This window comes from Vombatus ursinus, unplaced genomic scaffold (genome assembly GCF_900497805.2).
Source record: "Vombatus ursinus unplaced genomic scaffold, bare-nosed wombat genome assembly UNPS02004457.1, whole genome shotgun sequence".
NCBI classification, from domain to species: domain Eukaryota; kingdom Metazoa; phylum Chordata; class Mammalia; order Diprotodontia; family Vombatidae; genus Vombatus; species Vombatus ursinus.
In genome coordinates, this window is record NW_020944235.1 from 2,163,066 (window position 1) to 2,284,985 (window position 121,920).

Here is a 121,920-nt window from a genome sequence, read left to right on the forward strand (position 1 = left end):
ATGTCCACCATACCTCTTAGATGATCTTCACTTTTCCTTCTTCAGAAACTATAGCTCTCTCTAACTCCCACAATAAAGCATGACTGGAAAAATATCAGAGATATGGACATTAAAACAACCATCCTCTGTGTGAACTGGTTCAGTTAGACTGTGTTTCTTTGGTACAAAGAGGAGGGGAGTAGTGACTGTTGTGACAAAAAAAATGAAAAGAAATAAATTCAAAACAATGCATAGGACAGAAGAACTAAAGGTTCAGAGAGAGGCACAACCAAGTCAGCTCTGAAACTGCGGAATGTGGAGCACCCACTAACAAAGGAAACACACAGGACCTAATGTTTGCATTCCTTTTCTTTTTTTTTATTTGGCTAGGCAATGGGGTTAAGTGACTTGCCCAGGGTCACACAGCTAATTAAGCATTATGTGTCTGAGGCTGGTTTTGAATTCAGGTACTCCTAAATCCAGAGCCGGTGCTCTATCCACTGCACCACCTAGCTGCCCCTTTGCATTCCTTTTCTGTTCTTTGTTTATAGCAACATTCCTGTTCGATAGAGTTTGTCAAGTTCGTAATAAAAAAAAAATTTTTAAAAACATAAAATAACTGAAAAGATGGGTCTTTCTTTCAGGGACGTGTTTGATACTTTGCTCCTCCATGACTTTGATGGAACAGGTGGCCATAGGAGAGAAGATTTCTGGGAAATCTTACTAAATATGCTTTAACAAAAGTTCTTTCAAATATAAATATCTCACATGATTCAAAAAAATGGATTTGGTATGAAATCATTCAGGGGAATAAACATTTGGCGGGTGTTGAAAATAAGTCACACCTCACATCGAAAAGAAGCAAAGAATAGTCAGTGTGCATGGTGACAGGGCTGAATCACAGAAAGTGAATCATAGCATCTTGTAAGGCTATATTTGACATTTTCACAAGCCACGATACCCAATGCAAATAGTTGGCAAGTTGTGCTGTTTGGAAAGGTGAGCTTGCCTCTCCCAGATGAGGGGGTGGAGAGTGGGATGCCAAAGCTATGGAGGGATGACCTCAGTTCCTTCCATATACATTTGCATCACCAGTGGGCAGCTTTAGGCATCCGGCCCTGATCAAAGGGCATGTCATGCAGGGTTCCTCTGGGAGAGAGAGGGACCAATTCAACTAGGGAAGCTCATCAAAGATCAAGTTTTCTATCAAGCCTAGCTTCCCAAGCAAATATGAGAGAATGCAGCTATCACGACTAGCTGCAAAAGGGGAAACCAGAACCTCTCCTACAGAGGCTCTGTTGGCAGGGAAGGGAAACTCTTTATGGAAAATACTTCTGAGGGCTATGGCAGAGCCCTTTTTTAGGAACAGTGCTATGCCTGCTGGCTTTTCCTCATTCACAACATCTCCTTCCTTCATACTTGGAATGTACTCTTTTCTCAACTTCACTTTATAAAGTTCCTGATTTCACTCAAGGCTCAGTTCAGATGCCACCTATTACATGTGACTTTTCTTGATTTTCCCAAATTATTAACACTTCCTCCCTCATGAAAATATTTGGTAGTATTTTGTGCTCCATCCGGATTTCTGTCTTGTCAGTGGAAGGGATTGTGTAACTCAATGAAACTATTAGCTATGTTGTGCAAAGTTACCCAAGACAGACAGGTCATAGTAGAGAGTTCTGACAACAGGTGATCCAATGGAGAAGAAAGTGCAAACCATTCCAATATCTTTGCCAGGAAAACCTCACGGACAGTATTAAAATGATAAAAACATGTGACATGAGAAGATAAGTCCCTCAGGTCAGAAGGTGTCCAACACTATACTGGGGAAGAGTACAGGACACTACAAGTAGCTCCAGTACTAGTGAAACAGATGAGCCAAAGCTGGAAAGGAAGCTCAGCTGTGGATGTGTCTGGCAATGAAAGACAAAAGTCCAATGCTGTAAAGAACAACATTGCACAGGAAGCCAGGATGGAAGGTCTATGACCAAGGTAAGCTGGATGTGAGTAAACAGGAGACAGAAAGATTAAACAGCAATATCTTGGATGTCAGTGAACTTAAATGGGCAGAAATGGGTGAATTTTAATTCAGGGGATTACTACACATACTTCTGAGGGCAACAATCCCTTAGAAGAAATGGAGTAGCCTTCATACTCAATAAAAGGGTGAGAAAAGCAGTACTGGGGTCTAATCTCAAAAGCGACAGAATATCTGTTCATAGCCAAAGCAAACCATTCAACATCAGGGTAATAAAGTCTATGCTCCAAATGACGCCAAAAACGCCAAAGTTGATCAGTTCTATGAATGCTTATGTCTTCTAGAAATAACACCGAAAAAGATGTCACATTAATCAAAGGGGATTGGAACACTAAAGTAGGAAATCAAAAAAGAATTGGAATAATAGGCAAGTCTGGCGTTGGAGTACACAATGAAGCAGGGCAGAGGCTTATAGAGTTTTGTCAAGATAACTCGCTGGTCATAGCAAACACCCTTTTTCAACAACCCAAAAGGTGAGTCTATGCCTGGACATCACCAGATGGTCAACATAGAAATCAGATTCATTATATACTTTGCAGTCAAAGTTGGAGAAGCTCTACACAATCAGCAAAAACAAGAACTGCAGCTGACCTGTGGCTCAGATCATGAGCTTCTTATTGCTAAATTCAGACTTAAACTGAAAAAAAGTAGGGAAAACCATCTGATCATAGAGATATGATCTAAATAACACCCTTTATGAAAATGAAGTGGAAGTGATCAGTAGATTTAAGGGATTAGATCTGGTATAGAGTGCCTGCAGAATGATGAACAGAGGTTCACAATACTGGACAGGAGACAGCAACAAAAAAATCTCCAAGAAAAAGAAAAGCAAGAAAGCAAAATGGCTACCTGATGAGGCTTTATAAATAGCTAAGGAAGAAGGGAAAGGAAAAAGGAGAGATAAAGTTTTCTTAAATAAGCAATGAAAAGAAATAGAAGAAAACAGAAAAGACGAGATCTCTTCAAGAAAATTAGGGATATCAAGGGAATGTTTCATGCAAAAACAGACATGATCAAAAACAAAAATGGTAGAGACTTAAAAGAAGCAGAAAAGATTGAGAGAAGGGGTGGCAAGAAGATATAGAGCTATACAGAAAAGATCTTAACATCACTGATAATAATAATAATGAATAATAAATAAAATAATAATAAAGTTAGAGAATTGCCTAGGACCCTGAAAGGTTAAGTGATTTGCACAGGATGAATCAATTAACAGGTATTTATCTAGCACTTACTAAGTGCCAGGCACTGTGACAGACATTGCAGATACAAAATTCAACTTGATACAGTCCCTGCCCTAAGTGAACTTTCAATGCAATGCTAGAGAAACCATATCTACATCAGAATATACACCATGAATTCAGAGTTGGAGGAAAGGTAACCTTAGAGGGAATGGCGCTAGCAGCTGGGGAGATTGGGAAAGGGTCTCTCATCCAACCCCCTCATTTTACAGAGAAAGCAACTGGGGCCAAGAGACTGGATATGGCTGCCTGGCTTGCTCAATATCAAAAACACAGTAAAGAGTAGAGGCAGGATCCAAAGCCAAGGCCTCTACCCACAAACACTCTGTCTGCAGCAGCAGGTGCTTAGCAAGAGGAACCCTTCCCCATGGAAGCTCCTCTTTCAGAGAGCTGAAAACTCTCAGAGCCCTACATGGACCCAAGCCAGAAAACAGCTCTTCTGATCTTTAAAGAAAAATTCTTTATCATCCCCCTCCACAGGCATGGGGGAGAGCATGTTGTCAAGAGCCACAAGACAAAGACTTTGAGAACCATGCCAAGGCCAACAATGCCCACATTAAAGACAGCCAAGAGACTATACCTGAACATGACAACGGAGGAACAAGGAAGGAGGTAACAGCCCAATTCTGGGGAAAAGAGGATTTCGGCTGGTTGGAGGATCACTACCTGCTCGACATTACTGGCCAAGTCATTTAACTTCTTTGGGGCCTAGTTTCTTCCTCTGTAAAAAGAAATGGTTGGACTAGATAACCTTTGAGGTCCCTCGAAGATCCCATGATCCACCCCTCAGCCTTTCTTGGCTTAGTTGACCTTCATATCACTGTTAAATAACTAATCCTGGGGCAGCTAGGTGACACAGTGGATAGACCACCGGCCCTGGAGTCAGGAGGACCTGAGTTCAAATCTGGCCTCAGACACATAACACTCACTAGCTGTGTGACTCTGGGCAAGTCACTTAACCCCAACTGCCTCACTAAAAAAAAAAGATAACTAATTCTTAATACCATTTAGAGCTATATCTTGCCCCCAGAGAGAGCACTGCGTAGGAAGCAATTCTCCCAAGCCCTGTCACCTGTGATGAGGCTCCATGATTTCAATTTTGTAGGATTATAAATCTGAAGCTAAAAGGGACCTCAGAGGGCATGTAATCAACTTCCACTTTTTACAGAGGAAGAAACTGAGGCCCAGGGAGGTGAAGTCAAGCTTCCTTTAGTTAAAGTCAGTCACGTTGTCTGATCCAGGGGGTGTGGGCCCAAGCACTGGTTTCTCCACCTAATACACTGACTGCATTTGGAGTCTTAGGCCCAGGATTCAAATTCCAGCTGGGCTACTCACTCCCTGTGGGACCTTGGACAAGTCACTTAAAATCTCCAATCCTCAGCTTCCTCATTTAAAAAATAAGGGGGTGGAGCAAATTGTTTGAGGCACCTTGTAGTTCCCATCCCAAGGATCAAAGGATTCCCCAAATATCTTTAAACTGTAGAAGTAGGGCTGATTAAATATATTTGGAGTACTATAAAAGTAAGGAAATAGTCTTTCAGAATGTCTGGGAAAGGAGAGGAAGCATGGAGAAGAAGGCCAGCCTCTGAACTAGGAAGACTCAGTATGGCTACCTCATACACATTGGCCGTGTAACCATGGACAAATCAGTCATCCTCACAGAGGAAGTGAGGAACTGAAAGGATGGAGAGAATTTCCACAAAGGGATATACCTTCACCAATGAAATCTCAAGTCAATTCCCTCCTACTTTCAAATAAAAGAATAATTTTGAGAAGCATAAAAATCTTAAATATGGTCTGTGATCTCCTATAGGCGGTTACTAACTTAATTTCATGAATATCTCTGGTTAAGAAAATCTGAGAAATATAACAAGAAGAGATAATTAATATTTTCAAGTTGTTATTGACCCTTGTAAATATTTTCATCATATTCTAAGGAGCATCATTTTGTAGCTAATATGGTTGAAAATACATATCATTTTCAGAGCCACAACTAGCTGGTGATAGAAGCTAGTTACCGGCTCCTCCGGGTGCCAATATGGGGAGTGGAGTAGGTTGTGTTTTGTCCAAGGGTTTGCTCCATCACTACAGTGACAGCATCAACGTGTCTCATCTCGGGGTCCCAGCAATGTCTGGTATAATCACTCTTGGCTGTGGTGCCTGTCTTATCTTGCTACCCTCTCCCCTTCAATCCTCGGGGGATGAGGCCAGGATCTACTAGGGTTGAGTCAGCTCCTTTCCTGATGTAACTTTCCCCATTATTGACCATCCGCTATACTGCTATTGCTTTCCACTGTGTCCCTTTCCCCAAACCCTCTGAATTTTCCCAGGTACCATTATGGCTAATTACAGCACTTATGGTTTTTGGCATCCGCTGCCTGCTTTTCTCATCATTCCAGAACTGTCATGCAAAAGTGTAAACAGAGGCCACACACAACTGAAGATTACTTTTCATTGTTCATGGTTCATGTGTTTCCATGGTGAACCTCTCCATTCTTAGGCTGGTTAGCCTTCATCAGGACTATAAAGCTTTTCCAGCTTGGTTAGATGATATCAGAGTTCTCCCCACTGGCATAGCCTTCAAGAAACCAGGGACACCTCCCCGCTATAGCGAGGCAGATCAGAATAGGGCTTTGGAGGGGGAGGTCTATGGCAGATGAAGGAAATACCCTGGGTAGAATCTATGGAAGAAGATAGAAAATCATCATACAGGAAAAGATGAAGGACACAGGCAGTGAGGGAGGAAATGTCCCCATTGATGAGATAACAGAATCATTTTATCAATGGACATTCAATGCAGACAAGATCAAAACTGGAAGACCAGAACTAATCCCCATTCTTTCCTAATAATGGTGAAAATGGGGATCAATATCTGTTAGTTTGGGGATAAATGCAAATAATATCAGAGTCAATAACTATATCTTCCATCACTGCCCTGAAACCTATGGAAAAGTTTCAATACCACCTTTTCACATAAGGATTTTTTAAATGTATCTTTTGTTTTAATTTTTTCACTTAACAAGCATTTATTCTCTCTCTCTCTCTCTCTCTCACTCTGTCTCTCTCCACTGAACACTGGAAAACACAAATAAAAACCTTGTACCAAATATGCATAATAAAGCAAAAGAAACCCCCATATTAGCTATGTCCAAAAAATCTACATCTCATTTTGTACCTTGAGTTCATCACCTCTCTATCAGGAAATATGTAGTAGTCTTCATCACTGGTTCTCTGGAATCACAGTTGGTCACCACATTGCTAAGAGTCCTAAAGTATTTCAAAGTTGTTTGTCTTTACAATGCTGTTATAATACAAATGGTTCTCTTGGTTCTGCTCACTTCATTCTGCATTAGATCATTCAAATCTTCCCAAGTTCTTTGAATCCATCCCATTCTTCCTTTTACAGCACAGAAGCATTGCATTGCATTGCATTGCATTTACATACATAATTCATTCAGCCATTCCCCAACTTTGGGACATTTGCTTACTCTCCAGTTCTTTGCCACAACAAAAAGAGCTGAAAGGATTTCTTTTTTTGTTTGTTTGTTTTTTAGGCCATTGGGGTTAAGTGACTTGCCCAGGGCCACACAGCTAGTGTCAAGTGTTTGGTCTGAGGCCAGATTTGAACTCAGGTCCTCCTGACTTCAGGGCTGGTGCCCTACCTACTGTGCCACCTAGCTGCCCCATAACCAAAGGATTTCTGCAGAAGCCCTAACTGTAGCAAAACTTTGAAAAGGGATGAAAGAGCAGGGCTTTTGTTCTCACTCCAACTTGCTACAGAACTTCAGGAAAATCACTTTACTTCTTTAATTCTTCATGACTCATTTGGAAAATAAGGGATTTGCACTCAATGAGTATCCTTGCAACTCTCCTGGTGTCTGCATTTCTTTTCAAATGTATTAGTCTCCTTTCCAGCTCTAGAAAGTAGAGTAGGGTGAATGTAATTGAAGCTGTCTTTGAGACTCTTGCAGGGGCATCATTCTTTTTTTTTTAAACTTTTTTTTTTAATTTAATATTTTATTTTCCCCAATTATATGTAAAAACAATTTTAACATTCTTTTTTTTTAAATATTGAGTTCCAAATTCTCTCCCGCCCTCTGTACCCTCCTCATTACCATTGGGAAGGCAAGCAACTTGACATAGATTATACATGTGTAGTCATGCAAAATACATTTCCATGTAAGTCATGCTGTGAAAGAAAACACAGACAGAAAAACAGCAACAAAAATAAAGAAAAAGTATGCTTCAATCTGCATTCAGTCTCCATCACTTCTTTCTCTGGAGATGGACAGCACTTTTCATCATAAATCCTTCAGAATTTTTTTAGGTCACTATATTGCTGAGAATAGCTTAATTATTCACAGCTGATCTTCATACAATATTGCTGTTACTGTGTACAATGTTCTACTATTTCTGCTCATTTCACTTTGCATCAGTTCATGTAAGTCTTTCCAGATTTTTCTGAGAGCATCCTGCTCATCATTTCTTATAGCACAATAGTATCCCATCACAATCATATACAATAACTTGTTCAGCCATTCCCCAACTGATGGACATCCCCTCAATTTCCAATTCTTTGCCATGACTAAAAGAGCTGATGTATGTATTTTTGTACTTATAGGTACTTTTCCTTTTTGCTTTTTATCTCTTTGGGATATAGAACTAGTAGTGGTATTGCTTGGTCAAAGTGTATACATGGGTTTATAGCCCTATGGGCATAGCTCCAAATTTCTCTCCAGAATGGTTGAATCAGTATATAATTTTTACCAAGAGTGCATTAGTGTCTTAATTGTCCTACATCTCCTCCAACATTTGTCGTTTTCCGTTTCTGTCATATTAGTCAGTCTGATAGGTGTGGGGGGTAGCTCAGAGTTGTTTTAATTTGCATTTCTCTAATCAATAGTGATTTAGAGCATTTTTCTTCATATGACTATAGACAGCTTTGATTACTTTATCTGAAAACTGCCTGTCTATATCCTTTGACCATTTATTGATAGTTTTCTATATATTTGAGAAGTGAAATTTTTACCAGAGAAACTTGCTGTAATTTTTTTCACAGTAATAATTACTATGTATTTCCCTCAATCCTAATTTCCTCATTTGTCCTACTCTCTTCTCTCCTTTCACCCTGTCCATTCTCTAAAGTGTTTTGCTTTTGACTTTTACCTCCCCTAATCTGCCCTCCTTTCTATCAGTACCCCCCTTCTCTCATCCCCTTCCCTTCCTGCTTTCATGTACGGTAAGAAAGATTTCTCCACCCAATCGAGTGTGTATGTTATTACCTCTTTGAGCCAATTCTGATGAAAGTAAGGTTCACACATTCCCTTTCTTCCCCTCCCATCTTTCCCTCCACTGTAAAAATCTCTTTTGTGCCTCTTTTATGTTGGATAATTTACCCCATTCTACCTCTCTCCCTTTCCAGAGCATCCTTCTTAACAATAGTTAACATATAATTATAAACTCTTAGAAACAGAAAGAATCTCAGAAGTCATTCAGTCATCATCTATATAGTTTGAGGAAGGCACTTCCCCACTTTGATGATTTGATTCTTTGTAATCAAACTGTAAATATCCTATAAATATTATTACAGGATTCAAGGCGCCTATTGGTCACAACAAGTACCTCCTCTCGAGAAAAATGAATATTTGGCATCTTCCCTAGGTTTATCTCTCTGTCCAGGCTAAGACGAAGATGAAACTTGGGCTATGGTTTAGGATGACCTCCTGCATGCCAGATTGGAGTTAGGAAGTCCTGTGTTCAGATCCTGGCTCAGACGCTTATCAGTTATATAGCCTTGGGCAAATCCCTTCACTTCTCTTTTGCTTCAGTGTTTTCGTCTATAAAATGGAGATCATGATACCTGCCTCACTTGATTATGGAAAAGATCAAAAGAAATAATATATCTAAAAATATTTATCAACTTTCAAGTGCCACCTAAATCAGAAACTCATAGATCTACTGCTGAGAAGTACTTAAAGGTCATCTAGTCAGTCCCTACATTTTACAGATTTAGAAATGGGAGGCCCACAGAGGATAAGCGGCTTGGCCAAGGTCAAACACATTAGCGATATGATTTGAACCTCAATCCTCTAACTCAAGATCCAGCATTCTTTCTACTATTTGATGTTCCCTCTCTGGTTTTGCTACTACTCCCCCTCCTTCTTCATCATCACTAATACATGGTAGATTCAGAATGTTTACCGATCTTCTCTTTAAGGATTTTTAAGGTTTTATCATATCTGTGTCTCACTGCTTTTCCTCACACTAGAGTCTCCATCACTACTGTCATGGTAATGGTGTCCTCTTGAGAAAGAAGGAAAGTGACTTTAAGGATTCCCACCAGATCAGGGGCCATTTGGAAAGGGTCCCATAACTGCTGTCATTTGGCAATAAGGATTTCTGGAAAAGAAATCAGTAGAAGTTCTTTCACAACTGAGCTACGGTTACTTGACCACAGTGGGGATGTCCTAGGGCAAAGGGGGAAATTCAGCCAGAGAGACACCAACCTAATTCAGGCCATCGTCATTTTTTGCCTGGACTATTTACAACAGTCTCCTAATTGCTCTTCCTGCTTCACCATTCCGATCCATCCTTCATACAGCTGCCAAAGTTATTGTCCTGAAGCATAGGTCTGATCACGTCACACACATTCCCACTCAATAAACACCAGTGGTGGAGGTAAAAACAAGATGGCAGAATATAGGCAGCAACTCAATTGAATTCTCCCAAAATTCCCCTCCAAACAACTTTAAAATAACTCCTCAAGGGGCAGCTAGGTGGCTCAGCAGATACATACCACTCACTAGCTGTTTGACTCTGGGCAAGTCACTTAACTCCAATTGCCTCACTTAAAAAAATAATAACTCCTCAAATCAAATTTTAGAGCATCAGAGCCAACAAAAGTTCAAATGAAGATATTTTTCCAGCCTAAGATAACTTAGGAAGTCAGTAGGATATGTCTATGACACCAGGGTGGGAGTCAGCCCAGAGCACAGCAGGAGTACCAGCGGTGGGCTTTGGAGGCTAATGCATCAGCAGAAGAACAGCAGCCTCAGAACTTCTTAGACCAGAGATGATAAGGAAGTTGGAAAATTTGTTAGAAAGAGATTACAGATGGGGCAGCTAGGTGGTTCAGTGGATAGAGCCCCAGCCCTGAAGTCAGGAGGACCTGAGTTCAAATCTGGCCTCAGACACACTTGACACTTACTAGCTGTGTGACCATGGGCAAGTCGCTTAACCCCGATTGCCTAAAAAGAAAAAAAAAAAAACAGAAAGAGATTACAGGGGCCTCTTAACCAGCACTGGGTGCAACTCTCACTGACTGCCCATGTGCGGCTCAGGGTGGCAGTTCTAGAGCAGAAAGGAGCACTTGTGATTGGTCACAAGGCAGCAGGAGCCCTGGTGACGGTTCCCACGGCAGAGAGGAACACTAGTGCTTTTGTGCTACAGGAAAGCATAGAAGTTGCTCACAATTCCAGGACCAAGAGGAGTGCTAACAATTGTCGCCGCAGAAGAACAGGGCCCTTCCTGGGTAAAGACAAGAGTGACCACACCTTTCCCAAGATCCCACCACCTTGGAGGCCCCTAAAACGTGAAGACCCCCAGAACTAGCTTTCAAAATAGCATCATGAAAAAGCCTAAAGTTTGGGACAGTGTCTCCCCCCCCCCCAAGTAGGAATCCAAGTTTAACATAAAGTTCAAAGTCAAGAAATAGGCAGAAAATGAACAAACAACAACAAAAAAGAACTTGATAATAAAAAACTACTATGGTGGCAGGGAAGACCAAAACATAAACTCAGAAAAAGACAAAAAAATTTGAAAACAGCTACAAACAAAGCCTCAAGGAAAAACGCTAATTAGACTCAAGCCCAAGAAGAATTCCTGAAAGAGTTAAAGAAAGAGATAAGAGTGGTAGAAAAAAATTGGGAAAAGAAATGAGTGCTGCAAGAATATTATGAAAAAAAGAATTAACTGATCTCTTTAAAAAAAAGACACAAAAATACTGAAGAAAATAATACCTTAAAAATAGAATTGGCCTAATGGTAAAAGAAGCACAAAATTTACTGCAGAAAAGAACTCCCTATATGTTTAATATGAATGTATATATAGAGCCTATATCAGATTGCATGCCATCTTAACATGGGGGGAGAGAAGAGTGGGAGAGGAAATTTGGAACTCAAAATCTCATAAAAGTGAATGTTGAAAATAAAAAATAAATTAATTAAAAAACAAAAAACAAAAAGAAAGAAAGAAATAAAATAACTCCCTAAAAAGTAGAACTGAGGGGCAGCTAGGTGGCACAGTGAATAGAGCACTGGCCCTGGATTCAGGAGGACCTGAGTTCAAATCCAGCCTCAGACACATAACACTTACTACCTGTGTGACCCTGGGCAAATCACTTAACCCCATTGCCTAACCAAAAAAAAAAAAAAATAGAACTGGTCAAATGGAAAAAAGAGGTACAAAAGCTCACTGAACAAAATAATTTTTAAAAAATTAAAATTGGGCAAGTGGAAGCTAATGACTCCACAAGACATCAAGAAACAATAAAACAAACTCAAAAGAATTTTTTTTAAATAGAGGGAAAAAAAGGAAATATCTCATCCGAAAAACAACTGACCTAGAAAATAGATTGAGGAGAGATAACTTAAAAATTATTGAACTACTTGAAAGCCATGATTAAAAAAAGAGCCTAGACACCATATTTCAAGAAATTATCAAGCAAAATTGCTCTGACATCCTAGAACCTGAGGGTCAAATAGAAACTGAAAGACACCACTGATCACCCCTTGAAAGAGATGCCAAAATGAAAAGTCCCAGGGATATTAGGGCTAAACTCCAGAGCTCCCAGGTCAAGGATAAAATGTTGCAAGTAGTCATAAAGAAACAATGCAAATACCATGGAGCCAGTCAGGATCACAAAAGATCTAGTAGTTTCCACATTAAAGAAGCAGAGGGCTTAGAAAATATTCCAGAGAGGAAAGGAACTGAGATTACAACCAAGAATATCCTATCTAGCAAAACTGCATATAATCCTTCAGGGGGGAAAATGGATATTTAATGATATAGAAGACTTTTGAGCATTCCTGATAAAAAGTTCTGAGATGAATAGAAAATGTGACATTTAAACAGAAGACTCAAGAGAAGCAGAAAGAGTTAAACATGAAAGACTAATCATAAGAGACTCAATGGAATTAAACTGTTTACATTCTTATATGGGAAGATGATACATGTAACTCCTAAGAACTTTATCATTATTAGGGCAACTAGGAGGAGTCCACAGAAATAGAGGGCATGAATGTGAGCAAATTATGTGGGGATGATCTCAAAAAAATGAAGGTGTGAGAAAAAAGGGTGCACTGGGAAAAGAGAGAAGGAAGAGACAGAATGGGGAAAATTTTCTCACATAAAAGAGGCATGCAAGGAAAAACTTTTATAATAGAAAGGAAAATGGCAAGGGGGTAGGGGACAGGCAAAGCTTGAACCTCACTCTCATTGGAATTGGTTCAAATAGAAAGAATAATACACACACATACACGCTAAGTTGGGTATAGAAACCTATCTTAACCAATAGGGACATAAGAGGAGAAGGTGATAAGAAATATGAGGGGGAAGGGGGAATGATAAAATGGTGGACAGATGGAGGCAGTGGTCAGAAACAAAACACACTTTTGAGGAGGGACACGACAAAAAGAGAGAGAGAAGGATGAAGAAGAAAATAAAATAGAGGGAAACACAGTAATCATAACTAGGAATGTGAATAGGATGAGCTCACCCATAACAGAATGGATTAGAAACCAAAATTCAGCAATATGTCCTTTGAAAGGAACACGGTTGAAAAAGAAAGACACACAGAGTTAAAATAAAGGGCTGGAGCAGAATCTATTATTCTTCAACTAAAGAAAAATGAAGGGGTAGGAATCCTTATCTCTGACAAAACAAAAACAAAAATAGACCTAATTATAAGAAAAAATCAGGGAAACTATGTTTTGCTAAAAGTACCTTAGAAATGGAGCAATATCGAAAAAAATTTATAGCAAGTTTCTCTGATAAAGGCCTCCTTTCTCAAACGTATAGGGAATCAAGTCAAATTTATATGAAAAAGAGTCATTCCCCAGCTGATAAGCAGTCAAAGGATATGAACAGGAAGTTTTCAGAAGAAGAAATCAAAGCTATTTATAGTTACATGAAAAAATGCTCTAAATCAGTACTGATTAGATAAATGCAAATGAAAACAACTCTGAGGCACCACCTCACACCTACCAGAAATGACAAATGCTAGAGAGGATGAGGAAAAATAGGTACGCTAATAAACTGTTGGTGGAGTTATGAACTGGTCCAACCATTCTTGAGAATAATGTGGAACTATGTCTAAAGGGCTATCAAACTGTGCACACTACCTGATCCAGCAACACTACTACTAGGTCTGTTCTCCTAAAGAGATCAAAGACAAAAGAAAGGAACCTATATATATATAAAAATGAGAGCAGCTCTTTTTGTGATGGCAAAGAATTGGAAAGAACTTGAAGGGGATGGGTCAGCTAGGTGCCGCAGTAGATAGAGGATGGGTCCTGGGGTCAGGAGGACATGAGTTCAAATCCAGTCTCAGACACTTGACACTTACTATCTGTGTGACCCTGGGCAAGTCACTTAACCCCAGTGCCTAACCAAAAAAAAAACAACTGGAGGGGATGCTCATCATTTGGGGAATAACTGAAGAAGTTGTGTCATATAATTGTGATGGAGTGCTACCGTGCTATGGGAAATGATGGAGTGGTTTCAGAAAAAAAATGGGAAGACCGATACAAACCGAATCAAAATCAAGTGAGAACTGGGAGATCATTGTGCACAGTAACAGCAATGTTATAATGATGATCAATTGTAAAAGACTTGGCTACTCTGATCCCAGGGATTCCAGACAATTCCAAATGACCCATGATGAAAAATGCTATCCACCTCCGAGAGAGAAATGATGACCTCTGAGTGCAAATTGAAGTATAAAATTTTCTCACTTTATTGTTTTTGCTTTATGGCTAATTTGGAAATATGTTTTGCATGATTTCACATGTATAATTAATTGATATATTACTTGCCTTTTCAATAGGTGGGGGAGAGGTGGGAGGGAAGGAGAGAATTTAGAACTCAAAATTTAAAAAGAAAATGTTTAAAATAAATAAATAATAAAAATTTTAACAATTAAAAAAATACCAGAGGCTCATTATTGACTCTAGGATAAAATACAAACTCCTCTGGAATTTGAAGCTCTTTACAACTTGACCCCTTCCTATCTTTCCAGTCTTATAACACTTTCCTCCTTTCCATACACCACACATTCCATTCATTTTAACCTACTTCTTGTTCTTCACACACTACATTCCATCTCCTACCTCTGTATCTTTGCATTGGCTCTTCTCCATGCATGGCATGCTCTCCTCCATGCATGGAATGCTCTGCCTCTTACCTCTACCCTCAGAAACCCTGGCTACCTTCAAGAGTCAGATCAAATACTACTTCCTCAAGGAATCCTTTCTGAGTTCCTCCAAGTCATACTACTAAAACCTCCTCCTCTAAGATTACCCTCCGTACCAAGCAGGGCTTTCCTTCCCTGTCTCCTTACTCCTTTAAAACAACTTTCTCCACTTACTTTCCAGGATTAGATGACTTACCAAATGGTTACGGGATCCAAAATGAAGCTAAGCGCAAGCTACATGTTGCACATCATGGTTAGAACTCTGCCCCCAACCCCTCCAACCTGACAACCTCCCACAAATACATCCCCATAACAAATACATCCTCCTTCTTTACAAAGGAGAAATGTCCCTGGAATCACGTTTTCTCTACGATAGAGTAATTTGTAAATAAGATTACTTGTAGGCTCCAGGAGCAAAGCTAAAGACAGAGGAGTCAAAGTTTAGTGCTGGCAGCCTGGCAGCTTCACTTTTCCAACCAGCTAATGCATGTAGATGATCCCATTACTTCCTGTCCCCGAGATTGTGCTCAGTGACTATAATGCATGTACACATGATATTAAGAGCATTAGCACACTGATTTTCTCAACTTGCTGGCTTCACACACTATTTAGGAAGTTTCCACCCCCTCCCCCATTGGGTTCTCTTTTCTCATGTTGGATTGAACGGCAAGGCTCTTAAAAGACTGAGATAAGTAGAGAGTGCTTGAAGGGTAGAAGACAGAGCCATGGCTCTCTGGGATCTCTGCACCTTATCCTATTATAGTTAACATAATCTAGTAAAATGAGTTTCTGTTACTTCTTGGGCAATCAACAAGAATTTTTATAGACAAAATGTGTTTCAGTGTTAATTAGAGTTTCAACTCAAAGGAGTTCACGGTGATTCATTTGCAAATGGCATGTATAAGAATGTATGTTTTCATCTGATTTATTCTTTCGGCTGGCTAGGAGCCCAATTAATATAGGCACAATGTTTTACGTGTGGCGAGATAATATCACAGTATCTTAGAAGCTTAAGTCATTACTTAATCAACTATTACATGATTGGGTTTCAGGTTAAGCTGAATAACAGTGGTTCCTGCTGATTTCTTTTCAAACTGGGTACTAATTGGAAAGTTTTAAAATCACATTTTAGATAAAACATCTATTCGGTGCTTACAGTATGCCACATACATATTATTGATTTCCAGATGCATGATATGCCTGCACTTTTTGTGTGAGATTCTCTCCTTTTCCTCACTGAAAAGCCAGACTTCGACCACATACAGCAATTATTCATAGTGGTACTTAAGCAGTTCATTGCAAATGTCAGTTTTCTATAAGGTGAATATCAGTAGCTGATTGACAGCTCATGTGTTCCACTGGTATTCTCATGATGTTAAAAAAAAAAAAAAGCAAAGAAGGGCTCCCAGCACACTGGGAAGACTCCATCTGGTGACCTTATGGGAGGGCATGGATAAGCCTCAACAAGGATGGGCAATCAGCTTCTGGAATAAGAACTCACTATTGGACAATAATGGCTGGGAAACTGGAAAAGAGTATGGCAGAAACTAGTAACAGGCCAAAATCTCACACCATATACCAAAATAAAGTCAAAATGGGTTCATGATTTAGATATAAAGGCTGATACTATAAGTAAACTGGAAAAACAAAGAATAGTTTACCTATCAGATTTATGGAGAACAGAAGAATTCATGACCAAACAGGAGACAGAGAATATCACAAAATGCAAAATGGATAATTTTGATTACATTAAATTGAAAAGTTTTTGCACAAAGCCAATGCAGCCAAGATTAGAAGGAAAGTAGAAAACTGGGAAAGAATTTTTACAACCAATGTCTCTGATAAGGGCCTCATTTCTAAAATATATAGAGAATTAAGTCAAATTTTTAAGAATACAAGTCATTCCCCAATTGATAAATGGTCAAAGGATATGAACAGGCAGTTTTCAGATGAAGAAATTAAAGCCATCTATAGTCATATGAAAAAATGCTCTAAATCACTATTGATTAGAGAAACGCAAATCAAAACAACTCTGAGGTACCACATCACACCTATCAGATTAGCCAACATGACAAAACAGGAAAATGATAAATGTTGGAGAAGATGTGAGAAAATTGGAACACTAATGTACTGTTGGAGTTGTGAACTGATCCAACCATTTTGGAGAGCAATTTGGAACTACGCCCAGAGGGCTATAAAAATGTACATACCCTTTAGCCCAGCAATGCCACTTCTAAGGCTGTATCCCAAAGAGATCATAACAATAGGGAAAGGACCCACATGTACAAAAAAATATTTATAGCAGCTCTTTTTGTGGTGGCAAAGAACTGGAAATTGAAGGGATGCCCATCAATTGGGGAATGGCTGAACAAGTTGTGGTATATGAATGTAATGGAAAACTATTGTGCTATTAGAAATGATGAGCAGGCAGACTTCAGAAAAATCTGGAAAGACCTGTATGGACTGATGGTGAGTGAAGTGAGCAGAACCAGGAGAACGCTGCACACAGTAATAGCCACATTGTGCGATCACTAATATTGATAAACTTAGCCCTTCTCGACAATGCAAGGATCTAAGACGTCTCCAAAGGTCTCATGATGGAAAATGCTATCCACATCCAAAGAAAGAACTATGGAGCATAAATGCAGATCGAAGCATACTATTTGCTATTTTTTTTCTTCTGTTGGGTTTTGTTTTCTCTTTCTGGTGGTTCCTCCTATTGGTTCTAATTCTTCCTTACAACATCACCAATGTGAAAATATGTTTAATAGGAATATATGTGTATAGCCTATATCAGATTGTGTGCTGTCTTTGGGAGGGAGGTGGGGAGGGAGGGGGAGAAAAATTTAAAACTCAAAAGTTCATGGATGTGATTGTTGATAAATCAAAATAATTTAATAAAAAAAAAACAAAGATGGGCAAGCTTCGATAGGCTATGATCTGCACTGTCAGAATGACTATCCAGAGATGCAATCATGGATCTATTGGAATATTAGAATGAATATTAAAGAGCGGAGTTTTTGTCAGTTGCATTTCTTAATTTATACCTTATATATAAATTTGCAGAGGCTCTGCAATTTTATCAGTATTCCAGATTCCCTGGGTGGGAAATCCTTCCACAACTGCAAATTGCAATCTTTTTGTCCAAGAATCAACAGATAATAGGGAATTGCTTGAAGCATTTAAGAGGTAAGTTATTTACTTGGGGTAACACAGTTAACATTTGAGAAGGGATTTGAACTCGGGTCTTCTATGCTCCAATCCAAGTACTCTCCCACATAATACACTATATCTACTCATCTGCCTTAAAACCGACAGTTTCAATAACAATCTACAAAGATAGTAAAGTCATTCATCTAGCATCTAAACATTTTCATAGCATTTACTGTAACAATGACTCACGTCACCAGCATCATATTCCTTTTTAAAAATCTCTATAACTTTCTTTATCCCTAGTCGAACACTATAAATGGCATCTTCTTTGCAGTACTAAGGTACTATATAAGTTCTTCTGTACTAAGGTACAAAACTGTAGTGGGGAAAGAGGTTAATGGATTTCATCAATTTAATGCAACTCTGGAAACCAGAAGTCTGAGATCTGATTGTCAAAAATACACAGAAATCCAAAGACCGTAGAGACAGAGCTGGAAGGGATCTCAGAGGTTCTCAGTCCAACCTGCTCATTTTACCGATGAGGAAACTGAAGTGCAGGAAGAGAAAGTGACTTATATAAGATCACTCAAGGAGGAAGAGCCAGAGCTAGGAAATTAACCCAGGTCCTGTGACTCTAAGTTCAGCATTCCTTCTACCACTCATGCTCCCCTTTCCCCTACTTGTATCCCCACCTTCAGAAGCCCAAAAATGATACCCACCCCTGACAATTCTCAGAGGACCAGAGTGCTAATTGCTAATAGTTCCCTAAAACACGGGTGGTCAATCCTTGGAAGGATGGACAGAGCCATGGTCAAGGCCAACATCACAGAGGGCACCTTCTCCTCCCTGGGGAGCCCACTCCACAACTTCTTGTTTTTAGGGGCACCACGGTACTGGGCCTCCCCGCTCCTGCATACACATGGCCAAAGAGTATGGTTCACCATTCCAACCTTAGCCTGACTATAAGCAAAGAAACGACTTGGATAAAACAATTTCAAACCATGTTTAACTCGAAATGATAATAATCTAAGCAGTCTCCTGGTGGAAGGGATGGTCAAGGTGGGAAGACTCACTACCACCATGGGGACCCCTTCTTTATTTTCCCCTCTTTCCCCCTCCTGACCAGAACCCATCTAGTCTACTCCATGTCTTTCATGAAACTCTATTTCTTTGAGGGAGGTAGAGACCTACCAGGTCTTAACACCTATCCTACCACTGTCTTCTAAGGTTTTCAGGTGTTACTATCTGCCCTGCTTCTAGTCCTCTGGCACTGTCATCAGATCATACATATACTGTGTTTGTGTCCCCCAATTTGATTATGAGCTCTTTGAGAATAGGGGATTTCTCATTTTTTCCCATGTGTATCCCTAGTGTATAGTAAAGTGCTTGGCACATAATAGGCATTTAATAAATGCTGTTTGATTCATTCCTCCATTTGCTGGAAGGTGAGGCCAATCAGGCCACCTAGAGCCTTCATAAAACAAATTCACAAGCAGCTGCCAAAAGCATTCTGCTGATTTTTTTTAAAGGAAGCACAATGATCAATCTCGGGTTGTTATATCATGCCTTCCCAAAGATGAGAATGACCATGGCTTTATCACATAATGTTATTAGCCCTAATGTGGCAGAGTAACCATTTGCTATAACTTTTATGATTTAATTCAGCAACTATTTATTAAGCACCTAAACACTGCTCAAGGACAGCGCTGGGAATATAAAGACAAAAAGCTTTCATTCCACTGAGAGGAAAACTTGTTTTCATCATGAAAACAAGTAAAGCGATCCAAGGCACAGACAACAGAATGCAAAGCTATTTCAAAAGGAAGAGAGTGATAACAACTGGGAAGGTCAACAGAGGCCTCCTGCAGAAGGTGGCACTGGAGGTGAGCTATATAAGAAGGTAGGGACTCTATGGCACAAAGAGGAGGAGGACACACATTCCATACATGAAGACCATTTGTGCAAATGCCACGTTCAGATAACAGCAGGCCAGCTTAACTGAACCGGAGTATGTCTGAAGAGGAATTATATGAACTAAGAGTAGGCAGTAAGAATTAGGTAGGTAGGAGGCAAATTGAGGAGGGCTTTAAATAGAGGAATAGTAAATTTGTCTTTTCTCATTGAGGTAATAGGGAGCCAGTGACTACTTTCTTTCAGGGCAGGAAAGTGAGACTAGCATGCTTAGATCTGTGTTTTTAGGAGTATCAGTTTGGCAGTCATGTGACAGACAGGTTGGACAGAGGAGAGGACAGAGGCAGAGAAACCAACAGGGAATCTGGGATCTGAGTACCTACCAGAGCAATGGATTGGTCAGCTCATTCACTCATCATTATGATGAACACAAATACCAGACCAACTTATGCTCCCCATGGACATTATAGTCATATGGATGCAGCACATGTGTAACAAACCAGAGTGCAATGGAAAGGTGAGGCCATTATCCTGATGATTCAGGGCCCCGCAATGTTGTTTTTGAGGGAAAAAATGGGCTTGAGTATCTGAATGATCCCGATTAGCTGTCGACAGTGATTGAATTCACTGGATAATTGGTGGCTTGTCTACTTTACCCTGCCTGGGCAAATACAGCGCAAGCATACAGATCCAACCATGACAGGTACTGTAGAATTAAATAGAACCACGGAGAGATTGCTGGCTAGATCAAATGTGTTGCCTTTCCTTGCAGTACATTCATTATATCCTTGCTTGGAGCAATTTTCTCAGCACCCCATCACCCACAGGGTAGTGCTGGATGCCATTTTCGAAATGACCAATCACAAGGGGTCTGCTTCCCAAGTCGACATTTGAGCTCCCTGTTCCAAAGGAGATTATGAACTGGTGGTGGAAGAAATTCATGGAAAACAATGATACTAAAGGGAAGGGAGCCACACCCTTTTTGTGTTTTTCCCCAATCGATATCAATTGCCAATTCTCATGGAAATTAGGTGACCTATATGTTGGCCAATTATGAAATAGACTCGGTGGGGAGGTGAGGGTGGGAATATTTGTTCAAAGGAATAGCTGATATTCAAGCCAGTTTTCAATTTTACTGTAGCCATCAAAATGAGAAAACTCTTTGACTGTGTCTCTTTTGGGGATTGCATCAGCTTTCTATAGGTCAGTCGAACAATGAACTTCAGGGCTTTTGGTTGATTCCATCTATAGCTTGCCACTGCTTGTTGGTGACAGAAAAAAATGGACTAGATCAATAGCTCCAGGCAGAGATTCCCATGACTGTATCAAAGGTGTATTGGATAGAAATGAGACAGGGTTCCATGCCCCCACCCCGCCACAAATGCCCCACTACCTCCACTTTATTTACAGCAATATTTTTCAGAAGACTGGGTATTTCTTTCTTTCTTTCTTTCTTTGGTAAATCAGTGGAAACCTCAGGATACGTTGATAATGTCAGTGGCAAAAATGCATGAACACAGGCTGTTTTACCTTTCTTGGGTGTTTTGAGGTATGGTTTTGCCTATCTGCATCCCAGTGTCCCTTTCAGCCCTGTGATTCTATAGCCCAACAAAGTCATGACAGGAGGAGCTCTGGTCTGCTGTTTTGGTGAACAGTATGGTTTTCTGTGGCCAATAATTTACATAACAATCAGTCCCTAAGCATTCAGATAAGATTGTTTGTACCTGCTGGAATTATCTGGATGATAATACCATGCAGAAAATTTAAACAAAAATAATTCCCACCTTACTTTTGTTTTAATTATTGGATGTTACAGATGAACAGTGTTAGAGACTACTATCATGACTCTTCCCTCCCTAAGAACGAGAAGACAGAAACTTTGTATGAATAGACACTGTGAAAAACTCAATCCATCCTCTTACACATATATACATACAAACACACAATCATGCACAAACACACAGGTAATAACTTGTAGAAGGGAGTAGCTTATACCTTGGGGCAATCCAGTTCACAAAGTTGGTTTTATACTCATAACCTAATTAAAATGTTATTGGTTTGAGTCAGACTATATTATTGCCAAATTAGCTTCCAAAGATTATCAGAATTCCCAGGGAAATGCCCTTAGCTTCTTTAAGAATGGTCACATTTCTGTAAGAAACTTTCTCCAAAGTTTAACAAAATCTTACATGGTCACAGAATGGACTGGTTTTCCAATTAATTAATGTCTTATTACCATGGATTGAATGAGCTCATCCAGACCTTTAATTGAGACAGGAATTGGTAATTAAGGTGGCCTCAAAGATCAGAATGGTTAACTTTCCACTGGAAGGTAGAATTGGCTTTTGTTACATAGTGATCGATGAAGGTAAATTTTTAGTGTAGAAAAGAAAAATAGAAACTCTTCACTTATTGGATACTTTAGAATTCTACTGAGGAATATAGAACAAATTGGAAAGAGAATTAGAGCTAAAATTTACACTTGTTCCTGAAATTAACAAAATTTTATTTTCCAACGTTTAAATATGTTGTATCTTAGATAGATATCTTACCAGTAGGTGAAGTATAATAGGTTTTCCCCCTTTAATGAGATTACTAAGCATTAGAAAAAAATCTGTGAGGCTTTATGGGATGACACATGATGGGGATACATTACCCTAGAATGTATATTACCAACCAAGTGTGGCATCAAATACCCTATCCACAGATTTCCTCAAGTTGAAATATACCAGCTGAAATGAATTATTCTAAGATGTTGCCACTTACTGTAGAAATATTAGATTTTATCAAGCTTGATACTGTCAACCTACATGGATAATAGTGTGGATAAAGTGGATTTTCCACTGTCAATAATATTTCAAAGATCATGAAGAATAGGAGAAGTATCCACAGGACTAGAAAAAGCTAAATGTTACCCCAATCTTTAAAAAAGTGAAGAGAATGCAATATGCTAATAACAGCCTACCAGACTTGTATTCAACTCCTAGAAAAATGCTAGAATATATTACTAAAGAGATTTTTAGTGAACATCTGAAAAATTAAGTGATGATCACAAAGAACCAATATGGCTTCATTAATGAGTGGCCATACTAGGTTTACCTTATTTTCATTTTTTGACAAGGTTACTAAACTGGTAGGTCACGACGATACTAGAGTGGCAGATTACCTACATTTGAACAAAGAATTTGATCAAAAAAATCTGATATTATTCCTTGGGAAAAGGTGGAGAAATGTGACGAAAATGATGTATGGATTTGTAATGGGTTGAATGGTCTCACTCAAAGGGCAGTCATTAATGATTCCATGTCAATTTAGAAGAAAGGGATCTCCTGACAAACCCAAGGGACCTCTGTTTCTTTTGAGGCTATTTGGCATTTTTATTAATGACTTAGATAAAGGTACAGACAGCACACTTACCAAACTGGCAGAGGCCACCAAGCTGGCATAGGTAGTTTAACAACGGATGACAGAGTCAGAATCCAAAAATATCTTGATAATCTAAAATACTGGGCTAAGTCTACTAGGCTGAAGTTCTCTTTTGGGCTAGACACGCATGATTTTATTTGTGTAGGGCACTGCTAGGGAGAAACTCATTCTACTCAAGCAGATCTACAACCTGAGGCTCCAAGAGATGAACCAACTTCCTCTACCATTCTGGATCTCTAGAGTGAAACTGAATATGGATAAATGCAAAACCTTACAGATGGGCTCAAAAAATCAATTTCCTGAACAAATATGGAAGAAGAGTGGTTAGAGAGCACTGAGCTTTAGAAAACTTTGCAATGAGATTGCAGATCCGTTGTGATTTAGGAGCTTTAAACTCAATAGTTATTATGTGTGTGCTGAGACATCCAAAACAGTTAACACAATTAGAAAGGAAGAATCTCCAGGAATAAGGTGATAGTCCTCCTGAACACTGCCTTGGTCAGAACACATCTGGAGTACGATAGTTAGTTCTGGGCACCACATTTTAGGGAGAACATAAATAATTGAGAAAGTGCCCTGAGGAGGACAATCAGGATGGTCTCGAGTGTATGTCATATAGGACCGACTGAAGGAACTAAAAAGGTTCAGTCTGGAAAAGAGATGATGAAATAGGGACAAGACAGTTGTATTCAAGTGTTTGAAAGACTGTCATGCGGAAGAGGGATTAGACTTGTTCTATTTATTCCTAAGGGGAAAAATCAGGAACAATGAGTAAAGTTGCAAGGAGGCAGAAGACTTGTCAATCAGCTTTGGTGGAGAGGAATTCCATCACTAGGAAACCCTACAGAAATGAAAATACAGTTCTGGATCATTCTAACAGTTTGCTTCTCCACAAAAATCCCTTCTACCATATCTGCACTCGTTCATTGTGAGCCGGATGGTTTAGTGTATTTTCCCTAGTGATGGCTTTGCCACTGAGTACATAGCACCCAATATCATGTAATGCATCACCTATTTGAGGCTACATAAATGATGTAGTTTCTCTCCCCCAGCCCCAGTGAAACTTTCAGCATTATTGGAAACAGAGAACCTGCCCACATGGAAATGACATACTACATATCAGGGAATTTCTGGATCTACTGAGTTGCCTCCAGAGACAACTGACTCAGGCCATAACTTGGTAAGGTTCATGCCACAACAAAACCTCTGACAACAGAGCAGATCAGGACTTCTTCACCTTCATGATCCCTTTGGGCAGTATGCATTCTCTCCCAGAATAGTGTTTTTAAATGCATAACATACAAAAGATTATAAAGGAAATCAATTATATTGAAAAACAGATACTTTTTTTTTTAAAGTTCACAGACTCCAGGTTAATATTCCCTTGGAGTGGAGTTTACTCTTTTTTTACTAGGCTGTTGGGAGATATGCCTTTGGCCTATCAAAACTTGGAGGATCTGTGGTTTCCCTGGCAGAGATTTTCCCTCTGTTGAGCTTCCAAAACTTAATACATGATCTTCAGGAGTTGCTGGGGCCAAAAAAATTCACTACTTTGCAGTTACCCTGGAGATGAGTCCTTCTAAATTTCACCAGGCTGGTCCTCAGACAGGAGACAAGCAATCCTTAAGCCTGGAATATATAATCTTCCAAGATTGGGAGGATCTGCTACCCAATCCTGTGCTCGGCATGGCCTACAGGAAGCCAGGGTCACCTCTGTGCCATGATGGGGTTCATCAGAGAAGCACTTAAATGGAAACCTATAGGTCTTCTAATATAAAAATGGCTGGAAATGCTTCTTATACCAGTGCCTTTCTCTGCAATGAAGATGTAGGGTCATCTTCCAGAAAAAGCTGCTACAAGAGTAAGAGACTGTCTCAACAGCGGATTAAGGCTCTGGCATCATCATGTTGTGAGGAAATAGTCACACTCATTGGTAAATAAGTAAAACAAATCTATCTTATTTGGCTTGATAATTGATGCAACACTGGTTGGGAATTCACCAGAAAACATTTTGTTGCATGACGACACTTCATGAAAGCTATTTAGTACCCCATTTCCCAAAGAGAAGATGAATAGCTGAGAACATGAACTGGAGAGCAGAATGTCATTTGAGCTTCCCAACCCTGCAAGAAGCAGAACCCAGGTTGTACAGATTGCCTAATTTAGAAATTAGGGTACTCAAGCGAACAGCACTGGGTATCCATGGCATGAGATGCTTAGTTTGGTTACTCAAAGCTACTGACGGCATCTATATGCTGCCAGGACATCTAGAGGAAGAGCTGAAGAAAATTCAGTTCCCTCAAGGACTGGTTTGCATAAAGCCCAAGTATTTGAGTAACTCCATGATTTGGGGCAGCTAGGTGGGAAAGTGGATAGAGTGCTAGGCCTGGAGTCAGGATGACACATTTCCCCAAGTTCAAATCTGGCCTCAAATACTTACTAGCTGTGTAATCAAGCAACTCACTTAATCCTGTTTGCTTCAGTTTTCTCATCTGTAAAATGAGCTGAAGAAGGAAATGGCAAACCATGCCAGCATCTTTGCCAACAAAACCCCAAATGGGGTTACAGAGAGTCGTACACGAGTGAAAAAATGACTGAACACAATTTGGTACTCATTAAATTCAGCAGCAAGGAGACCCAGCCACTGAAACAGACATGGTTTTGAAGGTTCTGAGAGGGGTGTGTTTTCTTCTTGGAGATTTACATATGATTCAGACTCTATGAGCATCACATCTCTCTGTCACGTGCTGGAAGTGAACTCAAGCACCTGACACATCATCAGGACCCTTTGGAATTGCAGATTTAACCATCCCAGTGTGAAAAGAGCTCTGGATTTTGATTCAGAAGATCTGGGTTCAAAGCTTAGCTCTGCCACTTAAGCAAACTGAATGGCCTTAGGCAAGGTGAGTGCTGGATTTTAGAGTGAGAGAAACTTATGTCCAGAGAAAGGCTCTACAAGTTCAATTCAATGTAACAGACATGTTCAAAAAGAGTTTACAATGTGTCAGGCACCATATTAGTGGCTGGATGGGGGACAGAGTACAAATTAAAGCAGTCCTTGACCTCTAGAAGATCACATTCTACTGGAGAGTAACATGTCCACAGATTAATGAACATAACATAAATAAAATGTAATTGGGGGATGGGAGAGATACATTACCAGTCAGCAGAAGGAAAGGCCAAGATTCAGAGGTAGTATTTGGGATTCCAAGGAAGGTAGAGATTTCAAGAGGCAGAAGTGGAACAGAGAGCATTTGGGGAATGGGGACAGGAGATCAAAAGTGAAATCCTCTGTTTGGCATTAATATTCCTTCATACCCTAGCCCTCTCCTACCTTTTCAGTCTTCCTGTACCTTATTCCTCTCCATATACTCTTCAATTCAGAGAAAGTGGCCTCCTGGCTGGTTCACAAACAAGACACACCATCTCTCAGTTATGGACATTTTCTCTAGTTGTCACCTATGCCTTGAATGCTTTTCCCTTCTCCTCCACTGCTTTCTTTGGCATCCTTTAATTCTCAACTACAAGAAGGCTTTCCCAATCCCTCTTAATTCTACTGCCTTCTCTATCTTAATTATTTCCCATCTATCCTGTATTTAGCTTATTTACACACATTTGTTTATTTTTTGTCTTCCCTATTAGATTATGGACTCATTGAGAGCAGAAACTGGTTTTTGCCTCTTTTTGTATCGCCAGTGCTTAGCACAGTGCCTGACATATAGTAGGCACTTAATAAATGTTTATTGACTGACTGATATACAGGGTCCACCTATTAGGACAGTTTTCTCAAAATGCAGAACAACATGGAACCATGCCTGGAAAGACAGGTTGGAACCAGATTGGGAAAAGTGCAAAACACTAAACAGAAGAGTATATATGTTAACCTAAAAGAAATAGGGAGACACGTAAGCTTCAGGAATAACATGATTAGACATAAACCAATAAGTGACCAAACCATTTATTTTATCTGTATGATTATGAACAAGTCACTTCCCATTCTGGGCCTCAGTTTTCTCATCTATAAAATGAAGGAGGTGAACGAGATAGCTTCCACTGTCCTTTCCAGGTCTGAATCTTTGATTCTGTGTGTGTTAATATTCTTCAGTTCTGTAAATGAAAAATAAATGCTTGCCTCAAAACTGAAAAATGGATGAGCTATGCTTTAACAAGATGCCCACAGTGCTGCCGGCTTGGTATGTGAAAATTATCCATCAGCCTTTCAAAACAAAAATCTATTTGGACAAAATAAAGTCACATTGATTTTTCCCATGTCCTCCAGGGCCACTTTCTTTCCCTTCCAGCCATATGCAAGGCTTCTGACTACTCTTTGAATTGTGTGATTAAGAAAAAAGCAAGATTCTGCCAGCAACTAGTACATCTCCCACACTTACCTGAGAAACAAAGGCTTCTCAGCAGGGAAAATAGAGCCAAATGCTTTGGGCCAAATCCATTTCTGTAGCTGTTTATGTTGTTTAGTCTTGGATGTCTTAACATTTATTTTTTGGACTTTAGAATGAGAGGCTATGTCTAAGCCCAGATCCCTTTGACCACCTCCAACTAGCCAGAAATTTGCCTAAGAAAATCACAAAAACTGCCACTGCAACATCCAAATGCAAGGGAAAAGAAATTGTGAGAAGAGGAATGTCACAGCAAAACAACAAAAGAGGACTGAACTGCTGCCACCCACTGCTTGCATCTGTCCATTTCATTCTCAAATCTGAAATTGGGAAACACATCCATAGTCTCTGTAGAGGACTATTCTGTCTAAGGATCATGGAGGGGTAAAAGAGGTACAAGTTCTGGGTGGGTTTGGGTATTTAATACACACATACACAGACACGAACTACCTTAGAGAATTCAAAGGCATGAAGGTGAGGACTTACTATCTTTTGTAATTGGGGCAGCACAGAGATGAGGGTAGTGGGAATGCCATGAAACTCATTCTATCATGGAAAAGGAACATTTTAAAATAAAAAAAGAGGTTATGTTGGCAGCAGTATAAGACAGCAAGCAGAAGCCTGGACAGGATAGGAGAGGGAAAGAAGAGAATTTAGGTGGGAGGGGAAAGAATGTTTAAAAATGGAGGAATTTGCAGGTCATCTAGACTAACCCTTTAATTTTATTATCAAGGAAACTAAAACCAAAGAAGGTAAAGTGATTTACAAAAGGAGGGACAATTATGAAAGGAAACAAAAAGGGCATGACCCAGGGATTAGGATCTGGAAGGGGGGGGAGGAAGTAATAAAGAGATTAGGATTAGATAATTCCAAGCAATGTAAACTACAGATGCCTACTACAGAACTCCTCTTTTTTTTTCTTTTAAAAGACAAAAAGTGGGAGTGGAGGGGGAGAAAAAGCATCGATCAGATGAAAGGAAAGCAGAACTAAATAATCATAACCATGATTAAACACATTAAAAACCTAAAGGCACATGGGAGGCTAAAATGAGGAGGGCAGAATAGAATTTATTATGCTTCACTTGAATCTCAAAGAGCCAGAGTGGCAATCATGGGGGTAAAAATAGGTAAGAGTTGTGAAAGAAAAGCAAGAGAACAAAAATGACATTCTCCTTAAGGGTAAATCTAGTGTTACCTAATGGCATGGCACCAAAGTACTTCAAAGAAAAACTAAGTGAATTGTAAGAAACAGTAAGAGTTGGACACTTCAAAACTTGTCTCAATCAGAAAAAAGAAGATATATCTGAACAGAATATTAGGAAAATCTCAATATAACAGAGAATCTTCAAAAGCACAAGATCATTGATTGAGAGTTGGAAAGGACCTCAGAGATCCTCTCATCTAATACGCTCATTTTATAGACAATGAATTAAGATCAATAGGCTAAGTGACTTGCCCCTGGTGACCCCCTTAGGAAATGGCTGAGGTAGGGTTTAAATTCAGGTCTTCTTGCCTCCAAAGCTAGTACTCTGTCTAGCCACCACACCACATTTGTTAGTGCTGCATAACCCCTTGGCAAAAACTGATTACGTGCATTTACAATTCAGAAAATAAAGAAAGATGAAAGTACTGAATATTTGTAAAAGAGAATGCAACAAAAAATTCAATCAGCAAGATAAATGTTAACCAGGAGTATGGTTTTAAATAGAGCCCAATAAGGTTATCCTACAGAATGAGTGGGTTAAAAAAATCAGAAAATAATAATTATATTTTAAAAAACAATGATACAACAAATCAAAGTTTGCATAAGATCCCCTTTGGGCTGCATACTAACTTAGTTTTTAAAATGTAATGTTTAAAATGTATGTTTCATTGCATTTTATTTATTTTATTAGCTATTTTCCAATTACATTCAAATTCAGATAAGGACATCAATCAATAGGCATTTGTTAAGCACCTACTATGTGGACAAAAACAAAAAAAGAATACATTACAGGGGCAAATCATTGAATCAGTCCATCATTTAAGCTGGAACAGGTACTTCAGGTGACCAGAGATCTGGGCAGTGAATTGAATATATGGACAAATGTAGGAGGCAGCTCTTCTAATCACAAGAGAATCTTCATGGGCGCCAAGAAGTTTGCTCTAGCCAAGCAGTTTCCCCACCACACTGGCTATCAGACTATCCATTACAAAACCTCAGGTGGTAATGACTTGGTTTTCCTTCTTCCCAAGTGTCATCTACAGGATTGCCCTACACTGTGTCTTAGACACACATCCCAGGCTACCTGGAATTAGGTCCTGTAAGCCAAGAAATTGATCAGTTAGTCAATAAACAAGCATTTGTTAAAAGTCTGCTATATGTGAGGCATTATGCTAAGGACTGAGGATACAAAGAAAGGCAAAAACCATCTTTGCGCTCAAGGAGCTCACATTCTAATAGAGGAGACAAGAGGCAAACAACTATGCACAAACGAAATATGTACACAGGTACTAGCACAGTGAGGCAGGGGGGCTGGCAAAGCCTCTCTCACAAAATGTGCAATTGGAGCTAAGTCTTGAAGGAAGCCAGAGAATCCAGGAGGCAGAGACAAGAAGGGACAGCATTTCAGGAAGGAAATGGGGACATGGTGAAAAGGCAGAGTTAGGATATCTTGGAGTCAGGAAGACCTGGGTTCAAATAATGCCACAGACACTTAGCTGATTGACCACAGACAAAACACTGAACCCGAGTCTCGTTTTCCTCTATTGTAAAAATGATCACACCTGTAGGCAAACCTTGTAGGTAATATAAGAGAAGCCAACTTTAAAGTAGTTTTTGTAAGTTACTGTGATCATAATTATTATTATCTTTAGCTCTGTTGTCCTCCCTACAGTCTAAGTTCTGCCTCTCTCCAGGTTTCAATTCTATTTAAAGAGAACATTTCCTAACCTAGAGACCTGTCCTAAAGTGGAATGGACTGCCTTGGAAGGTGGTGAGTCTTCTCTCAGTTGAGTTCCTAAAACAGAAGCCAGATAAAATAACCTTATGAGTATAATGAAGAAAGGATTCTTGGTCAGGTACAGGGAAACTCAAGGCCTCCTAGGTTCCTTCCCACTCCTCAAATCCTATGATTCTCTGAATAGCTTAAATACATGAATATGGGCCTCAGTTCCTTTAAATGAAATGATCAATACATGGGATGCCTCCAAATTGCCCCCAGAACAAAAAGAAAAGGAATTAATATCATCTGGTTTTCCTCAAGGAGGGTTTGACATCCAGTTTAAATAAATTTTTGTCAATTAACTTTGAGTAAATTATTATGTCTGAAAAAAAATCAGGAAAATGAAGAAATTACTTTCAAAGGTGGTGATTTTATGTTAAAGGGAATTTCCTTTGACAAGGTAATGGATGGAACATTGAGGGGCCAAGGCTAGTATGAACATAGGTAAATGAGCTAAGTGCACTGCACTCTGACAAAGGGGACAGAGGGGTCGAATTTCTGTCAAAGTTTTACCATAACTGTCAACTCCATGAAGGAAAAGCAAGGTTTGCATTTCAAGCATTGGATTTGTAGGAAATGTGCTACTGTACATTTCATATTCACAGCGTCTATCTCAACAAGACCAGTTGTCTCAAAGGGTTTTACTTGATCAAATATTGTAAGTGGATGAAATAAAGAATGTGGACACATGAAATGAATGATTTCAGATTTCAACAACTTGGAGGCGACAATTTCTGGGTCACCATGAAATGGAAGCATCAGCATTTTCATGGCACTCTATACTCTGGTGAATGAAAGCACACTTTCAGAGAACAAACCAATCAGAAGAATATGTACAATAAATATGAACTATATGGAACTATTGAAAACTTGACTATAATTAACACATTCAAGAAAACATATGACTTTTTTTTTGCTCTGGGACTTTATAAAAAATCTTGCATTCAAACATCCTCTATATCTGTGTTTAGCCAAGGGCAGAATTTGTTTGCGAGAAGGACAGACTGTCCATAGGGACATGGGTTGTGCTTTCTTAACATAAAAATGTATTTTTCAGAGGGAAATGAATGATTGGAAAACCCCATCAATTTTTGCTGATCCGTGGTGCTTTTTTAGTTGGAAAGAAAAAGATGATTCATAATTTTTTAATTGAACTGCAAAAAGAACATGGTTGATATTAGAAAAGCATAGACGAATGCTAAGGCTACAATATCCTTCTCTGTATTTGGCTGCATCATCCAGGAAGACATCCCGGAATGGGTTATTCCAGTGAGAATATCGATAAGGCCCTTCCCCCTTGAGCCTCATAGCACTCTGTCCTCTTCTTCTCTGATGAGATTATCATACGATATAATGTAACTTATCATATGACATAATGTAACTATAATACAATATCCTGTAACTTATCTGATATAATGCAACTTATAATACAATATAACTATAATGTCCTTTCCTGGGTCATGTTGTATGCTCCTTTTAGATTGTGAGCTCCATGAGGAAAGACATTGTGTCTCATCTTGGCTCAAAGCTGCAGTGCACTTAGAAAGCCATAGAAAATACACAGACCCTTTCCTTCATCGAACTTCAGCCAAGACCTTGAACCTAAGGAGGTAATGGACATTGACTACTTTGATGTTTGTTTAACTGGCACAGCTGGCAAGTCTCCATTGTGGTTTGTGGGGACAGGGCAGCTAATGAAAACCACAACAGACTCAGACTTAAAAGGACCTCTCACTGGACAATTTTGGTTAAGTCACTTCCTCTCTGTGGCCTGAAATCCCATCTCTACAAAATGAAGTCAGATGAAATGACCTCTAAGGTTACTTCTACCACTGATATTCCATGATTTCAATGTCCTCCCCTAATCTTCCCATTCTCTAATGACCCAGAAAATAGAAGACAAATCAAAGGAAGTGAGGTTTACTGAGCTAGATAATGCACACACTAGCTCATAGGGCTAAGGAAAAGCAAGAGGTGACTGGGGTATATTTAAGGGTCATTTAAAATTAACAATATAATACATGACTGCTACCCCTTCATCTATTTTGATTCACTCCTCAATCCTTTTCAATCTGGCTTCCAATATCATCACTCAACTGAAATTGTTCCCTCCAAAGTTAACAATACTCTCTTAATTGCCAAAGCTGAGATTTTTTTTCTCAGTCCTCATCCTTCTTGGCCTCTCTGCAGCACTGGACACTACAGACCATCCTTTCTTCCTGTTTTTAATTTTTTTTATTAATTTACTTTGACTTCTCAACAATCACTCCCATAAGCTTTTGAGTTTAAAATTTTCCTCCCCCTCCCTCCCCACTTCACTCCCCAAGATAGCACACAATCTGATATATGCTATATATATATATATATACACACATATACATATACACACATATATGTGTATGTATATATACATATACATACACACACATTCCTATTAAACATATTTTGACATTAGTGATGTTGTAAGGAAGAATTAGAACCAATAGGAGGAACCACCAGAAAGAGGAAACAAAAGAAAAAAATAGCAAATAGTATGCTTCGATCTGCATTCATACTCCATAGTTCTTTCTTGGGACGTGGATAGCATTTTCCATCATGAGTCTTTTGGAATTGTCTTAGATCTTTGCATTGCTAAGAAGGGCTAAGTCTATCAATGTTAGTCATCGCATGTGGCTGTTAACTGTGTACAATGTTCTCCTGGTTCTGCTCACTTCACTCAGCATCAGTCCACAGAAGTCTTTCCAGGTTTTTCTGAAGTCCACTTGCTCATCATTTCTTATAGCACAATAGTATTCCATTACATTTATATACCACAACTTGTTCAACCATGCCTCAATTGATGGGCATCCTCTCAATTTCCAATTCTTTGCCACCACAAAAAGAGCTGCTACAAATATTTTTGTACATGTGGGTCCTTTCCCCATTGTTATGATCTCTTTAGGATGCAGCCCTAGAAGTGCTATTGCTGGGTCAAAGGGTATGTACATTTTTATAGCCCTTTGGGCATAGTTCCAAATTGCTCTCCAAAATGGTTGGATCATTTCACAACTCCACCAACAATGCATTAGTGTTCCAATTTTCCCACATCTTCTCCAATATTTATCGTTTTGTCATGTTGGTCAATCACCCTCTCTTCCTGGATACTCTCTCGAGACTCTCATGGTTTTCATGCCCCTACTATATCCACATTTCTCCATTTCAGTTGCCCCTTTTTTCCTGTTGTCCCTCTCTGTGTTTCTCATGGTTTCCAGAGCAGCTAGCTACATCCTGAGGGGAACTGGGGATGCTACCATTGTTGCTGCTGCTGCTGCTGACATCTTCAAGTTCAAACCCCTTCCTCTCAGGCCATCCCTTGTAAGCTGTCTGTGTTCTCTGAAGAACTCTTCAAGCTGACCACAGTGTACCTTCTCATTCAAACACTGCAATAGTTCCAAAGTGCTCTCAGGACCTGACAGGGAAGTCTTTCCATTGGAACTACAAAGGCGGAGATGACATCAGCTCTCAAACCCCTATTCACTTATAGATGCACCTATTTTCACTCCTAAAAGCAGATAAGCTTCTTTGGGACATGTTGTTTCATTTTTGTTTTTGCATCTACCATGGCATTTGGAACACAGGAGCAACACTAAGCAGATGAATAGTATCTATTGATTCTATTTCAACATTTATTTGGATGAACATGCTCTATAGCGTATATATCCATGTGAGATGGACAGTGAGTTAAGTCCAAAGATGAATGAAAGGAAGAGAGCAGGATGCTTTGATTGTGGCAAGTGGCAAAGCTCCTTTCTTGGCCCTAAGTTTCCCATGATCATCCATTCAATACTGACCCCTTAGCAGTGTTGCTATATGACAGCATTGCATGGAATACAACTGACTTCAAAGAACAAAAAGTAACTAAATTAAGATAGAAACAAGAGGGTAAGGGGAAAGGGGGGAAGAGAGGATAAGAAAGGGATACTTGGTGGACAGGTAGGTTAAGTAACAGGAGGGCAACATAGTGGGTAGAAGTACAGGAGTCAGGAGGAGTAGGAAATATATACACACAAACATAAAATAAAGATCAGGAGTAGAATTTATTAGGGAAAAAAGTGGGGGTAGTAATCACGATCTCAGACAAACTTAAAGCTAAAACAGATTTAATCAAAAGAGAAAAATAAGGATACATTATATGTCAGTCATATTAATCAATATTGTTTTAGACTATTTAAAATAAATAGATAGTATAAGGTTGGAATATTGCTGAGGAAATGATGAGTTGATGGACTTGGAAAAATATGGAAAGACTCGGACTTATGAAGCAAGAGGTTATCTACCCTCAGAGAAACAGATGGAAAAAAGTATAGTACTGTGTTACATAGATTCATATGAATATATGTCTACATGAGTACGAATATAGATATCTTAGTATAGTGTATGTGCACGGAAGTGTATGTATGTAGGTGTATATGTATGTATATATATATATGCGTGTGTGTGTGTGTGTGTGTGTGTGTGTATAGGTCTGTGTGTCTGTGTGTCTGTGCTTAATTGTAGCTTTGTGGGGGGAGCAGGAAGGGGAAAAAAAGAACAAAGTAAAAAATGCACAGCAGAGAACAAAAGAAAACTTATAAGGAAGTAAAGAAAAGATGGACAGCTCAGAACACAATGTGTAGTATTTATTATACAGGCTTTCTTGAAATGGAAATTTATTGCTGTATATTTTGAATCTTCTCTTACATTCTTCTGTGCACATAGCAATGCAATTTTTTCTTTTCTTACTTTGTATTTAATATCTTTTTTTTTTACTTTCCTTATTGTGTATTTAACTTTTAGTATTTAAGTTTAAAAGAAATTAATAAAAAGAAGACAATTTTTTTTTAAAAAAAGAAAGAAAAGTGAATAATACACAGAAGAAAACGAAGTGGTGCATGGTGGGTGTGAGCAGATGACAACAAAGACCCACCATGGAATTTTGAAGAGCAGAAGGCTTTACTGAGGAAGTGTGAGGAGTGAATAGAAATGAGGTGGTCAGCCAGCAACATGGAGGGATGACAGGTAGACAGGCAGTGGGCACCACTGCCACATTGCAACAACAGTGCAAAGCAAAGCAAGCCTCCAGAACATTAGGTTCTCCTGAGGAGACCTTGGGGAGGTTATGGACTAGAGTCACACAGAATGGAGAGACATGGGTAGGCTGCAGTCTGCATGTAGCAACTGTCAGGCCACATCGACCATATTTGCTATCCAGTCATCCAATCTCTGAATTCTGTATTTGATTCTGAGTACCATCCCCCCGATTCCCTTGTGCATTTGTACTATAGATTTTATATGTACAATTTGTTGTGGGCTGTCTCCTGACTTACATTATGAACACCTTGAGAGCAGGAAGCATGTTTTTTCCTCTTTCTGTTCTCCATGTTCAACAGTGCCTGGAACATATAAAGTGCTTAGTAAATGCTTGCTGACTGACTGGCTAAATCATGGAAGGAAATCACAAATCGATGAGATCATCTACCCAATAGACTATTTTAGTATAATGTAAGAGGGAGCTAGGTGGTGCTGCAGGGGGGAAAGAGCTGTACCTGGAGTCAGAAAGATCTGAGGTCAAATCTGGCCTCCAATACTTACTAGCAGTGTGTCCCTGGGCAATTCACTTGACCTTAATTTGCCTCAGTTTCCTCAACTGTAAAATGAGGCAGTAATAATACCTACCTCCCAGAGTTGTTGTCAGGATCAAATGAGATAATATTTGTAAAATGCTTAGCACAATGCTTAGCACATAGTAGTTCCTATACAAATGCTTGGTGGTAGTGCTGGTGGTGGTGGTGGTGGTGGCGGTGGTAGTAAATCAAATACCACTGTAAGGTGAATGATAACAGAGCAAATACAATGGCAGATATAGAATGCAGAAGTCATGCTAAATGTGGAATATATGAACATGCAGATCGATGTTGCTTTCATACAAGGGAGAGTTCTGTCGTAGGGTAGTGGAAAGGACCTATCAGTAAAGTATTGAGATAGAAAAAAATTAATAACATTTAAGGACCTGAAACAAAATTTGTATATCAGAAAGAATGATGAACATCCTTCAACACAGAATCATCCACTTTAGAACTCTCCCATTTAAGCCTTTCTTTCTCTAAGTTTGCTCAAGAAAGCTACAGTTTTTAAGGGCTAGCTACCAGTCAACCATTAGAAAGTTGGGGTTGTGCACTGGAAAAGTTCTAACATTCTACTACCTATACAAGCTATAGTCAATATTTCCGCTGAATAAGTTTCTGTAACTGGTGCCTGCCATTTTCCAAGCATCATGTGATTTCTTTGGAGCAAAATGACTTGCTTGAAGTGTACGCTTGGTGCCTTATTGATTATTGGGTACCAAAGGAGGAATTCAAGATTAACAGTAGCAAGTAATATTCCCACAGAAGCACAACCTTAAGGCTGACAGATCAGTCTAGCCTAAGATAAACTATGGCTATTAGGGCTAAAAGAATAAGGCCTTTCTTCAAGCATCAGCGATTTTAAACTGGAGGCATGCTGAAATGAAATTGTTGGTCTTCCAGAGAAATGAACTGGCCCCAAGCACTCTTTTCCAACAATAGACAGCCAATTAATCCTGGTTTGTGTTCAAATCGGTGACTATTTGAATTCACGGACCCTGCCTAAAAGGTATATTTTCACCATCACACAATGACTGAGCTGCAAAAGACCTCCAAGGTTGACTAGTCTAATCAGCACCTGAATTAGAGACCTCTTCTGTAATACCCTTCAACAAGTGGGCTCCCAGCTTCCTCTTGAAGACATTCCACCATCATTTCGTTTCTGGATGGCTCTCACTCTGAAGTTCTTCCTTATGTGGAGCTGAACTCCACCTTGGCAAGATCCACTGTCTGCTCCCTCCTCTGGTGTCAGGCCAAACAAAGAAAAGGGCTGCAAGCGAATTTGAAGACAGCCATCGTTTCCCCCACTGTTTGCCCTTCTCTGGGTCGAACTTTGGCAATTCCTTCCACTGATGTGCCTGTCACCGTCCTGGTCCTTTTCCTCTAGACTCACTTTAGCTTGTCTATGTCATCCTTCATATGGGGTGCCCCAAATCAAATGCAATACCCCAGATTTGGTTTGTCCACAGCAGAGCAGAGAGCAATGATGAATCCTCTAATTCTGGCCCCTACACCTCCCTTAATGCGGCCTATCAAGCAGGCAACAAACATTTATTAAGGGACTACTCTATGCCAGGCACCGTGCCGAGCATTGAGAATACAAAGGCAAACATAAAATACCTGCCTTCAAGGGGCTTAAATTTGTTCAAGGGAAATGACTCTGTGTGTGTGTATACAAACACACACACACACACACACATACATGTGTGTGTATGTATGTGTACATACACACAGGCACGTGTATGTATATAGCATATGCATAATACATGTATTTACATGGTAAGTATAAAATTTGGGAGGTGGGACAGGAAGGCACTAGGCAGCTAGGTAATCAGCAAGGGGCTCTTGCAGAAGAGGGGATTTGAGATGAGTCTTGAAGGAAGCCAAGGATTCTAAGAGTCAGAGGTGAGGAAGGAGAGAACCTTGGGCATGGGGGAGAAGCAGTAAAGCAGCTCTGAGATGAGATGGTGTGTCATGTTGGAGGAACAGCAAGTAAGTCAGTGTGGCTTCATGGCAGAATCTAGAGGGGGGCATAATGCAGAAAAAGGTTGGAAAGATAGGTTGGGCCAGGTTGGAAAGGCCCTTCAAAGTCAAACAGAGGAGTTTATTCAAGCCTGAAGGCAATAGGGAGCCATTAGGAAGTGCTGAGTAGAGGAGTGACATGGTCCAACCTGCGCCCTAGGAAAATTCTTTTGGTGGCTACGTGGAAGATGGAACACATTAGGGCAGAGAGAGCAAGCAAGGTTGCAGGTGTTGAAGGCCTAAACGAGGGTAGCAACTGAGTGAACGAGATGCTGTGGAGACAGACACAGCAAAATCTGTCAAGTGCTGGGACATGTGGGGTGGGGGAGGGTGAGGAGTCAAGGATAATGCCAAGGTTGTGTGTAGTTGAGTGACTACAAAGGTCACTCAACAAAGTGCCTTCAACAGAGATGTTCTGAAAGGGGTTTGGATTTCCGGGGGTGGGGTATAATGAGTTCTCTTTTAAATATGTTGAGCCTAAGATAGCTTTAGCATTTCTGGCTACTATATCACATGGCTGACTCCTATTGAGCATGTGGTCCATTCAAGCTCCCAGGCCTTTGGGAAGCATGTCATAATGCAGTGAATACTGGACCTAGAGTCAGGAAAACCTAGATTCAAATCCCATCTTCCACATTTACTGAGCTGTGTGATCCAGGACAAGTAACTCAACCTCTCTGAACCCGTTTCCTCATCTGGGAAAGGGAGATAATTATATTCCTACTTCTCAGGGTTGTTGCAAGGCTCAAATGAGCTAATGTTTGCAAAGGGCTTCGCAAACTTTAAAACAGTATATAAGCAACACTTATTATCATTCTTCCAAAGAGCTCTGGATCCATATGGCAGCTCTCCCACGTCTTATACTTGTGAAGTTGACTTTTGGACCTAAGCAGAAGACTTTGCACATACCCCTCCACCTCACCACCCCCAGTATATTTTGGATCGAGATAGTTCTACAAAGAATTGCGAATTCTCTGAGGACAGAGGAAAGGTTGCTCCAAATCACTAATACGAGAAGTGTAAAGCAAAACAACTCTGAGATTCTATCGCACACCCAGCAAAGATTGCAAAAGATGGAAATAATCAGTGCTGCAGAAGTTGTGGAAAGATGGTCACAGCAATTACAGAAAGTAATTCTAAATTGTGCAAAAAAAAAAAGTGACTGAAATGCCCATCCTCTTTGACTGTGAGATACCATTGCTGGACACACACTCTAAGGAGGTTAAACACAGCTCTTTTTATAGCCCCAAAGAACTGAAAAGAAAGTGGATGTCCATCAATTACAGAATGGCTAAGCAAATTATGGTACATGAACGTAATGGAAAATCATTGTACCATGAGAAATGATTAAAATAAAGAATTGAGACAAACACAGGCCACTGACCTTGACTGAGGCAGAAAGAAGGAAAAGCAAGAAAACACCCAATGACTACAACAATGTAAAGAGAAAGAAAATGAAAACATACTGAGCTCTGTGTAACCACAATGGCTTGGAGGAGAGCAGAGCCATGTGGGTCTGTGGGCATAGAATAGACTGTCAGTTAGGCTGATGTGTTAGGTGACTTGGCTAAACTGCCTTTTAATCTTCCCTGAATCTGTTATGAGGGAGGACTACCTGGGGAGGAGAGGGGAGGGGAAGAATATATTCAGGGAAAAAATGTGATGTGAAACAAAAAAACATCAAGAAAATATATTTTTTACAAGTCCAGGTAAAAAGCTGTGAGGACCTGAACTACGGTGGTGTCCATTTGAGTGATGAAAAGGGAACAGCTGCGAGAGATGCTCTGGAGATAAAACTGATGAGACGCAGAAACTGAGGGGAGATGACGGAGACAGAAGAGTCTAGGATGGCTCCAAGTTAGTGAACCTGGGTCATCTGAAGGATCAGGGTTACCTCAAGAGAAATAAGGAATGCAGGAAGATTTGGCTTGGTTGAGATGCCTTTGGGATGGCGGGAGGGAAAGCTGGTGACGTGAGATATAAGCTCCTTCGCGACAGAGGTTGGGTCTGCCTTCTTATTTGGACCCTCGGTGCTCGGCATGGTGCCTTTTCGCTCATTCAAAACATAGTTTCTGAATTGGGTCCTTGTGGTAATGCATTGGCGTAGTGTGGTTTGGCTTGAAGAACTCTCTTTTGAATAGCATCCATCTATACCTTCAGTCCCTGCCTCTCTTCCCTCAACCAGTGCTAACACTCTACACAGGGAGGTTATTAAGGCACAACCATGTCTGCTTGAGGACCTTATACTTAAGTGAAGATGGTGAGGGCATGCAAACTGAAGAAGGGCGGGCCACCAGGGGTCATAATTGCAGTCATCAAGGCTAGAAGGAGAATTTGTGTCTGTTTTGCCAAGGAGCTGCTTCTCAGTGGTGGGGGTACCAGAGGATGAGGTTTGACTACCACCTAGGGAAAATGTAAATAGTAGCATCCCACAGGGATCCATGCTGAAACTGCTCTCATTTTACATGTTTATAAATGACCTGGACAGTTACAGAGTGAAAGCTCCTAGTATTTGCCTGTACTCATTGATCTCATGCAGATAAGATAAATGCCAGGCCAACAAGGGACAGATGGCAGTGGGGGGGGGGGGGGGGGGGGGTGCGGAAGAGGAGAATCATGGGAACAAAGGAGCAGATCAACTTCCATGGGAACCCATAATCCCACCTAAAGTCTGATTGATTCTCGTCCCAGCACCGACTAACTTGTCACAACCTTGAAACAATTGTTGTTTTTTTTTTCCACTCTCTACCTCTGTTTCCTCATCTGTAAAATGAGGTGGGTGGGCTCCATGCTTTCTCAGGCCCCTTGAAGCTCCAGAATACTATCATTTTACAATTCTCTTAGAACTAGGACCAAGTGGAGGAGCTCTACAACATCAGCAATTCTGTTTTTTCCTCATAGGACCATTTTCTATTATTTAAAATTGAAGAGCAAAGTAAATGGGTGATGCTGATTTACGTCTACACTGGCTCTCCTGTATAGCATCTCCTGTATACATCAAAAAGTGTAGACTCAGTTCTTCCAGAGCTTCCTTTCCCACAGAGTCTGCAGAAGACCATTAGGATTCCCCACTACTATGTGCTGTCTTCCCCAGCAGGAGGCAGAAAAAGTAGACGCCATAGTTTCAGTCATGATTAGTTAGCTTTGGAGCTCCCTCCGGCATTGTTTCTCTTGGTATACTAGCAAGGTTTGGTCATAACACACATACACACATACATCCTCAAAGCAAAGGGAACTGTACTTTTTTGAATAGACATCAAAGGCTGGCTTTTAAGGAATGTATAAGTTGCTTTTGTGGAAAATGACTGAAATATGACCCCACAGAAGAAATGAGGAGATGAACCTTCCTCCTTTTCTTTGGAGAGGTGGAGGAATATGGGTATGCAATGTTTCATACACTGCCAGGTGTGGTGGCTGCATCAATTTATTTTACTTAACTGTTTTTCTTTGTTGTAAAGGAAGGATCACTGGGTGGTTAGGCCAGTGGAAGGGGTAAGGGTTATCTAGAAATGAATGTGATGTAAATAAAGATTTTAAACTTTTAAAAAAGGAAATAAATGAGAAATAACTATGAATATAGTGCTTGGTATTATCATCTTTAATACTTCAATACTCTGATAGATTTGTGGTCTTACTGCTGTGAGATCATAGCAGATCCTAAATCACTTATGCCTGTCCATCCTGTGAGACTTCTCTCATGCATTTGTGACGGGGGTCTATTCAACATGTTGGGGCCTTCCTCAATTTCCCTTGACAGTGCAAGGATTGAGTATCTTTTCCACTTGCCACTTGCCTATTTTTTTTTATCATACATTTCTTTGATAATGTATCTTTAATATTTCTCTTCTGGAATTCAACATTTATAATGTAATGTACTGCAGTCTTCTCATGTCCGCCACACTTTTGCACTGTCCTTGAAGTGATCCTCAAGTTCAGCTGCTGGCCAGGAATGAAATTCCCCTAACAAGGAAGAGATGTATGTGTGTACATACACACACACACACACACACACACACACACATGTGAATATATATATATATAAACCACTTACATACACACACAATATACACATATCTATGCATATACACATACACACATATATACATATGTACGTACATGCATACAAACATACATACATATGACATGCAGTGAAAAGAGCCAGGCCCAAAGTCAGGAAGATTCATCTTCCTGAGTTCAAATGTGGCCTTAGACATTTACTAAATGTGTGACCCTGGGCAAGTCACTGAACCCTGTGTGCCTCGGTTCCCTCATCTCCAAAATGAGCCGGAGAAAGAAATGGCTAACCACTCCAGTATCTTTTCCAAGAACACCCCAAATGAGGTCGCAGAGTCAGACACAACTGAAATGACCGAACAACAACATAATATACAATGTGTTATATATTGTATATATAATATACAGTAGCTATATAGATCTATATACAGCTAGTAAATATCTGAGATCAGATTTGACTGAGTCTATAAGTCCTTTAGGGATTGTCACTAGCACTTGAAACTGAGAAGGACAAATGCCAGAGAAGAGAAACAGAAATCCTAAGACCATTTCTCCAAGCCAAGGGGTAAAAGGGAGAGCAGGGGAAGGAAGTCCTTCCCCCCTCAAGGGTTCAGTTCATGATGTCTACACTGTGGGTGACCTGTGAGTGATCTTCACCCTTGAGACACAGCAGGAAAGAAAGAGATTGTCCCAGTCTGTGAGTTTTAAAGATGTAGCCTGTTCCAGCTACTTGTACCATTAAAGGAGACTGCTCCCACCCATGTAGTAAGGGAATGCAGAGAAGCAGAGCACCTCCATGGTAGGTGATCTGGCCATGCTGTAAGCCCCATTGTGCATACACACACAAGCTGTGTGTGATAGATTCATGGTTTCATATGTAATCCTCTATTTCTGTCATTTTTATATGAAAATATTCATGTTTGTAGATGATTTTCTAGTTCATTAAAAAATTAAAGAAAGAGGAGGGGCAGCTAGATGGCGCAGTGGATACAGCACCAGCCCTGTTGTCAGGAGGACCTGAGTTCAAATCTAACCGCAGACACTTAACACTTACTAGCTGTATGACCCTGGGTAAATCACTTAACCCCCTTGCCTAGCAAAAAAAAAAAAAAAAAATTAAAGAAAGAAAATTGTTTGGGGATCAGAAAAAGCTAAGATGGATTTATCAAGAAATCAAGGCTCATTTCCTTTGGTAGCAGCATTACTAGACTTGTAAACCAGGCAAATTCTCAAACCCTAATTGTCTTTTATTTTAGCAAAGCATTTGACCTAGGCTATCGTGCTATTCTTGTGGAAGAAATGAAGAGAAGAAGGCTAGACAGCAGCTAATTGACTAATTCCAGAACTGTTGAGGGGTCAGATGCAAAGAGTCATCTCAGACATTTATTGGCTATGTAACACTGGGCAAGTCACTTCCCCTCTCTCTGCCTCAGTTTCCTCACCTGTATAATGAGGATAATGATAGAGCTTATCACTCCGGGTTGTCATGAAGATCAAATGAGATATTATTTGTAAAGCGCTTTGTGGACCTTAAATCTGTAACAGTAGTTATGATGATGGTGGTGGTGGTGGTGGTGATGATGATGATGATGATGAAGAAGCAGCAGCAGAATACAAAGTCCAAGATATGAAACCCAGGTTAGCAGAGTATACAAATCCAGGTGAAGTATCAGATACAATTATAATAATCTCAGGAAATATTAAAAAGCTAATGGCCATGCCATGCTTGAGTTGCAGGTTATTGTTATTGGTGGTAGTAGTGGTGGTGGTGGTTGTTCAGACCTGTGATTCAGACTGTGATATTTCAGTGCGGAAACTCCCTCCACCAGTGCAGGGTGGAAACTTGTGTGTTACTACAGTCTTAAAGAGTCACCTGGGACACTGAAGGGTTAAATGATGTGCCTGTTTTCACAGTTAGTAGGGGCAGAGGCAGCGCCTAAAGTCTGGTTGTGGTGACTAAAGCAAACTTTCCAGCTACCATTCCACACTGCTTTTCTTCCATCGGAATGTATGTAAAATAGCCTGGTTCATTCTAATAGTCCAAGAGGCTTTGTTTCTCCAAATGAGCACAAACAAGACATAGAAAAAGAGTCTTTTCATAAGGCTATAACTAATGAGTTAGTTTCAAGACATAACTAATTCACATTCGAAGGAAACCTTCCTAGATGTACCTCATTAAATTCAGGTTATGGGCGTCAGCAGATGTCATAATGAGGTATTCCATTATTGAAAATATATTATAACACATATTAGAATGAAAGGTTCCTCTGGTTTTAAATTTTTTGAGAATTTTAAAAAGTGATTGGATTTGACACATGCAAACTACATGGTATATCTATTACTGCAGGAAAGACATTACTCAAGAAAAGTAGGTTATAAATAATTATACACTGATATTTCAAAGCTGTATCTCTTTAGTAGATCTCTAATCCATTTCAATTTACTCTACCAAATCTGGATTTGATGCTGTCTAAGAAAATGGTCCCCATATAAAATATTCAATGCTCACTACTTCGAGGTTTTTCCTCCACGGTACAGAATTCCATACATTTCAAAGTATGCTCAAGATTCGGATACCCCTGGCAGATTAAGGAGGGCCATATACTGAGAACTAGGTTGCCATCCAAGAGGCATCAACTATTCACATGAAGTCTATCATCTCAACTTCTTCAGGGTTTCTTGTTTGCTTTCCATTTGAGTTCACTGATTGGCATCGGGAGCGCTTGAGGCACGGAGAGATTTAGGAGCTGAGTCCATCATGAGGGCTTGTGGCCATGGGGACGGCTGCCTAGGACTCCATCTGGCACTCAGTCACAACAGAGAAGGGTACCATGAAGGCAAGCAACATCTTTGACCTTCCAGAATCTCTCATTCTGGGGATACTTTGAGACGCTCTGCCCCAACCCCAAGACCAGCCTGAGGCCCAATCAGGAAATATTTTCTTTGGATCTTCTAATGTCTTTGTTCTTCTTCCTTTAGATTGCCAGAACCTTCCTGGCCCCTCTTCCTTCCCTCCTATCAAAGCAGGAAGAATCTGTAACTTTTGTTAGCAAAGGGAACTCCCAGGATGGAAACATCTACAACTAATAGAGATCCAAAGCCATTTATGATTTGATAGATCAATCAAGGACATTTGTTTGAGTCACAAAGAATTGTTAAGTGATGTAAATAGGATCACACTGCTACTCATTACCAAGAGTCATTTGAACCCACATTTTCCTGAAATGAAATCCAGCACTCTACCCACAGGGCTACTGGAAACAACTTAAAAGTCTAAAGCCTCTATTAATGGCATTACAGCCTTTAAGCTAAAGGGATGGAGCTGTTAGTAGTAGAATTGCAGTTATTATTTAATGAACTGTTGGGAGGGGAGAATGGAGTGGTATCAAGGATCTAAAATCATATTACACAAGTTGTCATACACTCTAGCTACATGTAAGGTCAGTCCCAGCCTCCTAGACTGCAAAGACCCTTGTCTTCCATCTAGCCCAGCCATATCCCACCATTCAAACCCAGATCTAGTAGCACCTATTCTCAGTGAGGTCTTTCCCAATATTTGAGCCCACCATGTTCTTTGCCGAATTCTGCCGACACACCCGCACTACTCATCATGGCACCTAATCCTCCATTGTCTTCTTTAGACTTTAATGCCTTCACTCTCCAGATCTCATTCCTCTTACTCCATATGTCCTATATCATCGAACAGAAGGCTATGGGCACAGTAGCTTTTCAGTAAATGCTTGTGTGTGGCAGCTTATTGTTGGGCGTGCATAATGACTTGGCCTTCAGCAGTTTGTGGAAAGGTGACACTGATCATGACTGGGTGCAGTTTAACAAGACAACACTAAGCAGGGAGTCACGAAGAATTTCTAATCCTAAGTTGGGGTGACATTTCTGACAAAGACTGCTCTTAGCGAATAGCAAATGGAGGTGCAAAAATAGATTTAAGTCTATGAGCACTAGCTAGCTGTGGCTATTCTGTATTCCAAAGACCTTGGTGCCTGGGATGATGAATCTTCTTTTGGAGAGGAAAATGCCTTTCATTGCCAAGGCTCTGAGAATAGATCCTCCTTATGAGAGAAAAAAACTGCTAAGGTTCCTCTTCAGTCAAATGACTGGGAGTATGAAGATTCTTCCCTTCTAAAAGAGTTATAGCTGAAAGCCAATGGATGTTAAGGGAAAAGAGAGACGGCAGCACCCATTCTTTGTTTAATGGAAAAGTAGTAACGAATCAACTGAATACTCTTGTAGAAGTTAGAATCTGGAAACAGAGAGAAACTCTAAACCTTTCTTTCAGTAACCAACGACCAGCAGCAGCATCCTGTCCAGTAGCGTGACACCAGCATGAAGCACTAGCCAACAGTCAGACCACAAGTATTTATTAAGTGCTTACGCCATATCAGGCACATTGCTAAGCACTGGAATACAGAAAAGGGCAAAGACAAGGTCTTTCCCTGAGGGAGCATTCACAGTCTAACGAGGGAGATGATGTTCAAACAACTACGTACAAACAACAAAACTAGAGTGGAAATTGAAAGTAATCTCGGCGGAGGGGGGGGGCAGGGGACTCTGGGAAAGGCCTCCTGCAAAAGATGGACTTTGAGATGAGTCCTGAAGGAAGAGGGAAGAAAGGCTAGCCTTTCAGGCACAGGGAGGACAAGTTCACTGTATGTGAGTCTGTCTCTCCATACATACTCCCTATCTGTGACTGTTCTTCCTACTGAAGGTGTATTTGTGAGAGAGTGTGCCCAGATTTAGAACGGAAATGTTTTCTTACTACCTTTTTTTTAAATAATGTTATTAACCAAATGCCTTTATTTGAACTAATTGTGTCCTCAGGCTGACAAGAGAATCTAATCAGATATGTGGGTTTTGAGCAGATGCATACCAACTGAGTACCCTGAAGCTAGCCTTGTTTGACAGTACCCACTGTGGGACCTGGGGAGTACCCCAAGGAACTACACCAGCAGAATGAAAGTCATTGTATTCTACTAAAGCAATGCCCACTTGATGAGTCGTTGGGTTACCCTATGGTAAATCTAGTTGGTTTGTTAAGATGGTTGCAATGTTTGTATCATTCCATAGACATTCCAGTTATTAGAAAACCTTAATGACAAAATTTGATTAACTAATTTTCCTAGGGAAGACTTCTGAGATGATCAATTTACTAGTTATTAAAACTATAATCTCAGGACCAATGAAAAGACTAAGGTTTGGTGCATTTCCTTAGCTACTTGTGGCTGGTAGGCAAGCCCTTTGAAATACCTCTAAGGGTTGAGCGGAAGACAAGATAAAGTCGAGGGCGTAAGAGAATGAGACAAATCTAAAAAAGCCAGGCCTGAGAGAAGGGAGATCCCAAAGCAGATGGAGATTATTACCAACAGAAAGCAAGCAGCCTGAAGTCATAAGCTAAAAGTTGCCTTCAGTGCTATGTCTAGAAAAATAAAGGATGTACCAACATTTTTGGGGGGAGATCTTGGTACAGTTCTTGGCCATGTCATACAATAACTACCTCCAGCTGCTCCTCCAAGGTCCCATTACCATGGCATCCTTTCCTTGAAGCTCTCTGGGAGTCAAGCAACCCCTTCCCAGCACTGCACTCATGGTTAGACCATCCTTATACCTCAACTGAATTTGGTGCTAGTTATAATTAGGGCTAGTTAGACATAGATAGGGCTCTGGTCACCTTGAATGTAAACTAGTTCAGCTTTAGAATGTTACAGATGGGCAATGTCAGGACAAGAGAAGGTAAAAAGGCTTGCCCAAGACCACATGGAAAGTTACTGGCAGAGCATCAACTGGAATTCATCTCCTGACTCCTTACATTCAGTTCTCTTCCCACTACATAACACTATCTTCCTTCTTCCCTTCCCCATCTTTTCCTCTCCCCCCTTTCTCCTCTACCCTAACCCTACAGCACACAACTCCACAACTCTGAATTGCTCTTCCCGATTTAATATCCTTTCTAACTCTTTACCCACTCAAAAAAAGTATTTAAAAAGTCAAAGTTAATATTATGAAATCATACACAGTATTGGACACATTGTATGACTCTAATAAATACTTAATTATTAATGAAAATTTTCTTTCTGCTGGGGATTATTACTAAAATGTCCAGGTCACCAATGAGTTAAAGATAGCATCCCATTTCATAAGCTTAAATATTAAAACTTAAATACAAAGTAAGAAAAGACCAAAAAAAGCATGTCGTGTACAGCAGAACATGAGAGGATTCAAAATATATAGCAATAAAGTTTTATTTCAAGAAAGCCTATATGATAAATACCACATGTTGTGTTGAGAACTGTCCATCTTTTCTTTGCTCCCTTGCAGTATTTCTTTTGTTCTCTGCTGTGTACTGTTTACTTTGTTCTTTTTCCCCTTCATCTCGCCCCCCGAAGGCTACAATTAAATGCAGATATATTTATAGATATAGCTATATGCATACCATAAACATATATAATAGGCAAAGTCAATGATTTTGATGGAATAGACAAGCCAGTGCAATAAAACAGCTCATTTCACAATCACAAAACTTGAGAGTTGGAAAAGAGCTCAGTGATCTGTCCTCAAAGCCACAGCTGCCTCATTGCTAAGGGTCTATCCTTGGACCTTCAAGGTAGATCAAGCCTGGATCATCACTTTCTTGGCCACTCCTACTCAAAATGTACAAGTAATACAATTATGAGACTATGAACTCTTTGTCTTCCCCTTTATGCTTGTAGCCTTAGCACTTGGCACAATGCATGATACCGAGAAATTATTGAATAAATGCTTTTTCATTCACTCATTCATTCATTAATTCATTCTCACTGGGTAGAAGATGAAAGTGAGTCCCAGGGAAGAAAAGAGGCTTACAGGGCTAGTGTCATGTTTCTCTGCCCCTTCCACTGAGCCCTGCTTTTGTTCTTTTGTGGAACAGTTCCCAGAATTCTTTGAAGGGCCAAAAATTGAACATGGATGCACTTACATGTGTTTCTTTTATGCTTGTATACAGAACAATGAAAGAGAATAATTCCATTTGGAAGAAAAGAAGTAGACATTATCCATAGGCTGCTGTTTGTTCAGAAATTACATAGTTTAAAGGAGCTAGGTGGTGTAGGAGACAGAGCCCTGGGTCTAGAGTCAGGAAGATCTGAGTTCAAATCCTGCCTCAGAAATTTACTAGCTGTGTGACCCTGGGCAAGGAAGTGACTTAACCGCTCTGTATCTTACAGCACCTTCTGCCAAGGATTGTTCTGAGGCTGAAATGAAACAATATATGTAAAGTATTTTGCCAATCTTAAAATGCTCTAAAAATGTAAGCTGTTATGATTATTTAATGAGAAAACCTATTTTGAGACAATCTATTTCACAAGATAGATCATCTTTTCCATGTAAATCTTACTTTCAGAGTCTCGGCAAAAAAATAAAATAATGTTTCTATTACTCCAAGCATCTGTCCCTAGTCTGTACAAATCATTCCTGGGTATTTAAAAACCACTTCTGGGGCAGCTAGGTGGTGCAGTGGATAGAACACTGGCCCTGGAGACAGGAGGACCCGAGTTCAAATCTGGCCTCAGACACTTACTAGCTATGTGACCCTGGGCAAGTCACTTAACCCCCATTGCCTCCAAAAATAAAAAAATAAACACTTCTTTCACATCCAGCTTCAAGGCTCAGAGTGTATCTTATGCATACTTTGATGGCACTGGGATTGCATCAACATGGGCACTTCCTCCACCAAAGTTTCAGGCATGTGTCCTCATGCAGAATACTGCAATGTATTTTTAAGAAGAGTGAATGTGCCTGGTCAGCACTGGGCTGCACGTCAACAAGACCCCAATACCTACTTTTCTTCTGCTGCCCTAAGCAGCAGCAGCAGCAGCAGCAGATGTGACTCACTTCCTCCTTGCCTGAGTCCATCTCCTTCACACTGATGGTGCCCTTCATTCCACTCCCCACCACTCCAGAGCTAACAGAGGCAGAAGTTTAGGTGAGCGCTTACTGGGAATATGCCAGAGATAAGGGAAAATGTGTTCATCACATTACAAGTGCTTGATAGTTGCCAACTGAAGGGGTCCTTGACATGGCTCTGTTGTTATTATGCTATTTCTTCCAGGTATGGATGAGTTCCATTAAATAACCACAGCAGCATATGCCAATGGGATTTGAGAGTGTCTTTACAATGCAGCCCAAACAGAGGTTCACTCAGTGAGGGCATTCAATAGTACTAGCTGTTGCCAGAGAAAGCACACCTGCAAGGTCTGAGTCTGGGCTGCTCAGGTTAAAAAGAAAGCCCCAAAGAGCCTCTAAGAGTGTGACTGGTTTTCTGATAGGGTGGATGGATGGAAAGTGTGACACAATGCTGGCAGAATGCTGGTAAACGGTGCCTGGATTACAGAGGCATACTAATTTTCTACATGCTCATGAGGCACTGGGGAACACGACAGAGGAACTAGGAAAACCCATGCCAGCTGATGTTATGATATTGACAACAGGAGTTGGAGTCCCATTCAGAAGAGTTCCCAAGACGTTTTCTTTTTATCGATAGAGCAGAGAAGCCACGTCATTTCTTGTCACTAGAAGCTTGGGCTTGGCCTTGCCACATCCTCCCCTTAAGGGCCCTTTAGCAGTCATCCAGCGCCCATCCTGCTCTCTAAGATGCCAGTCCCTTCGCCCCTCTAAAAGACACACACACAATGGGAGTACCTTCCTCCCTTGGGCCTCTGTTGAATCCTCAGGCATCTTGGTTTTCCAGACATTTTTGCACTCCCTCTGCTCACATCCCAGCATATCTCTCCTTTGTGCCCTTCTCTTAAGGCCCTGCTAAATAACTGAACCAATCAACTAGGAGTTAAGTCATAAATGGATACTAACAGCTAACATTTGCACTTCAGCCTTCTCTTCCTTACCACCACTCCCATTGCTCCCCAACCAAACTATAGTTTTTAGGACCAAAGAATCATAAATTTACAGCTGAAAGAGCCCTTAAAGGCCATTTAATTCAACCACCTCATCTCATACCCCATGTGCCCATCTCCTTGCCATCTTCTCTGCACACTGGTCTACCCTACCCCTTTTCCAGCTCTTGCTCTAGCAAACAGTAATCCAATCACCACTATCACCTCACTTCTGGTGAGGGCCTGGTAACTGACTGCCCTATGTATGGCTGATCATTCTTCTTGAGCTCCTTGAGACCACAACTCCTTTCTCTGGGCACCAATGGCCTGTATCTCTTGTGCCCCCATTAGAATACAAGTTCCTTGAGGGGAGGAAGAGTTTGGCTTATATTTCTGTATATTTGACACTTAGGGCAACTCTTGGCATATCAGGACTTAATAAACACTTTAATTCCTTCAAACTGAGGCCTAGAGGTGTTAAGTGATTTGCTCAAGTAAGTAACAGAGGCACGATTTGAACCCAGCATCTATGATTTCAAACTTGGTGCTCTGCATTGATCTGTGTAGAGATTACCATACATAAACAGATTCTCAGGTCCTCAAGGCTGAGGGCTGCCTTGCAAAATATCTTATGGGCCCTGCCTGGCATGTACACTCGGTGAAATACCTAGGCCCTTCAATGAGTACTTGCTAATTAATAAATGCTTGTAGAATTGAAGTTGGGTGAATTGGCCTGTAATGCCTTAAGACAGTCATGTAAGGAAGGGCAAGGTCAGCAGGGGAGACATATGTGCCCGAGGGGGCCATTTAACAACCCTGGAGGTACCCCACTTCAAGAACGAGCCCTGGGTACAGGGCAAGGGAAGAGGGCATTTCCTATTAGAACTCTAAAATCCTCTGATCTGACCCAGTCCTCAACTTGCGGAGCTTTCAGCAAACTGCTTCTAAACACATAGCCTACGGTTCATCCTGTTCTATGCATCATTGGGGTGGGCAAACTTTCCCAAATTGCAAGGTTTTTTGTTTTGGTTTGGTTTGTTTCCAAACAGGAAAAGTAATTGCTCGAACCCCCATGGTCATAATCATTTAAACTAATATTGAGAAATGAAAAGTAGGCTAGTCTTGGGGTGAGAGGCCCTGGACTCAATCCCCCCATTATGCAACTTATTACCCATGTATGTGATATGGGAAAAGGCACCTTCTTTCTGGTGTTCAACTTCCTCACCTATAAAAAGATACATTCAGATTACATCACCTCCAATGCCTCTTTTTAGCTGTAAGTCATGAGTTCTTAGCTTAAAGTCCATGATTTTTTTTTATTATCTGTATTTCAATAGAATTGGTTCCCATTGTAATCTTACTTATTTTCCTTTATGAACTCAAAAATGTGATTCTGATCAGGGGTCTGGAGGGTTTATCAGACTGCCTGCCAAAAGAGTCCAGATTCCCCAAAAGGTTAAGGGACCCTGACCCAAAATTGATATAGAGCAATAATTGGAAGGGGCTGGTGAGAGGCAGCAGGACATAGTGGATAGAAAGTTTACCTCACAGTCAGAAAGGCCTGGTTTCAAGTCTCTCTTTTCTCACATGCCACACAAGACTGTGTGGCAAAAGGGTTGCCAATCTACACTGAAGAGGAAGTTTTCTCCCTAGGAACTCATAGGTCTGAACAAAAGGAACACAGTGCATGATGGGGCTGGGGGAGAGGGAGGTGGTACATGATTCCTCGGTTCATTCACAACATTCTCAACTAAGCAGACAAGCGTCTAGAAGCCCCTGGGTCACTACACTCCAAGGTCATGGAGCCAGGCATTTAACCTTGAGACAGCAACTCTAGAGATCTATGTGTTGCTTATGGTTTAAAAGAACACCCCCAACTACTCAGTTGCCTTTTTGAGTAGAGTGAGTTGACCTCATTAGTACATTCCAGTGTGGGGCCCCTACACAAATGCTCACAGCCTCTCTAATAAATGGTCTGGGCACCACATTCTCCAGTTTGCAAGTGCCATTCCTGTCATTTATCTAACAAGCAGTGCTTTCATTATCCATCACTATTTAATGGCAGCTTTTAAAATTAGAATCATCAGAATATTTGAGAAGTTTCCTTACATATCTACCGTTTCGTGTTGGCGCTTCCATAAATTTTACTGCCTCGAGTATAAAACACAGAACTGATTTGTCAGTCTTTGGTCATTAAAGGAAGGTCCTTTCTTTTTTTATTACCATATACCACACTGGCTGATATGTTAGGCTCCAAAAAGGCCAGCGGAAATGGAGACGAAAATGAAATACAAATCAAAGTTGTAACATTGGTGGTGAAAGCACAGTTTGGAAAGTTGGATTCTCTTGACAAGTCTCCTTGCACAATAACGAGATCATCGTTCCAGAGATGGAACAACAAAATGCCAACATCTTAACTGGTCATTCTCTATGCCAACTGCTATCCACCTCTCCTGAGAAATAATGAGGTCAAAGTCACCTCCCAAACTGCATTGTTGATTTACTTCATGGACTGGCCTAGGGTCACTGTTTGCATCCAAGTGGCAAATTGAATAATGCAGAGGAATTTTTTTTAAGGTTCCTCTGAGAGGGACCTCCAGTTAAAAGAACTTTGTCTCAATGAGAATAAATGTGGAGGGCCCCCATAGGATCCGCTGGGAGATCTCCTCCCTCCATTAGCAACAACCCTGGTGAAGAACCAGAGTGGGACCTAAGAGGAAGCTTGTGTGAAAGTCTTCTCCACAAAATTTGTAGGTACATTAGTATGATCTGGGCAGTATCTCAGAGGTGACTATTTCCTCACAAAGCCCATATTTTGTCATTTTGGATCTGAATGTGGAATTTATGGATCATCATACAAATATGACAGAATGACATCCTTATTACTTTTAGAAACTTTGGAATTACGTTATATTTCATCCAGAATCTCAGGGTTGAAAAGGAGCTCAAAGGCCATACCCAAATGAGAAGCTCCACTCTAACAAATCCAATTAATGACCAGACCCAATCTTTCCTTGAAAACGTCCACTGAGGAGAACTTCCCAAGGCAGCCTGTTTCATAAGCAGATAGCACAGATTGTTAATCCAATTCAACAAGCACTTGCTACACAGCAAGCATGGTGCCAGGAACTGAGGGTACAAAGACAAAAACAAAACCATCCCTTGCTCTTAAGGAGCTCACATTCTTTCAATCTCCTGGGAGAAAAGAGATAAGGAAAAATAAGGAAAGCCTGCCCATCCCTCCATCCCTCCAACCATTCTCTTTTTCTCTCTTTATATATATATATATATATATATGTATGTGTATATATAAACTCAAAGTAACTGAGAGAGTGAGGAGAATAGTAACAACCTGGGCAAGAGGACAGCCCTCTTGTAGGATGTGATGCATTAGCTGAGTCTTGAAAGGAGCCAGTGGCTCCCTGGGCCCACAGGTAAGGAAGGAGAGGGCCTTCAGAATCTGTGGTAAGTATTGGCTGCCATCCGGCCTCATGTTGTTTCCCCGTTGTTTCTTGTTCTGCCCTCAGGGGCCAAGCAGAACAAGTCTGATCCCTCTTCCACATGACAGCTCTTCTGAGCAGTTGAAGACATTAATATGGCATTTTAATTCACATATGACATATCTATCAATTATGAAAGCTGTTTTTAAAAACAAAAACACTAAGCTGAACCAGATGGCAGTCTCCCTGAATCAGGCATGTGAATTGGAGGGGAGCACAAGCTCTAGTGGTGTAGCAAAATTTCAGAAGACTTTTTTACTTTGCAGTTTGGGGTTTTCACGAAAAGGGGACCTTCCAAGGGGATGACCTACAGAGCTATTTCATTCCCTTCTCCACAAATGTCACCGATCAGACTGCACTGGCCATCAGAAAAGAGAATTTAACAAGCTTTCATAAATGTTTCATGCTCATCGCAGGCCCAGAAAGTGAGATGCAAATATCACTTCTTCCTCTCACTCAATCAACAATCACTTATTCAGCAATCACTCTAAACTGGGCCCGGTGCCAGGCACTGGGCATACAAAGGCAAAAGGGAAACAAACAAGGGGTGGCATTATGGAGGCGACAATCTAACGAGACAGGAATGAGTGTGTGCAAACATAGGCACATACATAATAGCAACTTGGAGTGACGCCACTCAGGAAAGGCTCACATGTGTAGAAGGGTTGACTCTTGAAGGGAGTTAACTATGGATCTGAAGAGCTAGAGGCAAGGAAGAGAAGGGAAGGCATTCCAGGCATGGAGGACAGCGAGTTGCAAAGGCACCGAGATGGGACATGGAGTGCTGTGGGAGAACAGAAAGGCTAGTCAGGCTAGACAGGCACATACGTGAAGGGGAATAATGTGTAAAAGGAGGCAGGGACCAGGTTGTAAAGGGGTTTAAAAGTCAAATGGAGAGAGAAGCAACACAGCACGGAGCAGAGGAAGCGGCAGAAGAGCAGGAGCCAGAATGGGCTGGGCAACATGGCCAGCATCACCATCACTGAGGCAGTGAAGGGCAAGATTCAAGCACTGCAGCAGAGGACTGATGATGCCAAGAAGAGGACCAGGCATCTCCAGTGGGACAGGCTGGCCTCCAGAGGAGTCAGAGTAAGTGGAAGGAGCAGTAATGGGGTGGGGCTGGGCAGGAGGAGCAGAATCTGGTTCGGCATGCTTTGTGTCCAGGAAGCCAGCTCAGCCTTAGTCTATCCCCCAGCCCACTTCTCCTTGTTCCTCTCCCACTGTCCCATCTTCCTTCAACCATCACATCCAGCTGACTGAAAAGGAGCTGGACCGTGCTCAGGAGCACCTGACTACCACTCTGCAGAAGCCAGAAGAGGCAGAGAAGGCAGCTAATGAGAGTGAGAGAGGTATGAAGGTGATTGAAAATCGGGCCCTTGAAGAATGAAGAGAAGATGGAACTGCACGAAATCCAGCTGAAAGAGGCCAAGCGCATTTCGGAGTAAGCAGACAGAAAGTATTAGGAGACGTTCCCCAAGCTGGTGATCATCGAGGGGCCCTTTGAGCTGGCTGAGTCCAATTGCTGGAAGATATAGGAGGAGATCAGACTGATAGACCAGAACCTCAAGTGTCTAAATGCTGCTGAAGAAAAGATTATCAGAAAGAGGAGATAACTATTCTTACTGATAAACTCAAGACGGCAGAGACCCCCGCCGAGTTTGCTGAGAAATCGGTAGCCAAGCTGGAAAAGACAACTGATGACTTGGAAGAGAAACTGAAATGAACCAAAGAGGAGCACCCCTAGACACAAAGCATGCCGAACCAGACTCTGCTCCTCCTGCCCAGCCCCACCCCATTACTGTTCCTTCCACTTACTCTGACTCCTCTGGAGGCCAACCTGCCCAAAGCTGACCTCTCACCAGAGGGCTCATCTTTAGCTTCTCCTCACCCACTCCTAGGCCCAACTCCCCATGTCAATGTCATGAAGCTGTCTCTGCAGCTCTCCTCTAGAGATTCCAGCTAGCCTAAGGGGCTGAGCACTTTAGGGAACAACATTTAGGGGAACCTGAGCACAATGCAATAGTGTCTTTGAAAGCATGTTGTATGATGTAGACATTTTGGAATTACCTTTTTGGTTGTTGTCGTAGCAACCATTTGTAAGCCATTCCAGATAATTCCCCAGCTCCGAGGCTGCATCTAATCACTTTTATTCCTTCTGGATGGGAAATCTTTCCATCTAAACACTGTCCCTTTTTTAAAGAAGAGTAAAAGAGGTGTTAGCTTGCCTTACTGAGAATTAAACATACCCAAGAAAAGACTCCACCATGGGAAACCTCAAATGTTCCATACCAAACACCAGCCAAGATAGAAGGGTCATTCTAGGAGGAGTTTGCCGAAAAAAGGGTGCTGTTCAGATCTTCAGCTTTAAGGCATCTTGGCTGTCCTTTTTTTTTTTTAACATTTACATCATTATCAATCAAGCAAATTACACAGACAAGACCTCTCTGAGGCCAAATTGCCTTCCCTCTCCTCTCCCACTCACAGAATGGATCATGTGCCCCAGGAGTTGGGGTATCTACTCCTAACCCCACTTCACCTTCCTTGAAAAAAATATATATATATATTGCCACTGATTAGCCAAGTGAAATTCATCTCATTATGCATTCCAGGGTATGAAGCTGCTGTCTCTAAAAGTGCCATCTCATTGTGCTTTGTATTACTCAGTGCTGGAGAAATCTTGAATAGCTTCTGTATGAAACTCGTTTTTAATTTATATATCTACACACACACACACACATACACACACACATGTAAATGTTTGGAGCTTTGTTTCTCTAGGGTAGGGAGCACCAACAGAACCCCCACTCTACCCCTTGTCTGGCTCTGAGTGCTCTCTGTTCGCAGTCTACGGGCTGGCAGTATGCTAATCTTTTTCAATTTCCCCCCCTTTTTTTGGTGGGGTTTCTGTGCAGTCTGTGTTAGGTTTGCACTGTGCAACTTATTGGCTTGAAATGTATTCTCCTTCCGTGTGGTTTATTTTGGAGTCAATCTGGAGAAAAAGCAACCAGCAAGCCACTGTTTTGATGCTGAAAATTAATAAATTGTCTTCTGAAGGAAAGAACCAGTCCCTCCAAAATAAGCCAAACTGAGGTATTTACATTTGAATCTGGAGGCACTAGAGAGCCACTGGTGTATACCGAGGAGAGCTGACATGGTCAGAGCCACGGTCCAGCCAAATGGCAGCTGTACAGAGGAGAGAATGGAGAGAAGAGCAACTTGAGGCAAGGAGACCAGGTAGGAGGAAGCTATTCCAGGACAGAGATGAGGACAAGAGGCGTAGAGTGTGTGGTCAGCGTCAGATGACTTTGATTCAACGTTTGGTTGAATGTGCTTGGTGTGGGTCTGTGTGCGTGTGTCTTTGTGTGTTGTTATTGTCTTCTGCAACAAGGAATTGGTTTGGGATGATGGTGTGGTACTAAAGAGGAAATAACTTGCCTAATGACAAAATAGACATAGTGTATAGATACAGACACAGGAGGCAGCTAGGTGGCGCTGCAGTGGATAAAGCACTGGGCCTGGAGTCAGGAAGACCTGAGTTCAAATCCAGCCTCACATATTTACTAGCTGTGTGATCTTGGACAAGTCTGTTTGTCTTAATCCACTGGAGAAGGAAATGGCAAATCACTCCAGTATCTTAGCCAAGAAAACTCCAAGGACTCAAGTATGGTCCACAGAGTCATGAAGACTCAGACACACCTGTACAATAACAACAACAACATAGATATATAGATCAAGGATTCTTAACCTTCAGTACAAGAATGAATTTTTAAGAATGTTTTGATAACCATATTACAACATAATCAATTTCCTTTATAATGCCATATATCTGATTTTGTACATTTAAAAATACGATTCTGAGAAGAGGTCTATCCATATGCTTCACCATACACTGTCAAAGGGGTTCGAGATGCAAAAAAGGTGAAGAATCACAGCTACAGATTGATTAGCAGATTCCTAATGACTGAGGTGGGTTTTCAAATGCATCCTGCACAGAGACAAGAGAGGAAAAGAGGAGGAAGGGCAGTTCTGTGTGTGCTCTGTTTGCCAGACCACTTCTAAAAAAGAAGACACTAAAAATATAGATCATCTGACATTAGCTGGAGTTCTTATGATTTATCAGGGACCCCTGGGAGTGGCACAGCAATGCCACTCCCAAGATCATCTAGTTAAATTCTAGTGACTGACACCTCCAAGGGTTACAGATGCTCACCCCTTACGGACATCTCAGCCTTTAGTAGAACAACTCAATGATTTGTCATTTATCCTCAGTTTTCATGTTAGCAACTCTAGGAATGGTTTTGGCCTCTTCTCATTTATGTCAAGTTGGGATGTTCTTAAGATTTATAAAGGGCCTGGTTTAATGATGCATGGACAGTTCTTCATAACAGAGTTACTCAAATGTCAACCAAGTTCTGATGTACATCTGGACACTGGATGCCCCCCTCTCCCCAGCAACAAGCTATTTCCAAAAGAAGTAGAATGGAGGCAAGGTCTCAGCTAGAAAAGAACAAAATAGCTTGTACGAGTTATCTGTCTGTGTGTATAAATTTTACTCTAGTACTTTCTTACAGCAAGGTCTAGTTCAACATTTTTTACTTTAAAAAAATGCCAAAAGCATTTGGGTCAAAGTTGTATATGATGTTGGATATGATTGAAACATTTTTTTTAAATTAATTAATTTATTTTTAGTTTTCAACACTCACTTCCACAGGATTTTGAGTTCTAAATTTTCTCCCCATCTCTCCCTTCCCCCTACCCCATGAAAACATGCTTTCTGATTACCCCTTCCCCCAATCTGCCCTCCCGTCTATCATCCTCCTTCTCTTTTCCCCTTCCCCTTCTATTTCCCTGTAGGGTAAGATAGATTTCTATACCCCATTGCCTGTGTATCTTATTTCCCAGTTACATGGAAAAATAATTTTTAACATTCATTTTTAAAACTCTGAGTTCCAAATTCTCTCCCTTCCTCCCTCCCCAAGCAATTTGATATAGGTTATACATGTGTAGTCATGCAAAACACTTCTATAATAGTCATGTTGTGAAAGACTAACTATATTTCCCTCCATCCTATCCAATCCCTGGTTTACTCTATTCTCTCCTTTGACTCTATCCCTCCTCAAAAATGTTGCTTCTGATTATCCCCTCCCCCAATCTGCCTTCCCTTCTTTCACTCCCCCACCCTTCCCCCCTACTTTCACATAGAGTAAAATAGACTTCCATACCCAATTGAGTGTGTATGTTACTCCCTCTCTAAGCCAAAACCAATGAGAGTAAGATTCACTCATTCCTTCTCACCTCCACCCTCTTGGCCTCCACTGTAAAAGCTTTTTCTTGCCTCTTATACATGAGATAATTTATTCCATTCTACTCCCTCCCTTTCTTCTTCTCCCAGTACATTCCTCTCTCACCCTTTAATTTTATTTTTTAGATATCATCCCTTCATATTCAACTCACTCTGTGCCCTCTGCCTATATATATTCCAACTACCCTAACAATGACAAAGGTTTCATGAGTTACAAATATCATCTTCCCATGAAGAATGTAAACAATTCATCTTTAATAAGTCCCTTATGATTTCTCTTTCCTGTTCACCTTTTCATGCTTCTCTTCCGTCTTATATTTGAAAGTCAATTTTTCTATTTAGCTCTGGCTTCTCAAGTATGTTTTAAATTCCTCTACATCATTGAATATCAATTTTCCCCCTCACTGATTACACTCAGTTTTGCTGGGTAGGTAATTCTTGGTTTTAATCATGGCTCCTTTGACCTCCGGAATATCATATTCCAAGCCCTCCAATCCCTTAATGTAGAAGCTGTTAGTTCTTGTGTTATCCTGATTGTGTTTCCACAATACTTGAATTGTTTCTTTATGGCTGTTTACAATATTTTCTCTTTGACCTAGGAACTCTGAAATTTGGCCATAATATTCCTGGGAGTTTTCCTTTCGGGATCTCTTTCAGGAGGAGATCAGTGGATTCTTTCAATTTCTATTTTATTCTCTAGTTTTAGAATATCAGGGCAGTTTTCCTTGATATTTTCTTGAAAGATGATGCCTAGGTTCTTCTTTTGATCGTGGCTTTCAAGTAGTCCAATAATTTCTAAATTATCTCTCCTGGATCTATTTTCTAGGTCAGTTGTTTTTCCAATGAGATATTTCACATTGTCTTCTATTTTTTCATTCTTTTGGTTTTGTTTTATAATTTCTTGATTTCTCATAGTCATCAGCTTCCATTTGCTCCGTTCCAATTCATAAGGAATTATTTTCTTGAGAGGCTTTTGGACCTCCTTTTCCATTTGGCCAATTCTGCTTTTTAAGTCATTCTTCTCCTCATTGGCTTTTTGGACCTCTTTTGCCATTTGGTCTAGTCTAGTTTTAAGGTATTATTTTTTTCAGTATTTGGGGGGTCTCCTTTAGCAAGCTGTTGACTCATTTTTCATGATTTTCTTGTATCACTCTCATTTCTCTTCCTTTTTCTTTTCATCTACTTCTCTTCATTTTCAAAATCCTTTTTGAGCTCTTCCATGGCCTGAGACCAATTCATATTTTTCTTAGAGGCTTTGGATGTAGGAGCTTTGATTTTGTTGTCTTCTTCTGATTGTATGCTTTGATCTTCCTTGTCACCAAAGTAAGATTCTATAGTCTGAGTTTTTTTCTGCTGTTTCCTTATTTTCCCAGCCAATTACTTGACTTTTTAACTCTTTGTTAGGGTACAGCTGTGTTTCCAGTGTGGAGGGTGCACTGTCCCAAGCTTCAGGGGTTTTGTGCAACTGTTTTCAGAGATACTTCCAAGGACCTGTAAGTTTTCAGTTCTTCCAAGGTGTACCCTCCTTTGCAAGGGCATATTGCCATTAGCATAATAGTCTTCCAGGGTTCAGTTCCTCTCAGTCCTCAGCTTTCTTCCTGCTCCTACAAACTTTTCAGCACTGTGGTAGAAAGCATAGGGTCCACTTATCTCTGCAAGACCCAAGAACCTCCCAGAAGACTCACCAGAACTGCAGGCAAGGAAATGAGGGAATCGCCTGACAGTGCTTCTCTTTGGGGGTTTTGGGAATGGTTCCCACCTTTAGGTGGAAGATGAGATTGCTAAAAGCAATGGAAGGAAAAGCAGGGACCATAAGTGAGACCACAACTAGCTCTGAAGCTAGAAGGAAGAAATGGAGCTGTGAAGCAAGGGGAGGGGACTTAGCCCAGCTTTATTAAACTCAAGATATTTCATTGTTTGTCTTTCAAATGAATTTCTCATGATGGAAAGGATTAGTGCTTACTAGATAGATGGAGGGCAAATGGAACCTTTTAGTATCAGTTTTCTATACATGGCTCAATAGGGTTGATCATTTCTAGATGCATTTTCCTTTTTAGGTTAAGAAACTAGATGGTGCATTCCCTAGTCGTTGAGATCTGGGCAGAAAGGGGGAAGTTTCAACCAAATCTTTGTTTCACTGGCTTCAAGTGTCTGGCACATTTGCTGCCATAGGGACCTAGGACCCTGTCCTGCCACCCTGGAAAGGAGCAAGAGGAGGTGTAAAGAAAGCATCCTTGTGTGTACTTAGGTCAAACCACCCCACTGAGTAGGGGGAGAATCTGGCCCTCAGTCTTTCTAAAGAGTGAACTGTTAATTAAGATTTGACAACACAGTTTAAGTACCTTAGCAATTGAAATTAGTAATGCAGTCACACTTATGCAAATTTTATGGATTTAGAACAAGCTCATGGAATAAAACAAATATGACTGATAATAAAAACCTCACTGGCCAAATCTTGCTTTATCCCTCTTCCCATGTTGATTGCTAATAGAACCCTTTTATGTGCTGAATTCACAGCAACGCACCATTATTTTGACATGCCTTAGATAAAATACATTCCAAATATTTTTCTTAAAGAAAGTATGCTACAGGAAAAAGATTTATTCTGTGCCTTGCACATATTTCATGCCCATCAAAAATATTCTTTTATCTGATGTGAGACTGTGCTGGATGGCCATCCCTTCAATAAACATTTTGTTTGCTTGGTTTTTTTTTCCCTGTCAACTTCCAGTTGCATACTTTTCTCAGTCATAAAATAATGACAGCATTTTAGCCATTTCCAATTTTATGAAGTTTCCTGGAAGCACAAGAGATTCCAAAAAGTAACCAAGTTTTTACTCAAAAAAATATGTAAGAAGGGTGCACTTTGGGGTACCTATAGCTTATCTACACCAACTCAGAATAAGTGGGATGTATTTGCTTTAAGGTAAAAACCTTACCTCCCCAAAAGAAGAAACATGTATGAATCACAGAATGGGAGAGATGGAAAGAGATATCACAATACCATCATATTTAGAGGGAGAAGGAACATTAGGAGGCTAATTTAACCTCATTATAGAGACTATAGCAAAAATCTGCCAGAGAACCATATAGATTTGCTAAGCATAGTAAAGGCTACCAGTTGAGGGGAAAAGAAGCCTGTAAATTAACACTGAGCCATGTGGACAGTGGTTAAGGACTAAGCTCTGACCACAGGAGAAAAAAAAAAGCTGTTTCTAACCCTAAGCTAGAGTTTAAGCTCCCATATTTATGTACACCAAGTACATAGATTCTCAAGTAGCATTAGGACTTTGCCAGCAACCCTGGGCCTGCTTTGAGCTGTTCCCTCGTTTTCTCTGCCATCTTCAGAGAGTACTTTTCCAATCAGTGGAAACTGTTGTATATCACATGGAATTGCTATTTGCTACTCCAGAACCCTAACTCATTCAAAACACTGATTTCTATGTGAATGTGAAAAATGAGTTGGACAATGACCATGGCTGAACCACAGAGGACACAGAGACTAGCTGGCTGAAGTTAGAAGCAGGGATCTCTTTGTTTTCCCTGATGGGTGGATTTTAAGTCCTTAGCCATCTGATGTCCCTATAGTGATGGTAGTGGGGTTTTGAGTCACTAAGTGTTAGGAACAGATGGTTTCCACTGAAATTATTGTAGAGTTTTGAGTCCTTAGACAGTCAGGCTTATTAACGTCAGAGACCAGCTAGCTAATATTGACATTACCCAGTTCTGGATTACCTATTCCCCACCCACATGCTGGGTTTTACTGAAAGAACTAATTTGATTGAAAAGTCGCAAAAGTAAATCCATCTCCATACTTTATAATCATGCCTCATGTGTTATCAGCAAGGCCCCAGCACTGCTCTCCTCTGTCCTAATTAGTGTGCCCCCTGCTTTGAGGTCTGAGCCTGGAAGGGCCAGAAGCTTTATGTCTAACAACATTGCAAAAAGTTGCAGCTAACATCCTTATTGATTTCATTTTGAAGTACAAAACACACACATACACACACAGAGGCAGTCTTTTTTTCTTTTTAAAGGAAAACAACAAATAGAGGGCAAGGACTATTCATTTTGTCTTTATATCCCAGTCTTAACCAAAATGTCATTAACATAGGAGGCACTAAATAAATGCCTGTTGGACTGGATTGGATTGAAATAGGTAACAAACAACTGAGTGGTTTGAATTCTGATAAGTTATAAGCAACAGTGAACAAAAGGATATGGTGACTTCCGTGGTGAGCCATGCCTTAGGAAGGAAAATATCCCTCAACATGCTTGGGATGATAGATAACAGCCTCTCCCTCTATTCTACCTCAGAACATGGATGTGAACATGGTATAGGCCTTAAGGGTCTGAAATATAACCATGACTGTCCACTGAGGGAAATGACTGCCCAATTTCTGATGAGAAAGAAAAAACTGGCTACTATTATGGTGAGAGAACAGGTGACATGGGAAAGATGATCCATCTGCTTGGCCCCAAAGGGCAGAAGAACTAGGAACCATCCTCAGGAGTTGCAGAGAGGCAGATTCCAGCTACCCCCAAAGTCTGGCAAGTGTTCAAAGCAAGGGCTACAGGACACCTTGTGGCCTCACTAGTTCCTTGCTTAGTTAGATCCAGGTTGAAATAAATGGTCTCTAAGGTCCTGTCCAGCTCACAGATTTAGAGATGCAGCGACGTGAACTGGCCCTATTGTTACAGTTCTTACCAAGAGCTGACTAGTAGAGAAAACACTTGCCAAAGATCTACTAGGGTCTGAGACCAAGATTAAATCTATCCAAGACATACCAGTCAGGGGGAGGCAACAGCTTCATCAACTAACAGACTTACAGATTGCCCCTACCGACACTCCCGACACTCCCTGCACTTCATAGGGACCCCCTTGATAAGCTATGTCAAAGCCTGGGCACTGTCGTAATAACAGGGCTCTTTAATACTTAACACCCAACCTCTACCAAACTATCAAAGTGATTTGAGTCTATCAGTAGATAAAGGGAGTTCCTATAAGCCAGATACAGTAAATAAAAGAGCTTATTTTTTTTAGGAGTGAAAAACCATTTCTCAGGCCAAGAGGCTGCCTCTTAGAGGCAGCACAAACCATTGAAACTTAAACTGATATCTTTTGGCCTCTCAACAAAGTGTCTGTGGTTATGTCCACATTCCACAAGAAGAGAGGTATGGACAATTGAAACTTTCCAACCAAGGCTCCCCTCTCTGTAACTCATTAAACTGATGAGGGGGAGGGAATTAAAATCCCTTGATCAACCCCTCTTTATACCATTCATCCAAGTGATGATTCAAGTCTTCTTTTATATTCTAATCTTTTTTTTGGGGGGGGGACTAAAATAAAACCAAATTAAACATTTTCTTCCTAAAAACAAAACAAAAACCCACCAAACATTAAGCATGTCTTAGTGGTGTTTATTCTTTAATTGAGAAAATATCATTTTCCTACAATGAGGTTCTTGATTGGAATTTAAGCAAAATGAGTTTTGGAGCCGGGAAATGTGCTAGCAGAGACTTAACAAAAGAAAGATTAATGTGTCTCTGAACTGCATGTGCACAATGCATACCAAAGTGAGAGATGCTGCCTGCCACCCAAGTGAGCTGAGGAGACTGGGATATTAACATTTTACAAGGGAATTTGATTGTACCAAAACTCTGGAGACCATCTAGCACAATGGCACGCCAGATAGTCCTTAGACAATATTAGACCTCCACTAAAGCTATGTTTATATTAATGTGTGGCTATTTTCCTCTTCTGTTATTATTTCCATATTCATTTAGATACCTAAAATTTCATGTAAAGACAATTTCATCGATCAAGCCATTTGAAAACAATATATATCTTCTCTTTAAAGCACATCTAAGGGCAAATGTCAAAGTCTGAAGCAGGACTCATTTCTGTTCAACATTAGCCTTCTTTGTTCTTCCATTTAAACAGTAATGTGGGTGAAATTCCTGTAGGTTAGGCTCCTCCTTATAACTATTTGCTGCAGATACAGGATGGCTGCTTCCTTATTCAGGTTGGCTACCTTGCACCCTCTATCTCAATATGGACAGCAGCAATTTTTCTCACCTTCTTGGGTGTGTGTGTGGTGGGGGGAGGGAGGGTATAATTAAGTCTGGGAGGGAGAATCCCAATAAGCCAGAGAAAGACTTGCATTGGCCATGCATCTGTAGGGATGGGAGGTGCCTAAGTCTATACAGATACTCGTTTCATTCCTACCCCAGTGGCTATACAGCCTCTTTGAAAGAATACTGGAGTCCAACGGGCATTTCAAGCCCTTCTAGATCATATTTTAACCCCTTTACCTTTTTCTTTTGAAAGCTTCCTCTCCGATCATGCTGCCTAATGGATGAGGCCTTTACTGACTCCGTTTTTCATGTTCTCCTCCTTACCACCATCCTGCTCAGAAATTATTTGGGGCATATTTCTACTGACTCATCTGTGCACATTGCTTTCCCACACAATAGAATGTAGGTTCCTTGAGGGGAAGGACACGTTTTTGTTGTATTTGTATCCCTTCAACAACTCATGCCTGACACATAGAGGGCACTTAAGTGTTTGATGACCAGAACGGAACTGGATCCATGATTTCACCAGTGTGGGTAGTGTCCTCTGGGAAACAGGGACACTAATGCCTGCTGCTGTGGCTACCCCATGGGGATGATGTGAGGCTCAAGTTAAATAATATCTGTCAAACACTTTGCAAACTGAAAATCAACTAATATTACTGTCGCTGTTACTCAGATATTGCAGTACATCAGTGATGTCTTGGTTGGGACGCTCCTGCAAACAAAGTAGATCATGCGCCACCCACACCTGCCCATTCGGTGTCATGGGGGTCCACCCAACCTGCTGGAGGCCTTCTTCAATTTCTCTTGAAATCACAAGGGTATATGGCAGCTAGGTGGTGCAATGGACAGAGCACCATGCTTTAAGTCAGGACGACTCACCTTCCTTCATTCAAATCCAGCCTCAGCTACTTATGAGTTGTGTGATGTTGAGCAAATCACTTAACCCTATTTGCCTCAGTTTCTTCATCTGTAAAATGAGCTGGAGCAGGAAAAGGCAAACCACTCCAGCATCTTTGCCAAGAAAACCCCCAATGGGGTCATGTGGAATAGGACGTGACTGAACAACAACAAAAATGGAGTACTCTGGCTATCCACTTGTCATCTCTCACTTTTGCCATGGGACCAGCTCATTTTCTCATCCTATCCTACAATCACTTGATAGCACCTCTTATTCCACTTGGTTTTTCCTGTGTGGATAGCCAGGGCAAAATCTTGAATCTCTTCAAGGAGGAAGCTCTAAAATACCTGGGGACTTGATGCAATCGACAAAGAGGAACAAGTGGAGAACCTGCCCAGCCACGGGGGACTCACTTCTTCCCCTGAATTCTGTACCAGATCTCTTCTATCATTTTGGTAAGGATACATCTCCATGTCTTATGCCTCATCTGATGTTTTGTTTTTTTCGGGGTTTTTTTAAGTCGGAGGTCACTGAACTGAATTATTTCTGTTGTTACGTCTTTCAAGGAATTCAAAATGACCCTGACAAATGGATGAGAGACAACTTGCTATAAAACAGCTGATAAAACCAAATCGATGTTTTCTCGTAATCAACAATAAGTATGATGGGATCTTAAATTTTCTGCATCTTCCAGGTGATGGTGACATGGTGATGATGTGGTCCATTGGGATCTCCTACTTACCTATATCAAGGATGATCTTGATTTGTTCAGAGTATAAGAACTTTGTGCAAATGATGGTAGGCATATTGATCAGTATTAATTGATGTTCCCTCAGTCACCTTTTCCTCAGTATTAACAAAGTCTGAGATTTTTTTTTTCCATGACTTGTTCTCTTCCCTTCCTTCCAATACCAAATAGTCCAACAATGCCCTTATAATTTTACTGCTTCCAGCATGGAACTCCTTTTATATATGCTTAGTTCAATTCATCTACTTTTCCCACCTCGTTCCCTAGTGCCCTTTCTACGTCCTTTACAAACACATACAGGACTGTGATGTAATGGTCCAAGCATGGTAGTTCTACTCTCTTTGGTTGAAAAAATAATTGAAAAAAATGGCTTTTGCCAATTTTTTCCATTTTTCTGCTGTTTTTAGTTCTCCCTTCTTTCTTCATCCCTGAAAATCCTTGGGAAGACTTTGCTTAATTTTTTATCTCTTTAAATTTTTTATTATTTTATTCTGAATCTAAGGACCAAAAAAAAAAAGATCATCTTTATATACACAGCAGAGCACAAAGAGAGGACTGTATATAAAACTGTAAATCAACATCTCATACTGCTTGCTCTCTTTAAAATGTATATAATAAATTCCACACATTACTTTCAAAATTGTTCATCTACATTTCCCTCTAAACTTGCTTCCAGTCTCTCCTGTGTATTTTTTTTTCCCAATAGCCCTCACTGGGGGTGGGGAACATCACCAATTCTCCTTCCCAATTAAACAAAGAAAGAAATTGTCGCAAATAAGAATAATCAAGCAAAAACAACCACAACCAGTCGCCATGTCTAAAAATGAACAATGCTCTTTGCACCTTGAGTCTATCACCACTCTGAGGTAGGTAACACACTTCAAAAAAGGTCCTTTGGAGACATGGGTAGTCATTGCACCAAACAGAATTCTTAAGTATTTCAATGTTGTTATTTTATAAAGTATTCTACTGTTTACTTCACTATTCATCAATTCAAACTTCCCAGGATTCTTTGAAACCATCTCTTTTATCATTGCTTATGGTACAATAGTATTTCATTACATTCATATACTACACTTTTTTTCAGTCATTTTCCAATTGATGGACACACTCATAGATCCTAGTTAACTTCTCATTTCCCCCTTTTAATTTCCCCCCCTTCAGGATCAGGAAGTTTGCTTTGCTTACATACACCTTGTCTCCCTCAACTTCCAATTTCTGCTCATTTCCCTTCTGAGTTTGATGTATTTGTATACCAAAATGGGTTTAACTTTCTTTTGTCCATTTCGTGTAAATGAAATTTACATGTGATATAAAATAAATTTACATTTACATGTCCATTTCATGTTCCTATAATGCCCACTCCCTCCTTCCTCTATATATGTATACTCTTCTTCTCACATAACCCAATTATCAGAAATCATTCCATTTTCTTATTCCTTTCTACACCAGTATCTTCCTTCTATCCTCCATTTTCTTTCCCCTCTTAACATTCTCATAACAGAACCAATCCACCTTCAGAATTTTTTGAATTATGTAGCTCTGTCAAACACCCTTCAAAGACAACAGGTTCTGAAGGGACACTAGTTTCTCCCTCTGCTAGAATGTTAACGTAACATCATCATACAAACTCTCCCACTCACTTAAAGAAATTTACCTGAGTTTTTCTTGACTCTGATGTTTCTATTTCAAAGTTCCTATTCAGCTCTGATATTTTCCTCAGAAATGTGTATAAGTCCATATACTTGTTTTATTTGTTTTTACAGTAAGCAAGTAGTATGATAAAGATTCTCAGTTTTATACACAATCTTTTTTGGATGTTTTCCTATGTAGATTCAAATGCTCTCCTTTCCATATTTAAGTTCAGATTTTTTTTAAAAAGGAAATTTGTAAAAGGAAACAAAATATTAATATGATTAGGAAATATGTCCACTCATCAGCCACCGGCCAAGAGCTAATATTTATCAATAGTCAGACTGATGTTTGTTGATGGTCTAAAAATAGGGATTCTTTGTGTTTTCTGCTACCTTCCTCGCCATTCTTTTACAAGCACTACAGAAACAGAAGTATTTGTAAAAACTGTTCTTTGTTTCATGTATTGCCATAACAAAACAATTTTCATCACTGTGTGGCTAGACTACTAGTGATACGCCTTTCCATAATTAGTAAGGTTGGTCCTCAGAAAACAATCTGTTATTAAGGCTTTGCTGCAGCCTCTCTTGCATGATAGAGCCTGTCCCAGCTAGCCGTCTACTGCTGGAGCCTTCCAGACCACAGGATCACCCACTTACATGTTGTAATGAGGAAGCAGAGTATGATGTGGCTGCTCTCATTTGGTGGTTAGTAGTAGCAGCAGCAGCAGCAATAACGATCCCACAAGTAGTACAGAGGGAAAAATCTTCCCTTGATGCGAAGCCTTCTCAATCCTTATCCATGCCTTTGCACAAATGCTCTATGACCTATCTACCAGAAACAACCAAGGCCATTAGAGAACTCTTTTAAGGAGTACCATAGCAGATGGTGCCAGCACCCTATGATATCTCATACATGGGGGAGAGGGTAATATATGATGACTCCATATCAATCAATTAGTAAGTATTTATTAAGCAGTTAGTATGTGTTCATGACTGTGAGGGATATAGGAGGTACAGAAGATTTATAGCATGAAATCTGGTTGGGGAAGGAAAAGCACATTTCCATCAAGAGCAAACAATACATGTAAGACCTTATATATCTACCGAATGAATTGTCTGGGGTGGGCAAGGAGTAGGGGAGGAGGGTAGCATGGCCTTGGACAAATCACTTCTGTCTGCCCCACATTGTTGTTGTTGGGGGGGACAGGAAATTGCTCCAGTAGGACACAGCTGCTACCAGGGAAAGCATGGTATCTTCTCTCCCGAATTAATTCTTCTTGCTAACCAGGCGCTAACTTGGGTGGTTTCTATGTTGCTGAAAAGTTTCAAGTGCTTTCAGGATACACTAAGTTTGGTGCTGGGAGACAAAAGCCAGATCAACCAGCTCTAGTTAGAGCTCTTCCTATATTATCTCCATCTGAGGAGATAAAATTCAACCTCTATTGAGCCTAGCAGATCAACAGAAGAAAGCCAGATGCTTATTTTCTTTTATTCAATTGGAATCAGAAAGAATATTTGTTTCAAGTTGTGAACAAAAATCTATATTTGAAAAACTGTAATAGTCCAAATCTATGAACCGCACAAGTCAATCTATGGATTTTTATGCCAAGACATACCCTTCGCGTTGAATAAATCCTCAATATTATCAGCTTGATTAATTGTCATTTGCCTCTTTCTCTTAAAATTCAAAGAGAAAAAATATATTATGTTTAATTGAAGATTCTGGTTACTTGGACTCTAGCTGAACAAGGTGTAACCGCATTAAGGAAAGTGGATACCATGAAAGGTCAATAAGAAATGAGCATCCATAGCAGCCAATATCATAGCAACCTAGGCAAGTTGTCATAGAGGCATAATTTGGTGTTGAGCTCAATTCCATTGAAATCAATTAAATCTAACAAAAGTATCCAAATGCTGACTATGTATACAACACTAATGTTAGCACTATGCACACAACACTGTCTCAGGTGCTCAGGTGGCTAGACAGGTAGAAGGTCTGTTCCAGGCCCTTGATGAGCTTAAAATATTGTTAGGCAGAAATATAGCTTGCAATTTTCCACCTAGGGCAAGTAGTGAAATAGACACCTGGGGCAAGTGGCATAAAAGGTACCTTCAATAAATATAATGAACAATGTTGGCCCTGGAGAAGAGATGAGCTGGGAAACTACATGTATTGAATGTTGAATAGACTATAGGATGCAGTTACTATATCAGTCCATCTTGTTTTAACTATTTTCCTTGATTACAACAGAGGACATATTTTGTCTATGTTGTGAAAAGAGAAGGCAGAAACTTATCTGCTTTTTAAAAGTATCCTCAATTTCTGCTACGGAGAACTTACCTAGGGCGTGGCCAAGCTGGGTACCACATCTGGTAGCTTCCTATTTTAATTAATTATTCTTGCTAACTGGATGCTAAGTTCAGGTGTTTCTCCTTACTGAAAGACTGCAAGCCTTAATAGTGCTGTGTAAATGTCAAAACCATGGTTGGCCCAGTCTCACTATGGCTCTGCTGGTGGAGAATTAGGACAAAGGTTCATAGGTTGGTGGGCTGGTCCTAAACATTCAACAGGCAGGAAATCAGTAGTAACTAACAAAATGAGGACATATGCAATTGAGTGCCAAAGAAAGATTACTGAGAGGAAAAACCAGTCAAGTTCAGAGAAGGAGAGATCATTTTGGGCTAGAGTGCCCACAGAAAGGAGACTAAAGAAAAAATGGGACAGGAGTTAAGGCCCCAAAGTATGGGTATGGCTTCAGAAAGGCTTCTTCCATATCTTCACAGTAGGAGGCTTATGTCTTTACCCTATGGCAACAATTTCCCCCATAATCTAAAGGAACATTAACAGATGTACTCTGGAGTTGCCATCCAGAGAACACATATATTTTTAGTAGGTAATTTCATTGAGATCCCAGCTGGGGATTGTGTTTTTTGAAGCATTCAAAGATGCTTAAACATGACAGCGGTAAAATGTTATTTTCATAAATGCAAGGCTAAAGGCTGTTGGGGTCAAGGAAATGGAATTAATCCACTTAATAAGGAGACTGATACTTGGCCCCCATTGGTGCTAATGAGAGCCATGTGGCGAAATCCCTACCCATCAACATGGCCCTGGAGGGTTTTTTGGCTACTTAAAGAGAAGGAAAACCATATAATCTGGTGAGAAGAAAAATACCTAGGCTGACCATTTTCATCACTATCACTGATTGGCAAGGAGAACAAAGGTCTTTGGGCTTTCTCCATATACTGCTTTTCAGTCCTGGAATTAGCCTTAGAAAGAATCATCCCATCAGGCAAAATCTACTGCTTTGGAAAGGGTGAAGTTTTTGTTATTGGGGTTTTTTTCTTGTCTGCTCTTGTCCATTCTGATCATGTAAACAACTCCTTGCTCCCCAGGTGGGCTGTTGCTCAGGCTTGCTTTGCCTTTAACAACCACCTAACTGAACAATAATAATCAATACTGCTAGCCTGGTAAAATAGAGGAGGAAGGGTATTTAGGTCATTAAACATCAATAGGCAGAAATGGAAAAGCAGCATCTCACATCATTAAGATGATTAGGAGAATACCATGCTTCCCGGTGTAACATCTCAAATGAACACTCAACGAGCTTCTCTTGCTGGGGAGCTGACACGTTAGAAAAGCAGTCTAGGACACAGTCTCTGTGGGGAATTTTTCACTGAGTCCACAAAAGCAGAAACAACTTTTTCCCAAAGGACTTCAGAAAACTTAGATCTGAAGTATAACTCCTTCTCTTTCTCGACACCAGAATTCACAAGCAAGGAGAACGTTACCCTGCTCTGCCTACTGTGTCAATGTCAAATGCAGAGATGAGGCAATTAGGCACCTGAATTGGGGAGTGTTGATAGTCCATCTAGATGTCAGGTCCAACTCCACACCTTCGTCTTTTGTGACACGTGGTGGCGGTGGTGTGTGTGTGTGTGTGTGTGTGAGTGTGTGTGTGTGTGTGTGTGTGTGTGCGCGCGCGCGCGCGTGATCCAGATATTCCTTTTACAACTCACTACTCCATTTTGTTCACTGCCTGACTCATCTCCCCTATGAAACAACAAGCTTTTCAAGGTCAGGAACCATGGCATAAATGTTTCTCATTCCCACCATGGTGCCACTGGCACTGAGAGCATGAGAGAAGCTCCAGCTCGAATCAGAAATATCTGAGAGCTACTAGCTGGGTAACCATAGGCAAATCCTTCACTTCTCTGTACCTCAGTTTCCTTATTTGGAAGACAGTTAACAATAACACCTATAGCACCTCTCTCACAGGGTTGCTGGGAGATGTCAGTAGATACTATCCTAGGCATTTAGTAAATCCTTAAGCCAAAATTTCTAAAAGCCATGACTGAACAGGCTCCACCTGCAATGCATTCTATGGCTTAGCTTTTCTCTGAAACAAAACAAATAAAAGCAATTTGGGGTACAGGGAGCCTACCTATTTTCGTCGACAGCAAGTAAAACAACATAAAATATATACATACATAAAACATAAAACACTTACTTTTCCCAATGAATAGAATTCTCAGGCTTACAGTTGGAAGGGACATCAGTAAGAATGTAATCCAAAGCATAACCATAAAGGAATCAGAGGCAATTAGGTCTTAAGATGAATAGAGTGTTGGGTCTGGAGTCAAAAAGACCTGAGTTCAAATCCAGCCTCAGGCACTCACTAACAGTGTGACCCTGGGCAAGTCACTTAATCTCCACCTGTCTCTGTTTACTGTAAAATGGGAATCATAATAGCCTCTCCCCGCCCCCCATAGAGAGGATTAAATGAAGTGTCTGAAAAGTGCATTTGTAAAGTGCTATATAGATGTAAACTATTATTATTTCCATTAGACTGTGACATTCTTGAGAGCTGAGAATTTTGTCTTTGTATCCCCAAGCACATAGTAGGTTGTTACTGCTGTTGTTCAGTTGTGTTCAAAGACCCCATTTGGGGTTTTCGTGGCAAAGATGCTGGAATGGTTTGCCATTTCCTTCTCCAGTTCATTTTGCAGATGAGAAAACTGAGGCAAATAGGGTAACGTGACTTGCTGAGGGTCAGAGAGCTAGGAAGTGTCGGAGGCCAGATTTGAACTCAAGAAGATGAGTCTTCCTGACTCCATGCCCATCACTGTATCCACTGCACCACCTAGCCACCCTACATAGTATGTATTTACTGACTGACAGGAATCTCCAATACACCCCTCTCCAACAAGAAGTTAAGTAGGCCAATGGTCTCCAAACCTTTGTGATGGCATCCCTATCAATAAAAATTGGGGGGGGGGGGAATGTATACCTAGTATTGTAAATCTACTTATTAATTAATGATATACAGGTACTACTATATTAAAAATATATGTACATCATGTAACTCTTACATAAGAAATGGAAACTACAAAAGAATGAGGTAAAAATGGAATAATATTTGCTCCTAGGGTCAACTGTAAGCCACTGGGATTTACTGAGCAGACATGGTCAATGACACAGTCAGAGCCGTGCTTTAGGAACCTGACTGGCTGCCTTATGTAGGACAAATGGGATGCAGAGAGACAGGAGGCAAGGAGGCCCGTTGGGAGGCTACTGTAGTAATCCAGGAGAGAAGGGACAACAGCCTGAACCAGGGTGGTAGCTGCATGAGCAGAGAGAAGAGGACATACAGGAAAGATGACTTGGATGTAGAAACCAGCAGATTTCACAACGGATTGGATATCTGTGGTGAAGGAGAGTGAGGAGGATGACAATGGGGATGTCAATTGGAGTAACCTTAACACTGATGGTACCAACAACCAAAAGAAGTTCAGAAGAAGAAAGGTAATGAGATCTGCAATGCAGACTGCAACCCATTCAAGTCAGTTTGAACCAAAGGATTCCCTCTGTCCCACCGAAAACAAAATTGTGAGGGGGGTGAGGTGGGGGGAGGCAGGGAGGGCTCTTATCAGTCACCACCACTCTGTCTTCTAAGATGCTTTCTACAGTCATTAGGTGATCTCTGCATCTGGGTATTTTGACTCCATGATGGCTGATACCAAGGCCCAGGGACAGAGGCACAGCCTTCACTTTGGAGATCATCGAGGCTTTGCTTAAGGCCCTGTAAAGAAGGGGAACTAACCACTTCTCCAAACAGCCCAGCCCTCTTTTCCCAGGTTCTAATAATTGGGAGGCTTTTCAAGACATCCAATCCAACTTGGTTTCTTCGCTACTTCCCCTTACTCCTTTTAACTCACTCTCTGGAACCAAACAGAACAAAGGGAGTCTCCCTTCCACAAGAGCCAGTCCAACACATACCTGAAGACAGCTCTTAACAAGCTCCACCCCTCCTCCTCCACCAGCTTCTTCCTCTTCTCCAGACTAAGTCCTGGTTTGTTCATCTGATCTTCATTCAGAATGGACTCAAGAGCCTTTGGGATTCTCATTGCCCTCAGACTCCCGAGTTTATCAATACCCTTCCTAATTTCTACACTATACGCTGCAGTGGCAGGATAGAGATTGTGTTGGAGCTGGAGTAAGGAATCCCTGTGTTCAAATCCTGTCTCTTAAGCTTACTAGCTGTGGAACCCTGGGCAAGTATCTCTGAGACGCTGGCAAATCTGTAGAACATGGCAACTAAGTTATTAACGCCAATCTCCTAGTGAACCAGCCTTGTCATCAACAACTTGGGCGGTATAATAACTAAACATTAATTTTTAAGTGCTTGCCTGGCACAGGACTAAGTGCTAGGCATACAAAGGAGGAAACAAGAAGGTCTTCGTGAATTCACTTTGCTAGCCAACACAACAGAACAAGAGAGACTAAGTCAAAAAGGGGAACAAAAACGAGAATCACGTTAGGAAACAGACCACCAGCAGAGAACACGATAATAGCCAACGACTTCCTACAACTTCCTAAGTGCACATCGAGCCAGCTTCCAAAAACGTTTGCAAGTTCCCTAGGAACTCCTTTCAAGTAACTTTCAAGTTACTCATAAACTCCTTCAACTACTTGCTGTGCTCGAAAGTTAACCAGTGAACTTCGTGGGATGACAATGTATCTAAGGGCATCCGTGCACTATTCTTCTCTTCCTAAAATGTTTCCCTTACATCCCAAAGCAACACAAAAATACATTGATATTCTGTCCATATTCCTGGAATATACTTGTAACTATGTGACAAGAGAACTTAGGCACCCTGAGGGAGAGAAGGACGCAGCAGGTGCCAGGAGGGTCAAACCACCACCACCAACCCAACCACAACCTACTCTCAAAGGACAGAGGAGACAGCCCAGCACAGAGCATCAAAGAACTCAGGGCCTACAGGGCTCACCCATCCCCCACTCCCCACCAACCTTATTCCCAGCCTGATGTCCAAAGCCATCATCCAAGCTTGCAAAACCCAATGGAGCAGGAGCTAACACCTCCCCTGCCCCAAACCGCTAACCAACCGCCAACAAGCAGCCAGGCCACCCTAGATGAACGCAATAAGGGTTGCTGAGGGAGGAGGCAGCTTGTGGCAGGCAGGTCAAACCACCAGCATTATCTTGACTTTTACCTCTTCTCTGATCCCAGTAGAGACAGTCCAGAAACCAAATTCCAAAAGCCCTGGGAACTAGTGTCCTTCCCCTCTGCCACACTCCTCCCCGGCCCAACTATAATGCTATGCCTCTAGCCCAGACCTGCTAGTGATCACTGAGTAGAGCAACACTTACAGAGCAGAGGCCCACCATCCTGCCCTCTTCCTCAACCACCACCAGCCTACTACCAGCTACTGAAGGTCAGGCAGGCCCAAGAGCCCTGGGGATAAGAGCCCCTCTCCTCCCACAAAAACCCCATCAACATTTCTACCCGTCTGCTCCCCATAGCCATTGTTCAGTGGAAGTTTAACCTGACAACCATGCCCCCTGCCATCTCAGCAGCCACAGCTACTTAAGAGCCAAAAAGAAAGTTCTTGACAACAAAATCCTTGGTACTGTGAAATGTTTCAACATCAGAAATAGTTATGGTTTGATCAATGGAAATGACATTACAGATGATGCACTAACATCTTTGTCTTTGCACCCTAAAAACCTTGGGAATTTTCTACCTGACTTACAGGTGAAATATTCCCTATGTGTGGTCTCCTCTATTAGAATGTGAGCTCCTTGAGGGCAGGAACTATCTGACTTTCCTATTCATATCCCCGGGGGGGGGCACAATGTGTTGTACACAGTAAATGCTTAAAAATTCTTCTTCATTCATGTATTGATGAAGGATCCATGACTTTCCCATGACTCCTGCATGGGAACTTCTTCTTCTGAGATAGCTAGGACTTAACAGAGAAACCTTAGGCAGGGGTGGGGAACCTGTGGCCTTGAGGCCACATGTGACCCTCTAGATCCTCAAGAGCGGCCCTTTGACTGAATCCAAGTTTTACAAAATAAATCGTTTTTATTAAGGGGATTTGCTCTGTGAGGTTTAGATTCAATCAAAGGGCTGCACTTGAGGACCTAGAGGGCCACCCGTGGCCTTGAGGATGCAGATTGCCCATCCCTGTGACCTAGGGAATTATCTCAAATACCAAGGTGAAGTGACTTTTCAGTGGTCAAAGAGGTACTATGTGTTGGAGAGGATTTGAATGAGTCTTCCTGACTCCAAGGCCAATATTTTATGCATTGTGTCATGGATACAGAAAATCATACAAGGATTCTAATGCAGTGGGTGAAAAAAGAATGCAAAAGCCCTACGTTGGCTCTTCCTCTTACCAGACGTGAATCGGGCACTGAATTATTTATTCTGTAGTCATTAAAATATTTGAATAGCAGCAGCAGAAGAAATATAGCTAAAATACCCTCATCTAAGTTCATCACCTTTCCCTTTCTGGATCCACATTATGAAGCAAGATCAATTGAGTGGAAGCCCAGGGTTTATAGCTAAAGTGAAAGAGTACTATTTTTACCATGGGAGAAATGGAACCAAAACGGGCAGAATCACAGAAGTTCCACATTGGAAGCATCTTCAGTGCCCACCTACCCCAACCCATTCCTGAACAGGAATCTGCTATATAATATATTCAAAAAGCGGCCACCAAGGCTTTACTTGAAAATCCCCAGAAAGTTTTTTTTGTTAGCTAGTGATTCTGGCAGTGTACACATTTTTAGGAAATCTTAATATCAAAATTGGAAAGGACCTCAGAAATCATCTAGTGTAACCCATGACATACCCAATTGGTGGTCATCTAGCCCTTGCCTGAACAGCTCTAATAACAGGGAACTGAAGATCCTCTAACGGAGCCCATCATATTAAATATCTTCAATGCTTTTATTCCATATCCTAACGAATCAGTCATCTGACTGATGTGAACATTCTGTCCAATGGTATGAATTAGACTGTATCCCATTGATACCTGTTCACCCAGTGTGACTCTTGCTTAGGTCCTTCCATAAATCCTCTCTCAGTGGCCCATCCAATGCGCTGGGGCTCTGTCTCAAGATTTCTTGCCGTTACATAGGAACCAGTGGAAGACACAGGACTTCTATCTGTTATCTTTTACTACCTGACTCGCCCACCTCCCTTTCCAATTGTACACCATTCTGATCACCAGTCACTCCCACCATATCTCTGCATTGCCCTTCCAGTGACTTGAAACTTTAATTCTTTGGAGACCGAGCTATTTTATAATTTATAATCAAGGGGCATTACTAGGGAAATAGTGATGCTAAAAAGATGGGCCTTTCTTTCACAAAGAAACTTGGAGCCTGCAAATGTACTACATGATTTACCAAATATAATCTAGTCCCTCTCATTTATTTCTAAGTCTAGTTATATGTCCATCTTTAATGTCTGTTCAAGATGACCCGTAGAGATGGACCAACTATAAGTTGTCCATCCAGTGGGGTATGCCATAGTCTGGACAATAAACATTCTTCATCCATTTGGTTTTTCCTATGTGGATAGTTAACCTAAACTCTTTCGAGTGATTAGACATCTTATAAAAGAAATTCTGGAGTGTTCCAGTGCTTGATGAAAAGCAGCACCACATCACCTGCAAACAAGAGCACCTGGAGGACTTCACTATCTACAAGAAGCTCCTATTACAATTGGACTCTGGATTGGACATCTACCGAGACAGTGGCAAAAACATGTGATAAACATGTCTCCCTGTTTTATGCCTTGCCTGATATTCATAATTAGAGGGCCCTTGAGCAAAGTTAACTCTGTTGCTGTATCAAGTAATCTCATATGATTTTAACACACAAATGAGACACCCTGCTGGAGGGCAGGTTTTAAAGTCACATTTTGGTTTATCAAATAAAACACCTTCTTCCCTATGTTTTAAGCATTTTTATCAGGTTCTGCATTCTAATTCAATCAGCAATTCTTAAGTCTGGGTGATTCAGGCTATTCCTCTCAAAGGTTATAATTGTGAATTTTGGCTTTCCTTCCATCACCTTAAAGAGAATAGCACAAATTATGTCCAAAATGTTTCACCTGAAGCTAGCAGATTCCAATCTCTGCCCTAAAGCACACACATAGCACCTCCTCCATCTATTCTATTTTCTTTTTCAAGCTTTCATTGCCTAGCTCTGATAAGAATATGATTTAGGAGGCCTCCTTCTTCCCCTTTCCTACTTCTTTGTTTGAATGACCTTCAATTGTGGTGCCTCAACTTCATGAAATAATATTGAATGTCTTCTCTGACCTTTACACCCCCTTCCTTCCTTCCTCTGTAACTTTATTTTAATCCCTCACATCTCTACATCTTAGTTCTGATCTCCCACATCTTTGTTTTCTCAATGACTCTGAAACAAGGTGGAATTCCCAAGTCACAAAATCGTTATCTCCTTTTTACTTTGAAGCTGCATTTATTTATCTCTTGCTTTAAGATCTTCTTAAATTTCTTAGTTTTCTATAGTTTAGCAAGTTTCTATTTCAAAGGCCCTGCCCACTTCTGCATGCTATGAACCCAAGGATGGAATCTGGCAGAAGAACCACTTGTTTCCATGAGGAGGAAGTGCTTGCTGGCATTACATACTGGGACCTTTTCTTTTATTTCTTGTCACTGATAAATAGTCCTGTTAAATATGAATTTTTAGTATGTAAATTGCTTCCTCTTGTTTGCCTCCAAGATATTCTTTTTTATGCTGAAATTCTGAAGGATGGTTACCACAGTTCTGAGAAACAAAATTGGTTTTTCACTCAAGAGCACTGGGAGGTTAAGTGATTTGCCCAGGGTCACAAAACCTGCATGTGACAGAGATGGGCTTTGAACACAGATCTCCTTGGCTTCTGAGGCCAGCTATCTAAGCACTGTACCATTTTGCCACTCATCCTTATAAATGTGAAAGTATTTTCATTTCTCATATTGTTCTTTAAATGCCAAGTTGAAAAATATTTTATCCTAAAAGCAATAAGGATCCCTTCGTGGTTCCTGAACAGGAAAGCAACATAGTTAAATACGTGCTCTAAGAAGATTATTTTGACAGTTGTGTGGAGGCTAGATTGGAGAACTGAAGGAACAGCAGCAGAGAGCACCATTATGGGGTTACTGCAACAGTCCTCATGAGGTTCTGTTTGAGGGGTAAAATGGAGGCCAAATATTAAGGATTTCCTTATCTAAAAGGAATCCCTTTTCTATATGAACTCTGTGCAGAATATCTTTCAGGATGGCAATAAGTATCTTTAAGCAAGTGTACATCTCTCTTTCATGTGCCATTTGCTATTAATAGCCAGCTGGGTAGAAATCAGACACAGACTAACATCTTATACCATATACTACAATAACCTCAAAATGGAAACACATCCTAAGTATAAAAAAGTTATATCACATCCGAATGAGGACATACTTTTCACAACTTGGCTAGGTGGTAAATTCCTAACTAAACAATGGATAGAAGAGACCATAAAAAATTAAAAAAAAAACCTTTTGACTGCATATATTTTAAAGCTTTTGCACAAATAAAGTCAATGAAGATAGAGTTGGAAGAGAAGCAATAAAGTTGGAAATATTTGCACAAGAAAATCTAATAATCAAAATATACAAGGAATTGACTCAAACATATATGTGGTCAAAGGATAGGAAATTTTTTTTTCGGAATTAAAATTAAAACAATTTCAAGATTTCATATCACACCATGTAAATTAATGGTTAAAGATAATTAAAATGACAATAGTTAATATTGGAGGGACTGTGGGAAAGTAGGCATAATACACTGCTGGTGGAATTGTGAAGTGATTTGGTTTTTATAGCAATTTGGAATTATGTAAGAAACATGAATAAACATTTCCTACCCTTAGACTTAGGGCATGTATCCCTAAAAAGCAGACAGTAATAACTATGGCTATGTGTGTGTATGCACACATCCATATATCAGAATGTTCATAGCAGCACTCTCTCTGGTAGCAAAGAACTAGAAACAAAGTGACTACCGATGGAATGGGCAATAGGGCTAAATGATTTATTAATGTAATGGAAAATTTTTATGTAATAAGAAATGACAAACATTAGAAATTTAGAGAAAGACAGGAAGAGTTGTTTGAACTGATGCAGAGGAAAATAAGCCCTCAAAATCAAGAGGTGAGGGACAACCGAGATAGAAAATTGTACACCCTGTTTGTTACAAGAAATGCTATGTGATTATAGATGTACAGCTGGAAGAGATCTTGGAAGTCAAGTCCAAATCCCTTATTTTGCAGAAAAAGGAACTAAAGCCCAGACAGGTTAAATGACTTGGCCTGGACCACACAGACTGTCAGTCTGTTGCATGTTTTGAAACCAGACTTTTTAGACTTCCAAGTGCAACACTCTATTCACTCCTAGTTGCCTCACAAAGGATTCTGGAGTGGCAGAAGTGGGGAGGAGAGGAGTCAGAGAATGACAAAAAGCAAAAGGCATCAATACAAACCATTATCCAAACCTTATCCAAACCACTGATAAAAGTGTTAGACTGCATGGAGTCAAAGCACAGGTCCCTGAGGCCTCCACTAGAAACTTTCTTTGGAAGTGATGACAGACCTTTAATGATTTTTCTTTGCAGCCAGCCATTCAAAGAGTTCCAAATACAGGTAACTGAAAGATTTTACCAAATACTTTGCTAAAATCTAAGTAAGGTGCATTTTCTACATTCTTTTAACCTAGTAGTTCAGTAACACTATCCAAAAAAAAAAGGCCATGTGGTTAACCTGTCCTGACCTGCTCTTAATTAAGCCATATCAGCTCATTCTAACCAATGCTTCCTTTTCTTGTATGATTTTCACATATGCATGGAAGGAACCCTTCAGGTGAAGACTGGTGAAGCTTGCATTCTGCTCTATCGAGTCAAATGTCTTTTGTTTTTTTTCCTTTTTGCCAGCCAGCACTAAACATAGCAGAGCCTTGCATTTTGTTCCCCCTTTCCATTCTAGGACAGAGATGAGGTGTTCTGCTTTTCAGCATCATTGCAACAAGTTTGTCTTACACTGCAAGCTGTCTCCAACACAGCCCACCATTTCCATGCCACCCCCACAGTCTCGAACACTAGGCCAGGCTAGAGGAAAGCATACAGAGACTCAGAGCAGAAGATCCAATTTTTTTCTTTGTAGAAACAGCACCATTTTAAAATAGCAAACTCTAGCTCAGAAAAGAAAACATACATATGCTTGATGTGGGTTTTATCAATTGATTTCAGTAAATTAGAAGAGTGAAAAGACTCTTACTTCTTCAAACTCTTTACCCCATATAACGAACAAATTTAGAACATCCATATATTATATAAACACACAAGTGCACAGATACACATACATACACAATTATGAGGGTTGCTCAGACGTGTGTGTATATATACACACACACACATACATATACACATATCACAAATTCTTTGCAAACACAAATGGAAAAAAATACCACATTTTCCTCATTTTTCAATTTTCTCATGATGGAAATGTTAATCATCTTGTCTTTTACAATCAAATCATTCGTAATCCGGGAATGTTTTAACAGTAGACTCATTGCAAATGGGCCCACCTACTATATTTTCTCACTCAAAATCCAAAATGAGAAGTACATCTGAGTTACATTTTCTTCCAAAATAGATGAATATGCATTTACAGAAAAAGAAAATCCTAAGAGGTATTTAATTATAGCAAATAGATTGTAGTTTTGGTTAAGCACAATTCACAACACAGTATGCACATTGATCCTGTGCCTGGGGTCCTATTCAACCCCAGCCACTAAACCTCCCTCCTCAACACTGCTTCCTAACCCCCACCCAGGTAAACTTTTAAGGTCGGTGGATAAAACTGTTGAAAAAGACTTCTTTTTATTAAAAAAATGTACATGAGTACAGAAAAAACTACTGCCAACCATTCGACCCTCTAATTTTATTTATTAAGCGAAACAAGAGTCCATCAGAGCTTTTACTGGATTACATGTGACTACAGCCAAACACAAAGATGGGTCCATATATCAGTGGTTTATTTTTGCCAGCATGGATTTGGAGGTACTTGCATGCATCTGCTGTTCTGCAATAGTGGGAGGGAATCAAGAACAGGCAAATCTGGCCCTTGATGCAGAAGGAAACAAGACATTCATTCTACTCCTCCCCCAAACTGGCCAGTGCATGCACCCTAACCATCATTTCTAATCATGAAATGAGGTGGCCTATTTAGGTGGTTTCCTTCTAATTCCAAAATGTTGATAGTGGAATGGTAGGAAGACAGACAGAAGGTAATGAGAATCACATCATCTTTAGAATATCCACACACATTGACCACTATTGCTTCAAATGTGAGATCTCCATCCAAAAACCAAGGATCTAACATTGCATTAGCATTCTCCTTGAAAACGAAAGCAGATGACACACTAAACGGAAAGATAGCTCACAGAAAGATCTCCTCGGAGAGGTCTGAGAAGGAGCTGGCTATGTTGGTTTTATTACAATAACCAAATGTCATATGAAATAATGTTTCATAAGACTCGGGGAACCTCAGTGGAATAATAAAGCACAGGACTTGGAGTCAAGAAGACTTGAGTTCAAATTCAATTTAGACACTCAAAATAGCTGTACGATTCTGGGTAAGTAATGTAATGTCTCTAAGGTTCAGTTTCCTCATCTATAAGATGGGTATAATAATAAGTGCAGTGCTTATTTTCCAAGGCCATCATAAGATAATACAAGATATCCCATGAGATCATACAAGGTGTCCCAAAAGTCTTAGTGCAGTTTTCAGCTTTGATGGCTTAAAAGACTTCTAGAATACTCTGTATGTGAAAAGTTTCAAGGGCTCTGTCAATGTTAGTTATTGGGCTATGGCATCTTAGCGGACAGAATTCTTGAGCAGAGACCAAAAGATCATCATGAAGAGAAGAACTGCATATGTGTCCACATTTGTTGTGTAGAAAGAAGAGGTGGAGAATACCTATGAAGAATTTTCATTCTATAAACAAAATGAACACAGAACTCGAGGACTGGCTATTTCGATATAAAGATGAGTTATGGGGAAAAGAGTCAAAATGTTATAAAACAAGGCTCACAAATAAGAAATAAGAGATAGCAGAGATACCTAGATGTTTCAGAATCCTTATTAATCAAAAATAAATTGTTGTTCAGTCATGCCCAATTCTTTGTGATCCCATTTGGAGTTTTCTTGGCAAAGATACTGAAATGGTTTGCCATTTCCTTCTCTAGCTCATTTTACAGATAAGGGAACTGAGGCAAACAGGGTTAAGTGACTTGCTCAGGGTCACACAAATAGTAAAGTATGTGAGGCCAGATTTCAACTCAGGAAGAGGAGTCTTCCTAACTCCAGGCCAGGCGTTCTATCCACTGTACCACCTGGCCCCAATTAAGAAGCATTTGTTAAATCTCTGCTCTGGTTGAAGCACTGTGCTGGACACTGGGGATAAAGAGACAAAAGGTAAATGATTTCTGAACTCAAGAAGCTTCTGTGCCTGCAGAAAATGAATACTTTCTTCAAGAAGAGAATCGAAAGGTGTTGGACATGGGGAGGCCCTGGTTATGAACATGGAAGTCATCGTACCTAGTCAGCCAAGGCAGAAGACGAGTTAGAGCAAAGGCCAAAGGCGACACAAAATCTGAAGAAAGGATAAAGCCAACACCGCCTATGATCGTACCGTGTCTGACCAGACCTGAAACCGGCTGCTGACTCTGGAAAATGGCAAATGAGCAAAAGCAAAGCTACTAACTCTAATTAGCACCTCCTCTCAGAGGGGCTTAAATGATATAGAGCAGTTGCCACAAGACAGAGATCAAAGGAGCCTAGAAACGTCCTTCGCCAGAAAATCAGTGATTTCCTTGCTAAACGGAGTGGTGCTGCTGCCCCAAACAACATGACTTCAGAGGATATGCTTCTCTTCAAAACACATTAGAGGAGGACATTATACTGGTACCTATGAATTGTTTCAAAACCCAGAGAAAGGTATTCAGCGAATTAGACAAGACCCTTAATGGGAGATTATGGGAGCATACAGATTAGAGGTAGACAGGTATAGATTCAAGTGAACAATGTACAAGGCACTCTAGCACGTGCTAAACTACACTATGAATCAAGTTGACAGTCCTTACCCTCTATGGGGCGCTCCCCCCCCGCCCCACCGCAAGGGTGGTAAGCTGTGTAAATGAAAACATATAGTATATAAACTGTTCATACATCTGGATTGGGGAATCCCATTCCTGAGTTTATGACCCAAGGAGGTCAATGACAAGTAAAATCCTGCATATTCCCCAAAATCTATTTGTTTCATTATGTGTAATAGCAAAAAAAATTAGAAATAAATTATGGGCTCATTTTGGGGGAAAACAAGTATAATTAAGTACAAGGTAAGGAATGAAAGAGGCAAGAGCAAGATGTGACAAAGAGCTCCGGGAAAATCTGAGGATGGAGAGACAACTAACAGGTAGGGAACAAGGCAACCCTCAGAGACACTGGAGATCTGAGCTGAGCCTTGAAGGACGACTGCATAAAAAAAGGGAGAGAGGAGGCTGTCGGTATACAGTATACACATTCAGGAGATCCTGGAACCAAATTAAGATGTAAGTGCAACGATCTCTTATTTTTTTTCCATATCCTACTAACTTTAAATTACCAAAGGGCCACTTTTCAGATTTCATGTGATGCTAGATGTAGAAATGGAAAAGCCTCATGGAACATTCAACACAACCCCTCTCCTCATTTAACAGATGAGTAAACTGTGGTCCAGGAAGGCCCCATACTCTTGATGAAATTCAACAAAAATTCAACTTCACCAGTCCAGGATGAGTGAGGTACTAAGGTTAGATAACAGTTGTTCTTAAAGAGATTTCAAGCTTTTAGTAGATGCAAGCTCAATATAAGCCTTCAAAGCCATGTCGAAGCCACCTGAGCTAACGCCACCTATATCCTATTAGTGATTAAGTCCCACTCTATCCTGCCCTTGTCCGACCTCATCTGTAACATCGTGTTTAGCCCAAGGCACGAGAGTAAGAACATTGTTAAACTGGCAAGTATCCAAAGAGGGGCAATTAGGATGGCAAATTCCCTACAGCCTCTGGGGTATGAGGCCCAGTTGAAGGAACTAGGCATGCTTATCCTATACTAGGGAAGTGTGGGGGTGATGGGACAAAAGAGCAGTGGAGAGCTTTGATGTACAAGGCAGACAGATTAGCTTTAATTCTGTTTGGGCCCAGATGGCAGAATCAGCAGCTTGGTGGAAGCTGAAAAGACACTAATTTAGGCTTGATATGGGGGGGGGGGGGATTCCTAACAATTAGAGTTGTCATAAATTAAAGCTAAAAGACAAGCATATTAATGCAGAAGATCCTGAGATGAAGGAAGACAATACTGGAACATGGGAAGAACTTGAGATGAAGAACAGTACTAGAGCAGGAGAATAATGTGGACTGAAGGAAAAGAGGAGAAGGAGAAGCAGGAGCCAAGACGAAGGACCCAAAGAAAAGAAGGCAAAATATAAGAGGAAGAAAGCAGGCTGAAGGAAGTGTGACATTGAAAAAGAATGAAAAGATGGAGGAAGAGGAAAGATGGAGGAGGAATAAAAACAGGTAGGGGAATATGGGAGGAGGAAAAAATGGGAAAAGGAAGAGGGGGAGGAAAAAAGAAATTGTTAAGGCAAGGCAAAAGAGATAAGCTGTTGAGAAATGACAGGTGGTATAAGATTCTGAAGTGAGTTATAGTTCTTGGTAGAAAAAATGAAAACCAGTCTTGAGGCCACTGAAATTCAATATGGCAAACAAAGTCTGCCTAGTGAGACTGCTTCTTATTTGAGATCATCATTCTTGTGTATGCCTTCTGTCACCGTCCTCCTCTTTTCTCTATTTTCTTTCCAGTTACAGTAATGTCTAAGAGAACAATTCTGTAGCAATTGCCTCTCCCTGCCCAAATTGTCCTGGAGTACTAAGGCTGGGTCTCTCCTTTCCCTGCCTGACCATCTACACTCTACTCATTGACATATGGGCTGTGCCCCAGGGCCAGCTGATCTTTGACAGCAAGGACAGTGGCATTGTCATCTTCCCCATAATTATATAGTAGGTATTTAATCCATGTATGTAGAATTGGTTCAAATTTAGTTGAATGGAGCTGAATTATCCAAATATATGTATAGTTTAATAAGGACATAGCCAAAGCAACTAGAAACCCCAGATTACTCTCATACTTTGTATAGTATTTCTTCACTACTCTGATCTCTTTGGAGAAAAAAAAAGGGCTCTAATCACACAATGCATGAAATCAAATATTATTTCAATGGCACAGTCAGAACTTATCTCATGATCTTTTTCTAGAGAGGCAGCACGGTGTACGGGCCAGCATGTTTGATTCAGAATCAGGAAGACTTGGTTTCAAACTACTATCTCTGGCACTTACTTTGGTCAGCCATGAGCAACTCACTTTTAAGCCTCAGTTTTCTCATCTGCAAAATAAGGATAATACCTACAGTCCCTTCCTCACAGAGTTGTTATAAGGTTCAAGAGAGATAATGACAGCAGGCCTTGGGCAAACTTTCAAGTGCTATATAAACAGCTGCTATTATTATTCTAGGTTATGAGCTAGAACCATTAGTTTTTCCTTTTTTTTGCCTTAACTTTGACAACTTCAATAACATAGCATTGTACGATTACAAATCACTGTCTATACATATCATCTCATCCAATCCTCACAAAAGCCACAGAAGGAAGCTGATGTAGGTATCATACCCATTTTACAGATGAGATAGCCAAGGCTCACAGAGGATAAGACCACTGTCACACAGATATTAAGTGGCAGAAGAGCCATGAGATTTGAGCCCAGATTTCCGGAATCCGAATCCAGCTTTCTTTGCACTATGCCAAGTCATCTCCATATAACTTCCTCGACTCAGGAAGGGACTCATATTTTCATATTCCTTCGATTACATTTCTTTACTAATTGACAAAACATTTGCACTTAAGTCCATACAAATATTATTTCATTAGTGCTATTTACTTTAATGAAACTGTGGAGCCATGACATTGAGATAGCTGCCTCCAAGTGATTCCAGCTCATTTTTACAGTACCCTGAAAGAAGATAATATATCAAATAAATGCCACTTGTTATTGTTATCACAAGGTCGGGGGTGGGGGTGGGGGACATTCACCAGACCACTCCTGAAAACGTAGACAGAAGCAGCAGGACCAAGGAAGTGACTGTCCCCGAACAATGAGCCTTCTGATTGGGCTCCTGCCACAGGCTTGTGGGAGACAGAGAATAGGGTCCTCTGACTCCCGCATTTCAGAGATAGAAGAGGAAATGAATGCAATCATGTGGTCTCCCATCTTTGGTGAAGCAAGGCCTTCTTTTTTTCCTCTTTCCTTTTTTTCTTCTCCATTTGACTCACACACTTAGGAAAGTTATCATTGAAAAGCCAGAGGTATTAAATTGCCCTATGTTCTTAAGGAGAAAAGCTGGGGACAGCCCCAAAGCAAAGACACAAAGTCATGAGCAAGATGAGTGGTTGCCCTTCTCAGCAGAGGTCAGCTTCCGCGTTATCGAAGAAGACAACAATAAAACCACTTGGGGAAGAATTTGCTTTCGAAAGCCAATGGTCCTCAACTCATTTTGCTGGGCTGGGGGCTGACTTTTTTTTTTTCCTTTTCAAATCACTAATAAAAAGGATGAGATATTTTGATTCACAGCTTCCCCAATTTCTGAGTTACTCTGGTGGGAAAAGTCTCAAGTGGAGTTGGCTTATTACTCTACCCTTGCCACTGAGAGCATTTACCACTCAGTCACTTCAGCACCAAAAGCCCCTACAGAGATTTGACAGGCCCAACAACACTCTCCGAATAGGAGATATTGTCCTTGAACTGGATGTACTATGGGGCCATCCAAAAAGAAACCTTGATTTTTTATAAATTAAGGGGAACAAGTGAGCCGAGAAGATGAAATTAAGAGAATGTTCAGACTGTTAGGGAACAAGTCCAGACAATCAATGGGCATGAGTGAATAGGCTGGGTATTATATGGAGTGGGGAAGTGTATGCAAGTTTTCCTTTTGTTTTCCCCAAGGGTTTATTGGAGGATGGGTATGGGTGGGAAATACTGAGTGATAGGACTCCAAGAGGATATTAATAAAATAGTCCCATTGTCATTCTTTGCTAAATACATGGGATTCTGTTATCCTCCATCTTTGTACCTTTAAAAAGCGGAATTCCAGTGTAACAAATGGTGGTTCAGAATGTCTGCCTTCCCAGCCCCCACCGCCTAGTCCCAACACTGCAACCACGCTGTTCTATTTCTAACTCTTCATCCACCTGGCCTGAATTTCCCACCTCTGGCTTATACCATTCAAGGAAGATGATTTTCTTTTCCAAAAACTCTTCTCCATATGCTGCCATGCTTCAGTAATGGAAGGAGCGATTAAATACCGAGCACCTTTGGTAGCACACGTCATCTTGGTCTTCAACATCATCACCCCTCCTCCCTGTCATTCTGTCCTTTCTATTCCCTTCTCCTATCACTCCCTGTTTTGGTACTATGTCCTATACTTTTTTTTCCCCTTCTACTCCACCCCAAACACCCAGCCTACTCCCCAGTACTCCCATGTCCTTTAGGGCCCCCTGTTTGAGAGAGAATAATTGACCACCAAGGTGGGAGAGACAATCAGCTATCCCTCTCAGGAGGATTTGGACTTCACGTGAGGTCGTCAGGAAGGGGCACTGCTAAATCCTTTTGAGAAGTACTCTAGATTCAAACAAGGTAGCTAATGGGCATTTGAAGTTTAGAAAGTGAGTTTGCCTTCATCATTTAAGATATTTTTTGGGGGGGAAGTTAAATAATTCCCCAGGATCTTGTTAAAAGTTGGAATCTGATGACCATACGTAGCTTTTATAACTGGTGATTGTTTGCTCAGTCTGTCTCATAGATTCTGTTTGTAAAATAGATTGTTTTCTTTAAAGGTCCACTAGCTTTGGAAGATTATTATTTTAAAATGATAATTTAGAAAGATCTGGGGTTTTCCTTCTTTCGGGAAGTGACTTGAAGCCAAATAAGATGATTAAAAAAGATAGCTGATGAAAACTTTTCCCAGGTTTTGCTTCTGTGGAAGATTTTACTATGAATCTTCCAAAGAAAAAAATATTACATATGAAATATTTATATATCGGCAGAGATGCCAATGGACATTTGATATAAAAAAGTAATGCAAACCCAACGGTCCTGTGTCCTAATAATGTTGGTGTTTGCAGAGAGAGAAAGAGAGGGGAGAGAGTTGTCTTTGAAGTTCATCTTCATGAAGTAATTCTGTTTCAAACTGACACAGGAAAGAAATTAATATTAAAAATTTGACTTTAGTAGGCTTTTTTTAATTCAAGTTAAATATGAGAAAAGCATATTGATAAAATTTGAATTGGTATGGAGAATACGTTAAGCTTTGATCAGTGATCGTCATGAAACATTCTTGTTTACTCACTTAAATAATACATTGAAGCTCTGTTGAAACCACCTAAAAACACACTATACCATGGGAAGGGAAAACTCTTGAGAAGCTAAGATTTTTCCAGAATAGAATCCCCCGGACTATTGCCTTAGGCCAGCACTGGGCATCTAGCAGAGGGCTGTCATTTTATACTGAATGGATCTGGCCTCGAGAGCTGGAAGCGCACTTAGAGGTCATATCCTCATTTTCTGGAGGAGGGAGCTTGAGCCTCAGTGGCAATACAGTACAATGAAAAGAATACCAGATCAAGAGTCAGAGGACTTGGCTTCCCATCCCTGCTGTGCCATTTACCAATTTTGTGATCCTAAGCAAATCACTTAAACTCTCTAGACCTCAACTTCCTACTCCGTAAAACACAGCAATCTAGTAAGATGATCCCAAAGATGTCTTTCCAGCTCTAAATATTTGGCCCTAAATTACCTGACATCACACCATACCACAGAAATGGGATTCATAGCCAAGTGCTCAGAGTTAGAAACCAGTCTTCTGACGTCTCTGTCTCTCCTGAGGGGCTGCAGAAAACACCATTCAGGGGGCTGTCGTTCCCAGGGATTCCTTCAAGAATTCTTGCTCCCCTTGCCAGGCCATTTTTGCCCTTCCATGTTGGTGGCACAGAGCTTCCTAACTTGAACCTTGGAAGACAGAATAGATCCTATAGGGTGTGTGGGGAGTGTGTGTGCATGTGTGTGTGGGGGGGGGTTGCCAATGGGAATGGCTTCACACTCTTAATCTCCTTTCACAAAAACAATTGTACTCTTTCTTTCTATCTCAGTTGGGAGAAGTAGAGATTGGATGGGAAAACAGTGGGCTGAACTTGGTTGGTGGGGGATGTGGCTAATAGAAAGATTCACCAAAGGGGGTGGAAGGCTAAGACTTGCATCCATCTGAAACAATTCCTAATTTTGCCAGGAAGTCCAATCTGCATCATTTTTCTATAAAAGAATAACCAACATCCTCTACTCTTCATTCCATGGGCTCAGAAACAAGCAAATTACTCATGTCCCTTGATATATGGGGACCATATGAAATCTCCAATGTCTGATTCACTTTCAAACCTCAGATAAGGAACCCTCAAGTGAGATATTCAACAGAACAATGTCACACTGTGATCATACTGACTTCAGTAACAACATGGATACTCTACACAATGCAGGCTGGTAGGCTCTCAGCGCAGCTCAGAGACACAGAGTTCACCTCTCAGGCAGCCTGTAATGACCACTACCAGAGAGAACCATTCCTTAGTTACCTCCTAACATACGCTGGCTGGATTTCAGTGCCTTACAAAGTATACCATCAGAAATTCTTCACAACTGCAAGTGTCTAGGCTAAATCACTCCTATTGGAATTTAATCCAGTTTCTCCTTGTTTGGTCAGTGCTGGGGTTAAAGAACAGCTACTCACCTTCACACTCACAGAAGCTTCGAAAGGCTTGTTAGCTAGAGAGTTCCCATTCATCAAAATAGCAGCTGTAAGATGAAAGCTTGATCACGTTGTATCTGCACATTGCCTGAGACTCTAGATGAATCAGAAGAAATCAGATGGTTGGAATTTCAGTACATGCTAATTAGCTGGTGCAAAGGAGTAACTGCATGACTCCAACATCTACCTGGAAAAATCATTCCAAAGTCAGTGGCTTCCAGCAATCTGGCTCACAACACCAACAGAATTTTCACCTGCCCTCACCCTTGCCAAGCATAATTGAGAGACCACATCTTGATTTCACAGGATCTAACTTTGTTTTGAGAATCAGATCAAGACTTAAAACGGTGTGCAAATTAACTGGGACAAAGTTAATTTGTGACATATAAATTATGTGTGTATGCATATCTTTCGTATGCAGTTTGCCTTCCTTTTTTTCTGCAATCTCTTGTTTCATGCAAGTAGTCTTTGAGTTCACAAGATTTTGACACCTTATTTGATTCCTCCTCACGAAATCATTCTTTGATCATGTTGAATGTTAAGTGTGCCTTCGATGAATAGTCCATTTTTCCAAGTCCAGTCTTGATTAGAACCCATTTGCTGTTCAGTTGTTTTCAGTCACGTCTGATTCTCCGTGACCCCATTTTGGAGTTTTCTAGGCAAAGACACTAGAGAGGTCTGTCATTTCCTTCTCCAGCTCCAGCTCATTTTACAGATGAGGAAACTGAGGCAAAAAGTGGTGACTTGCCCAGAGTCACATAGCTAGGAAGTATCTGAGGTCAGATTTGAACTCAGGTCTTCCTGACTCCAGGCTTGGCACTCTATCCACTGAAGAGTCACCTAGCTGCCCTTAGAGCTCATAGTTTTTCAATAAAATCGGGCAAGTTCCCAGGCCACTGAAGCATGTTTATCTCTATTGCTTGGATCAATTATCCAACTTGTTGTTGCATGATACAAGGCCGTATTGCAGCATTCTACCTCCACTTGGGAATTCCTGTAATTCAGAAACAATTCTGCTTCTAAATACATCAATATATTTATGAGAAGGCATCATCCCTTCCTTGATAAGGACAAGATCCCCTGACCCACTGAAAGTTTTTGAAAATCCCCCAAACTTTTTGGATGGTGAATGTTTTATAATCTAATGAAGAAGCCCAGATCTTCCAGACTCACCTGGACTTTTAACAATGGCTTCGGCATAGCCCAGAATGAAAACAAGAATTTCATTAGTCGAAGACACATTTTTTGAATATTAAGTAGTTAAATCTTTCTTCCTCGTACCCATCATTAGAAGCTCTTCTTCTGACCTTCCAGCTGCCAGGTCTCTCTGAAGGTTTCCACATGTTTTCAGAGGATTAATTGGGCCACTTCCCAACAAAAGTTGGTCAGCTCTTGGCATCACCTCAATTTCACTATTCTGTTTTGATGTAACTGATCCTGTTTTGTGGTGGTCTTGAATGATCTTTGAAATTCTTGCTGTCCTCACACCAAGAGAGGCTACAACATGTTTAATAGTCATTGAAGTGTCGGAACTTTACCAGCCTTCATTTTTGTAGATTTCCTTGGAATACTGGCCATTCTTAAAAAGTACAGAATTTTTAAAAAGTTAAATAGAACAATGAAACATATGTATGCCACAAGATCCAGCACTCAAAAGAGAACAAAGTAAAGATGGCAACAGCAGCTTCATCTGGATTAAGATCTGGTAATGGTCTGGTCAATATCAAATTTGTGAATCAGTTTAATTGCAGTAGAAGTACATACGTGTGACTGACGCGGCCACCGCAGTGGTGAGCATGAGACCAGCTCGATACTCTTAACCCGGAGGCCCATTGAAGAGGCGGGAGACAGCAAGAGGGCAGAAGCTCCGTTTATTAAGTGCTAGTAGCTTTCTTTTATATCTCTCGTAACACCCGATCAAAGCATGATCTCCACGTGATAGCCAATCACCAAGTCTGCTGGACACCCGCAGCCCTCGTATCAGGGGTATGAGCCAACCGTGGGAGCTGTGTGTCAGCAAAGGAGAGGTCCTGTGAGACTTCCTTGTTTTTGCCACGCAACAGGTTGTGACCCTCAGCTTCTGCTGAGAGAAGCTAGAACTCCCATGAGAAAATTACCCTAACGTGTGACCATTGCGATCACCAAATGAAATCAAAGCATAAAGACTGCTTGTCCCAAGTAATTTGCACACCACTATAGCTCCTCATAAAGATGTTACCAACAATTACGGAGAGATGCTCAGCTGAGGCTGAACATTAGGTATAAGCATCAGAGATATTACTCAGATCTAACAGGAATTGAAGCCAGCTCTATGTTGCTTTCAGTGTTGGTATCCCCTTGTTAAACTAGCCCAGTGGCTGTAAGGGCTTCCCCATGGTGGAAAAGTGCACAGCTAGCAAGGCCTTCGCTATGGCTTGGTTGTGGCTACTCAGGATTCCCACATTGTCTTTCCTGCTGTTGTTTTGTGTGGTTCCATTTACTTGGTTGGGGTAGGGTTAGGGAAGACAGGAACTTCTGTGGCATCTGTGTTTTTCTAGGAGGTGATGGGCTCCATGGTCAGAGCTAAGGCCTGCTTGAGAGGCAGGACATAGAATGTGTCTGAAAGTATATGGGCAGTGGTGATGTGACCAGCATATTCATCCTGAAAGCCATGGATCTCATTCACCAGAGCTGGGTTCAATTTCTCCCCTCTCTGGAAGATGGTGGGTATATGCAAGACAAACTGTGACAAGAGATCTTTCTCTTACTCTAAATTCCTTCCCTCAACAGAAATACTCACATGTACTTCTTTGCATTTATGTTACCTCAGGATTCTTCCCTGCTTTCCTCCTACGTGAGGTTCTCTTTCCCCACTGAGCTATTATTGATGGTACCTGATAAAGAATGGTACAAACGCTCAACGCTTAATAAGTACTAGCTAAAACGGAACGGGGACAGGGCTGGCCAGAGATCACTTACTGTTCCTTTTGACAAGTCATTTCTGCAAGTGTACAACCCTGGATTTCAGTGTCACATGGACACAGCCCCTGTTATCATGGAGGGGCCAATCCATAGATAGGGCCAGATGTATCGGTTCACAAGAACTGTAAGTTAAAATTTCAGGGCAGGAATTTACACCTTGGAAATCAGCAAATGCCACAAATCGGTGCTTGATTTGTTCTGTTATCTCAACTTAAGTGATGGAGAAAAATGTTAATAATGAAATTAAAATTCAAAGTTTGGTGAGTGTACTTTTTTTTTCCCAGAGGGCCAGTTGTCAAACACCCCTAGATGATAGGATCATACATTTTTGAGCTATAAAAGAGCTCAGAGATCCTCTAATCCAAGCCCCTTCTTTTACAGATAAGGAAACTGAGGTTTGAGAAAAGGGATTTACCCAAGGTCACAGAGGCAGCAAGCATCAGAGCTGGGATTCAAACCCAAGTGTTCTGAGCTCTTTCCACTGCAGAAATCAAAATGACTTGAATGAAAGACCATTTGCCACAAAATCTTTTGGCCATACCAGGTACATCCATCCACATGGGAGAACAAAGAAAAGAAAATATAACCGTGGTCAGGAAACAAATGAAGGATTTTTACAAAACAGTGAAATTCACTTGACAGTAATACAAGTTGCTTTTTCCCAATGGAGTTGGGAGGAAATCTGGACTTCTAATTCCATCGGGTTTTCACTGACACAGGTTCATAATTCACCAGAAACTTATTCTCTTAGAGACTTGCCTTGGGTACTCTCTGACTGGGTAAAAGCCCTACCCAGAGTCACACAGTTTGATGTTACAGGTAACAACTGAACTCAGGCCTTGCTGACTCCAAGACATTTATCCACTAAAGCGCAGGGTTCTTAAGTGGTCCTATGCTAGCATTTATGCAGCCCATGAGGGGGGTAAGTCCAGACAACCGGAGTTCATGTTGGGCATTTATTTCTCCACACTATATTCCAGCAACATACTCGGTTTACACTTTTCTCGTGCATCAAACGTGATCATTTGAAGGCCAAATCGGGGTCTTTTTCCCTCCGCCCAATTAAATTGCTGGAAGAAATTCTCCATGCAAATTTCTAGGGGCAACTGCCTTGTGCCTACATTTATCCACCTGTCTCTCATTTTGAGGCTGCAAGCATTTAATCTGGGAAGCAATTGAATTATACTCGACTTCTTGGAGTTTAACTCAATTGTTCTTGATATTTTGAGTGGAATTCAGTTGTACTCCAAAGAGTCAAACAGAACACATTTTCACTGGAATAATGTCAAACATAACTTAGTTGCAGTCTCAAATATAAGAGGTCCCTGGTTTTTCTCTGGATTCATTGGGGATAAAATTAATACTTCTGAGTAACAGGCCTGCAAACAGGCCATCAGAGTGGTTTAGATCTAGGATCTTATGGTTGCTACTGTCCAAATGATAGCTGCATATGTTACATTGTATTAATTCATAATGAAATAATAATAATATAAAATAAATAATATTTATGTAGCACTTTTCAAAATTCTCAAAGCACTTTGCAAAGATCACCTCATTTCTGCCTCATGATAGCCCTGTGATACAGATACCACATGTGTTATCATGCTTATTTTATAGATAAGGAAATTGAGGTACAAAGAGGGCAAATCAACTGTCCATGGTCACACAGCTACTAAGTGCTGAGGTCAGAGTTGGGAGAGCAGTTCGGCTGTGAAAGAATTCACTTAGACCTTCTCTGTAGCCATTGGTGATGAGTTCAAGTGGACCCCAAGAATGTTGGGGTGCTACCTGAAATGATGAGGAATAGACGTGCAGGTCCTAGTGTCCTGAAATAATTCACTCAGTCTCCAAGTTAAAGAAAAGCATTTACTGGGGTGATGCATCCAAGTGGGCCTGCTCCCCGTGAGGCCGAGCTCCAACAGGCTCTACTCCACATGGGAGGCAGCAGGCCCTTCTCCCCAAGGGAGCAGAGTGGCCCCTGCTTCCTGTAGGAGGCAAAGGCCGTTAACTAGGTCACAGGTATGGTTTAAATACAATTCTATGGAATAGGGAGAAGGGGACAAGAGAATGGGGGGAGCAAGCACGGCTCCAAAATGCCTGGGGTATCAGAGAGTCTGGAGGTGATAAGCAAAGAGAACAGGAAAGGGGAGGGGGAGAGAGGTTCTGCAATTGAGGGGGCTTTGTGAAAGCACACAGATAAGTCCACGGTGGGGGTTTCAATGCCTAGTCTTATTTGATCATTTTTCTGGCTGGTCACATCCTGCGTCTTATCTACTGTCTCATGTCCTGCTTGCTCCATCTACCTCAAGCACTCTTTTCTACCTCATCATAAGTATTAAGAGGGGAAAACTAGGGTAGTTAGGTGGCTCAGTGGATAGATTGCTGGGCCTGGAGGCAGGAATACTCATCTTCCTGATTTCAGATCTGGCCTCAGACACTTCCTAGCTGTGTGACCCTGGGCAAGTCACTTAACCCTGTTTGCCTCAGTTTCCTCATCTGTAAAATGAGCTACAGAAGGAAATGGCAAACCACTCTAGTATCCTTGCCAAGAAAACCTTAAATGGAGTCACAAAGAGTCAGAAACGACTGAACAACCAACGATTCAAACCTAAGTCTTCCTGGATCCACATCTAGTATTCTTCCCACTAAACTTTTCCATGGGATTATCTTCACAACATTTATAGTAAGAGGTAAACCAATTAATGAAAAAAAAATTGCTAAACACATATTATGTGTTAAATTAAATTATGTGTTAATTAAACGTGTTAAGTACTATTTTAAATGCTGGGGATGCAAATGCTATAACAATCCCTGCCCTCAAAGAGCTTGCATTCTCACATGGGAACAGGGGCCAGGGTTGAGGATTGGGGCAAAAGGGAGTACACTGACACACTCCTTCCTAGAAAAATGACAGCATTGATTGGATCACGGTTCAGAAATGGAAGAGAAGGAGACAAAGGTACCCCTCGCCTCAAGAAGATGGCACTGCTGGGGATGGCCTGAGGTAGAGGGCCAGGAGAAGTAATGGCCAATTAGGAAAAGAGAGCCCTTAGGGCTAAATTCAAGAGGTGAAAGGCTCCAAATCCCCAGGGTTTGGTTTCTGGTTGGAATAAGAAGACAGTCAGGGAAATGGGGCCAGCTTCAACAACATTCCAGCTAATTTCTGAAGTACCCAGGGAATGCTTTTCTTTCCTATAACTTCGTCTCCTTTACATAACAAGGATGAAAAAACCTTTAAAGCAAGTTCTTTTTCCTCCTAAAACATATGCAAAAACTCATATTTAAAGGAAGATATGTTTTAATTTCACAGTCTTCTAAAAAATGCCCAATTTAAAACTTAATCTGAACATTTGTAGGATAATTTCTCTCAGGCAATGTGTACACACTAAGCACAGCTGGCAGGTAAGAAAAGAGAGAATCTGGTCAAACAATTTGTATTTTTGTGTCTTCTCTTTGGTTTCCACAAGGCCGAGTAGCCTGCTTGCCTCAGGTTTCCACTAAGTGCCATGGGGAAGAAGCACGCTTGCTATAGCAGCCTTGGTGAAGAGGAGTATTCCATAGGTGACGACTGGCCACCAAGTAGGCTGCCCTTGGTCTCCAGGCACCTGCACTCTCACACCGTCCGAGCACAGAACTGGGCCATCAGCACTCCTGCTGGACAGGAGAACACACCAACTATGCCATTTCTTAGGAAGGAGACACAGGAGGGCTTGTGGCACCTCTCACTAGCAGGTTGGCTTTTGATCCAGTCAGACTGGAAGACAGGAATGGAGTCATGATAAGGGGTTAAATAAGCTTATTTTATTCTAGCCTAGTCTTCTCAAAGGGAGTTTGCTGATAATGGGAACACCAAGTCCTACAGCATTCCCTAAAAACCCTAATTCCCTAATAATGCAGGGACCAGCGTGAAGGAGGGGCAACAACCCCACCTCGATGGGGTCAATCTAGACAGGCACAACTTGTGCACTCTCCTAAACCTCCTCAAGCCTCAATGGGGGCCTGTTGAGGCAAACACGCAGATTCCCCTTCTCAAGCCTTGATGGGGGCCAATCAAGGCATGCATAGCATTCCAGCTTGTGCATTCACCCCTAAAGGGGTCCCCACTCACTGACCAATGCCCACTTGCTTTATAGGGCAGCAGACAAAGAAGGCATATTGCCAGCAATAGCCTCACGATTTTACATTACTTCATCCCTATATCTACTGCAACTTCGCAGTAGGAACTGTTTTCAACCATGATCGTGAGAACTCATATCTAACATCTGTTATGGCTATGGATCCTGGGAAGAAAACTCTAAGAAAGAATAACAAAAAATCCACTTTATACACACTAAAATTCACCTTACTTACAACTCCCTCTACAGAAGGGAGCTGAGAGACTGGAAGCTTGGTCTGCAGTTTGACTCTTCCCTTGGTGAGAGAAATTGAGTGGCCAAGGCCTGGAAAAGAAAAGACCCACGTGTAGGTGATTGATTTGGCCTAACTTTTAGGTTGATCATGGAATGATTGGATGGGCCTGTGAACATTTATTTCCTCCCATTTTAATTCCATTCACCAAGCTTCATCAAATACAAACTATGTGTCAGCCACTTAGCTAGGCACTAGACTAACAATACAAAATGATAAGAATGAAAAATATTCCCACCCCCATGAAGTTGATATTCTCCTGGAAAGTACATACAAGTAAACAGATAATTAAATGAAATAAAGTGAGGAGAGAGACAGCAACCCAACTATGGGGATCAGGGAAGAGTTTCCATAGAAGTTAGGCCCCAAATGAAGCCTTGAATGAAGATAGAGTTTGAAGGAGGAAAAAAAATAAGGAGTCAGTGCATTCTAGGCATGGGGTGTGTCCTGTACAAAAATGGAAGCAAGAGATGGAATACAGAGCCGAGTAAACAACAAAGGTGGACACTTTCGCTATAGCACGGTGAGCAAATGGAAGAAATGTGAAGTCGGGAAACGTTGATTGAAGCCTGAGAGTGAGTGGGTTCTAAATGCCAAGCTGGAGGATTTAAATTTCATCCTATGGCTAATAGTGAGAAATCCTGAAGGTTTTTCATCTGGGGAGTGGTGCAATCAGCCTTTGCCTCGGCACAAATATTTTGGCAGCTCTATGGAAGATGGATTGGAGAGGCAAGAGACAAGAAAGCCAGAATACCAAATAGGAAGTTACTGCAATAGCTTAAGTTAGAGGTGATGAGGTCAAGAACCATGCTGGGGGGCCATGGGAATGGTGCAAAGAGCACAAATGGAAGAGGTAGTACAGAGGTAGAATCTATAAATGTTGGCAAGTGACTGGATACAGGGAGTAAAAAAGAGGTAAAAAGCAAGGGGGATTCTGAGGGTACAAATTAGAGCATTTGGAAAGATGGTGGTGCCCAAACCAGAAATAGAGAAATTCAGAAGGCGGATAAGACATGCCTACAGGAAATACTATCAGAGATAGAGCACAGGACTTAAAAGTCAGGAAGATCTGAGATCAAATTCAGTTTCAGGCACTTACTAGCTAGAGGACCTTGGGCCAAATCAATTAACCTCTCCAGGCCTCAGTTTCCTCACCTGTAAAATGAGGATAATAATAGCACCTACTTCCCAGGGTTGTGAGGCTCTGATGAGATAATTGTATGGTGCTTAGCATGTTGCTTGGCACATAGTAAGTGTTATAGAAAGTTTAGTTATTATTACTGTTGTAAAGATCAAATGAGATAATATTTGTAAAAAGGCTCTGTAAGCATGAAAGTTCCATACAAATGCTAATTGTCATTATTATTATTATTATTGTTATTATTATGTGCAATAAGCAGTCACAACCCTGTCTGCCTCAGTCTCCTCATCTGTAAAATAAAATAAAGATAAAAATAAACCATTCCAGTATCTTTGCCAAGAAAACCCCAAATGGGGTCATGAAGAGAAGAAGACATGACTGAAATGACTAAACAACAAGATGCAGGCCTGGAGCTCCAGAGAGAAGTGAGAGTGTGAGTCACCTGCACAAGCCCATAAGAATGTATGGGATCACCAAAGCAGAGGGTGTAGAGAGAGAAGGTGGCCCAGGACACAACCTGGATAGTTAAGATATCTAAGTTAAACGTCCAGTCATTTCTCTCTCCAACAGCCCTCTGCCTTACTGGCTGCCCGGTATGGAAACTGGTATGGGAACTGGAGAAAGCCAAATTCAGCCACCTCCCCAGAGCGTTTGGTATACTGAGCATATGGGAGACCACTGGCTCCTGGAAGACTGATGTGTTCAAGTATAATTGCTCTACCAAACTAAAAGAGTGATCACACTAATAGGAGAACATTTGGATTCTCTGCTGTCCTTTCATCTCATCTTTAGACTTTCCAAGAGGTGAAAAGTTTCTTTTTGATATGCAAATAAGGTAGTAGCACAGAGTCCAAAGATGTCACGGGGAGGATCGATGCTCAGGTTCCTACCGTCTCGACATTTACCTTTTAAGGAATCAAATGTGTCCAGTCACCTATAATTTGGAAAACCACTGGCTATAGATGCTCCTAAGTAGCAGCATGATTTTCTTTAATCATTGGACCACTGGCTTTTTTTCTTCTAAGTTCCATTTTTCTCTGTAATCTTGCTAGAGCAGAAAGAAAGCTCCAAGGCCCCAAGCACATTTAAAGTCTCAACACAGAACACCCCAAAGTCTATTAAATCTTACATTAACAAGCCCCCAGATGAAAGCAATTAAACTGAAAAGATTTGCAGACAGTACATGTGAATGTCTTTTCCCTGCTTCAAAGGAAAAGCACTCAGGCACCAAAATAAAAACTAAAGGGGAAAAAAGAGGACCAAGAGGGTGGCAGTCAACATTTCATACAATATGAAAGCCCTGGCAACTACACACTAGACCTCTAATAAGAAAACTTGCCAAAGATTGCATCCCTCTGTCAATATGTATGCCTCCAGTAGGGACTTGCACTGTTCCATTTTGATGCCAGGGCTGGAGCGCTATAGACCATAGAAGCAGGGGGAATGGTGGCCCCTTGATGGAGGAACTGTTTCATCCTATGATGACTTCATTTGTCTTTGCATCCTCAGCAGCTACTACACAGGGTCTGGACCTATGATTTCAGTAATATAGGAGAACCCTGGGTGAGGAAACACCTCCCCAATGCAAATCAGCACCATTTCTGCAACTCGGTCTTTTTTTTTTTCAATTTAATTTTTTAAATCAATTACTTTTAGTTTTCAACAATCACTTCCATAAGCTTTTGAGTTTTAAACGTTCCCCCCCTCCCTCTCAAAGATGGTGTGCAATCTGATATAGCCTCTACATATACATTCCTATTAAACATATTTTCACATTAGTCATGTTGTAAAGAAGAATTAAAATCAATAGGAGGAACCACAAGAAAGAAGAAACAAAAGAAAAAAAGAGCAAATAGTGTGCTTCGATCTGCATTCAAACTCCATAGTTCCTTCATTAGATGTGGATAGCATTTTCCATCATTAGACTTTTGGAGACATCTTAGATCCTTGCATTGCTGAGAAGGGCTACGTCTATCAAAGTCATCACACAACATGGCTGTTACTGTATATAACATTCTCCTGGTTCTGCTCACTTCACTCAGCATCAGTCCATACAAGTCTTTCCAGGTTTTTCTGAAGTCCGCGTGCTCATCATTTCTTATAGCATAATAGTATTTCACTACATTCGTATACCACAACTTATTCAGCCACTCACTCCCCAATTTATGGGCATCCCCTCAATTTCCAATTCTTTGCCACCACAGAAAGAACTGCTATAAATATTTTTTGTACATATGAGTCCTTTTCCCATTGTTATGATCTCTTTGGTATACAGACCTAGAAGTGGTATTGCTGGGTTAAAGGGTATGCACATTTTTATAGTCCTTTGGGCATAGTTCCAAATTGTTCTCCAAAATGGTTGGATCAGTTCACAACTCCACCAACAATGTATTAGTGTTCCAATTTTCCCACATCTTCTCCAACATTTATCCTTTTCCTGTTTTGTCACCTTGGCCAATCTGATAGGTGTGATGTGGTACCTCAGAGTTGTTTTGATTTTCATTTCTCTAATCAATAGTGATTTAGAGCATTTTTCATATGACTACATATAGGTTTAATTTCTTTACCTGAAAACTGCCTGTTCATATCCTTTGACCATTTATCAATTGGGGAATGACTTGTATTCTTATGAATTTGACTCAGTTCTCTATATATTTTAGAAATGAGGCCTTTATCAGAAACATTAGTTGCAAAAATTCTTTCCCAGTTTTCTCTTTCCCTCCTAATCTTAGTTGCATTGGCTTTGTTTGTACAAAATCTTTTCAATTTAATGTAACCAAAATTATCCATTTTGTAGTTCACAATGTTCTCTATCTCTTATTTAGTCATAAATTCTTTTGTTTTCCATAAGTCTGACAGGTAAACCATTCTGTGCTCTCCAGTTTGCTTATAGTATCAGCCTTTATATCTAACTAGTGTACCCATTTTGACTTTATTTTGGTTTACGGTACACCTAGTTTCTGCCATACTCTTTCCCAGTTTTCCTAGCAGTTTTTGGCAAATAGTGAGTTCTTATCCCAGAAGCTGGGGTTTTGAGGTTTATCAAACAGTAGATTACTATAGTCATTGACTACTGTGTCTCACATACCTAACCTATTCCACTGATCCAGGGGGGCAGAGCCAAGATGACAGAGTAAAAGCAGTGACTTGCTTGAGCTCTCCCCCAAACCGCTCCAGTGATCCACCACTCTGTTTCTTAGCCAGTACCAAGCAGTTTTGATGATCGCTGCTTTATAATACAATTTAAGATCTGGAATGGCTAGGCCACCTTACCCTGCATTTCTTCTCATTTGCTCCCTTGATATTTTGAACCTTTTGTTCTTCCAAATGAATCTTATTTTTTCTAGCTCTATAAAATAAATTTTTGGTAGTCAGATTGGTATGGCACTGAATAAGTAAATTAACTTAGGTAGAATTGTCACTTTTGTTATATTAGCTCAGCCTACCCATGAGCAACTGATGTTTTTCCAATTATTCAGATCTGACTTTATTTGTGTGAAAAGTGTTTTTGTAATTGTGTTCATATAGTTCCTGGATTTGTTTCGGCTGATAGACTTCTAAATATTTTATAATGTCTATGGTAACTTTAAATGGAATTTCTCTTTCTATCTCCTGGTGTTGGGCTTTGTTGGTAGTATATAGAAATGCCGATGATTTATGTGGGTTTATTTTATAACTTGCAACTTTGCTAAAGTTGTTTATTATTTCAAGTACTTTTTTCCTTGATTCTCTAAGCATATCATCACATCATCTGCAAAGAGTGATAGCTTTGTTTCTTCTTCATCTATTCTAATACCTTCAATTTCTTTTTCTTCTCTTAGGTTAAAGCTAATGTTTCTAGCACCATATTGAACAACAGTGGCGATGATGCACATCCTTTTTTACACTCCCCATCTTACTGGAAATGCTTCTAGCTTATCCCCATTACATATAATGCTTCTGCAACTCAGTCTTAACCAGTTGCCTATAGTACTAAGAGGGTGAAGAGGTAGGGCTTGAGCCAGTTTTCTAACTGCTATTCCATGCTGCCTCTCAGAGAAATACTTGGTGGGTCATTTGCCCTCATTCACCCATTGTTAGTTCTGTTAACAATACAAGTAATTTTGTATTAATTCTGTATATGGTTTTATTTACTTCTCTGTGTATGTGCTATTTCCCCCTGTAGAATGTAAGCTCCTTGAGGGTAGGGACTGTTCCATTTCTGCATATCCCTAACACTGAGCACATAGTAAGCACTTAATAAACATTTACTGGATTTAGTATGAAGGAGAAAAGGTGAAAGAAAAAAAAGAATCTTGCAACAAATCAGCATGGCAATTAGAAAACATCTAATAAATAGTTAATTAAAAGAAGTAAAGACAGCTCGGATTCTTATAATCTAGCCATTGCTCAGGTTTTTACAATCTAGCCAATAGCTCACAGGTGCTCAGATTCCTTAAGAGTCTGGCTAATGTGGCAGATCTTTAATAAACCTTGTCTCTGGCTGAAAAAAAAAAAACAAAAAACAAAACAAGAAGTAAACACAATGTATTCTGGGCATTTCACATGTCTGCTTGAGGCTGATTTCTGAGAGGTGACAAAGCATGGTCCACTAATGGGTTTCATAATTCAGAAGCAGAATTTGTCATTCAGTGCACAACTCTTTAAAAATAGACAACAAAAATTTCAGTGCCTATGTGCCAGGTGTTGGTGATACAATTAAGAAAAGGAAAATTGGCTCCTGCCCTCGAGGAGCTTATAATTTAACGGAGAAAGAAAACACACAAAAAGAAGCAGGGCGGAAGCCTGTGATGGGGGCAGTGTGGGGGGCCAGTGTGGGAAGGTACCAGTATGGGGCCATGATGATGCTGGAGTGGGATCCAAGGAGGGCAACTGATGGGAAATGAAGAGTCTGCTGGACGTCAGAGTCCTCTTCATATATAAGCTTTGGGAAGATTTTTGTTCTGCTCTCCAGTCCTCCAATCAGAGGGACCGAGACTGCTGAGGATTCTCATGATATGTGAATCCCAAAGCTGAAAGATCTCTGTGACAGTGAGTTTCCTGGTGATAAGCTTTTCCTAGGGGAACATAATGATGTTGGAGTAGAACCCAAAGACTGCAGCTGATGAGAAGTGAAGTCTGTTTCACATTTATATTGCTACCATTTCTGGATACAGCCTGGCCCCAGACTTGAACCATCCCTCATAAAACAGAAAGAGTTCCAGAAAACAACAGATACAGTCACCACGTCTGCCAGTGTCTCTAATATTCTGCTCCAGTGGTCCCCCGCCTCTCCACCAAGAGAAGAGAGGTAGAGATGCTTCCTTAATTGCTCTTCAGGTCCAATTTTGGCTTTTCAATTAGCTTCTATCTTTTCATTTGTACTCTGATAGTCACCATATGTATTTTTTTCTTCCTTCTCTTTATTTCCTTCCATATCAGTTTGTACTAACCCTGTCATTTTTCTCTGAATTACTCATACTCATAATTTCCCATTTGAAATGGAATCATTTCCAAGAGAAGTTGCTTTGTTCTGTTTTTGAGGGCACCAGTGATAGGATTCAGAGGTAGGAGGGCCCTCAGAGTTCATCCCAGGGGTGGGGAACCTGTAGCCTTGAGGCTACACGTGGCCCTCTGGATCCTGAAGTGTGGCCTTTTGAATGAATCCAAATTGTACAGAATAGGCCACATGTGGCCTTCTAGATCCTGAAGTGCAGCCTTCTGACTGAATCCTAATTTTTACAGAACAAATTTGTGGGCCACATGTGGCCTCAAGGCCGCAGGTTCCCCACCCCTGAGACCCAAACCCTTATTTTATGAACAAGGAAACTGAGGACCAGAGAGGAGTGGCTTGCACAAGACAGCACAGGTAGTCAGTAGCAGACTTGGAATGTGAACCCAGATCTTGTCCATCCATATCCCTCAGCAGATCCTAGTGCTCAACATATGTCCGAAGCATGTTTTGTAGTAGAAAAAAAAAAACTATAAACAAAAATGACACCCATCCATGGCATGGGGGAGGAGGCACTCTGGGCCGTAAGAAATGAAGGATTTGGAAAAGCATGAGCAGGCTTGGGAGGACAGTTACAAAACAAATGAAGCAAAATCAAGAAAAGAATATATACAATGCCTACCACCAATGGAAATGGAAAGAATAAAGAAAATGAGCAAATAAATATATGGATCAGTAAATAAATACATGAATAAAAACACACTAAACACAATGTGATTATAATGACCAAGCTTGGTACCAAAGAAGACATGAGAACACATACATACATTAGTAAGCGTGTATGTATGTATGTGTGTATGCATTTCTTTGAGGAAGTGGAAGGTTCCGGGTATTACACAGATGCAGTAAATGGGTTAGCTTTCCCTAATCTTTTTTCCTTTCTTATTTTTGTTGGGGGCAAGGCTCTCTGGCTCCTGAATACCTACAAATATGAAAGAGACATAAATCAAGCCAACAATCATTTATTAAGAGTCCATTAAGGTACCAGGTACTTTGCTAAGCACCAGGGCACTAATGATACAAAGAAAAAACAAAGAGTTCAGTCTGATTAATGGAGGAGATAACATGGAAATCACAAGGTGCAAACAAGATATAAATGGCTTAAACTAGGGGCAATCTCAGTAGGAAACTGTGAGGCATGGCATGAGCTCTTACGCTAGCTTGCGAGCTCCCTCTCTCACATGTGTATATACACACTTATGTATGTATATAATTAGTATGTATATACATGTATTGCATCATATATGTAATATGTAATATAGCTGTTATATATAATATACTATTATATCATATACTATATCTGTATAATAGATCTGTAATGTATAACATTTATCTATATACATATATTTTATTGTATACCCACACATAAAATATATCATTAACTTTTTTTTTAGAGATCTGGAGAAGAGAGTACTCAACATAGAGAAATGGGCAGATAGGGAGAGCTTGCTGGGGGCCCTCAGATCACATTGCATAGGTAATCTCTTATCTAAGTCAGCAGCTGAAGGTGGCTCTGCCTCCATGATTAAATGCAGTCTGCAATGGAGACCACCCCATAATTCCCACTCCAATAGCTTAAGGCACCAGGGAGGGCTCTGACGGATCCTGAATGCTAAGTCAGGAGCACAAGGTGCAGGCATGTCCTACAAAAACTCTTCCACTGACTCGCTTGCTTCTCGATCTAGTCCTGACTTTGGCTTGAGATGGCTATGTGGCCTTGAGAAAGACTGGAATTCAAATCCTGCCTCAGACATTTACCTAGCTGTGTAACCTTGGGCAAGTCATTTAACCTCTGTAAGCCTTAGTTTCCTCACCTATAAAATGGGGATAATAATCCAGAAGGACCTACCTCCTAGGGTGGTTGGGAACCTTGAATAAGGGAATGTATGTAAAGCACTATACATATTTCAAAAAATCCAAATCCAGTGTTCATTCTACTAGACCACTCTGCTCAACTGTAATTTTTAATGGATTCAGTTACATTTGGTACATAGGTAGAGATCCCAAAGATATGGGATTGTGTTAAGTGAAGTCCATCATTAAAAGTAATCACCTAGCATTTATTAAGTGCCAACTATGTGCCAGGCACTTGGGTAAGCACTAGAAACACAAAGAAAAAGCAAAAACAGTCCCTACTCTCCAGGAGTTCCCAATTTAATGTGGGAGCCAAAGAGGTGGATAAATACATACAGATAAGACACATACAGAGTATATGGGAAGGTTGCCTTAGGAAAGAAGACAGCAGCAGCTGGCCAGAGCACGAAAGGTCTCCTGGAGGCTTTGGCACTTGAGCCAACTCTAAAGGGAAGCCAAGGGTACTGATGGGAAAAGGTGAGGAAGGAGAACATTCCAGTCAGTCATGGGAGCTAGCCAGTTCAAAGGTCTAGAAGTAGCTGTGGGAGAGGCCTGCATGAGTCGTGGGAAGAAGGCCGATATGACTAGAGTATAGAGTACATGGAAGAAGACTAGAAAGAAAAGGAACTAGGTTGTTTCCACAACACATTCATTTCTAAAAGTATTCCTCCTCCTCCCCAACCTACCCACCATGCCCCATCTTGTAACAAAGAATTTTAAAAAGAAAAAAAAAATGCAATTCAACAAAACAAACCAACAGATTAACTGTCCGACAGTATGTGTACTATTCCACAACCATAGGCCCCCGTCTCTGCCGAGGAGGGAAAGAGTGCTGTTTTTTCACCTCTCCTCCAGGGCCAAGCTTGGTCCCTGTAACTACTAAAGGTCCATTTCATATCGATATCCTTGTAATCACTGTGTTTATTGTTTGTCTGGTTCTGCCTACTTCACTTTGCATCAGTTCACAGAAATCTAAGGAAAAGGTGAGTGAGAAGGTCGTCATCTGGAATACATTTCTGATGGTCATTTGTGTGTTCTACTCTTTTTTTTTTTCCAAAGAAACACTTCAATTGATCCGATGCTATTGTCTTCCTCTGGTTTTGGTATCGTAGTGATATCTGGTGATCTGGCATAGCAACCTCCCACTTCCCACTAGTTTAGGTTCACACTAGAACTACAAGGGGTTTAATTACCAAACAAACAAAAAAATGCAAAAAACAAAAATACTCCCACCAGCATGAACCCAAGTCTGTGTCACACCAGTGCTTGCTGGCACACGGGCAACTTCAGCTAAGATGGGCACTATATGCATTATCATGGTGTTCCCTGGGAAGAGGAAGGTTTTCAAGCATCCTGAACACTTGTTTAAAAGTCAGGTTAAAAACTAACAAATTGGGGATATGATAACTTAGCTGAAAGTAGGAAAAACAACTAACCCCTCTCCCCACTTTAATAACAAGCTAGTCCAATGATTCACTTTAAAAGAAAGGTTTAAACACTAGGTATGATTACATAATGAAATGAGACCATCTGGGACACCTTTCAAGGGCAATTATTGTGGTTTTCAATTGGCAGCAATTCATCTTCCTCTGTCTGTCTGCTTTGAATAGTAGACTGATGGCCTGAATAATCAGAAGGCAAAATTCTGATGTGAAATAAAAAAGCTTTTGGACCCATTCCAATTGATAATGATATTTACAGCTGGTAGGAAACCCAGAGGGGAGAAAAGTGGCTCCACTGTATTTTCATAAACTGCCAAGGAAATTGGGCCCTTCAGAAATTCTTCCTCTCCTCTCTATTCATTTACGCCCTTCCTTCCTCTTGCTAAAGCTTGTTTTCACATGATCCCACTTACCCAGTCACCAGCCCTTGTTTCATGAGAGGCAGCTGGTGTAGTGGAAGGTAGATGGGAACCACAATCAGAAGTCTTGGGGTTCAAAACGTGCCTCAGATACTTGCTAGGTGTGTGACCTTGGGCAAATCATATCATTCTCAGAGCCTCATCGGAAAGATGGGGATAACCAAACTCACACTGTGTAGGTACCTAATGGAGTTGCTGTGAACCAAGTTCTACTAAGTAGATCCTGGTTAGCTGGCCCAGGCTGGCACTTCTTTGCGGGTGGGGGGGGAGTGGTAATGAGTGGTTTTCTGAAAGGCCTCCGGTGGTGTCAGCAGAGACTCCTGTGGGGACGGCAAGGGGCAGAAATCTCTCTTCTCCCTAGGAGGCCCTTCTGTGCTTCCAACCCACTTGCAGCTCTACTTAGAAGGGCATGTGCACGGAGAGAGATGGAGAAGGTAGTTTTCAGGAAAAGTGGCCTGCTGGGTTGCTGCGGGCAAGGTTCCCTGCATCCATGAGCTAAACCTCAAGGAGCTCTAGTCAAAGTCATTTTGTTGTGGTTCCTCCCGGGAATTGTTTTCACTTCCTTCCTAGCACAAACAGTATGGCTCCTTACTGCCCGAAAAGCTCTAGCCAATTCCTTTAATGGGTTAACAAGCAGATGGGCAGGCACCATTTCACCTGGCTCTGACCCCACTCCCTTAGAGGTATTCTTAAAGTGTGTGATCACTCAAAATCAAGAACCCTCCTCAACAGGTAACAGTGGCAGCTCAGAGACCAGGTTATGGAGAAAAGAGTCAAGTTATCTCAATTCAATCCAACATTTTGTAAGCTCTTGCTCTGCACCCAGCCTTCATACTAGGCGCTGGGGAAGCAAAGATAAAAATAAAAGCCCCTGCCCTCGAGGAGCTTCCATTCGATAACCAAATAGGTTTAACTACTTTATGAAGGGAAATCATCAACAATTTTTATGGTCTTATAATTCCAAAGGGCTCGTGGTAAGAAATGCTATCTACCTCCAGAGAGAGAACTGATGAACTCTGACTACAGACTAAAGTATACTTTTTTCTTAAATTTTCTTTATTTTTCTTGTCTTTGTGTGTGTTTTCTTTAGCAACATGGATCAGCTGGAAATGTATTTTGCATGACTTCACATGTATAATCATTATATTGCTTGCCTCCCCAAGGGAGGGAGAAAATTTGGGACTCAAATTTTTTTAAAGAATGTTAAATTTTTACATGTGATTGGGAAACGTTTAATGAAATAAATGAAAATATATTTTTGAAAATTTTATAGTCTTAAATGTACATGAAAGCTAGGCTTAATTATGAACAGTGACCAGGAAAGCTACTCACTTGGATGGATGCATGATCTCAAGATTGTAGGTACCCTCTAACGGTGTAGATTACAGCTCATCTAAGAATGTGGACAAACTGGAATTAGATCCCGTCTATTGATAGCCCTTAGTTTTGCTTTAGGACTGGCGAGCCCTACAAGGGCGAATGTTGAAGCAAAGGCTTGTCCCCTACCTCCTCCTACCAAGAGAAAGATACAGGATTTTCCAGGAGGTGTTCAGTGTTGCCCTCATCCAATCAGTTTCTCTCTTCCATGGCTTTAACGGTTGGCAGCCAAGGAGTGGTTGAATGAATTGATAAGTGATGGCTCCATGATCAGTTCACTGAATTGCACTCAGACATGACAGCCAACAAGAGGAGAGCAGCTCTGTCTGCTGGCAGAAGCCAACCTTGCTCTTGGCTTCCAAATCACACTTGAATGACAACTAGATGAATGAGTTGATCAATTTAATCAAGAAAACGGTTTCTAAAAATCTATGAAATCAAGGGGAAAATCTGACTTTGGCACTTTCAGTGAATGTGGAGGGAAGGAGTAGGAATGCTGAATTTTGAAATGCACAGCATCGTTAAGACAATCCTCATCTGAACCATGTATAATGCCAGTAATATGAGCTCCCCCATCACATGATGGGACCAAAGAGAGCTGGGGAGGCAGACTAGCAATTCTGCATAAACATATTCTTGTAGAGATTTAGGATGACAACAGAGAGCAACAGGAGGCTTGAGAGCATGAAATTCTTCCCAGGAGTGGTTAAGCTGAGGATGAAAGGTAAGAAAAAAAAAAGCAATGGGGGCTTGAAAATGTAATTATGGCTTATATGAATATGTTGATTTTGTCACAAAAAGCAGGAACATCCAACTTCCCTTTTGCAGAGCCTTAAAGAACATGGAGTCCCCTTTCACCAGAAGTGGTTCGTATTGGTCATGAATTTCCTTCTCATCCTATCTCCCCTTAATGCTTAAATTTACATGTCCCTTTTATCTACCAAAGATTTATTTGCTACAGTTCAGCTACATTCCACCGAATTCCAATTCAGATCAATGCAAAGGGCATTTCATTGAGTGACCAAGGGGTAGGGATTGAGGTCACAAAGATAAAAAGGGAAACCAGCCCCTTCCCTCAAGGAGCTTCTCTTGAATTCCTTCAGCTCTTCTCTGCACCACAATAAGCCTCCTCTCTGGGACAATTCCTTTCTTCTGATTTTCTTAACGTGGCTGGACTGGCTAGCTTTCTTTTGTTATGTTCTTGTTTGCACTGCTGATGCCACTGATGAGAGGGCGTGAGAACGTCTCTTTGAAATATCTAAGTGTTGAGGGGGAACGGGATGATGCCCATCTTCTTTGACAAGGAATTTCAAACAGCGTTCTGAAGAACAAGAAATTGGCTTTTTTGTTCTTAAGTATGGAAGGCAATATGGCACTGCAGACAGAGCGCTGACTCTGAAGTCACAGAGGCTGGGGGTTCGAATCTTGCTTAAGACACTGCCCATATGACCTTGGATAAGTGACTTAACCTTCCCATGCCTCCCTCAGTTTCCTGCTCTGTAAAATGAGGGGGTGGGGCCAAAAGGCCTCTGAGATCCTTTCTAACTCTCAAAAATCTCAAATCCCATGACTTTTTAAAAGTAGAATAAAAAAGGATTACAAATATGGAATTATGTGGAAGAAGAGAAGGTGCATAAAGTACATCATTTAAACATCAATGACCATAAAAAAGATGTGTTGTTTACACAGCTAGGATAAATGAGAGGCAGCCCATATGCTTCCCTGGTACTCACTCACTGCAAAAACCAATTACGGGAAGGCCCTTGACATGCCGAATGGACAGCAATAGGAAAGTATGGGTGGACTGTCATCTGCAGAGTCGGAGTCGCCTCATGAATGGTTTTGAAAAGTTCCTGAACGCACTGAAGAACTGGCAGACGTGTAACACAGCGGAGGTAGGGGTTTGCTCATAAGGTCAGTGTTTGGAACATCTGCTGGGCACTGCTCCCTAGGGAGTACAGACATACATCCTGGCACCTTGGTAAGAGGGTGGAGATGACTCCCAGTCAGTTTTCAGGGACAGTGAGGTTGCCTCCATGATGGTTTTGGTTCTTTCTCAAGCGAAAGGGGCTAAGGGGAACTCCTTTGATCAACCCCACTCCACCGCCTTACAGAGCAGAAGAAAGGGACATATGTGGTCATCACAGCTGATGTGGTGAACAAAGGGAATCGCATAGGCTCAACTCCAATCCCTAAAGGATTTGGGCAGTAGGCAAGCCATGCTTCTGGCTGCTGTACCTGTATAGATAGGTCTGCTGTGGGGACAAGTTCTACTGGGTCAGCCTCCAGTCTTGAGTCAATGAATTCCCAATGTCTTGGGCTGCTGGTTGGGAAGGTTATCACCTTTGGAAAGTCAGAAAATAACAAAGTATAAAAAGGCAAAGCCCCTCTCCCTTCCAAAGCCCAAGAAAACATCACAGGCTACAGTTGTCTCCTGGAGATCTAGAGAGTGCCATTTATCGTCTGACAGGGCAATGAAATTTACATTCCATGTGCTTTCTTCTCAGTCGTAGTAAAACATGAAATGGGTTTTGCTGTCAGTCAGGATGCAATATTTGGCCCCAATGTGTCTAAAGTATATCGCATATGTTCAACACCATTACGTCTTCACTAAAAGTCCCCAACTCTACGTTGTTCCAGTGCTTGGGGTTGCTCTAAGGATACTCAGCCATTGCCCCTGGAGAAATAGAAGGGTCAAAGGGGAAACAAAGAGGAAGGTGGTCTCGGGGTACAAGGTACTATAAAAAGTCCTGTGACATGTGACACAACCATAGCCAAGACACTCCCTCCCCCTACACACACAGGAATCTTATAGCAAGGGGAAGACCTATATCACCAATATCACACCACAGGAGTTATTAGTCAGAAGTAGAGGTGAGAAAAGCTGGGAAGCTTTAGAGTTCTGCAAACTCAACACAAATTCTATGGCAACCCTCAAAGTCAATGAAATCCTGGGCTACAGAAATAAAAAGCATCCAGTCTCCGGTACGGTAACCAGAGCCTGAGAGATGACAGGCCTGCTGTCCACGGCCCTGATCAGCCACAGCAGGAAGACTAGGGGCAGGTCTAGGTACCACATTCCAGAAGGGAGACCAAGAAGCCATGCTCCATGAGGACTGCTTGGGATGGGCATGCCTACCCTAGAGAAGAGGAGGCATTGGGGAACATGGAAATCATCTTCAGAGATGTCAAAACAAGAAAGAGGGAACAGATATTGCTATATTGGTTGTGATTAGATTTACTTTGGTTGGGCCCTAATAGGAAGAGCTGCAAATGAAGAGAAATTTCAGGGAGTCATAATCCTTTGGGAATTCATTGGTGTGGGCACTCTTCCCACTTAAGTTGGACTCTATCATGGAAGGAAGGAAATGAGTTTTATTAAGCACCTACTATGCATCAGTCATTGTGCTGAACGATTTACAAATATCTCATTTGATTCTCACAACAACCCTAGGAGGCAGGTTCTAGTATTATCCCCATTTTATAACTGAGGAAACCAAGACTGATAGAGGTTAAGTGACTTGCCCAGGGTCACAGAGCTAGTAAGCGTCTAACGCTTCATTTGAACTCACATCTTCCTGACTTTGGGTCCAGGCTTTATCCACTGTGCCACTTAGCTATCTCTTAAAGGCACCTCAGAGAGTTACTTGAAACTCAGAGAGATTAAGGGGCTTCTCACTGGTCACTTAGATAATAAGTGTCAGAAGCAGGAGTGTGAATGCAGGTTTTCCTGAGTGCCCAACAATCTCTTCCCTATGTACATCACCATCTAGGGCAGCTAGGCAGCACTGCAGTGGATAGAGCACTGGGCCTGGAGGCAGGAGGACCTGAGTTCAAATCTGGCCTCAGACACATAGCAGCTGTATGACCCTGGGCAAGTTACTTCACCCTGTTTGCTTCAGTTTCCTCATCTGTAAAATGAGCTAGAGAAGGAAATGGCAAACCACTTCAGTATCTCTGCCAAAAAAACCCCAAATGGGGTTGCGGAGAGTTGAATGACAAAAATGAACTTGGACAGACTGTGAGAGATAGTGGAAGACAGAAGAGCCTAGCGTGCTATGGTCCATGGGGTCACAAAGAGTCAGACATGACTGAACAACATATCCCTATCTCTCATTGCTTAAAACAAGGTTGAACTTCCTAACAACTAGAGCTTTCCAAAATTGAAATGGGCTGCTGCAGGAAGTAAGTTCCCTGTCACTGGAGGTGTTCAAATGAAGGCTGGATGATCACTTCTTAGGGATGCTTCACATGGAGATTTAATTCAATAAATGGGAAAAGAATTCAGCATCTACTATGTGAAGAACAAAAAGAAAAATAACTGGCCCTCGAGGAAATGACGTTCAACTGGGAAGGAAGGTTTATGCTATTATAACAGCTATATAAAAACAAGACAACTTGACAAGGGAGAGATCAAAGGTGGGGGTGGGGGGGAGATGAGAAAGTGCTTTGCACAAGATATAGTTAGTATTTGAGCAGAGACTGGATGGAAGGTGAGGATTTGAAGCCACAAAGAGGGAAGCGCTTTCACGGCAGAGCACCCAAACCATGAGAGGCAGGGGCACGGGAGATGGAATGCTGACGGTGACAAAGAGCCCTCCTCCCCATGGAGCATTCATTCTGCTAGCCCAGAAGACTGGAGCGAACTAGAGGGCCAAACTCTGACTTCCTTTCCAACATTAAAGCTTTTTTTTTTTCCTTTTTGGTATTTACTTATTTGTAAATATGGAGTAGGTCAAAAAGATCCCTAGAGGCCAGGAGTTAGAGAAAGGGACTTCTAAGCTTGACTCTAGCAGAAGACCATAGACTTTGAGCAGTAAGGGACCTTGAAGGCCCTCATTTTAAAGATGAGGGAACTGAGGCTGAGAGGTGATTTGCCAAGGGTCAAACAGCTAGTCTGAGGCAGGAACCAACTCAGGTCTTTCCAATTCCAAATCGAATACCCTACCCACTATAGCACCTTGCTGCCATTCATTAGTCATGTGACCTTGGGCAAGTCACCACCTCTCTATCCTTGGGCAGAAAGGTAAGATATACTTTTTTGTTGCTATTGTTCTTAGCCTGCTGAGACCTATGTTTTCATGGGTGTAGGAGCCTCTGTTATGGAAATATTCTCCAGTGATGAAGATCAGTCCCTCATTTGTAACTTCCAGTCTTTGGCAACTTGCCTAGAATTATGGAGCCAATACGTGGCAGAGGCAGGCTTTGAACCCAGGTCTTCCTGGCTCAGAGGCCAGCTCTCTAGTCATGCTTAGGCTCATTTCTAAGTTGAATCTACCTCGCCCTAGTGCACACTAGTTCAAACCACAACTCTGCCACTTACTTCCTGGATGACCTGAAGCAAATCATTTAACCTCTCTGAGACTCAGTTTCCTTCTCTGTAAAATGAGAAAGTTTTTCCTAGATGGCCTTTAAGGTCCTCCTTAACTCTAAATCTATGATCTCACAGGTTATAGCCACATCTGTAGATGAATGTCTATGACTCAGAAAAATACGCTGCTGAACATTTAGATATCAAATCCAAATTAAGCAACCTTTCCAATGAGGCCCTCCAAGCAGCTACATATAGCTCAAAGCCTTCAGTCATGTGCGACTGGACAGACACTTCATGCTATTTCTGTGCTTACACTGTTCTCCACCACAGGCTCTTACTGGAAATCACACAACTGGGTGTGGGAGCAGAAATGCCTGAATCAAATGGTGCTAAAAATCTCTCCTTGCAAACAGCAGCCTAAATCATTAGCTCCTGGCGCTTTCACCAACAGTAGAGAGAGATCTTGTTTTTCCAACATGAGATCTGGTTTTCTGGTCAGAGTCTCGGGGGTCACAGTGCCCAGAGGGCTGTCCTCTGAAATCCTCTTTAGCTAGGTCACTCCTTTGAGATGACTGACAATAGTGACATCTTCTCTCTCTCTGCTCACTTGGAAACACAGACTGAAATGGAGGGAGGTATTCAGGAGTAGATTCGAGGAGCCAAAGAGTAATTTCTCTTTCAAATGAAAATTTAATAAACCACATAAATCACTGTTTGGGTTGCAATTGGATGCATAAATTCCAAATGCATTTTTGGATCCATTAGTAGTTAGAAGTACATTTCTAAAAATTCCTCCTCTTATTTGTGTAGTAAATAATGATTTGAGTGAATGCATAGCTAACCCTCTGTAGACGTGCAATACTCACCATCTGGGGTTCTGGGGGCATGTCTACACTGTGTCAAACAGACTGTACCCTGGCCACACGCCCACTTTCCGAGGGTTCTGACTAGGGAGCAAAGCGCTCATTGAATTCACACCTGTGAAAACATACGAAGCCAGAAATACAGCTCTTGTTTTGAAACTACAAGCGGTTGGGCAAATCCAAACAAGGACCTCTTGGTGAAAGAGGTGTCTGTAGCAGAAGGAAACAGGAATTGGGAGCTACCTGGGTTTGACAACTGTTTCCTGAATTGCATGCATGACTGAGTCAAGTATCCATCAGGTATCAGTCTCCATACAGCCCCTACTATGTGCAAAGGGCTCGGCTGCCTATGGAGCTGGGGAGATGTGAAGTACCTCCAAGGTCTGTGTTTTCATCAATGCGAGTAGCTCCTCTCCCTATGGGTGACTGTTTGCCATCCAGGGCTTCACATTCTGTTCCCAGGAAGTGGAGCCACAAATTTCATCCCCTGGTGGCCAACTTGTTGGTGATGAATCTCTCCTACCTTGTCCATACTTGTCCACAGACAATAATTGGTCGGTTTCTGGGCCTGTTCTTAATGACAACTTTTCAGCACAGTAAGACCTGCCCCACTTGTGCCCTGTTGGTGTAGGCTTTGAGAGCCCAAGCTTATTTTCAGGCTATGATGCCGCATTGGCAAAAGGCATACCAATAGATAAGTAGCAACAGAAGACTGTCTATGCCAAGTGACAAATCTGCTGGCCAGACCACATGTGGTGGCAGTTGCATGGTACTCTGGGACTAGAGTCATAAGATGACTTTTAATGCGGCCTCAGATGCTTCCAACTGTGTGACCCTGAACAAGTCACTTAATCTCTGTTTCAGTTTCCTCTCCTGTAAAATGGGAGCTAAGTGGCACAGGAGACAGAGCACTGGACCTGGAGTCAGGAAGACTCATCTTCAGGAATTCAAATTCAGCCTCAGACACTAGCTGTGTGACCCCGGGCAAGTCATTTAACCTTGTTTGCCTCAGTTTCTCATCTGGAGAAGGAAATGGTCAATCACTCCAATATCCTTGCCAAGAAAACCACAAACGAGGTCACAGAGAGTCTGATACAACTGAAACAACTCAACAATGATGACAATGGGGGATAATAACAGCACCTTTCTCACAGAGCTGGCGTGAGGGTCCAATGAGATAACATTTGTAATGCATTTGGTAAACCTTTAAGTGATATATAAACACAAGTTATTATTATTGTTACTATTATTAAGTACTCAGAAAAGAAGAAATCTCTGGGAGTCAGGGTGATTAAGGAAAGTTTCTTGGCCAGATAAGAACTGATCTTGGTCTTGAAGTAGGATTCAGATAAGCAGAAAGGAGGAAGAAGCATTGGCTAGGCCCAGTGGGAAGAATGGTCCCCAAAGACATGGAAGCAGGAATGTATGCCATGGTTGGGGAATGGTTTGGCTGGATTCATCAAGGAGATTCAGGAGAGGCAGGATTAGAGTAGGAGGAAGAGGCTTTAAATGACAGGGCGTAAATTTGGCCTTTCTCCCATAGGCCACATGGAGTCATCGACAGTTTTGGACAGGAGTATGATTCGAGGAAAGCAGGGGGCAAAATAAATCAGAGGACAAAGACAATGGAGACAAGGAGACCGATTGGGACCACCTTGCTTTCCTCCCAGAGGTAGGAGACCATGAGTGCAAGATGCTGCATATGGCATCACCTCTCAGAGTTGTGTCCAGTAGTTTTGTTTAACCATCTTTCTTTGTTACAAGTGAAGGCTCGATGGCTATGGAGGGGTGGGGGAAGAGTGGGGATATGCAGAAATGACAGTGATGCAAAAACAAAAAGCAATAAAAACGCTATGGTTTTCTTTCTAATGTCCATGCAAAAAGGTAATACGGCTCTGAACTAGGATATTGGCAGAGGAAATGGATATAAGACACTCTCAATGGGCAGATTTCATTTCTTTGGGTTTCAGTGACAGATGGCAAAAGTACAGAAAGGAAGGAGTCAAAAGAGGCACTGGTGTAAACATGGGGACACAGCAGGATAAGAATATGAGAGGAGGAGGGGAAAGGGCAGAGTAATGTGGTCATTATCAGATAATTAGCCTGCTCTGACATCTGCTTGCTCTGGGCCTCTCAGTGCAACTGCTGGTTTAGGGCAAGCAAGAAAATTCCCAATGATGCAGCAGCTTCTCTTCCTTGGGACACAGTGGCATTTGTAGCATTACATTGGAGGGGAGAAAAAGAAGGGTGGTTTCTCCCTTCATGCCCATCCCAACAAACTACCAAAATATTTTAATAGATTGTACTCCATTAATACAATAAGCATCAATTAAGCCTCTACTCTGTGCCAGGTGCTAAGGCTACAAAGATAAATATGTGAAATATGTTCACTAAACATGTGAAAAGTAATTTGGGGGTGGGGGTGAAATCATTACCAACTGGAGGAGGAGGGAGAAAGGAGGCAAAAAAAAAAAAGTTTTTGTAGGAGGTGGCCTTAGAGCTGAGCACTGATTGGGATCGAAGAAGCCAGGCTGAGGAGAGATAGTATTGCAGCATGAGGGGATAGGGGTGGCCAGGAACATTGAGAAGGCCTTCGACCACCCAAGCGAGGAGTATGCATTGGATCTGAGAGGAAATCAGGAGCCACTCGAGCTTCCCGAGAAGAGGTGCCTTTACAAGACAGCCAATGCAAGCCTTATCTGAATGACTATCACATGCGCTTTGGGAAAATCAATTTAGCACCTGTGTGGAGGCTAGATTGGAGAGGGAGGCCCTCTCTCCTCTCCAGTTCATCCAGGTGTCATTTCGGTAGGTAATATGCCCTCCCTCCCCCTCCACTCCTCCCCACTCCACTCGGCCACACTCCTGCAGTGCCCCCAACGCGTTCCCCTTCCATCCTTCCCCTCCTCCAGCTTTACAGGTTTTCTTACCCCATTGGAATGTCAGTTTCTCCAGGGCAGGGACTGCCTCCTTTGCTTTTACAAGTATCTCCAGCACTTCCCAGGGTGCCTGCCCATAGTAAAACATAAATAAGCTCTACTCCGAAAAGGAGATGCGTTTGTCAGATTTAAGGAAAGCTAAGCCCCCTACTCTACTCCCCAAACTCCTGCTCTGCCCACCTGAGGCCCCAACAGGTCACTGGCCTCACCCTCGGGATGCAGGCCACTCATCATCCCGGTTCACTGGCCCCTCCCCTATTTCCCCCCACACTTGGGAAAGCTGCTGCCCACCCTGCCTTCCAGGCCAGTTTCCCAGACCGCTGCAGCAGAGGTAACTGAACCAAATGACTCCTCCCGAACCCAGCACCTTCGGTTGAGGTGGGGAGCAGTGAACCTGGAGGGGGGGAACCCTAGGACAGCAGGCCACCCCCTCTTCCTTTCACCTCCTAACCCAGACTCACCAGCATGTAGACCAAGAAGCAGCTACACATCCCCTTCTCAAGTGACCAGCTGAAAGACCTAAGGGTCAAGGGGCAGAGGCCTGAGGAAGGGTCCAAATGGGCGGAGCATAGATGGAGGAAGGGTCCGAATGGGCGGAGCAGAGGCCTGAGGAAGGGTCCGAATAGGCGGGGCATAGGTGGAGGAAGGGTCCGAATGGGCGGAGCAGAGGCCTGAGGAAGGGTCCGAATGGGCGGGGCATGGGTGGAGGAAGGGTCAGAATGGGCAGAGCATAGGTGGAGGAAGGGTCCGAATGGGCGGGGCATGGGTGGAGGAAGAGTCGGAATGGGTAGAGGAAGAGTCGGAATGGGCAGAGCAGAGGCCTGAGGAAGGTTCTGAATGGGCGGGACATAGGTGGAGGAAGCTTCAGAATGGGCAGAGCAGAGGCCTGAGGAAGGGTCTGAATGGGAGGGGCAGAGGCCTGAGGAAGGGTCCGAATGGGCGGGGCATAGGTGGAGGAAGGGTCTGAATGGGCAGGGCATGCGTGGAGGAAGGGACAGAATGGGCAGAGCAGAGGCCTGAGGAAGGGTCAGAATGGGCGGAGCAGAGGCCTGAGGAAGGGTCCGAATGGGCAGGGCATAGGTGGAG

The 121,920-nt window shown here is 41.2% G+C and overlaps 1 pseudogene; it reads left to right on the plus strand.

Annotated features, from left to right (window-relative positions):
- The first annotated feature begins 55,622 nt into the window (after positions 1 to 55,622).
- Positions 55,623 to 121,348, plus strand: LOC114023990 (annotated as a pseudogene).
- Positions 121,349 to 121,920: the final 572 nt, after the last annotated feature.